General features: G+C 46.1%; 1 protein-coding gene across 2 annotated transcripts; it reads left to right on the top strand.

The window, feature by feature from the left end:
• Window positions 1-41263: 41263 nt before the first annotated feature.
• Window positions 41264-111062, top strand: ELK3 (ETS transcription factor ELK3). Of its 2 annotated transcripts, XM_021687537.1 has the most exons (5): window positions 41264-41614; window positions 69830-70038; window positions 92323-93102; window positions 103320-103442; window positions 110074-111062. In XM_021687537.1, the coding sequence occupies exons 2-5, from the start codon at window positions 69832-69834 to the stop codon at window positions 110170-110172; spliced, it is 1209 nt and encodes a 402-aa protein (XP_021543212.1). In that variant the 5' UTR covers window positions 41264-41614; window positions 69830-69831; the 3' UTR covers window positions 110173-111062. The 2 variants fall into 2 exon arrangements, with proteins under 2 accessions (XP_021543212.1, XP_021543213.1); XM_021687538.1 differs by lacking the exon at window positions 103320-103442.
• The last annotated feature ends 479 nt before the right edge of the window (window positions 111063-111541 follow it).

Below are 111541 nucleotides of genomic sequence, written 5' to 3'. Positions count from 1 at the left end.
GAAAGAAAGAAAGAAAGAAAGAAAGAAAGAAAGAAAGAAAGAAAGAAAGAAAAAGTGGGTTTGAGCCAGGCGGCGAAGAGCCTTGAATGTCAGGCTGTCGCATGTGGACTTGCCCTTAGGAACAGGGCACCGCTGAAGATTTTTGAATAAGGGAAGCGGTGTGGTAAGATGTGTGTTTTGGCGAGTTGAGTCTGATGGGAATGGGAAGGAACTGAAGGTGCTGAAGCAGGATCAGGAGGTATGAAAACAGTTCAGGATCATGAGAGATGATCAGGCCTTGAAGCAGGGCAAGGAGAAGAGAGAGGAAGAATCACACTTAAAAGGTGTTGCAGTGATATCAATAGGCCTTGGGGGAAGGGGGAGAGGGAGAGATCTGGTTTGGGGGTACCAGGCAGGTGAGGAGAAGGAGGACGAGAGAAGCCCTAGAGGAGGTGAGAAGAAGGAGGGGTGGAGGTGATGGATTTCATCTTAGCCTAGTTTATCCTGGGTGTGGATGGAACATTTCCCCGGATGTGTAACTGGTGAGCCTAATAAACCACAATTTGTACAGTAGCTTCTGATGCAACACACAGGGAGGAGATGCTGTTTCTCAAAATCTCACTGAGGACAAATGATAGAAATGAAAGAAAAGAAATGGAACACAAATGGTTTAAATAAAGCTCCATCGATTTGGAGGGGATGGCTGGGGGAGAACAGAGGAAGGAGGAAGGATTGCAGGAGGGTGCAGGTTCAAGCAAGCCAGAAATAGACACAGGGCCAGAGCCACCACACAGGAAGGAAGGGAGAAGACGTGAATGTGTAGAGGGGGAGCAGAAAGGTGGGAAATGGGAGCCTGGAGTATGGAAGTACTTCTCTGTTGGAACGGCTACAGCACACAACTCTTCTCTGAGTTTCTTTCCCTGGCTCTTTGAACTACTTGCCTTGATTATAGTTATGCACAGGGTTTTAGAACCAGGAGCCTGCCTGGATGGGAGCTGGGGGGCAGGACAGGGGGGTGTCTCAGGGCTCACTTGGTGCTCATCAATAGTCTTGTAAAAGACCACCTCTACCTTAAACAATTTTGTTGGGAAAACGTAGAAGGTCTATAAGAGGTGCAGATATCAGACCTCCTCCTGGGCTTTTTCTTTATCGTCTTCCTCCTCACTTTCCTCTTGGTTTCCCAGGTCAAAAGGGCAGAACTTCCTGTCTGAATTTTAGAGCCTCTGTCGCCTTGATTTTGTTCCTGGCTCAGTGGAGAGGAATTCCAAGTTGAAGACAAACAATTGTGCCTTGTGAACAGTCAGCGTGTGTTGAAAAGACCCCAAGTGCTTTTTTGCAAACCTGTCGCAGGGAAAATTCCCAGTGGGGGAGGGCAGGAGGGTCAAATCCATCCTGGAAGGAGGAACTCCAATTGCTCCGAGAATGTAATTTTCTACGTAAATTCATAAAAGTCAAAAATGTCTAAGAAGAAAAGGGAAGCAACGTTGATTGCAAAGAGAGAAACAGCACTCCACAAAACAAACAAACAAACAAACAAACAAACTCCCTGAGCTGCAATATTTCTTGATTTTAGAAAAGTTGCTCACATACATCTGTGATCACTGCTGGCCAGAGTTATGGTCTCTTCTGAATCACGGGAGGCGCAGTTTGAGGGCTTTCTGGGTAAAGTGACATACAGTGTTGCGCAGATACACTGCATGCCCAGCCTATGCCTCTCACTTAGGTGAAAACCCACCTCTATTTCCAATCCCCTGGTTCTTGAATTACTGTGGAAAAGCAGAGGTCCTGGATCTTGGAAAGGGGGAAAAAAGTCTCTTGTAATTCCATTCTCAGGATAGAGTCTGCTTCTGCTACTATGAGGATGGACACTCAACAAGAAACACTCATTCAGTATCAGTTATGTTGAGACCAGCCTTCTGTGTTCCTCTTGCCAAGTCTCTGCAGAAATTATTTTCCAGAAACGGATCCTCTTTTCGCCCTTGTTCCTGCTCAAAACAGACCCAAAATAATGTATTTATCATCAACAACAAATACTTCGTGAGGGCCTATTGGATGCCATCCAAACTGTGCTAGACACTCATGTGAAATTGTTTTACAAAAGCCAAAAGTGATTCGAGATTAATTTTCTTCCAGCTATGTGAAGTCACCTAGAAATGTTGTCAATTCAAGGATAGATGTCGCTGTCACAGGGAGGTATGTTCTTTTTACTTTTTAAAGTAAAACTGTTTTAAGGATTCCCTCTCCATGATATTATTTGGGTGAGTCCTCTGTTAGATATTTATTTAGTTCATCCGACAGGTGTTTGAAGGGTACACTATTTATCAGGCACTAATCTAGATGCTGACTAACTCAGCGGAGAGTAGTAATAATTATAGTTGGCATATACTGAGTATTTTCTATGTACTCACTGTTCTAAGCATTATAAAAGGTTTATATATATTCATTAATTTACTCCTAAAACACTATAATGTAGGTATTATTAATTTACTATAAATTATTACATACTTTATATTAATATACATTTTAAATGAGGAAATATTACATATTATATATTAATATACATTTTTTAAGTTAGGCACAGAGAGGTTATGGTACTTGCCCCAAGTCACACAGCTAGCTAATGGAACCCAGCAATCTAGGTTCAGAGCCCTGGCTTTTAACCACTTAGAGAACCCCTGCCTTCATGGAATTTACATTCCTTTAATTCAAGCATATGCTGGTATAGATTCCTTTGCAAGCACACGATGGCCTCTGAGGAGCCCACGCTCCAGACTGGGACAACCAATAGAATAGCAAAAATGAGCACCAGACTTTGAGTCTCTCTAAAGATCTGGACTCGAACCTTCAACAAATTATTTAACCTTTTGAGACTCAGTTTATATGTGAGATGACGTATGTGAATTTTCTTTGCGGACTCTGAAGCACCATATACCTACGAGGGATTGTGTCATTAATTGCTTCTGTCTGTGAAGTCACCTGTTATGCTGTCTATCACCCTGCATTAGCCGCTGGGGTTCGGAGAATCACTACAAGGGGTTAGAATGGCAATGCCAAGCTGAGCTCCCATAGTCCTCCTTCAGCCAAGTTTTAGCTGTGTGACTAGAGAACACTTTCTGTTCACACACTAACGCTTTTCCATGGGAAGAGAAGTTAGGCTCAAATATGCTCAAAATTTTAAAATAATTAAAGCTGAACTGTCAGGTTCACCCCAGTTGACACCCACATTAGTAATAGTGGTCCACATATCTATCAGTACAAAGTTGAGGACTTTTCTGGACTGTCTCCATGTGGGTCTAGGAACAGTATTAACAGTATGACATTCACCATAGATGGTAGGACTAACCCTTGTCACCTATCAGTAAGGACTTAGAGAGCTTTCAAAAAATCCATAAACCTTTATTCACAAACCTTTATAAACTAATCCTTGTTCTCTTTCTAGTGTGCTTTGGACAAGTTACATACCTTCCTGAGCCTCAGCTTCCTCATCTGTGAAATGGGGAAATAATATTTGCATTGCAAAATTGTTAGGAGGATTTGAGATGATACTTGTTGTACTAGCTCAGGCTGCTATAACAAAATACGATAGACTGGGTGGCTTAAATTTCTCATAGTTCTGGAGGTTGGTAAGTCCAAGTTCAATGCGGCAGCAGACTCAGTTCTTAGTGAGGATTATCCTCCTGGCTTACAGACAGCTGCCTTCTTGCTGTGTCTTCACATGGCTCAGAAAGAGAGGGCAGAGGGGGCAAGCTCTTTATTGTTTCTTCCTATAAGGACATCAATCTCATCATAAGGGACCACCCTCATGACCTCATCTAAACCTAATTATCTCTCAGAGTTCCCATCTCCAAATACCATCATATTAGGGCTTCAACATATGATTTTGGGGAGACACAATTCAGTCCATAGCACATGTAAAAAAAACTCAGTACAGTGACTAATAGATTCTCAATAAATAATAAATAATAACTATTTCCCGCTTTTGGGGGGGAATCAAAATTTTCCCTTTCCCCAGACATCCCTAGTTAAGTCTGGGCTGCCTCTGTTGGGTTCTTGCTGCAAGCAGTTCATACCATGGTTTGTAGCATTTCCTGTACTTGTTCAATGCCTGAATATATTTTAAAAAGAAAACCACTTAAAGAGTTAATTTAAATAATATTTTGACCAAAACTAAGCATAAAATTATATTTAAACGCCTATGCAAATATAAACAAACTGAATTTTAAAAAACTAAAACTGCATAAGCAGTACAATTCAGAATAACATTAGTATGAGAGATGGGGTTTGTATTAAACCTGAATCACTGACTATGAGGAGGCACTGGCTCTGATCCCCTGGTGCCAGTTCTTTTGTGTGAGCCCCACCCCTCTTTTTCTTGTTTTTACGGTATTCTATGGTGTCCTTCGGCATTACAGGCATCACTTATGAATCACTTAGGAATTAAGTCCACCCATGTTCCTTTCTCATTAGCTGAAGATAATTACAATGGTACCATTTTGTGCCAGTATGACAGTGAATGCAAACACAGACTTGGGCACTGAAATCTCAGAACAGTCTCTGTTTATGGGATAGGTGATCATCCAGGATATGCAAATATTTACTTCTTAAGGCTATCACTGAAATTAAGATACAAAATCACCAAGTTTTGGAGTTATCTTGGCAAACTCTTAGACTTATAAGGATCTATCGACTTTGGTTTAGGAACATTGATGTGATCCTTAGGCCTGTGAGCTTTGTCATCAGACAGTCTGGGTTCAAATCCCACACTACCACATAGTACTTGTGTGCTCTTGAAGAAGTTCACTCATTTAGTCACTCAACAAACATGCAGTCAGCACCTACTACATTCCAGGCACTTTTCTAGGCACTGGGGATATAAGTGGATATAAGACAAACATGGTCACTCCCCATTCTAGATCTAGTGAGACAAAAACCCTTAACCTCTTCCCTAAGCCTAAACTTTTATATCTATAAGTAAGGGTTTAACGAGAGGCTCACTGGAGGACTAGACGAAAAGATGCACATTTAGAAAGTGTGCTGGATTGTCCTGTTTGCCTTCCAGTTTCTGTCTCTATCCTTCTCACCCTACTTCGGGCTTCTGGCTGGGCTCCACTGTGAGGACTCTTATGGTAGAGGTCAGAGGGTGAAAAAATGGGGTTGGGGGACTTATTCCCCCAGCTCCTTGCTTGCTAGGCTTCCGCTGGACAATGGCCGCTCGCCTCCACTGATGGCTATAGCTCCTGCACGCAGATGTGACCCTCTCCTTGAGCTTCTGCCCTTCCTGAAACTGCTCCCTCCACACCCCCAGCAGGTGCTGGGGAGCGGCCATTCCAGCTGACGCTAGCTCCAGGTTGCCTCAGAGTCTCTGGCTGGTTTCTCTTAACCCTGCCTCATCTTTGCAAATCATCCCATTCATTCCTCCCTAGTTACTACATTTGAGAATGCCGGCAGTTTCCTGCTGGAACCCTGCTTCTGAATCATACATAAAGTATGAATCTTATTTCACAATGTTAAACGTGCAAGAAGGGCCACGTCATCTATTTTTGTTGAAGGAAGTCAACTTTGCTTCCAATCTCCCATTCCGTTGGGTTGGTAGGAAATATCACTGCAAGTCTCTGCTGTGGGGTCTCGCCTAGAAGATGGAACTCCAGTCTCTTTGGCCTCCCGCCTCTCACTGCTGCTGCCACTTTCCTCATGGTCCCATCCCATCTGCGGGTCAGGCAGTGCACTGCACAGCAGTGTCTCCTCTAAGGGTGCCGTTCACGTCAGGGACCCCTATGGCGGTTCATGGGGGTGGGGGTGGGGGGTGGACATGGAGATTGCAGCCTCCTGGCAGAGTCCTGGAGCGGTAGGTACTCGGAGCGCTGTGCACACGGAGTAGCTCACCCACGCGCTGTCGCCGGCAGGCGGGGCTGCGCCCTGCCCCACCTCATTCCAGCAGCCGCTTCTTTTCCCCACCCACAGTCCTAGGAGGCCCTGCGAGGGCTGTGTGTCCTCTATGCCCCTCCCTCTGAACCTGACCAGCTCTCTTCCCTGACCGGCGGCACCTGTCCCGGTGTACGGTGTGGACATGCGCAGAAGAGTCTCGGTGTGTGAGCCCGCGGTCCGGGCTGCGCCCAGCACAGGCTCGGGAAAGACTAACCGGGGAGAGCTCTTCAGACTGCATAGTAATTGTCTTGGTCTGCAGGGGCTGCCATAACAAAGTACCACAGGCTGGGTGGCTTGAGCAACAGAACTTTATTTTCTCACAGCTCTGGAGGCTGGAAATCCAAGATCAAGTTCTGGCAGCGCTGGTTTCCTCTGGGGTCTCACTCCTCAGCTTGCAGATGGCCACCCCCTAGCTGCACCCCCTCAGGGTCTTTCTGGGCCTGCGGGTTCCTTTTGTCTTTTGTGTGTTTGAATTTTCTGTTCTTATAAGGACATCGGTCCAATTGGATGAGGTCCCACTTATGGCCTCATTTTAACTTAATCACCCTTTAAAGGCCTTGTCTCCAAATACAGACATTCTGAGGTGCTGGAGGTTAAGGCTTCAACATGTGAACGGTAGGGGGGACAATTCAGCCCCTATCAGTAACGTACTAACTCAGCGATAAATTATTCAATATGAGGGAGAGAGTGTCTTTTTCTGGTAAGCACAGAGGCACCAGAGGGTCAAGTCGTGGTCCAGCTGGACGTCCCTTAAAGCTCAGTGATTCCAGGGCATCTGTGTCATGCTTGTGGCAGAGAAGCTTTTGCAAGGGCTGGGAACCTAGGGCCTGGGTCCCGCCTCCCCAGAGACACAGACATTCCCATTCGCCTCTGGGAATCTTACCAGTAGCCCTGCTCCAGGGAGTGGGGCTCTGTTTCCACCCCGAAAAAGGACTTTCTGACCTTTCTCTTCTTTCCAGTCTGGGGGACTTGCCTCATTCTCCCTCTCTCCCACTTCCGGGAGACCTAGCACAATCTTCTCCACAAGCTTAGCTTTCTTGCAAAAGACAAGCAGGTATGTTGTCTTCAGTCAACTTTGGCTTTTGGCTCTCTGCAACAGCAGTCTCTCCTTATGCAGGGGCCAATGGCCACTTTCCTCTTGGATTTGGGGATGGGGAGGGGGAAGAGCCATGAGAAAAAAAGTCCACTTCTCGATGGATCAACCTGGCAGACATGGAAAGACTCTAGCACAGGGCCCGATAGGGTGAGAGCTCAACAATGTGAACCATCATTATTATTGTTCATGTAATTATTGCTCTCATACAACCATGTATGAAGCAGCAGTCAGAGTCTATGGCCTGAGAAAAAAGCACCAAGAAGCTGGTATCTAAAACAGCACTGTCCAATAGAACTTTCCACCGTGATGGAAATGTTCTCGATCTGCACTGTTCAGTAGGGTAGACATTAGCTACATATGGCTATGGAGCGCTTGAAATGTGGGTAACCCAAGTTTAAGTTCGAGCAGCGGTGGAACTAGCTTATTGGGCAATGCAGATTTATAAGATTTTTATAGCAGCCAAGATAGAGAATGTTCAAGTATTTTCGTTCCAAATACCATAATGATTCCCACCTCATTTCCTAGCCATGCCCTGAGCTCCATTGTGCCTCTCTACCCACTACAAAGACCAGGGCTGCACCCCCTACTGTTCCTATAAGCAAGCCCAAAAGCCAACATTTGGAAGCCTCGGAGGGATTTTTTTCCATGTCGGAACCTTGACATTCCCGGTTCATTGTGCACAGTAGAAATGGCAGAGTGATGCCATCCTCTTGAGCTGCAGTTTGTGGCAACCCCTTTCCTGAGTTTTATGGGGCATCTTTACAAAAAAAAAGATATCAAAGTGGAATTCAAGTTCATTTTGATTCTGTGCCTTGGTGCAGACTTTGACGCCCCCTCTCGAGACCCTCTGAGGTGCCGTGAGGCACCACGCTCAGCCAGGCCTGGAGGCTGCGCATTCCACACCCGGGGCCAGGCTGCCAAGGTCTCTGAAAGTCCTCGGAGCACAATTAGGATTTTTTATTAGATGCCTTAATGGTGTGCCCACTAGAAATGTGTACCTTGGCACACCCGGGCCTCCAGGCTCCTGTCACTTTCTCACTGCAACTGGAATTGGCATCACAGCCCCTGGAAAATGGGCACCTCTCATCTTTACATTCTGCATGAATCGCCCCGTTCTGTGGAGGAGCAGGGCTCGCCTCAGACGCCTGCAGACATAACAGACGGGCTGCTTTTCCCGCGTCGGACTTTTCCCAGGGGCTGGAAAGGGGCCGAGACTCTCTCCTTGAGCCCCTGGAATTTTTCCTCTCCTCATTCTCTGCCCTTTCCAAATTATATAATTTCCTTGAAGCCAGATGTTTTTAAAGTCTCCCCTTCACACACCTTTGCGAATGTTCTCAAATGATGTGCGTGTCTGTGTGTTTTAAAGAAACAGCTGGCGAATGCATAGAGTTGAATGAAATCTGATGGTGTCTCCCTGTGTGAAACATTTCTCTGACGTCCTGTCACTAACAGAATATAGTGCGGGCTCGTTCATCATAATAAATGAGGCCCTCTGTGATCTGGGTCCTACTTCGGCTGACAGCCTCTCTCCTTCTGTTGTTACATTTGCCGCAGCAATACTGAGGGGCCCTAGGTTCCCCCAAATAAACCCTGCTCTTTCGCTCCTGCATCCATCTGCCTATGCTGTTCCCTGGCCCAGGACACCCTCCTTGTCCCCCAGGGAACGGTCCTTCCCTGACACTCAGGCCAGGAGGCACCTGCTCTGGAAAGCTTTCCCCTGTTCCTCTCTCAGAGGGTTGCCCTCGGGCCCTGCACTGTTTAGGTGCCCTGTACCTTACATGTTTCTGGGTTTCACTTGGCTCCTGTGTCATATTTTATTTCCTTGCCCATATTTCTCCGTTACTGAACTGTGAGACTGTTGAGGGTTAGATCTGTGTCTTTTTCATCTGAACTTCCAGAACCGAAGATGGTGCCCAGCTCATAACCGCCAATCACAACCTATTGTTGAATTGAAATGAGTAGAAAAAGCATCTGAGGTGAAGAGGTTGTATGTTTTCAATGCTCAACAAAGTTTTGTTGGATCGACTTGAATTGACCCATCTTTGGATACACTTATCATCTGTGCTTTAAAACACACACACAAAAGATGTCAATTATTTTATGCCAAAACTCAACAAATGAAATGAAGTAGGGCGCTTGCAAGGGAGGAAGGGAGGAAAGGAAGAAAAGTAGCTCCATGTGGAAATGTTTATTCAGGGTCTACTCCGTGGGATCAGACTCTAAAAGACAAGCCGGATCTAGTATCTCCACTTAGTTTTGCCCATCCTGGTCCAGGTCCCCCACCTCTCACCCAGACCTCCGTAGCAGCTGCCTCTCACTTCCACCTGCCCTGTTATGGGCTGCATGTTTGTCTCCCCCAAAAGGCACACATTGAAGCCCTAACCCTCAGTGCGATGGTGTTTGGACATGGGGCCTTTGGGAGGTAATCAGGGTTAGATGAGATCATGGGGAGTAGAGACCTCGAGATGGGATTAATGTCCTTATAAGAAGAGGCAGACCAGAGCTCACACTTTGTGTTGTCATGTGAGGACATGACAGGCCAGGTCTGTGAGCCAGAAAGTGGGTCACCAAGAACTGAATCTGCTGTCACCTTGATCTTGGACTTCCCGGCCCCTGGAACTGTAAGAATAAATGTCTGTTGTTTAGACACCCAGTCTATGGTATTTTGTGATAGCAGCCTGAGCTAAGACACATCCCCTGACCCTCCATTTTCCACCCAAAAGCTAGAGTCAGCTCTGACCTATATGACAGATCAAGCCATTCTGCCTTAACCACCCATTCACCGTTGAGTATAACCCGCACTCCTTTCCCCAACCCATTACCTCCTTTCAGTCCCTTCCAGGCTATGCCCATGCAATTCTTGCAGCCTTCGGGATGGCTGGCCCTTCAAAGAAAGACATGTTGTCCTTGAGACCTTGTCCGACCACTGTACCCTAAAGTCATTCACAGTCACTTTCCATCATGTTACTTGTTTCATTTTCTTTATAGCACTTTTCAGACCTGATACACCTTCTTGTTCAGGTACTCGTTCATTCTGTGTCTTCCCCAGCTAGGCTCGTGGGCACAGCAGCCTCACCTGTTTTGTTCGCTGCTCTCTTCCTGGCACCCAGAACAAAGCCTAGCCTGAGTGGTGCTCAGAAATGATGGGTTACTGAAAGACCAGTATGGGCCTGGCACGGAGCTAGATACTTCCACACACAGTATTTCATGTAATCATATCCAGAAGAGTCTCTTGCAAAAGTTAGCAAGGAATGGTCAATGATTTCCAGTTTTTTGACATACTTGGTGAGTTCATTCATAATTAGTTTCTTTGAAGTAGAAGTGAGTCAGAGAGTGTGACTTCATACCCAAGTCCATCCACATCAAAGTGTTTATGGATGAATGCAAGGGCAGCAAAATTAATGCGCCCCAGCAGTGAAGGTGCGGGCGGCTGCAGCCTAACGTGATGCTGTGGGCGGTGGCAGACCCGCCAGGCTCTGCTCTCGGCTCCTGATCACTCCGGCTCCGATGCACCATTAACCTGGGCTGATGGTTATCCACCTTGAAAGCAGGTTTCGTCCCACATGCCCACCCTTTCAATGCTGAAAAGATGAACACAATTCCTGAAACTGTGAGATTCTCAGAAGCCAAGTTTAGTGTGAAGGTTGGGTGGTGCTTTTAAGAGAGCACGGTCATGGGGCGCCTGGGTGGCTCAGTTGGTTGAGCGACTGCCTTCGGCTCAGGTTATGATCCCAGGGTCCTAGGATCGAGTCCCACATCAGGCTCCCGGCTCAGCGGGGAGCCTGCTTCTCCCTCTGACCCTCTCCCCTCTCACGCTGTTTCTCTCTCGCTCGCTCTCTAATAAATAAATAAAATCTTTGAAAAAAAAAAAGAGAGAGCACGGTCATAAGGAATCATGGAATTTTCTTCAACTTAAAAAAAAAAAAGCACCAGGGCGCCTGGGTGGCTCAGTTGGTTAGGCGACTGCCTTCGGCTCAGGTCATGATCCTGGAGTCCCGGGATCGAGTCCCGCATCGGGCTCCCTGCTCAGCGGGGGGTCTGCTTCTCCCTCTGATCCCCTTCCCTCTCGTGCTCTCTGTCTCTCATTCTCTCTCTCTCAAATAAATAAATAAAATCTTTAAAAAAAAAAAAAGCACCAGACTTAAAATTGAATACCTAGATTTGAACCCAAATTCTAGTGCTTAGGAGCTCTGTGACTTTGGACACTTAAGCTCACCTAATCTCTCTGCTCTTCTGGAAAAAGTTGTACTCGCCCTATGCGCCTCAGAAGTTTGTTCAGCAGGTCGGAACGAGAACGGCTCCCTGCAGGAAAGCATAAAACTATGAAGTGCCACGCATTGCGGTTTGTTACTCTAATTGTTACCAAGATCTCCCTATGGAATCAGAGAATGACAGGATATTAGAAATTATTAATCCAAACCCTTTTACATGATATATGAGTGCATGTGTGCTTATATGTTGCATGCATTATAGAAACAACGTGCTTTGGGGGCGCCTGGGTGGCTCGGTCAGTTAAGCATCGGACTCTTGATTCCAGCTCAGGTCATGATCTCAGGGTTGTGAGCTCGAGTCCTGCGCTGGGCTCCATGCTCAGCGGGGAGTCTGCTTGAGATTCTCTCTCCTTCTCCCGCTGCCCCTCCCCCTGCTCTCTCTCTCTCTCTCTCTCTGTCTCTAAAATAAATAAATCTTTTTTTTTAAAGATTTTATTTATTCATTTGAGAGAGAATGAGATAGAGAGAGCATGAGAGGGGGGAGGGTCAGAGGGAGAAGCAGACCCCCTGCTGAGCAGGGAGCCCGATGCGGGACTCGATCCTGGGACTCCAGGATCATGACCTGCGCCGAAGGCAGTCGCTTAACCAACTGAGCCACCCAGGCGCCCAATAGATCTTAAAAGAAAGAAAGAAAGTGGTTAAAGACACAGACTTCAGACCCAGACTGCTTGGGCTTATTTCCCAGCTGTGCTGCCCAACGAGCCTGTTAGTTCAGCTCCCTGTAAAGTTGGGAAAGTATCAATATCTTCCTCTCAAGGTTGTTTTAAAGATGAAATGAGGGAGAATATGTAAAAATACTTAGCATCCTGTCTAGCACTTAATAAATACTTACTGGTATCATTAGGTTGCTCTTCTGACCCTATCACTGGCCTAATGAAAACTTTCTCATGGGATCTCATTTCCTACCAAATAGAGCCCACAGCCCTCAGCAGGGTGTCCTCTTGCCCCACCTCTGCAGCCTGCAGCCTCATCTGTTCCTCCCCTTCACTCCAGCCAAACAAATGAGTGGCTCTCCGTGAAGCTCTTTGGTCTTCAGGCTTGACTCGGCTTCCCGGAGTTGGAAGTGCCTCCCATTTGCTCCGGATTCATAGAACCTCGTCACAGTATCACAACACTCCGTGTTCCAGGTTTCAAGCTCTCTTTATCTTCCTCATCAGCTCTTGCATGGCAAGGCTTGTGACTGCTTTGACTTGTATACTTTGCAGTATCCCAAATAAGCCCTTCGACCTTATATTTACTAAATATTTGTTGAATGAACGAACAGCCTGATGTCATCAGAGGCGGCATCACAGAAGTGAGAATTCCCCTGAAGGGAGAACAGGCTTAAATAATTGTTATTACTTATTTTTTTTAAAGATTTATTTATTTATTTGAGAGAAAGAGCGCACGAGCTTGCGAGCGTGAGTGGGGGGAGGGGCAGAGATAGAGCGAGAGAAAGAGATAGACTCTCAAGCAGACTGCCCACTGATCGCGGAGCCTGACGCAGGGCTCGATCTCATGACCCAGGGATCATGACCTGAATGGAAACCAAGAGCCGGATGCTCCACAGACTTAGCCACCCAGGTGTCCCCCAAATCGTTAATATTTATTTTGATTGTAGGGCAGCGATTAAGAGCACACAACATGTAGCTGAACCCCGTGGGTTCAAATCCTGATTTTGACACTTACTATCTCTGGGCAGTTTCCTTCACTTCTCTGTCCTTCCGTTTTCTTGTCCATTGGGTAAGAATAAGAAAAATACTTCTTCATGATGTTTTATCAGGAGGACTATCAGATGAACTTAGTGGCAGCCTGCTCAACAAACGATAGTATTATAACTATTGTCACAAAAGTCATAAAGGCTTCTTGTTAGAGGTCTAGGAATATAGTAAAAAGTGAGTCCCTCACTCCACCCCAGCAGTCTTACCCCACAGACTTAGCCACTGCTATTGGCTTAATGAATATCCTTTCCAGAGACTTTATGAACATAAAATATATTTAGCAACATAAGATCATACCACATATACTGTTCTTCAAGTTGCTTTGTTTACACGACCACGTATCATGCTTATCTGTCTGTGTCAATACATACCATTCCACTTCAGTCCTTTTAGCACCTGCCCAGCATAGCCGTTCATGGTGTGTGATAATTATTTAATCAATGTCATATTGGTGGCCACTGAGGCTTTCCCAGCTTCTCACCAGGATAAACACTGTGCAGTGAATATCTCAGAAGTGCGATTTTGTACACTTGTGATGGTGAAGCTACAGGATAAAGTCCTGGGTGTGACACTGGCCCATAGAGGATATCCATACTGATGTTCCAGGCCCACAGTTGCACACTGCAATCCTTAGTCCATCTCATGTTTTTATCATTGGTCCTTGCAATGGCCCTCTTGTATGTTACATGTCAGTCTATGTTTGCTAATAATAATGAACACAATAACCATGTTCTAAAGTTTCACAGTCATTTCTCCATTGCTATCTGGAGAGAGAGTAGCTATTACAATCAAAGGATTGGATTGAAATAGGCAGAATCGTAGTCATTGCTGCTCTTGTCAGGCAAACAGTGTGAGTACTCCGGGTGGTAGGAATAAATAAGGCTTGTTGAGTGTCCATGGCAAAGAGTGCAGCCTAATTTGAAATGAAGACTTCTTTACTAAAGCTGTGGGACAGAAAGTCAGATTAGAGGAGCAGAGCCAAGGAGGTGGGATCTGACACCAGGCCAAAGGATGAATCTCATAACACAAGAGGTATTTTACAAAGATCTACCTGGGGACAGTAGTCAGGATGGGCTTTCACTATTGTAGTTCACTGTTCAGTGTGCAAGTAGATTTTCACACTAAGGATACCTGTATCAGTCATGAGAGATTGAGTTATGCTGCAATAACAACCCAACGTTAACTCATTTTTCTTCACACCAACCCTAAAAGGGTTTTCACTATTTCCTTTTTACAAATGAGGAAACTGAGGCACAAAAGGCTTACATAACTTGCCCCAAAGTCACCAAAGATGAGAAGTCAGGCAGTGAACCTCCTAAGATGGATATGATTGCTAGGGCAATTGGTAGAAGAAATACTCCAAAGCATTCCCCACTCCCAACCGCAAACCCCTAGCTACCATAATTTACCACAAAAATCTCTGTATTTTAATAAGAACTTTTCACCCCCCAGACCCATGCCCATTAATTTCAGCTAGTATTCAATCCAGAGAAATGGCACCACGATGAACACTCATGGAGCCAACAGTTCCTTTAACAGACTTGGTCTGAAAATCTTGCATAAAAATCAGTCATGCTGTCACTTGGTTGAAGACCTGCTTTGTTTTTGCTAAGTCATCTGCTTTCACAGTCACTCATAATAATCCCTTGATGTTTGCTTCTTTCCACTTTTTTTTTTTACTCCAAATGCTTTTATAGCTTCATCGTGAAAAAGATTGCGTTTTGTGGTACATTTCTTGTCCCCAGATGGTGGTAGCCTTTGAAACACACACTAACATTCCTATACCTTTAACTTTTAAATCTACTTAATACTTATTTGACTTCAGGCTAATTCGTGTCAGTGATGGTGCTCATTCTTGTACTTCTATAATAACTTTTATCTGAGATCTGTAGATCAACATTAAGCCTCACAACACCTCTATGAAGCAGGGAAGGGCAAGGGGAAAATGCAAAGATGAAAATATGTACGTGCCATAAATCAGAAGTGACACTTCCATTCTACGTTTTCCATTGTCATCTTTCAGTGTAGACATGATCCGAGAACTTTCCCATTGAGGACTTACCTGCTGACCCTGTACCCTTCCTTCTCTAGTTTCAAACCTCAGCTATTGCCACTTGCCCCTTGGGCCCACTTTGTGACCTTTGGTATCTTACCTCTAGACTAAAGGAGAAGGCTTTCCTTAGGGTCTGGAGCCACCCTACTATGCTTCCTCAAGTGAAGAGGAGAGTGGGTTTATCCTCAGGATGGTCTAATGGCATTAATCACACGGGAGGAAAGAGAGTTATGAGAAGGGAACCAGACCAGCCACGGGCTCAACCTGGTTCTATCGACCTAATACCTTGACTCATCCCAAGCACAACTTCCACCTACCGGTACTTATGGTATGGCCTTGAAGACTCCATTTTATCTGTAACTCACTCCATCTTAGAGAAGATGGGGCACAGGATGAGTATCTTTGTAGTTAGGAAATCTCTAGGGGTGGGATAGATGAGCCCATGAGGAGGAGGGTGGTTTGCGTGTTGGAACTGACACTCTAGTGTAGTTGGAGAGATAAGGTTGTGCAAACCCTCCTGGCTTGGGAGCTGGGGAGAGCAGGGTTCTACAGTGAGAAGCATGAGAACCTGGAGAACCAGGCAATTACCCAAGATCAAGATCAAGGTCAGGTTTTGGTCAGAGGCTAGGAATGCAACACAGGGTAGAATCACCCAAACAGACCACTGGACCAGCTCTGCGGGAAACAGTTCAAAGATGTTCAACATTCAAGAGCAATGTGGTTCCCTGGAGAAGGCCAGAGGTAGCAATACTTAGGAGAGCTTGGATAGAGGTGAGGCTAACCATGATTTTTGAAAATCTTGAACTGGTTCCATTCAGCTTTTAATTGTAGACACAGGGACTTCTCCTCCCACTGCAAAATCTTGCCAGGTGCCCAAGGGCCCCACCATCCTTGTTGGGGGCCTACAAGTGCCCTGAGATACTGTTTTTGGGGTTGGTCACATGGGATAAGTCCAGCTGTGACATCACCGCCAAGTTGGGGCCACAGACAGCTGTTATTCCTGCTAAGCAGTTAGTGAGAAATCCTTACCGGATGGCAACCAGTCTAGCCCGTGGGCATGGGTGATGCAAAGGGTCCTGTGAGTGGATTACGGGTGGTCTGCAGATGTTGCTTCTGCTCACGTCCATGTGGCCCCTTCAGGTCTAGCCCTCTTGTCCCAGACTTCATCAGTTTTTTCTCTTCCTTCTGGCTCTCTCCAATTCTTGAAGCTCAGGGAGTAGGGCTGGAGAGGCATTTTGTTCTCACTCATGACATTGCTGCCAAATGTTTTGTCCTTTCTGTGGGTCTTTTCCATTTCCCTAATGGCCTAAGCTTTTGAAACTCAAAAGTCAGGAAGAGTCTTTTCCCGGCTGTTTTCCATTGTAACATCCTTTCTCTGAGGCAGTCAGCACAGAATTGCCCAACTGCTTCAAAGGGAGTTAGGGACATGGGGGAAGCACCAAGGAGAGAAAGGAAATGTTGGGATTGAGGGAAAGCATTGGTTAATACAATACAAGGATGTCAAATATTTTTCTCCCACAAATGTAATCCCATAGAGGCCAATCTAAAGTTGGTTGTTGTACTTGGGTGGAAAAACTATCTGGGGTGGCTCTTGGCAGATCTATCGGACTTCTGTATCTGAAACAGCAGTTGGGTACCCTAGGATGAGCACAGGGGGTGAGTACAGCTCTGATCACACAGCCAAGGGGGTGGAGGGGCAGGCAGGTCTGGGAGCAGCGGCCACTCTGTGGGCCACCTAGGACCCACAGGAGGAAAGAGTCTGGAGGGTTTCTCCCTGATGGCCAATATCCTCACATGGCAGAAGAGCCACAAACAACTGTCAGCACGAGCAGGGTGTGGGAGGAGCTGGAAGTTCCACACTAAGACCGGGTGGGGGCAGAGCCTCTTCCACCAGAGGCAGGGTCCTCTATTGAGGATGATGTGGCCTGGGAAAACCAAAACCCCGTAGAGCAGAATCAAATAGCTTTTTCTAGTTCTTGTGCTCCTGGGGGTAGTTAAGACTGGCTTGTTCCATGATTCCATCCAGTAGCTGTCCAGGCTCTGTGTCTTACCTCCAAAGTAAAGTGCTGACATTGAAAGGGAAGATCCTTCTGTTTATGGAATACTGTGGTTTCTAGAATTCCTATGTTTCAACTTTATCTATAGACACTAACACAACCAAGCCCCTCAAAATAAAATCATCTGAGGTTGATTTTATATGAAATAAAGCATCTAGATGGACCTTGATTCTTGTCCAAATTGACTGAATTGGCTGAACTCGGTTAAATGGGAAATCCTGGGTCAACCATAGACACACTAGGATCCTTGAGGAACTGACTTACCTTCTCCTGAGTTCTGCATTGCTCATCTGTAACATATGCTCCCAGGCAGGTGTTAATGTGAGCTGTCCTGATTCATGTGAAACTCTGTGTGAAGGACTTCGATTCTCTGAATGTCTATGCCAAGGATACTACACACACACACACACACACACACACACACACACACACAAACACACGCACATTTGTTGAAGTCAGCCAAAGTCCACAGCCCCAAAAGGCACTTTACAAAGGGGTGGATTAGAAGATAAAACTGAGATTCTCTGAGGCAATTTTCGGCAATCACCAATCCCCAGCTCCCCATTTAAATTTGACTCATTTCCAATTTTGAAAGATGTCATTTGTGTAAATCAGGACACATTTGCTTTAGGGTGAGCAGCAATGTCCCCAACTCCTGGCGGTGGCGGATACATCTGAAAAATGGAATCAAATCAATTTTACTCCCAAGAGGGACAGGTAGAGGACTCCCATTTCCTGCCAAATCAGTTGGAAACAATGAGGAGAGAGAAAAAAAAATGGAGCCCTCCCTTCTCTTTCTGGCCTTAGACATGAACTCTTGATAAGATCCTGGAAAACAAGCAGCATTTTTAACAGCCGTTTGCCCTCTTCAGCTGAGAAAACAGCACAAGCCAAAACTAGGAACTGGGGCCACCTCTACTGTGAATGTGGCCAGGCTGACTTATTGTGGCCAAACAGCAAATCACGAAATGACTGAGATAAGGAATATAATAACATTTTCACATGAACCTTACATTCTTACCCCTTCTATAGGAAAGGATATCCCTGCAGGAAGGAGGAAGGTGGGGCCCTGCCCATGTCGTACGGTGGTGCTGGGACTGCATTGTCCAGGCCTTTTGTAGGGACACAGGAAGAGGGTACGGAAGTTTCTACAGGAAAACAGAGAAAAGTTCAAACATAAACAGCATCCAAAAAAATTTACCAACAGTGAACTAGATTTCCTCTTTGGGCCTTCCATGCTTCCATGCACCACTGGGCTGGCAGATTTTAATCTTGGATTCTGTTCACCTTGGTAACCTCCAGCGTGTGTGATTGTGTTGTTTCCCTACTTAATAAGTTAAGAGGATGTGTTTTCTATGGCATTGGAGACAAAAACAACCTCTTTCCAGAGACTGTATCCTGGCCTGGCTGGAGTCCGTTCTGTCTTTTCCATTTGTCATTTCTGGGGAGGGCACAGCTTCCCTGAAGTCCCGGGTGGGATAGGGCGGCTCCCTTTTAGGAGGCTTTGAACAAAAGCTGAAAGTGGCCAAATCTCTGCTTCCCACAACAAAGCAAGGGTTTGGGTTCGGCTCCCCCGATTTGGCCAGAGATGTGCCTGGAGAAACTCACTCTTGAGGGATGTGAGTGGGGGTTGTATCCCCACTCTAGTGAAGGCTGGAATTTTCCCCTCCCCACGCTTCTGCTCTCTTCTACCCGCTAGGGCTCAGAAGCTGCTACGAGAATGTCTGCTGCCCACCCTGAGGCCACAGAGCTCTCTGGTTTTAGGATTGAGCTAAGAAAACCACAGTTCGAACCGGGAGAAGTAATTCCATGGTTAAATCTGAAGAAACAAGCCAAAATGAAACAAGAGAGTGGCTTTGGGGGAATCCCCTCCCCCTCTTCCTGGTCCTTATATAGGAAACCAAAATGGCTCCCCTTGGCCTCAAGCTGCCCAGATGGGTGAATGATAGGGAAAATGTTACCAGATCTCTGATGGGAGGCTTGAGAGAGTCTTCTCAAGGACAGCCTCTGAAATGCAAGGAGTTGCCTTCCACTTTTCCCACTGATTGAAATGCCTTTAACTCTGGCTGGGTATTGTGGAAACCTCTTCTAAACTGGTTTCACCGGAGGCTGCCAGGCACTAAAAAGAGCATCCGTTACTTCTCAGATGGGGCCAATAGCACACTGCACGAGCAAATGGTTACAGTGAATAGACTGACTTCCTAGACGAGGCCATTTTGGGAAATTAAAACACTCCTTACCCCCAGAAAAATAGCCCTTAAGCCCAAGAATCTTTCACAGCCCAGCCGAGGAGAGAGTTCTGAGTGGACTGCTCTAGATTTTTAGGTGCTATCTTTTTCTGAATTGCTTTTTCCAGAACAAATGACTTCCATTATGTTCAGCCAGGGACCAATTCTTCACTTAAGTATGTAAAGCAAAATACGGCTTGTGCTCTCTGGATGTGTTCCTCACAATAGAGAGCTTTTCTGGCGGTTGCCCCAGGTGATTGAAGCCTGTTATATAAAAGCCCAGTTAACAAGTAAGAGGGTGACCTTGACTTCTGAAAACAGTTTGAAACGCTGATTAAGATGTAGTCAGGGTGTTCTGCTGCATGTGAGGGATACCTGCCTTTTCAGGAAAAAGTGGACAGAGAGAACTCATTCATGCAACACAGATTTATGGAACAGCTGTTGCCTGCTTTCGTTTGTTCATTCATTCACTCATTCGTTCATTCATTCATTCGTGTATTCATTCATTTATATAATAAGGTGGCAAGGATTGGGTTGTATTTTATGGACAATCGGCGGTGGTCTTGGTCTGTTTCCCACCTGGCCCAGTAGGGGTGTAACTGCCTGCGGAATCAGACCCACCACACTCCAAGACCAGCAGATGCCTGGGCAGGGGTGGGGCTAGGGGGGTCTCTAAAAAAGGCAAGCCAAGCAGGACCACTCATTTCCAAGTTTCCACCTCAGTGCTGAGGACGTTTTCTCATTGGACATTGAGATTCTATTTTGTTCTATTCCCATGTACACATTCCCATGTTCTATTCCCATGTACACTTGACTCCCCATCTTTCTTCCCCACTCCACCTTCCCAGAAACTGAATTCTGATCCATGGTAACTGCCAGCCAACTCCTGGTTAGCAAACACCAAGCCTGGGTCTCCCCTGGGCTCTAATGTTCTGTGCCTGCTTTCTCCTCCGTCTTCATTCATTCATTCATTCATTCAGCATTTGTGCATTCATTGAATAAATAATTATTGAGTGCCCATCATAGCCATGTACTCTGCAGGTGCTGGGGCTAGAGCAGTAACCAAGATGGACATGCCCCTGCCCTCAGGGAGCTGTTAGTCTGGCCCGATGACAGAAAGGTGTCAAACTGTACTTGATTCACTTGAAAATTTCTTCTTACATAATCCTATTTAAATATGCTATTTAGAAGCTGGTGTTCTAGATTGGTGAGATGTTAGATTTCCCCCCCCATTTTCCTTATTGTCCAAATTATAATGTGTTTCTATGCTTCTGTAATTTACAATAATAAATAAAATATAATTTTACAAATAGTTATAGATGTAGTTATATATATAACTATAAATCATAGGCCTTGACTAGCGAGCCCATCTGAATGAGATTAAGCCTTCCTGAGGCTACCGGGCATTCAAGGCATGACCTTCAGCTGGTGGAATAATACCTAAATTAGTACCACTGACAGCATTTATGGAGAGGGGGTTGGCGTGTTTCAGGAACTGCTAAACACTTTACGTGAATTCTCTCATTATCGTAACAAGAGATAGTTACTAATATTATCCCCATCTTACAGATAAGAAAACTAAGGCTCAAAGAGGTTACATAACAGGTTTTAAGAAGACAAACCTTTCAATGGTTGAATCTGCAACTTATTTGGTTTGCTGCACCTAAGTGCAGAGGTGATAAACAAGATATTTAACAAGCGGTATGGAGTGGACACTAAGCAATCAGGACATATGTCACGGAGCAGAGTCTGAGGGCCAGGGGTCACTGGGGGAGAGGCTGGGGTGGCTGGGCTAGCCCAGTCATGGATGGGATTGGTGAGGAAAGCATCTGTTCATGGATCAGTATGGCGGTATCTCATTCAATATGTTAACGTGTTAACAACTCAGCCTGCCATACCTCCAGAGCCCTGCCCAGGTGAAATGGAAAGCCACACAACCCCTCCCCCAACCCCTGCCGTGGATCAGCTGAGTGACTACTGTGTTCATCAGAAAATTGGAGAGTTACTAAGGGGCAGATTGACTTTTACAGCCTATTGTAAACTCGTGATGTGCTTTGGAGTATGCTGAGATAGTGAGTATAATTTTATACAAAGGGTCTTAGTTTACCAAAAGGTTTCTTTCCTGTTTCTAGACCATAATGCCCAAATTGGAAACCTATGAGCTGAATTCAGCCTGCAGATGTGTTTTATTTAACCCACACAATGACTTCTCATTTTAAAGAACAAAAACCAACATTTCTGTAGCACTAACTATAGACCAGGCATATATATATTTTACATATATCAACTCATTTTATCTTCACATCAGACCTATGAGATTGGTACTACATGACCATCCTCATTTTACAGATGAGGAAATGAAGGCCCAGAGAGGTTGAGTAACTTGCCTAAAGTGGCACAGTTAATCAATGGCAGAGGTGGAATTTGAACCCAAGCAGTTTGGCTCCAGAATGCAAGTTCTTGACCATCATGCTCCTCTGCCTCTCTGGTGTGTTTGAATTATTGGTTGACATTTAAAAATCAAGGGAAGTAAGACAAAAACCCAGATTTCCAGCTTATCAAAAGGAAAGATCAGAAGTTTTAATAACCTTGAGTTCACTCCCCTGGGGTAAAAGTTAGCCTCCTTTGCATGGGGATGTGTCCCTTGACTTCCCCAGTCCCCACTATTCCCAATTGCCTTCCAGCACTGAGGCTGCCATTCACCTTTTGTCATCAGGCAGGCAGTGTTCTTACAGACACCCTCTTCACTCAGGGTATGTGACCGACCTGGCCCCCTGGAGACATTTATGCCCCTTCAAGTGAAGCCAGGATGAATTTCCGCTCCAATAATATGTGTCCTAGGAAGTGCAGAAGTACACGAGAGGCTCACTCCTCTTGTGAATTGTTACTAAGTACCAGAAAATTAAAGACGGACATTGAGAAGCAAAGCAATAATGCACAAATTCAAAGCAGCTACTGGGAGAAAGCTCCTTGCAGCGGAGAAGAAACTCCTTGATCGCCTCCAGCCCAGATCATGGAAGACCTAAAAAGGTTTACTTAAAAACAAAAACAAACAATCTTATTAAGCTAAATTCCCTACAACGACAGTTTTCTGTAAGAGTCTGATATTGTACAAAAATATTACTATAAACCAATCTGATTGTCTTTTAAATGCCACCTACTGGAATTTTTACATTCAGATGCAAATCACGTTCTAAGCGGTCCCCTCGGAGGATAGGCGCCGCTTCCTGTGATGCTCCTGCAAGAAACATTTTGGGACTCCTTGTGGGGGCTAATCTTCAAAGCAATTTATGAGCAGATGTATGGCAAATGTCAATCTCATTGTTTTATATTCACATCTTGCTTTTTATCCAAAACAGTAACCCCCACCTTTTTCACCATTATTCCAATGATATTCCTGTTCCAAATAAAATCCATCAAAGGAAGAATATTTGTTCATACTGAGAATAAAATAATTAGCAACAATCTTGGAAGACAATTCCATACGTGTATTAGCAACAGTAACATCATCGAAATAAGAATATCGTCTCCCCAGGTGACTTCATTGAATGGGCTACTTCTTATTTGAATCTGTTTTGCTGTGTTTGTTTAAGGAATCTGGTAAGAGAAAAATAAATATCTAATCCTGTTTTTATTATATATGTACAAATAGAAAGCACAATTATGCATGACTCTTTTTTTCTTCACTCAACACAATTCAGTGTTTACCAGCACTATGTTAAGTGCTAGAAACCCAGTGTAAAGACTTCTTTACAGATTTTTTTGTTATAATGAGAATGTATGAATTTTGGTAATCATGAAAAAATAAACTATTTCCATTCTGAAAATGACATATCTATATAGGCTAGATGAAGACAAGGAGAAGGGGAAAGAAGTTCTGTTTCCATAAACCAATCAATCGAGGCAACTAGTTCTCTATGAAATCACCTAGTTTGGGTTTAGAGACGTAGGCAAACGAAATGCCATGCGAAGGCAGTTGGCTGAATTGGGAAACAGTAATAACTTGGGGGCAGAAAAATGAGAGGTTCAAGATCCACACGGGCCATTATTTCTGTGACTTTGAACAGTATGTTTAATCACTCTGGCCTTAGGTTTCTTCTCCTAAAATAAAAGGATTAGACTAAATGATCTCGATGGTCCCTGACAATTTGGACATTTTATCATTATTATGAATTATATCAATTGGCTTAAATCATGCAACATAATCATATGTTAATCTCACGTATGTGTATTAGTCACAAAGACAATAACAGTACTGAGCCAAAGAGATTATAGAGGTAGACCTTCAACAAAGACTCACACAAATTACTATAAGAAGAAGTTCTTTTGGGACACCTGGTGGCTCAGTCGGTTAAACGCCTGCCTTTGGCTCAGGTCATGATCCCAGGGTTCTGGGGATCCCAGGGTCCCAGGGTCCCTGCTGAGCAGGGAGCCCGCTTCTCCCCTCCCTCTGTAGCTTCCCCTACTTGTGCTCTCTCTCTCTCTCTCTGACAAATAAATAAATAAAATCTTAAAAAAAAAAAAGTTTCTTTTTTAAAAACATTAACCTGAGGTGGTTTCTGTTTCCTGAAAACCAGGTGGCCCCTGCCCGTGAATGGATGGATTCGGTGAGGGTGGACGTGAGTTAGGAGAAAAAGGTCACTGCTCAGCTGTGGGAATCAGACTCGGTTTTTAAATCCGCAAGCAAGTAATCCTAAAAGGCAAACTGTGGGAGAGAAAAAGTGTAAGGGGCGTGGCAGCTGTGGGAAGGTAGTGGTTCATTTCCAAAGCTTGCTTTTCCATATGGAGAGGCAAACCTGGCTCATGGGCTTCATTCAGCATGAGCCAAGCATAATCCACAGAGACCATGTCAGGGGTCACAGGGGCCCCTGAGACTGGAAGGAAAGCGAAGACCCTGCTCCACTAGCAGGAGAGTGGTGGAGGAGAAAGACTTGGGTCCCTCCCTCCTGAGCAAACCTCAGCGCAGGGATGCAGAACTGTCCAGGTGGCAGAGGGGGAGTCAGATCGCAGGAGACTGGGCTCTGCCTTCCGCTTGGACATTAGAGGAAATTCTCCCTCTGGGCACCCCATAAACCACGGGGCAGCCACAGTGGAGTTGAAATGGTGATGGGTGTGTTTCCACGGACAGGGGCCTGAGATGGCTCCCCACTTCCCCTTGGCCTGTGGGTGGCCTGTACGGGACATAGAAGTTCCTCAAGACATACTCCCCAGGCAGCTGAGAATGCTGGCTTGTGAGCTTGCACCAGCGAGCCCGAGATGCCACCTTGCCAGCGAGGGCTGGAGGGTGGAGCTGACCCCCAAGTTGCAGACATGGAGGTAACGGTGGCCCGACGCGTCCTGATGGTACCCAAGGCCAGCAACTTTCAGCCTTGAATTAACTGACTGGGGGAAACAGATTGTTTTAAACTGGAAGAGGCTGTTACTTTTCATTGACACGTTGAAGATCACCTCCCCCTCCCACCACCAGCAGGAGTGGGAGCAAATGAGACCACTTACAGAAATAAAAAAATTTAGCAAATCATTTAAAAAACCCCGGAGCCATGGTGCCTATGTTTCAGCCCTGCCGGTTAAGTATGTCATCATGACTGTGAATCCTATGAAGAAGAAGTCCCTAGTGCTTTGAATACATTAAATCAGGGTATCTACCGAAGACTGGCAGGCAGCCCTCAGGGACGGCTTCTAGAAGGAAGTGATATTAGAGTCGGGACCTGAGCGAGAAGTTCGGTAAGCAGGGGAGAGCACCGGGTCTGCAGGAGGACGGCGGGCTGGCCCACGGCGGTGGGAGGGTGAGTGGTAGCAGGGGAAGAAGCAGGCAGGACCCAGGGCCCCTGGGCACCTTGCGGCTCCTCTTAACAGTTGGCGAATCCACTTCAACTCAGTTTAATGAATGTGAAACACTTCTCTATTTTGTGGGGGAAAACAACAACAGTAACAAACTGTGTGTGAGCCGTCAGGGCAATAGTGAAACGCTTACACAGTCTGAGAGTAAATCAAGATAGGGACAGCAGGGGCGCCTGGGTGGCTCAGTCGTTAAGCGTCTGCCTTTGGCTCAGGTCATGATCCCGGGATCAAGCCCCGCGTCGGGCTCCCTGCTCTGCCAGAAGCCTTCTTCTCCCCCTTCCGCTGGCCCCCTTGGTTTCCCCCTCCCGCCGCCCCCCCCTGTAAAAAAAAAAAAAAAAAAAAAATCTTGAAAGATAGGGACAGCAGGCCCAGGTCAATGGAGTGGGGGCGCTACAGGTCAGGGAGCGGGTCGGAGCCAAGACCACCACAGCTGCTGCCCGCACCTGCTGGATCCTGCAGTGGTCTCAGCTTTCAGGCATTCCTGTGCCCTGCCAATCTCTGCAGACCTCTGCAGGGCTGGCACCGAAGCAGTGCTTCCCTTCTGGAGGGGCTGAGCCAGAAGCAAAGGGGCTGAGGAGACAGTGAGAGACAAGAGGATGCGGGCTGTTGGCTAACTCTGGGTATTTCTCGCCCATAACACAGGGGTCTCTCCTGGGCATGCCGTGGCGTCGCTGAGCACTCTCCTGGCTGGGTGATGGTTCCGAATGGTAGTGAGAGCTGACAGAATGGAGCCGGGTGCCTCCGGGAGCCTTCTCCCTTTCTGAAGTCAGTGCCTGCTCTCAGCCCCCAGTGAACTTCCCCGGACCATTGCAGCAATCCTGGAACTGACAGGTGTTAAAGGCATAGAGCACAGGAGAGCTCCCAGGGAAAGCATGTGGAACCAGAAGGGAAGAAGGCAAGACCCAAACCCTGGGGGAAGCAGGGGTGATGGAGGAAGCAGGACTGGTGAGCTCACCAATGGAAAGAGAGGAAAGAAAGAGCTAGGAGGAAAAATCCCCGGAGGATGCCCGGGTTTAAAGGGCATGTGGAGGAAAAGGAACCAGTGAAGGAGTGGTTAGAGAAATAAGAACTAGAATCTGGAGAGTTTTAATTCCCAGAAACTAAGGGAAGGAAGACTCATCTTTCAGAAGGCTCAATCCTGGGACCCTGAGATCATGACCTGAGCCAAAACCAAGAGTCAGACGCTTAACCGACTGAGCCACGCAGGCGACAGCCCCCCTCACCTCCCTCTTCACAACCCTCAGGCTGCTGCTTATTCAGTGCCTATCCATCTCCCCAGACAAGAAGGTCCATGAGGGCAAGAAATATTTTTAACTTGCTTACTGCGATTATCACCTACTTGGTCTCATCACCCAGTAGAACGAATGTGTGGATGAAGGACTGAATAAGTATTTTCAAATTATGCAGAGTTGAAAAGGCGAAAGGCTATAAATAAGATCTTGGATTTGGCAATTGGACACAAAGGTGACATTTAAGAGAGCAGTTTTATGAACAGGGGTAGCAATAATCCCTATGTCATGTGGTGGTTATGAGAATTACTGAGCTGGTACGTGTCAATGCTGAGGCAATGCTTGGATGTAGTTAAAGCTCAATAAATATTAGATGATGATGATGATTCCCTCAGGCTTCATTTTCAGAAGCTGTTCTGGTGAACTAATTCTTGACAGTCACATTGTGTCTAACAGATGGGTTTGCTACCTTTTCAAGATATTCTAGGGACATATTGCTTTAAAAACTATAACTACAAAGTGCTATTGCATTAAGTGACTGTAACAGAGCCCAGTGAAAAGCCCTGTCAAATCTCCCTGAGGCTTGGGGGCCCAACAGGCTCCCAAAGGACCAGAAGATGGACTGGGGTCTCCTTTTCTATTAAGGAGATTCATGGCGTGAAGGCAGCTGTAGCCTTGGAAAAGGACTCAGTTCCTACATCTGCCACTGGATTGGTCTGCAAATCTGAAGCAGGAAAGCTGAGAAGTGGGGTGCTTCTGAAGACTGGCTCTGTCGATAGGTTTGGATAAAGAAGATAAGGCTGCAGATGCAAGAGGTTCTTGAAGGCATGGAACACTGGACGGAGACGCAGGTCCCCATCCCACATGTGCCACTAACTCTCTGAACTTGACCAAGTCACTGCACCTGTGTGTGTGTGTGTGTGTGATGAGAGCCCTGCGTGAGCCTTGAGGCTTCTGCAGTAGATTGTTGGCAGCGACGGCCACAGTTTCTTCCATCCCTACATGTTTTGTCTCCCTTGCAATGTAAGTTGGCTCCTTCTCCCATCAGGAGGTAGCGTCTGTCTCCCCTCCCCTTGACTCTGGGCTTGCGCTGTGACTTGCTCTGATTAACAGAATGGAGCGCAAGGGACACTATGGTTGGGTCTCAGCATTAAGAGGCCTTCTGCGTCTGCTCCTACCCTCTTGAAATGATGCTGCAGCCATGCGAATAAGCCCAGGCTAGTCTCCTTGAGGATGAGAAAGGCTCAGCCAGAAGCCAGCAGCAACCAGCAGACATGGAGTTAGACCATCCAACCCAGTTAAGTCGCCAGATGAACCCAGTCATATGAGTGATCCCATGCAAGAGCACAGTGGAACCGCTCCACTGAGCCCAGCCAAAATCGCTGACCCACAGGACTGCGAGCAAATAAAATGGCTATTGCTTTCACCACCTAAGTGGTGCTTTGTTACACAAGACTAGATAGCTGATACAGCCCCTTTTATAGCTGACATTCTAGAAACTGACTTGATTGCTCTGAAAAAGGAATCAGGCTGTATGATCTTTTAGCTGTATGTTAGGGTTTGCTGCTAAGAACTTGAAAGGTTAAGTGACTATTTTGTTTCCTCCCCTGCTCCCCACACCCTTGACCCTGAAGGGCCTTCTCTGTGTGGCACTGTTGCCTATAGACCCACTAGAGCTTAAACTCTGTGCCACCTTCCCACCCTGTTAGGACTTGGCTTGGAAGACACTGAGCAAGACAGGAAGTGGCTTGGTGATTCAGTGGTCCTTCCTTCTGAGTCACTGAGCTGTCAGTCCCCCCTCTCTGTGGTTCCATTCATTCGCTCAGTCAGTACCTCGTGAGCGGCTGCCTTGTGCCCGGCCCTGTCTGGGAAGGGAGGCCCTGAGGGAAGGGCTGGCGCTGGAGTGGATCAGAGTGGGTGCTCGCCGGGAGGCACCCACTCGTCTCTCCCTCCTCCACTGCTTCTCCATAGCATCTCATGCAAGTACTTTTCTGGGCTACCACAGAAGTGGCCCTGTCCTAAAGGCACAAAGCTGGGGAACCTTTAAGGCCAGTTAGTTCTGAACTTTTTTTTATTATACGTATGAAGAGACTAAGGCCTGAGGAGTTAAGGACTGGGGTAGCTTGTGGTAAAATTCGGCCTAGTATTCAGACCTCTTAGCTTAAAATCCAACAGTCTCTTTATTGCACTGAAAGGCCCCCTCCAGGCCTACGTTCTCCTTCCTCCTGATTCCTGAGTTTCCGACTAGTCCTCCTCAGCTTTGTGTTTCCGGCGTAAAACTAGTTTCCTCTTCCGGCTCAAGATTCAGACATTACCTGAGGGATCTCTTCTCAGATAAATTGCAGCCATCAATGATAATGGTAATAATCACAACAACATAAATTCAAAAAATACTTATTGAGCACCTATTATGTGTCAGGCATTGCCTCTGTTTTGGGGATACAGTGAATAAAACAAGGAATCTACCTCTGGGGAATTTATATTCTGAGGGAGACAGGGCAGACAATACTCCAGGAAGCCAATAAGAAAATTTGGGGCTGGCGTTACAAAAATGAAATGGGAAAATGTGCTAGGGTGACTGGACTGAGGGTGTATAGACACCAAAGCCCTCTTTGACCTTATGACCTTTGAGCTGAAATCTGATTGGTGAGGAACCAAGAATTCTTCAGGAAATGAAAAGAGCAAAGGTCCTGAGGTAAACTTACCTTATCTGAGAGCAGAGAGGAGGCATGTGGTCTCTTGGAGGGAGTGGTGAGGGCGGGAGGGAGGCAGAGGCCAGATCATGCAGGGCCCTGGAGGCCACCATATGCGGAGGTGAGAACCCACACGCCTGGGTGGGCACATGGGAGTGTCCTAAGTGATAGGATACAGTTTACATTTTTAAGATCAATCAAAAAGTCAGTCTGGCTGCCTGGATGGAGAATGGATGTTGAGGGTCAAGAGTGAAATTGGGAGAGGTGGTTCATTGAATGCTTACTCTGTGTGGGGTACTTTGTGCATTTTAGCTTTAATCCTCCCAATGCTTCAAAGTAGATCTTATTACACCCATTCTATAGAAGAAGAAACGGAGACTGAAAGTGATAAAGGAACTTGCCCAGGTCGTGGAACCAGGACCATTTGCCTCCATGGTGGGAGCCCTTCCCATGCAGCATGTGGCCTTACTAAGCTGGTCAACCTATCCTTGCGCTAATAAACTTCTCTGATTATCATTGTATTTTGAAACATGAAATTTTAGAGCTGGAAGCTATAGGTTGGAAGTCCCTTAGAGGCAGGAATCATATCTGATGACTGAATGAATGAGTTCTAGTCATGAGAAGTTTTCTGAACTGCCTCCCACCTCAGGCCCACCATTTTCAAGACAGGAGGCTGAGTGTCTTCCCTAAAATCACAAGACAGGGCTGGAAGGAAAGCCTAGGCTGTTGAATACATGGGTCTCTCCACCAAACCACGCTGCCTCCAGTTTATCTGTTTAGAACAGTTTTCTTGGTTGAACCCACCATTTTAGCTTGGTAAATCCTCAAGGTCAGGCACGGTGTCTGTCTTGTTCCATGTCAGGTTGGGAGTGTGTGGTGCCTACAGGGAGGTTTGACCTGGGGCTTGGAAGTGAGTTTTCTCTTGGAAAATTAAACTAAACAAATTAACTCTACATGTGAGGGGAAGAAAATGGACATCTTCAAGGCCTCCTAGAACAGCCACTTGACTAGAGTTTAATGTCTGAAGAAAGAATGTTCAGTCCGAACATGGTGTGGTCAAGAATGGAGCACAAAGAGAAAGGCCATCTTCGACCTGACTGTCCAGCAGAATGTAGAGTTGGGGCAATGTATTTGGGAAATGGGTGTTTTCTGTTTACCAGAGAGCACCCTCTATGATAAAATATTCACTTCATGGTGCTTTTATTGTGGATCACCAAGCAACAAATTCTCAAATGTTAATTTGGCTTTCTGGTTACCGAGGGGGTTCTCTGGCAGGAGAGACAAGCATTTCAGTCACTCTGAGAAAGGAATGTTCTCTATTATAAGTGAATTCACTTGCAGATATACCAAGAAAATTGTGTCACCAAAAATCTGATCTTCCCTGGGGGTGGGGCCTCTCAAAGTTGAGAAAGGCATAGACCACGACTATTTTTTGAGGTTCTGGGTATATTACAAATTGAACAAATGCTAAAAGATAGTTATAAAACTTGTGGTGTATTTTAATTGTTTGCCTTGAACTAATGTTGGCTTTTTACAAAGAAAACACAGTGCAATAATATTGTGCTAGCAAGATATAAATTAGGGACCCACAAAAATATTAGTGCACTTTAAGCGGTGTAGTTGGAGAACAGGATGGAAATTTAAGGATGTGTGATGAATGCCTTCCATTGATTTTGTCTGGCTATCTCTGTGACTGCATAAGTAAGATCATTTGGTGATAACATCCGAGCTATGTACGAGGCCTTGTGTGGTAAAGCCCAAGACCAAAGGGCCACACTCAGAAGTATAGACCCACTTTCTCCCCTTGCTAGCTCAGGCTCAGACCATCACCAAGGTGATGCTATCCACAGAGCACTAGCTAAATCAGCCTTTACCTGGTAACCCCTGGCCATGTCATGCGCCGCCCCCTTAAAATATCACATGTCCCACCATGGAAAGGATAGCAGCCTGTAACGTACACAAGTGAGTGCTCCTCAGGCAACTTGTTGACTGACCAGCTCATAAGCCAGTGATAAACCAAGCTAGGGCATTCAAAAGTACCCTTTAAATATTGCATTTGGGGAAGATACCTTCATGACAGAGGTGGGAAGGTGCCTGGGGAGACAGAAGACATACGTGAAAGCATGAGATGTTTAGAAGGACACTGACTCACACTCACGCAGCCACATACTTTCCCTTGGCATGATAGCCAATTTTCCTAGTTGCCCTCTCTGGCCTCTGTGATCCTGTCTTCCCATGCTCTGTCCCACCACAACCACCTCTCAATTTTCAGCTTTCCAATCTGTGTGTGTCATACCATTCATGGCTCATAAAATCAAATCGGTGGGCGACAACCAACATTTGCTAAACAAATAGGATAGAAAATATCAGAAACTATCATACAGTAAACATTAGAAAAGAAGTTAAAAAAAAATTGTTTTCTGAAACCTGTTTCAAGTCCATGTATGTGTGCACTGGGTTCAAATATAAACTTAATTTCCTACTGTAGGTTGGAGGGGAAGTTTTCCATTCGTTGCTCTAGGTGGCAGATGGAAATGCCCCCGTCTTCCCCTGAGCGGATCCTGTGCATGGGCTTCTGAAGCAGAATTGCTTTGAGTTACTGAGATGGGAGGTGAGCTAATGCTAAGAACCATGCAGGACCTTCACAGCATGTCAGAGTCTTAGACGCTTTCTGCTCCAATGCACTCAGTTCACGGTTTTCCAGGGGAAGGGGCTGAATCTAAGGAAGGTGGGAAGACAAGTTGGTGGGAGAACCTGCACTTCCAGTGGTTTCTCTGCCTCTCCTTCCTGGGCTCCTTTTCTTTAGGTACTGTGGTCCTCTGTTGTAACACAGCGAAGGTTAGTGGAAAGGATGTAGATTTTTACCAGAAAACCTGGATTTTAATTGCAGTCCCTCATTTACTGTGTGACCTTGAGCTAGATCATTGAATATCTCTACTCCTCGGGTTGTATCAAATGTAACACAGGATTCGTGCTATTAGGGGCCGATTGAGTTCATCTATTCAATGGTACTTTCTGGACTGAGGCATTATATACATTTTCTAATAATAATTTTTCCTCCCTGAGTATCCATGGCATTTATTCAACACATATATGTTGCTATGGGGCTGGCTGAAGGGGGATGGATGTAATATTATCAGGTCTCACTCCTTGTTAAGAGTATTTACTGACATTTTCCAGGGAGAAGATGCTACTCCCCTTCATTTCACTCTAGCCTCGATCCTCAGAACCCTCACAGGGCCCTACAGAAGTGGATTAATTTAAAGCTAGTTCAATAGCGTGACATCACCCAGCTTCCTTTACCTTCAAACCATGGTGCCTGCTTCTGGACAGCAGCCTGCTGAATGGCGTTTTTCTTCTCCTCCATCTCTGGATTATGTTCAGAGCCTTGTCAACTTGTGGGGATGCATGAGGCCCCTGGGACCAAGGATGCCTCATTGATGACATTGTTTAACCTCTGCCTGCTTCTGTGGCAACTCAGCCCTGCAAACACAGTATACTCCAGCTATTGCTCAGAGTTCCAAGAGTGGTGTCGTGCATGAGCTGGGCGGGTAAACCCCCAGCCCAATAAATACCACCTCTGTTCCAGGCCCCATTTCAGAAACAACTCAGAGAGACACTGGAGCCAGTTGGATGGAGAGCCAAATGACAGTCTTACCACTGAAAAAGCTAAACTGGAGGATGAACCTTCCATGAACGGGCACAAGTGGCTAGATGTTGTTTCATTCCCAGGTTCAACTTACCTACCTGGGCCAAGCTGGAAAACTGCAGGCCTCCCCCAGCATGGAGAACAGAGACTATGTTCCTGGGACAAGCAGGATCCCAAGAGGAGGAAGGAAGGAGCTGGGCCAAGTATTCCTGGTTTTTCTCCTACACTTGCCAGTGTGACACCTTCCGTCTCTCTTTCCTACTGGACATGAGGGACTCAGGGTGTCCCACAGAGGTCTTAGGAGCATGTTTGCCCATGTTCTTTATTCTCTGGCTCCCTTGTTCAGGGGCTTCCTCACGACGGCAAAGAGTACCAGGTTCAATGCCAATGTGGGGAAAACGCCCTCTCCCCGTCTCTGTGCTGGGCCGCAACAGGAGCAGGTGCTTGGTTTCAGAATATCCTGAAGTTTCACGTGAAACAATTCCATTTATTCTGATTTGGTATCCAAACCCTCGCAGGGCTCCAGCCTCGCTAGACAAAGCCTATCAACCCATGCAACCGGCCCCTCGAGAAGGGATTGGATCATTGTTCTTGGCCCAGGAGCTTCTACATGCTCTGAAGACTCCTATTCTACTATTATCTCTGGCAAGCCTAGTTGTAGCCCCAGGCCTTCCTTGGCTGCTCTCAAATTACTATTCTCTTTTGAGTTTCAGGGATTTTTAAAAGGTGATAATCAACCTCTTAGCTTTTTCTACCCTTAAGGAGTTAGTTTTGAAACCCCCAGAATAGCCGCTTACCTATCTTGATCATTACTGCACAGCATGACGTCCTACCCACCGGGTGGTTCCTTCCTGGGCCTCCTCTGTCCAATGCTGCCTAAGAAGGACTGCAGCGTCCTACCAAGGCTTGTGCAACACCTCGGATCCAAACAAGAGATCAAATACCCTGTGTTCTCAATCGACACATTTAAAATACAAAGCAGTTGTTTACACAGGAATGCTGGGTATCACTGAAACAAGAAAAGGCCCAAGACCATTTGCATCTTTCTGGACATCACATTTCTATCATGCAGGAAGCGATTTTGACTAGCAGCAGGTCAGGACCGTGTCTCACTCTACTCATCCTGGAAATTACAGCAGTGACTCACAGTTCGTGGAGTTGTGACACCCGAACGCTGTGTTTTATTCCCCCTTCCTCTCTACTGGTACAATGGAAATTTGGGGTGACTATGGAGGTTACAGGGTTAATGAATTTCAATCAGTTTTGAAATTAAAAAAAATCTGAGGCTTGGAATCCATTTTAATGCCCTCCCAAAGTCATTGATTGTTTTCCTTTCTGATGATGGTTCACATCTCAATCAGTACTGTCCAACATCACTTACAAAATTTTATGGTAAATCATTCCTTTTATTATCAGTAAATTGAGTGATCCAACCAAAATATTATTACTGATGAATTGATTGATTCAACAACAACAACAATTTAGCATGTTTTGGCAGGCATTGGCGATCTAGAGATGGAATGTTGGGGGTGGTACAACAGTCATATGAATAATGCTAAGCCATAAAGTTCAAACACTATGCTCTGGGGGTTTAGGAGAAATGGCCCATGTACTTCATCTGGTGGGTCTTGGAAGACTTCTCAAAGGAGATAGGGTTTGAGCTCACTGCAAAGGATGAGGAAAACATTTACAAGGGTTTCATGGGGAGAGAGGATGCCTGGGTGGAGAAATATGGATCCTAGGCTCAACCTTAGACTCTCAGGGGAGCAGGGAGCCTGATGTGGGGCTCGATCCCAGGACCTTGGGACCATGACCTGAGCTGAAGGCAGACGCTTAACCAACTGGGCCACCCAGGCACCCCGTGTTTTCAACAGTTTAAAAATGTAAATTCTGGGCGCCTGGGTGGCTCAGTTGGTTAAGCGACTGCCTTTGGCTCAGGTCATGATCCTGGAGTCCCGGGATCGAGTCCCGCATCGGGCTCCCTGCTTGGCAGGGAGCCTGCTTCTCCCTCTGACCCTTCCCCCTCTCATGTGCTCTCTGTCTCTCTCATTCTCTCTGTCTCAAATAAATAAATAAAATCTTTGAAAAATAAAAATGTAAATTCTTATGATTCATGATAGCCAAGGGGTGGAAGCAACCCGAATGTCCATCAACAGATGGACAGATAATGTCCTTCAACAGATAATGTTTTTTTAAAAAGTGGTATCTACATACAATGGAATATTATTCAGCCTTGAAAAGGAAGGAAATCCTGTCACATGATACAAATGGCTGAACCTCGAGGACATTATGCTAAGGGAAATAAGCCAGTCACAAAAAGATAAATACTGTATGACTCCACTTATATGAGGTATCTAAAGTAGTCAAATTCATAGAAACAGAATGTAGAATGATGGTTGCCAGGGGCTAGGGCAAAGGCTGTGGGAAGCTATGTTTAATGGATCTACAGTTTCAGTTTTGCATGATGAAAAAGTTTTAGAGACTGGTTACGCAACAACAGGAACACACTGAACACTACCACACTGTGTACTTGGAAATGATTAAGATGGCACAGGAAGACCAAGTAGGAGGCTATAGCAATGATCCATGAGAGAGACAAGAGTGACTTGGATTTCAGTGATAACAGCAGAATGGTAAGAAGTGATCAAATTTTTAAAATATCTGTTGAAGGGTAGAGCTAGCAGAATTTGTGGATGGGTCACACAGATATTCTGAAGAAGAGAAAGAGGAGAATCAAGAATAGCTACAAGGGTTTTGGCTGGGACACATGGATGAATAGAATTGCCACTTACAAGATGAGAAAGTCTATAAGAGAAGCAGGTTTGGGGGAAGTTTGAGATGATTTTAGGACATCTTACATTAGAAATGCTTATCAGAGGGCGCCTGGGTGGCTCAGATGGTTAAGCGTCTGCCTTCGGCTCAGGTCATGATCTCAGGGTCCTGGGGTCGAGTCCCGCATCGGGCTCCCTGCTCCTTGGGAGCCTGCTTCTCCCTCTGCCTCTCTCTCTCTCTCTGTCTCTCATGAATAAATAAAAAAAAAAAAAAAAAAGAAATGCTTATCAGAAATCCAATTGGTGACATAAAATAGGCACTGGATTTACAAGGATGGAGTTAATGGGAGGGGTCCATGCTTAAGTTATCCATTTGAGAGAGCAGCAAGTAGAGTGTGCTTAAAAGTCATAAGCCTGGATTAACTTAGCAAAGGAGAGCGTATAGACAGAGGAAAGGAAACCCATTACTGCTTCCTAAAGTACTCCACCAAGGGGGAGTCAGGGAAATGGGGAAGGAGAACACAAAAACACTGGGTAGCAGTGGTCAGAGAGAGAGAATGAAAACCAGGTACGTGTGCTGTCTAACGGCAAGTGGAGAAATTATTTCCAGACTGCTGTTGGCTCAAGGAAGGTGAGGACTGAGAACCGGCTGTTGGCTTAACAACATTGAGGTCACTGAGACATGAATAGGGTAGTGGGTTCAGGAGAGAATTAAAAGGGAGAACATAGTGACTGCATGCATAAACTGCCCTTTCAAAGAGGAGAAATCAAAATAGAGAAGTATCATGAGGGGGAACAAGGTCAAGGTAATTTGTTTTTTTTAAGATTGGAAAAATTACATGTTGGCATGCTGATGGGAACTCTCCAGCACAGGGTAGAAACCGACAATGTGGAAGTAAGGAAAGAGTAGCTGGGGCAATGAATTTGAGTAGGTGGAGGTAATACGATGTATAGACCAATGAAGGGGTCAGCCCTAAGTAGGAGTGTGGGAAGTTAATCCAAGGGAAGGCAGCATATTTGACTACAAATGCAGGTAGGTAGGTAGGTGGGATCACTTGGGACTTCTCTTCTGATTGTTTTGATTTTTTTCCAGTGAAATGGGATGCAAGGTCATCAACAGGGAGTAGGATGGGATTAGAAGTATTGGAGGCTGAAGGAGCGGAGAAAGCATTAAATACTTGTGAGAGTGGAAGAGTGAGTAAAAACTTATAGCATTGAACAGTTATTGGGTAGGTTATACTAATGTAAAAACATTCATCATCCTTTCCTTGTAGCTCCTCCTTACCATGCTTCCCCTGTAGGGGCATTACAGTCCCATCCCATCGATGTTACGCTTGGCCAGATGACTTTCTTTGACCAATGAAATGTATTAGTGGAAGTGGCATGTACCACTTCAGAAGAGAAAAAAAAGAAAGATTAAGGTGGTAAATGTATGTTGTTGTTGTTTGTTTGTTTGTTTTTTACCACAATTAAAAACTTTTAAAAGAAGTCAATTCTTCTTCACTCAAAAGTCATATAGAAACAGGCAGCAGACCCTGTGGGCTATAATTTGCCAACCTCGTGCCAATGGGTGGCCAGTCTGAGTGCAAAAAAGATGGTCCAAATCAATGCTTCTCAAATGTCCCCACTGAAAGACCTCTAACAACACAAAAGGAGGAAAGCAGACTCCCACATGGGTCTGCCTACAAGTCTATAAAATTCTTTTAAGTACTCTTTCAAATGAAGTTCATGAATGTCTTTGAATCTTAGCCTATAACACATGTTGTTTTAATGTAAAATTGGCATTCACTGTAAAAATCTGTAAAAACTGATGCTCATGCAAGCTCAAAGAAGGTGAGTGGACCTAGTCAAGTCACAAAGCTAGAACAAGTCAGGTAAGGGACTGGATCCCAAAATTCCTGATTGGAAATGTATACTTTCCACCTGAGCGGGCTGTCTTCCCATCAGGCTTTGGCTCTCCATTCTCCGCCCCTCGCCATATTCCTCCATAACTGACGCAGTCTTCAAAGCAGTGATGGCAAACCACTTTTGAGTTTCTTCCAAAATTTATCAATTCATGTTTAATACCATCGATTCATAAGTTTTACATATGATTCATTCTGCTATATTCTAGAATATTTTAGTTGATATTTTCTAAAACTTATTTTCATCTCTTGCCCTAATTATGCTTCCTCATCCATATTTTATTTTTTTACTTTTCAAAGCATCCCATTCTGTTATACATTGTGAAATGTTAAATTATGAAGGATCTGACAGATTTGCTATTTTGGTATATCCAACATGCATTTTTTCTTGTGGTAGATTGTATTATTTGTTCAGAATTCTCCTTTCCCTCCCTGTCCTTCCCCCAGTCCCACTGACTTTAGACTTGGCCATCTGACTTGCTTTCCCCAATGGATTGTGAGTCAAAGTGAGGGGGTGAGAATTCTAAGCAGACGTTTTAAGACGCCTCATGTGTCTCCACTCACCTCTCTTGAGCTCCTGCCTTTCTAGAGAACCATATGTCTCAAGTCAAATCTGTTCCTTCAGCCCAGGTCCCAGAATGAAAAGATGTGTGAAACAGACCAAAACCCAGCCAACCCAGACCCATTTGCTGTAAGTCACTGAGTCTTGGGGTTGTTTGTCACATTGCAGTATCCCTGCAAAAGCTGACTAATACGTCCCTTCTCCTGGAACCAGGGCTTCTATTTTATTCTGGAGACCCAGCCCTTTTTCACTTTTTATCCATAGGGTTTGGTTAGGCTGGCCCTCCTCCACTGGGCCCCAGCACCCTCCAACACATCACGCTGCTAACTCCATCTCTGTTGAGATCTCAGCTCTTCTTATCAAAGCTAAGAGAGCCAAACACTCTCTTGGCCAGTGGAAATGAATGAGCCTGGGCCTTGTTGGTTGCTCAAAGGGGCTCCTAAAGAATTCCTACTCACAGCGCATGCAGTCTTAACTCCCATTCATTTTACAACAAAAGCATAGAAAGAAGAGTGTGGATCATACAATCCTAAATGCCACACCTCTTGGCTACTTTTTGATAGTGGGCAGGAAAGCCTGGGGAAAAAAATAGCGGTTGTTATGGCCTGAAAGTTTGTGTCTCCCAAAAGTGAACACTGAAGCCCTAACCCCCATTGTGATGGTTTTAGGAGGTAGGGGCTTTGGGAGTTCATTAGGTTTAGATGAAGTCATGAGGGTGAAGCTCCCATGTGGGAGTGTCCTTATTAAAGGACCTCATTAGTGTCCTTATGAGAAGAGACACCAGAGGGTTTGCTTCCTCCCTCTCTACCCCCACGTGTGTGAAAAAAGGCCATGTGGGAACACAGCAAGAGGGGGCCATGCTAGGAAGAGGGTTCTCGCCAAGCACCAAATCTGCAGGCACCTTGATCTTGGACTTCCCATCCTCCAGGACTATGAGAAATAAAGGTCTGTTATTTAAGCTCTTCAGTCTATGGTGTTTGTTATAGCAGTCCAAGCTAAGACAGCAGTTTTCCCTGAGAATGCAAAGGACAGACGCTAGAGACACCTAAAAGTAAAAGTTATTCCCTGTGCCAGGAGGAAGAGCAGAGTCAGCTCTGAATTACTCATTCATGTGGAGAGCTGGGAGCAGTGGTGTGCACAATCTCAAACACCAGGAAAACTTAAGAGGCCTTCATTTGACCAGAGAAACCCTAGGGCTGCCCATAAATGTTTCAGGAGTGCTTTAAACGGGGGCGTGCTTCTTCAGAACAATCCAACTGCCTGATGAAGACATGTACACGTTTTTTTGTCATACATATTAGGATTCTACAAAGATTTATCGCAAAAAAATACAATGAAAATCATGAAAGCCACTGGTTTAAAATATACTTGTGTTTGGCTTTGGCATATACTTTTTAAGATAAAGCAACACGGTGTTCTCAATTGTGTGTGTGATTTTTTTTCCTCCCAGAGAAGGCTAATAAAGTAAGTTTACATTCTCCCGGTCCACAGATCACTGGATCACACGGGGACACGGAGTGAGCTCTCCCGAGTGACCAGGGAAGCCAGCGAGGGATTACAAGGATAATCCCTAACGTGTAAAATCATCTGTAGAAAATCAGGGGTTGATAAACAGCTCTTTTCCCCATACATTCTCCTTCTCTGCTCTCCTATCTTGCCCCCACCTCTCAGACCTCATGGTTTCCCACCCTTTTCAGGGATTTGGCAGGCCTCCTCCCACCTCTCAGTGAACTATCCATACCAGCCCGGAAGCAAATGCTGGGAGATGGACTGTCCTACGCCTCAGGTGCTCTGACAGGCACTTAGGGCTGGAGAGCTGGCACAAACTTGAGTAAAATACAATGCCTACACTTTAGAAACCCACAGTTTAGTAGACGTGAAAGATTCATGAGCAAGTAATCTTCAGAAAAAATTGCAAAAATAAGAAACAAAATGTGGGGGTGGGGGTGGGGCGCCTGCGTGGCGCAGTCAGTTAAGCATTTGCCTTCTGTTCAGGTCATGATCCCAGGGTCCTCGGATAGAGCCTCACTTCCCGGCTCTCTGCCGGGGGTGGGGGTGGGATCTGCTTCTCCCTCTCGCTCTGCCTGCTGTGCTCTCTCTCTGTGTCAAATAAATTAATAAAAGAATCTTAAAAAAAAAAAAACGAAAACAACAAAGTGGGGAATCTGACTTGATTGGTTTGGGTTGTGCGTAGAGACCAGTAGTCTTCAAAACACTCCCCAGGTGATTCCAAACAGTAAACCCGGCCTGAGAACTGCCCCAGATCTACTGAATCAGATATTCTGGCAGGTGAGGCCCAGGCAACCAGTATTTTAATGCTGGTGCACACTCAAGTTTGAGAACCAGCGGTCTGCCTGGCTAGGGCGTGGAGGCACAGAAATGGAGGGATCCGGAAGGTGAGCAGTTGGGATTTGGAACAGAGGTGGGGGTAAGGGGTCCTTCCAAAGGCCCCCTCAGCCTCAGGGCAATTGAGTCGTCCGGGTGGGCCGTCCCCGAGGGACGTCGCGCTGTGTAATCCTGCCTTGCGACCACAGAGCCTCCTTCTGAAGCCTCAGTCACTCAGCCCCAGGGTGGCTGCTCATTTCCCTCTGGAGCTCCTTAGAAGGCAGGAAAGGTTGGGCCTGCGGTAGGCCATAGTGAATGGCCAGAAAGATCTCTTCCTGGCGAATCCTGACTTCCAGTTTATGGCTCCTCATTCTTTTCCCCAAAGTGGGCCCCCTACTCCGAGCTCTGGCTTTTTTTTTTTTTTTTTTGTAATCCCAGACAGGAACTGTGTGCATCCCCAGACAGAAATCGTGCCTCCTTTTCTGCACATCCAACATCTCATCCTAAGCAGTCACGTCCCCACCCACGCTAAAAGCAGCTCTGTGCCTAGAGCCACCTAACGCTGCACCCCACTCCCCGTGCCCCACTGCCCCACAACTCAGCCATTCCAGCTAACAGAAAACAGCCAGTCTAGCGGCCTCCCCGCTTCAGGCCTTCCAGCCCAGGCCAACTGGGCAAGGCGCGACCCCACTGCAGTGCCCGGCGCAGGGACCCTGCGGGCAGAGGAGGGATCCCCGGGTCCGCCGCCGCCCGGGGTCGCCACGCGCGCCCCGGGTTGAGGTGGGGGTGGGGGCCGCCGCCTCTCCTGGGTTTCTGGCCGAGCAGTTCCCCCCCACCCCCGCCTTGGGGAGGGGCTGCGGCCGCCCGGAGTCGCAGAGGGTCCGGAGGCTCCTCCCCTGGGGTGGCCGAGCAGGAAGCGGGGCGCGCGGCGGGCGGGGGCGCGGCGCGGTGCGGGGCGAGCGCGCGGGGCGCAGGCGGCGGAGTATGCGCGGGCCTCGGCGGCCAGCCCCGGCGCACAGCCGCGGCCGGGGAGAGCGGCGCGGGGCGGAAAAGCCTGTTTACACAGACTGCACACCGCCTGGGGAATAATGCAGTAAAGGAAGTGAGCCGGCTCGGCCTGACTGCTCCAACTTCCTGCTCTCACACACACACCAGAGGAAAAAAAAAAGAGGAGCGAGAGAAAGAAAAAAAAGGGGGGAAAAATCAGGATCTCATTACAAGAGCAACAGACCGTCTGCAGACGCCTGTCAGCATGGAAAGTCGGGGGCTTTCGCCCGGTTCCTCCTAGAAATTCCCCCGAAGAAGGATCTTGAAAGCTCCCCCACATCTGGGTAGGTAGCAGGGTTTCTGCCTGTTGCTCGGACAGTTGCAAAGTTTCGTCGGGGTGCTTTTTCTTTCTTTTCTTTGGCTTGGTGGGGGTGGGGCTGGTGGGCGCCGCGGGGTGGGCTGCGGCCCTGGGGAGGGGGCGCCGCGGGGATGCTCCAACGCCCGCGCCGCCCGCCCCGCTGGTGCTCCGCACCGCGTCCGACCCTGCGCCGGCGGCACCCTGCCCTGGGGCTGTGCTGCAGCTCGGAGGAGGGGGCGCGCGGGGGGGGGGGCGGGGAGGAGGGCACGGTGAGACTTAGGGTCCCTGGGAGGGACGGCGACGGGGCAGACTGCGTGCCTGGATGCTGGACCACCGCCGACCTTCCAGCTGGGGCCGGGACTCCCCTGGGGTGTCAGTGGGCACCGATGCTCCGATTCGGGGAGAGAACGAGGGTGGAGGGGGAAGCCGAGGGCGTAGGGAGCGAAGACGCGGGGCTGGGGGCCGCGTCCCTTCTCGTTCGGCAGGTGACCCCCCACCCCCACCCCCGCCCGGGTCATCGCCCCCAGGCGCACGCCCAGGTGGACCTTTAAAAGCCAGCAGAGTCCTTACTGGACACGATTTTGGCGAAGGACCGGGCAGCAGACGGTCTTGGAGCCCCCAGCTCTTTAGGAAGGGGCTCTTCAGCTTGCAACTGAATGTTGGCCTGTAATGCTACTGTAACTTTTGGGAGGAGGAATTAAAATTTTGGAGAGTTAAAAAAGACAAATAAGAGGTCTCGGTTTTGTTACAGTTTTCTGAACCGAATCATCCTGAGGACAAGCTGCATTTAGGTGGCGGGTGGGGGTGGGAGTAAGAAATGTTATTTCAGAAACTGCAAAAGGGGCTTTTTAGAAAAAAAAAAAAAACGAGTGTCGGGAGAGTTTCTGGCTTGTCTGGAAACGGCAAGACTAATTGCCATGCGCTTCCGCTTTGAAACTGGCAGCAGACAGCATCTTGAAAATGACTCACTAGAGGAGCTCACAAAGAAACTGGTTTGCTCCTTCTCAGGTTTATGTATTTGTGCCTTTTACAGTTTCCTTTGTAGTGTTCGAGGGGTCCCCCGCCCCTTCCCCGCCGGCCCCCTCCTACCCTCCCGCTTTTGGAAGCCCCTGGCCAGTCTTTAACTACCCCCAGCACCCCAGCCGGAGGGGGGCTGGGGGAGGCTGAGTTGTTGTTGGAGTTGGCTGGGGAGAGGGTTACAGGGATTCTGCTGCTGCAGGGGGAAAAAGTGCCCTGAATTTTCCACTGGCTGCTGCAGGAAGAGAGAGCCCCTTTAGTCACTGCTAAGTAATGTCTGCACACACACCAACTAATCTCATTAGGAGTTTCCGCTGCTCGGCACAGGAGGGGTTTTGTGCAACCACTGTCAGCCCCGCGGGAGGGGGGGGGGCGGTGCGCTGCAGAGGGACACAAGTCACCGCTTTATTTACTTAGAGGTGCAGCTGCCCGACAACCTTTTTCAGGGCAGTATCTTGAAAACTTTAAAGTCACTTGGGCCATTTTGGATTTCAGACTTAAAGGTTTTTCTTTCCTGGTTGTGCGTAGGATGTGTGTGTGCGTGTGAAGTTTCTATTGCCCAAGCAGCTCAGACACCCCCATCCTCTCTCATCTGTGCTTGTGTCTTTGTTGGAGGGGGCCCGGGGGGTGAGGGAGCCAGAGGAGGTGAGAAACTAAAGCGTGTTCCAGGCATCTATTAATGAGCTCAAATCGATTTCTGAGGCTTATTGCTTTATTGCCAAACAAAATACCCTCTGATCTCTCTCCCTTTTTCTCTGTCTGTGGCACACATTTATTTGGGATAGGTCAGTTATGAGTTTCAATTTATGGGGATTATAAAATTACAAATTGTGTTAGGAGGGCATGTGGGTCAGACAGTGAAGAAGACTGTCCATAAGTGTTTTTAGAGTTTCCAGTAATGATCCTGCCTACAAAAACCCTGATGGTCTTTCTATGCCAAATATAGCAAAGGCCTTATGGCCTTACCCTCCCCCCCTTTTTTGAACCTTTAAATGTTGGAAATGTGTAGAGTTGCTTAAAAGGGTAAGGAATTTTAAGGAACCTGATTGGAACTGTGGGGTTCCTTTATTGACAAGGACATGCTGCTTGAGGACATACTCTTTTTTTTAAGATTTTATTTATTTGAGAGAGAGAGAATGAGCGAGCATGAGCAGGGGGGAAGGGCAGAGGGAGAAGCAGACTCCTCGCTGAGCAGGGAGCCTGATGCCGGGCTCGATCCCAGGACCATGAGATCATGACCTGAGTTGAATGCAGACGCTTAACCGACTGAGCTACCTAGGCTCCCCAAGGACATACTCCTGAGGGGTTTTGAGGTGTTGGTATTTCTCTTCTGGTGGCAAAGCATGTCCTAAAAACAGCCCACCCAGGGTGTGAGTCAGTGGACATGAGTACAGGATGTCCCTAACACAGCTTGGCACAGAGTAGATGCTCAATAAATTGTTGCATTGAAAGCTGTGGGTAGGATCACAGCACTTATAACAAATAGATAAGAAAAAAAACTTTCCAGATTGCAGGAGAGGCCCCTTTGAGTGAACTACAAACCAGTTTGGATAAACAGACTTTGGGGAGTAATTTTGTCCCCCAGGTCACATTTGGCAATATCTGGAGACATTTGGTTGTCATAACCAGAGGGGGTGCTCTTGGCATCTAGTCCGTAGAGAGTTAGGCATGCAGCTACACATCCAACAAGGTACAGAACAGCCCCGCCCCAATAGTTTTCCAGCCCCAAATGTCAGTAGTGCCCACAGTGAGAAACTCTTATTTACGTTAACGATGATGATGACTCTTTTACCTGTATCCATTCAATGAATAGGACATTTACAAATTGTCAGTTGCACTTTTCTGCCACATATGTAACACTGTGCATGAATTTTCTCTCCCTCACTCTCTCTTCTTGGTCAGTAATATGCCATAGAATGACATTTAAATGATGAATTGTGATGGTTTACCTTTTTGAGCTGAATTAGACTGTCTCTGAACCTCACTTACTTGGTACTAATGCTTTTCAGACTAGAATATCAATCGTCCAGATACAGGAGAGCAGTGATTTTTTTTTTTTCAACCCCATTTGAATTTTGAAGTTTCTTAAAACATTTATTAAAGATCTCCTCTTCTTATTTAAAAAAATTAATAATTTAAAACTGCTAATATACAGTAAATGTAACTCTGAGATCATATTTTGAAATCTATATTTGTAGTAACTTTTTGGAACTTGAATCTTTTCCTGAAATTGGTTTTAAAGTCCTTCCAGTCAGTGCATATAAATCAAAATATTCCTTTCTTAGTTGTCAGATACTGGGTTTTGTGTGCTTTGTGCTACCCAGTTGTGTTTATACATCTATCTGATTCAAAACACCAATGTTGCAAAACATTACCTATTGACAAACCCAAAACTAAAAAAAAAATTATCCAAGGATGTGACTTCCTGGAGTAGAGTCCTTTTCTTTGGGGGGGGGTGGGGGGCTGATGGTGAATTACTGCTTCTGAATTAATGGCTTTGCTCCTTTCCAGTCCTAGAGAATGATTGAGCCATCTCCCTGTTCCCCAGTTCTGGGGTTCCTCATTAAACTTTAAAAGCAGTGGGTTCTCTGTCTGTTTTGGCTGCACCCTGGGTGCAGGCAGCTGGCTTCTGCGCCTTCCTAAGGGCCTGCTCCCACCTACCCACCTACCTACCTACACACACACACACACACACACACACACACACACACACACACACCACACACACTACACACACACTACACACACACACTACACACACACACTACACACACACACTACACACATATCTACACACACACCACACACACCACACACACCACACACACCACACACACCACACACACACATCTACACACACATCTACACACACACTCCACACACTCCACACACACACCACACACACCACACACACCACACACACACTACACACACACACACACACGAGCACATGGGTCATTTGAATGAAAGCTGCCACTGCTGTCAGATTTTTCTGTATGTTTCAGGCAAGAGCTTTTTATATCCTGGTTATCCATAGCTCCCCTTTATCTTTGTAGGTTGATTTATAACCTCTTTGAGATTGCACTAGCATGACCATATTTTCTAAAGGTTAGGTAGGTTTTTTTCTGTTTTGAAAAAATGTTAATGTGAATCATGTTAGAAAGATTCAGAAGACCACGAAGAAAAATATAAACATCTCCCATAATCCCACTGTCAACATTTTGGTGTGTATTTTTTCAGTCTTCTAGAATGTGTGTGCATGTGTGTGTGCACACACACACACATGCACACACATAAAACTTTTCATTGGAGTCACACTATACTTTGTTTTGTAACTTATTTTTACTTAACATACCATGTAACACATTTTCAAAACTAGTACCAAGACTAAAATTACTGCACATAGAGCATGCATTTATTGATCTAATAAATGTGTTGACTCAACAGTAGATTGACATAATTTTTTTACATGGACTTGTTCAGTGTTTTTGTCTCTGTGGCTCCAAGCAATGTTCTAAGAATGCTCGTAGAAGACTGAATTCATATGTGCTGTGAAATTTGGGATTTTGATGAGTTTCTCTATGATTTAAGAATGAGTCATGATTTGCAGGAGAATATCAAGTTGTAGTAACAGGAAGTCCAGGGCACTACACATCAAAATAGAATGTTAGATGATGAAAAAGAGAAGCTAGGTTAAACCGAAAATGTATCTTGAACTTTAACTATAAGGTGGGAGGAAGTCGCCTCTTGTACATTGTGACAATTCTTAGTTGTTGCTGTTTCATTTTATATCCGGAGAGTTTCCAGACTTTGAAACTGATGTTTTAAATGCCTTTTCAGCTCAAGATGACTATTGCCCATGTCCAGTTTGAATTAAGATCCTCCAACTTTTTGGTTGAAATCGTGGCAGAGAGACTATGGTTTTGTGGCACAAAACTCTGGTTTTGCCACTTAAAGTGCAGCCCCAGTAAATGGAATTATTAGTGTGTGTGTGTGTGTGTGTAACCTTCTGTTAATGAATCCTAAAGGCCTTCAAAAATGGTAGATCAGTCTTTTAAGTAATTGCAGAAATTTGACTCCTACCTATAACCAAAATAAAAATGGCCTTCATCCATTACTGGAAACTTAATGTATGTGTCAGCAGTTTATTTTTTTATTTTTATTATTTTTTTTAAAGATTTTATTTTATTTATTTGACAGAGAGAGCGAGAGACATAGCGAGAGAGGGAACACAAGCAGGGGGAGTGGGAGAGGGAGAAGCAGGCTCCTGGCCAAGCAGGGAGCCCGATGCGGGGCTCGATCCCAGGACCCTGGGATCACGACCTGAGCCAAAGGCAGACGCTTAACGACTGAGCCACCCAGGCCCCCCAGTGTCAGCAGTTTAAAAATAAACCTTGACTTGGTCATTTCAATAAATTGTAATTTGGCTTGAATTGCCACCAGGAATTATTAACTCATCGATTGTGTGTTTTAATTTGTATTTCCTGGAAAGTAATTATTATAAGAGTTAATATGGGATTATTTTATAATTTGTCTTCGAGACTTATTTGTATATTTTTAAAGAAATTAAGATGATGGTTTTACTAATATATTCTAATTTGAGTTGGACTAAAATTAACTTACTCACCTGCTCTAAAAAGAGCCTCTAAAGCACATGGTATCATAGTATTTTTAAAACTACCATATCTAAGAATAATTCCTAATTTTCCATGTATAAATATGGAAATGATGGGGTAGGTATAAAACACACTTATCTAAAACATGACTTCTCTTAGACTGAGGTCAGGAATCCTTTAAGCAGTAGAACAAGGAATCTGAGACCCTTGATGTCTTTTTTTTTTTTTTTTTGTAATTGAAGTATAATTTCATACGTGGAAATGGACAGATACTCAATATTTTTGTGTACACCCATGGAATCCCCACCCCTTACCTCCAAATAGAGATTATTTTCATCACCTGAAACATTCCCTAGCTATTTCTTTTTATTATGGCAATTTCATGATTCTACCATGTAGGTTATTAAACCCCAGAACACCTTGATAAAATACTGCAGTATTTTTATTTAATCTGCTTGATTAAAAACAAATCATCAGAATGTGGGGATTTCCTCAGCAATACCATAGGAGGAAAAAATCCCTTCTACATTATTTAATACTGCGTAAGCTAACCCAAAGTAATATGTATGCTGCAGAAAAGAGCAGATTCCCTTAAAACCAGTTGTGTTGAGGGGCTATCTCTTAATCTTCCTGAACCTCAGTTTCTCCGGCTGGATGGTGAAGTGATTGAAGTGTAGAGGCTGGGATAATCCCTTTCAAGTCAAAAGTTCTATTGTACTACTATTTTGGAGTGAGGAACTTGAATTCTTCTAAGAGTTGTGAAAACGTGATGTGAATTTTTGCTGTCCTCCCCAGACAGCCAGCTTTCAGGCATATACAACAATTTAAGTGAAGTATTTTGTGGTGGGGAAAGGGGTTCCCCATAAATTTCCCCTTCAATCCCATTCTGGCCCCTTGTCGACTAAGGAACACTCGAGGGAAGGTTGCTATTCGCTGCTGTGCTTCATTTCCTCCTTTTTGTAAGGTTTGTGACAAGCATCACTCATTTCTAATGGCCCACAATCGCCTCATTCTTGGGGACACCAGTGACTGTCTCTGGATTGGATGCTGAGTAGGCCAAGAAAAGATTTTGATCACCAGGTTCAGTCCCTGTTCCTTCCTTTCTATAGTCTTTGAAAAGGCTCTCCATCCTCCACTGCTGTGTCTGTGCTTGGTCCCTCATTCCCTCTGGCCTTCTTCAGTCCCTTGTCTGCCCACAAGCTAGATTGGTCCTTTAAACACAGGTCTGACAGTGTCACACCTCAGCTTAAAATCTCCCAGTGGCTTTGGCCAGGGTAAAGACCAAAACCCTCTGTGTAGGCTGCATGCTGTGATTTGGGCTGGCCACCCTGGCTTTTCTTCCATTCCTCACAGGTGTCCTGTGCCCTTTGGCTTTTCCAAATGCTCTTTTCTCCTGAGAATTCCCTTTCCTGCCCCCACTCCCGTCGATTGTGCTCACTCTCCTTGGCTAGTTTGTGGCCATCCTCCAAGGCTCAGCCTTTGCTGGGCCCCCAGGCTGGTGCTCTGACCGTCCTCCAGTCATCCGTCCCAGCCTTCAGAGCCCCTGCCATATTTATTAACAGGTTTCCTCCGTACCCTCTCCAAATTCTCCCTCTCCAGATTCTCACTATCCAAACACAGGTACTAAACAGTTTGAGATCTCTATTTCCAGAGATAGGGCTGGTGTCCCTCATTATTCCTTAATATTCATTATCCCAAACTCAGGAACCAAGTAGAGTTGATAGCCCAGCCTCCCTTGTTATCCAAAGCCTCTGCCAAACCCTTGAATCCATTAGACTCGGAGTGTGAGAGGTACCTGCCCACGGATGCGTCATGATGTGTTTCACGTCTGTCTCGGCCCTCAGTCTGGAAGCTCCCTCTGGGCCTGCTCTGTTTTTCTCATCCCCGTATTTATCCCAGCACGTTGTCCAGTACCTGGCATTTATTGAATTATAAACAATCTGAAGGGGGAAAGCTTGCCATTGGACATGATAAAGCACCTCATTGCCATGCATAAATCCAACCCTTTGCTAGATGGTGAATTACTTGGATTAATAAGAGGCCTATCTCTTGGTTAAATCATAAAGACAGCCAGGAAGAGCCTCTATAAGAGATGTAATTTTCCAGAGTTTTTGTCCAGACTTGCAAGAACAGTAGATGTACAGAAACAAGTTTGTTAATATCTGAGAGGACAAACATCAGCCTTGTTGCTACCAGTGTTATACTGGGAATGGTTGGTTAACAGTTAAGTAATTCATAGGTCAGTGCAGCTTGAAAGGATCTTGATGTGAAATTCTTTCCATGTTAAAACTGATCATTCTAGAGCAACTAGCATTGGTCTTTCATCAAGACTTCAATTGACCAAGTTTTCGTAGTTCCTTTGGGCTGCGTTCCACAGTATTTGCTGTTAAAAGTCCTTCACTTATACTAAAACCTGTGTGTAGCTTTTGTCTGTAACTTCTTGTAATTAATGAATGATGTTTCTGATTGATTTCTGATTGATTTTGAGAATAACAAAAGACTGTGTATTTGAAAGGATGACTGACTAATACCTACATTGTTTTTGGTGAAGGAGGGCTGGGTCCGCTGTGATTTTCAGCTGGGTTTTGCCAAAGAGCAGTTTGTTGATAGTCAAACCTTGATTTACCAGAATGTATGATTAAGCAGATTTCTCTCCCTGCATTTCACTGTCAGAAGAGAGAGCGTAAAACAACAACAAAACAAGCCCAGAATTTATTCCAGGATGTGCTCAGGAATTCTCTGTAAGAATTAAACAGCAAGGATTCTCTTACACTGTCTGCATCTGTAAGTTCTCATCATCCTCAGAATGATGATCCTAAGGCCCAGGAAGATCAGAATGCTCGATTAAGCGAGAAAAGGGGTATATAGTCAAACAGTTTTTTTAACACAGTTAAGAAGAGCACTTCTCTGGTTCATACTCAGTGAACTGGAAATGTAATCTCCCCACTTTCTCCTTGTTGGAGTTTGGAAGGTTTTCCTTTCAAGGCTAAAATATAAGCCCTGGTTGTTGGAGTTCATTTAAAAGTGAAGAAGATAAGCATTGACAGGTGTGTGTGTGTGTGTGTGTGTGTGTGTGTGTCTGCATACGTAGGCGACAAGAGGAATGCGTGAGTCGAAGAGAGTGGGACAATGTGATCTCACCGTTTGCTCCTCCTACATCCAGAGGGGCTGTTCTCATGGAGGAATTGAGCCCTAAGAGAGAGGATGGGAGCATAAGGGAACATTTGCTAAACTTCTCACCCAAAAGAACCATTATTTCACTGTGAGTACTCAGAGAAAACTTGAATATTTTAAAAAAAACAATTTATAGGAGAGGAGAAAGTGGAGATTCCTAATTTCAGCAAGTCCCATTAAGAACACACAAGAAGGGAGCAAACCTTTTGGTAGTACTTGGAAGAGCATATCTGGGTGCAGTACTTCCTTGTGCTCGTACGGTTTTGTGTTTTGAAATCTTCTGGAATCTAGAATCCATGTGCGTTGGTAGGGAAGTTATTTCTGCTAATGTCTCTGCCTGTTTTCCAAGACCTAGAAACTGATCACTTAGACCAGAAGGTGTTGGGTGGTAGAACATTGCTTTTTATTTTTATTTCATTTTTTCTTTTTAAAAGTATTTTAGAACGAACATCTCCAAATTCTCCAGGTGACATTCTGAGTTCAGGATTGGAACGGATTAAACCCCAGGCAGAGACATGTCGTCACATCTTGTGCTGAGCCCCTAGTGGAGGGCAGGAATGCCTGTCGATGGGCCAAGCTCATCTTTGATAATCGAGGCAAAAACATCACTCAGTCAGCCCCTCAATATTCCCTGACCTTTGCTTAATTCACTTCTTTGGATGCTTTAGTGCGGATTCCCAATTCTGCATTTATGATACTTGGATAAATTGAGCAACTTTGAAGAGTGCTAACATTTTCTTAAAGTGAATTACTTTTATTATAAATGCATATGCTGTTAGAAGATGCCTTGAATCAAACAAATGTCCCGAGTACACTGGGGTTCTCCAAAGCTCAGAGTCACTGCTCTTAAATAAGAGCATTTCCCTGCTTTGATTTAAATCAGAGCTGAACCACAAGAACAGCATCCTCTGCCAGCCTTAGCCACATCCTTTGCCTTTTTTTTTTCTCTTAACCTAAATATTAAGACCTAATTTGTCTTCAGGAAAAGTAGAAACTTTAAGACCTTGACATAGAAGACCATACATGCTCCAGAGGATGAAAATGTAAAAAGGGTGACTTTCTTTAGCAAGGGGGAAAAGATCCTCTAAAGCGGGATCCAGCTGTTGTTTCTTTAGTTACTTTTTTTTTTTTTTTACAGTTAATATAGTCTTGTGGAACAATTATTGGAAAAGTGGAGTATCACGTTGTATGAGACATTTCAGGAAATGGTCAAGCCACGTTAGTGGACGGCAGATTCCCGAATGGGAAGTAAGGGCCATGAGGACACTTTGGGGTGTGTATCAGCTGTTTGATGCTGATGCACCAACAGCCAGTCTTCTCCCTCAGATGCTGTTGCAGGCTTCTCGAGGGACATAGGTGTGCACATTAGCCAGACACAAATGAAGAAACCATCGGTCTTCCACTTGGTGACCATGTTCATGTTCTTTTGTTCATTTATTCAGTGCATTGTGGGGGGTTAGTAAATAGGTTTGAAATACAAGGCATTGGGAGAGTTTTGAAATCACTCTCTATTTTTGCAACAGTTTTCTTAGAAATAACTGTACTCACCATGAACACCAAGGTATTTTAAATGTGCTCCCCTTACTGTAGTTGGTCGACGAGTCGGGCTCGATTTTTAAATAGACATTTGGTGGAAAATGCGATGCCTTTTCTGCGCCACTTTACCCTTAAGCTATTATATTTTTGCCTCGTGTTAAAAGGAACTCTATGAGAAGTTATTGAAGTTTAGAAGAACCCCTGCATTTGGTACCATAATCACCACATGTAGCAAAAGGCACAAAAATGTGAGAGAAACATATGCATGTGGAGACAGTAAAACCATAAAAGGGCTGGCCTACCTTCACTACTTGAGATGCAGCTAAAATCCCCCACAGGTGTCCACCACATGAGCAGGTGATGACATCTGGAAGACTGCAGCGTCACTGTTTTTTATAGATCCCTTGCAAAGTGAGTATATTATCATACCAGATTATGTAAAAATGTTGATGCCTCGCATTTGCATTTCCTAAACCGTGAAAGAGTTCTGCTGAGAAGAGCACGGAAGGAAGGAAGGCACAGCTGAAGTGCCCACAGAATGTAGAAGCCCCTAGAAGCCCAGAGGAGTCCATTTCCTTGCTTAGCTAGCCGTCCGTGGGAGGCGGCACTTTGTACTTCTCAACAACCTCTACAGAAGATGTCCCAGGTACCAGCAGCTCCTAACCATGTTTGCAGCAGTACTGTGTAGAGCAGGACCCAAACACGACCTCGTGTCCATATAAGCCCGCTGAATCTGGACCTTTCCAGGAGCCATCACATTTTGACATATGTTAAATTTCAGAAAAAGGAAAAGGTTTATCTTATTGAGCCATTCATAAATCAGCAGCTCAAAAATGCGTTTTTTAATAAAGTTTTAACACTGATCATATGCTCCTAAAGAACATCAAGATGAGCTAACGAGTATCCTTTTTCTCTTAAGGTGGTTTCAGTAGATTTACCCCAGGAGGGAAAACTAACTAAAAACTAACTTTGCCGGGAGTGCTACGTGGGGGCAGTTTTCTTCGGGGACTTAACCATCTAGAAATGATGGAAGAGATGATACTTTATCGTTTTAAGTTCTACAGAAGAGACAAGAGAAGTTTCTCTGGGAAGACCAGGACTTCTCTCCCTCTCTGGGCCACTACTACGGCCATGAAGGAAAGCTGGAGGGAGAAGGTCAAGGGTTCCTAAGATTAGTAGCCTGATGTGTCATGCACGCATGAGAAGCAGCCACTGGGGAAGAGAGACGTGTTCTAATGCTCGTAAATGAGGTAGAGGGACTGCATCGAGCATGGGCAGCCCGGGGGACCCGCGGTGGCCTTGGTAGGACAGGGGAGCAGAACGGTCGCACAGGAGAGCGATTTGGAGGGACAGGAGATGTGGGCCATGAGGAAAGGCTCTGTACCTTTCCCCGGGGGGTGGGACTAGGGAGGTAGGGTTGCAGGGCAGATGTTGGAGGTGGCCCAGCCTGGGAAGGGGAAGGTGCACAGATGGTTACCTTTCTGACCGGAAGTGCCCAAAGCTGTGGCAGGACTGGGATGCTGAGCACAGCTGTGCAGATTTCCCGGTCCCCGGGGTCCCTTGGGAATCCTTCTGAGAGGAAGAGATGGTGTCGCTGCCCACACCTGACCCCACCCGGGCCTCCTTCCTCCCCCACCCCGGCGTCCGCTCCGTGTGTGTGCACAGGTGTGAGAGACACAGGGAGGACGATGTCGGTGATGCTGTGGGCGGGCGGCATTTGAGGAACGGCCCCGGGAGGAAGGGCCCTCGGGTTGAGCAGAATGTATCGCTGGTTGCCACCGATGGAGGAGAGCGGTGTCCAGATTTTTAACTGGAAGAGCGAAGATGTGAATTTTCTTTGACGGAACGTGTTTTATCTTGCATTTTTTTTTCTAATGTTTCCACTGGGTGGTGCTGCGGGAATTCCTACCTTTTGCCTTGGATCTACCCTTCCCAGAAAGACGCCTCTAGAGCATAATAGGAGGAAGTCCTGATTTAGAAAGATTTTACAGTTTCAACACAATAGAAGGGTTTGGAGGATGCTCTGGCAGGAAATGTTTTAGTTTCTGGATGTGGAAAATCCACCATCATTTTGTATCATGCAGAAGTTTTCTTACTGTGCCGGGTATAGACTTTTTGGCCTTCACCGACTTCTTATCCTTTCAAGTGCATCTGAGAGATTATGGTTTCATTCTAGTGGAGGCAGTATGTGAGAGTTCCTTCATTTTTGATTTTTGTAAAACTGTCGTAGCAAAGTGAGCAAACAAACATTTCCTGACGTTAAGGCAACCATAGGTTTAAAAAATACCTCTGCGAAGGTTTGATTTGAAGCTGAAGGCATTGTTCCATTCCCGTTTTAAAGAGCATTTGTGCAGGGCTTTGACCAAAAGGATAACTTGGATTTTTATTTTCAAAATCCTCGTACAGAGTTTTTCCGTCTGATAGCACTCCTGTACGGAGGAGGAGAGGGTTGGCCTTATCCCTGTTTTACTGATAAAGAAATTGAAACAGAGAGAAGTTGACCTCCCCGCCTGAGCTCATGCAACTCTTGAAGTTGCGTGCAGCTGCGATGGGATTTATGTTCCGATTTCCAGCTTTCCCCCTTGTGCACAGGATCAGGTTTTTAAAATATGAATAGTACAGAAGTTTAGGTAAAAGATTTTTCATTCAAAGGCCTACGAAATAGAAGAATCACGAGGAGTATGGGAGGGGAAAAAAAATACCCACTGGGACTGAGGGAGCTCATCAAATGGAAGCTCACATGTCGAGACCGTTAGCAAGATTTTTCAGTAAGTTGTGCTGAATGCAAGACAGCATTTTGTTTTCGTGTGCTTGTCACGGTCCTCCACAGAATCCCAGACATTGTTCCCTTAGAACCCGAAACAACAGGGCCTCCCCGGAGGTGTTTGTTTTTAAAGGGACAATTCTGAGCTCCTGCCCGGGGGCACGTGCTGTGCTGGGTATTGTCCTGTGGTCTTCGGGGGGTTCCCAGTCTGTCCCTATTCGCGGGTGAAGTGTCGCCCATGATTCCTTCTGTTGTTAGGAGAAAAGCGTGCAGGCTTTGGACCGTGTCTCCGGAGCAGGCTAGGTCTTTCGCATTTCTTTTCTTGACTTTCATCCTCTTGTTCTGCTGCTCTGGGTGCCCACACTGAGCAGCAGGATGGTCTGTCCTGCTGAAGGGGAGCTAAGGGACAGAAGGGACTGCTTCTCATGCCTTGTCCTCACAGTCAAGAGTCAACCTTGATTTATTTAGCGTGGATTGAACATGGAGCATGTCTAAGCCAACATACAGATCTTTTTAAAGATTTTTTTTTTTTAATTTGAGACAGAGAGAACGAGAGAGAGAGAGCACATGAGAGGGGGGAGGGTCAGAGGGAGAAGCAGACTCCCTGCCGAGCAGGGAGCCCGATGCGGGACTCGATCCCGGAACTCCAGGATCATGACCTGAGCCGAAGGCAGTCACTTAACCGACTGAGCCACCCAGGCGCCCCCCTTTCATTCTTGACATTGCCCCCTTCCCTGGTCCTGTTTTGCCTCCTGCGCCTCCATCTCCCATTTCTCGGCTTCTCACTTCTGCTTGCCTCTTCTCTACTTGTCTTCTCTGGAGTTCTGTTAAATTCTTCTTCTCTTCTCACTGGCACTATTCTCGGAGGGCAGAGCCTGACGGCGCTCTGGCTGGATGACCACCGCTGTGTGAGCTGCTGCTAAATCGCTCTCTCTGGCCCAGAAAGATAGCTGCCCTGCAGTCCTCTACCTTAATGCAACATGACCAGAAGAAAACCTCACATCGCTCACAGCAAACATCCTCTTCTTCAATGATACTTATTTTCTCCAGTTCAAAAATATAGTCCTAGTCAAATAATCGGAAGAAAGTGGTGTCTTTGATTTGGTTTTTTTTTTTTTTAAGATTTTATTTATTTGAGAGAGAGAGAATGAGATAGAGAGAGCAGGAGAGGGGGGAGGGTCAGAAGGAGAAGCAGGCTCCCTGCCGAGCAGGGAGCCCGACGCGGGACTCGATCCCGGGACTCCAGGATCATGACCTGAGCCGAAGGCAGTCGCCCAACCGACTGAGCCACCCAGGCGCCCATATACAGATCTTTTTAAAAAGAGAAATTGGTTTAAAAAAATGATGGTGGCATGGGTTCACAGTTTCTTTCTTAAAACAGAGCCAGTTGGAATAACTGGAGTCCCAGATGAGGCGAAGTCCGAAATGAACGAGGAAATTTCCTGATTTGATTCGTAGTGGGAATGTGACCTCTCCCCCTGAGTTCAAATGAGGCTTCTCTCTCAGAAGCAGTGAAGTGGGCATATGAGAAATGAAGCCTCTGCTGGAGGAACTGTGTGTGATGATTAAGGACCTGGACTTTTGGAGCTAGATGCCCCTGGATAGGAGTCTCTGTCCATATTACTCCTGCGACCACGAGCATCTTATTTCACCTTTCGAAGTCATGACTTCCCCATGGAGTATTAAATTTAGATGTGTATCAAACACTGAGCACAAGGCCTGGTACATAATAAATGCTCATCAAATGTTTGCATTAAAAAAGAAAAGCTCCTATTTAAAAGTAACAGATTTTTTGGGGGGGGGGACAGGTTTCAGCCGTTTTCTTGAATTCCATGCAATCTTAGTATTTCTGGTCAGGGAGGACATACCTCACATTTCCTTTAGAATAGGGCTCTTTATTTGAGATTTATAAATTAATTTCAGTGTTTTACAAATCCTGTTGAAATTATATGTATTTTGCATGAGTTTACCTCCCCCACCTCTAGAGAATTTCAGATTCTCTAAAGAGTCCGTGGACCAAACACGGGAAGAAGATACTACCCTGGGGATGTGATTGTGTGTGTGTGTGTCCTCTGTATGTAATTACATGCTTTAAGTTGACTCTATGAGATTGTGGGTATTTGGCTGTTTTGGACCCATAAGAACAATTTCATATAGTTCAACCTAATGGTGATAATTGTTAAGAAATACGATTTGAAATAGTGTCATAGTGAAAGAAATTATAGTGAGGTGTGAGTATAGCTTCTTTTCATACATTATTTATCAAAAGCTCAAGAGGTAAACTTTGTCAGGGAGCCTCGGACCACTGGTAATCCAATTGATCTAAAATAACTTCTGTGTATAGTACTATAAAATAGTCTTGATTTGCACTGGGGATTTATTGGTGGCTTTATCACATCTAATGAATCATTTTTCTAGCTCCATATGCTTTTGATCCAAATGGTTACTGTTGAAGGAGAATTTGCTTAGTATTTTTTTCCTCTGTTGAATTCATAGGGTTAATTATTCTGGGGAGGAAACAAAAGTCTCAGTGAGTTTTCTTGGGCAATAAGAATAGCAGTGTTCTTCCAGAAAGGAGAGTTTAGCCGTCATGTTGAGGGTTAAAACCGAGCTGACACACAAAGCAAAATGAAACCAGAGCTGCAATTACAAAGTGGGACAGATGTAGGAGGCCAGGTTTCCTGTGGCCCATTTTCCAGTTTCCTGCCTGCAACCTGCAGAAGAGGAAGCTGAATGTTACCAAGTATGAGAACTGAAGGGGGACGTGCTTCAGGCCAGAATTAAGATAGGCGCAAAAAACACAGGCAACAAAAAACAATTGGAAAGAAAGTGAACGTTTGGGTTTTAGTCCAAAAATGTCTGGGAAGGAACAACCCGTCTGTTTCAAGAAAAGATATTGTCAGTAAAGCTGTGCTTCCCTGGGAGACTCTGTGGAGGGGGACCTGGGGACAGGTCCAGGTTGTCGGAACCTCTGAGTTTTATAGTCCTACTCCTCTTTCAAGACGTGGTCTGCTCTTTAAGTACAGTGGGTTACCTGAAAAGATTTTTCCCTGCAGTGCCCAGGATTTCTAAATCTGTTTCCTGGGCATGTTGATACACGAGGGAAGTGGATGTGGTTAACCAAGTGGCTATAATGAACTACAGCCTCATTTGGGGAAGGCTGGGTGACCAGTTGGCTGCTTTGATCTAGCAGGCTTGTGTTCCTTTAACTGCCCAATAAAATTGTGTGTGATGTTTTCAAAGAAGAGATTAAATGGTTATGTGTACGTTTAAGACTGCAGAACGCACACACTCTGTGTCTGTGTGTGTGTGTGTGTCTACCTGACAAGCCACATGGGGAGAAGCAGGGCTCCTGCAGTCAGAAGACACTGGAAAGGTGGACAAGTCCATCTTTCTTCGGAGATAAAAAGAATAATAGAATTATTCTATGTGTGGGCTTATTAGCACATTGTAGAAGAGTCTCTGAAGTCCGATACTACAATCCCCACCTTAAGGGTAAAGAAATTGAGATTCAGAGAAACTTAGATTCACTGCACACCTTTTTATAGAACGCCTGTTGTCTGCCTGGTGCCATGTTGGAGTTGCTGGGTGGCACTCCAGTAAGGATGGCTAATACTAAGTAACTGCACTGGTGGGAGCCTTGTGGAAGGCTCCATGGAAGGCACAGATAAAAACAACAGCAAGCCTTGCTGAAGGCTCACAACAGGGCACTGTGCTGAGCTTTTCCCATACAGGCTCTCACTCAAATGGACTTGCCTCTTGGAGGTACAGAGAAATAGGTGTGTGCTTCTGGGGCAACCAATTATTTATGAACCCTCTGGATTGATTACAGTTTTTTCTTTAAGCCCAGAAAGAATGAACTCTGTACCAGGAACATTAGGAAATTTGGGGATGTTGCCCAGTTAGGGAACACAGAGGTGCCCGGGTTAAGGCAGCACAGAGGGGAAAATAGGCCCTTTTCCATCTCAGTGCAGGTCTATCTGAAAATGGGGGATAAGATGGGGCAGGGTTGTCTAATAGTGGGGTGGGGTGGGAAATGGCATGAATATACAAATGTGGGAGGAAGTAGAATGGCTCAAACACGCTTTCCCAGCCAGAGTTAATGTAGCCATCCATTTACTTTTCCAAAGGAAATTCACCCATAGAGAAGTCACCGATGAACCGATGGAGTTGCTTCTAATTTACCCAGAGACAGCAGTTTCATGGGTCCCTTTTACAGTGCCGTCCCCCCCCCCCCCCCCCGTCTCTTTCCTCAGATGGAAGAGTTATTTGTAAAACTGTACTTGCAGAGCATGGCCAACTTATTATAAACGGTAAATAAGTAGACTGAGCAATGGCTAATTTCCCTCTCCCTGTTTATCCTGCCCTTTAAATATGGACAGTCTGTAGGTATTCACAGAATGAATGAGAATACAAACATTTGTTAGTAAGTAGAAAGAGCTTTAAGAGACTTGAACTTGGCCTCACAGATTGGCTTTTTTTTTTTTTTTTTACATGTAGCAGTCGATGATAATTAAAATGTCTTTTGAAAATAAACTTAAGTAGGGGCACCTGAGTGGCTCAGTCACTTAGGCATCTGCCTTCAGCTCAGGTCATGATCTGGGGGTCCTGGGATGGAGCCTGCTGAGCAGGGAGCCTGCTTACTCCCTCTCCCTCTGCCATTCCCCCTGCTTGTGCTCTCTCTGTCAAATAAATAAAATCTTTTAAAAGAATAAATAAATTTAAGTAATCTTTATCCCACCTCATAAAAATAATAAAAAAGACTTCAAGTGTGGGCTGCATGGTTACAAACGCTGTCCTTACTTAATGCTTTAAAGGTATTCTGTGCTGAGTTACCGTCGATCTCAATACAAATTGTTGTTTTCCAATTCCTTGACTGAGGTACCTAAGGTTTGTTTCATATAATGAAACGGTTTTTGCCCTTTCTCTTGGACATTGATAATATAATGGTATACAAACACTTAGTAGGTGCTGCTCTGGACAGAGGAGTGGAAATTAAGAGAATTTTGAATGTTGACAAAGTGTTAACATTCAGCCTCCTTTCTCTAACCATTCAAGTTTTTAGCAAGCAAAAAGACATACTTATGGAGCACCTGCGTTGTTTGCTTCTTACACAGGAGTTTTTCTCCTTTCCTTGAGCCCTCTAATTTCTGACTAAAATTGTTATTTTTACGTTGGCCCATTTCTTTAGTTCCCACAATATGTAAGCTTTAGAAAATCAAGAATTCTGTCCCCTCAACTCCCACCTTAATGTAACTTTAAAAATGAAACCAGAAACATGCAAAGAGAAGTGTTAGGTTGCCATCAATAGAAAGAAGAACAAATAAGTTGGTATTTCGACTTCTAAGAATGGCAGCAAAAACCTCATTCTTTGCAGAGTCTGGGCAGCCCCGTCTCGCATCAAGTTGTCTGGCGCCACCTTGTGGCAGACAGAAAGAATGCCCACTTCCGAGAGGAGGAGAAGCAGCTTCTGGGAGGAAAGAGGCAGCGCGTGAAGAGAGAGGTTCCCCCAGGGGCCCGCCTAGGTTTTGTGGGGCTTGCAGCTCAAGCAGTTGGAAGAGACCGTCTTTGTACCACCCCCTCCAAATTAGAAATACAAAATTACCAGGACCCCTAGCAAAGAGCTGGTCCCTGAGCATTAATTTACCCTATTAGCTTTACTGTGTGTTGACCTTGGGGCGTGGGTTCCAGGTGCCCAGGCATTGCTGGAGGTGGTGGGTAGAACCGAGTCTTCTCTCAGCCCAGCAGCTGCTGGAGGCTTGAGGGACCCGGAGGGAGCACATAACCCCTGCTCCTGGGTGACTTCTGTTCTTCAGGCTCAAGTGGGGGAGGTTGCCTCTGGGTAAATTGCAGGTGCATTTCCTTCCAGCCCCCCAGCCTAATGCTTGCTTTAGCCTTTGCTGATGCTTTCAAGCCTGGTGTGGGGGACTTCTGCCTCTGTCCTCTCACCCCTTTAAAATTTTACCCACCCTGTAGTTTGAAGGATGAGTGCTCTCACTCCCTTTCTCTAGATAGCCTTCTCCAAAGAGCCTAATCCTAATTCTCGTATGTTCCATGCAGTATTACAGAGCAGGTAAGGGCACACGCTGTGGCATGTGCTATCCTCAGTTTTATGTATTCATTCACTCCTGAGACAAATGTTCGTTGGGTGTCTAGGGTGACCTGTCACTGATCTAAGCTGGGGATACGTCAGCAAGCAAAGCAAAGGTCCGTACTCACTGAGACAGCATTTGGGACCAGTACTTCTCAAGCCATCAGTAGAAAAGGACTAGTTTTTAAAATTTCTGAGACACTGTGGACTGATAATTTTGGGACACACACGAAAAATAAAAAAACAAAGATATCAAAATAACAGCCCAATTTTTAATGATAGATTTTACAGGCATGAAATGACATTTCAACAAATGCAATTAGAATAAGTGTAATGAGATAAATTGCAAAAAACTAACATAGTCATTGAAAGTGCATGCAAAGGCAATTAATATAGAAGATCATTATTAGTACCGGAAACTTTTTGCCATGTAGTAATTTTAACCAAACAAAAAGTTTGCAAGTGAGCTAGAGATTCCCTGTATTAAATGCCTATAAGCACACTTTGAACAAACACCCTATTTGTCAACACTGAACTTTTCACGGAGAAAGTTTGCTTCTTGCCGACTAATGAATTTAACCTAGTTTGGATACAATAATGCTACCTGCAGGAGATGATATATCTAAACTACTTTTGTGTTTTGTTTCAATTACACTGGAGAGAAGCCAGTCTCACTGAGGAATGTTGACGGCACTAGAAAAGAGATTTTGAAACCCCATTTCCACAAACTCAGGATATTAATTTTTTTAACATTCATCTAAAAGCAAGTATTGCTGCTTTTAAAGTAACTCCTTGGTTAGTTGCCAGCTCCCACAATTTTTCCTATAAAGTTATAGTTATATTTAAATCTTTTAATGAAATCAGTGAATTCTAGATTTTTGTATACTTTTGGGTTACAGATGAAAAACCTTGAATATCACACATTTTAGCATGGTCCCACTTCATGATTCTGACTAGTGCATCGCTTGTGCTAGTAAGATGAACCTACACTGATCACATATGTGGATGTAGTGATTATGACAAATTGCAGAAGTCTCTATACTCTTATTCTCGATTTCTATACTCCTCTTATCATGGGCCGGTGACCAGCAGTTAGCACTGGTGTGTTGGCCACACACTGAGTAGACTGTTCTAGGGGGCCCCTGCTCTTCCACGGCTGGTCCTCCATTTTCGCATCTACAAAGTGGGAACGGTAAATGTATTTAACTCCTAGAGGTGTTGTACGAATTAAATGAGATAATACAGGGAAAGGGCTTGATGGAAGGTGAGGGCTTAATAAAAGTACCCAGTGTGTACAGAGAAGGCAAAGATAAGGCTCTTAGGATTAGAAAAGACAGATGAGTGAATGAATGAATGAATGAATGAACGACTAACTGTGTGAGGCAGACCGTGAGAAATGCTGAAAAGCTTCCTGGCATGAGTGTGTTTGCACCCGTGTGTACGTGTACGTTGCTTTCACATGGGAGGCGCTGGGTGGCCTTTCGGTCCCCTTGGCCCATGGTGCCTATTGTTTGAGCCCCGGTTGGCGGTTAACCAGTGCGGGTCTTTCCCAGCCCTGGGGAGGGAGCAGCTCTCTCTTCCTTTGTGCAGGGTGTTCATTAGACCCCCAGGGGCCAGAGGAAGTGTGCCGGAGGTGAGTTGGTGGGACGGGGGTCTGGGGGCTAGTGCCCTTGACTTGAGGGACAGCTGTGCAGAGGCTGAAGCTGGGCCAGAGCCACGTGGCCCCACGGCGCTCCAGGAGGCAGAGGAGGGCACCAGGGCTAGTGAGCGCGATCGCTGGGGCTAGCATCCTTCTCTGTGCGGCTCCATCCAGATTCGAGGATGAATCGAGGATATAGTATTTGTAGTCTTCAAAAGCAAAAGGGTTGAAGACACAGAGTGGGGGTGGGAAGTAACGCTCAGTCCGCCTAGGTGTCTCTCCCCGTTGCCAGAAGACAGGCCCTTTACTCGTGGCCAGTTCTGCCCCTCTCCTCTCTGCACCTGTTGCCCTGATCGGCCTGGGGAATGTTTCCGTGTGGGCTCCAGCACCAGCAGTCATAAGCATGTTGTCACAGATGTCCCTTGGGATGTCACTTTAGAACACTTCTCTTTTTCTGACCCCATAGCTCTCATCTGCGTGCCTTCCGGCCCTCCCCCCTGCAGGAGCATGAGAAGTGGGGTGGAATTAGCCCCAAGGGAGGTGTGGGCACCCAAGGGCTCATAGCAGCTGGGAGGCCTCAGGCTCAGCATTTTGAACCAATGTTTCTTAAGCTGGAGTCAGCAAGTATGTGCCCAGGGATCCAAGTTTTCTCAGAATTAAAAAATTTTTGTCCTTTCATTTTTGATGATAGTCTGAAAAACCAAATATAAGCATATTTCAAGTCACTTCATAAGCAGTCACCAAAGAGCTGAAGATTCTCTTTGGATTCCAGTGACTTCATTGGGGTCATTGCCTAATGAACAAAAAACCAAGGTGTTACAATATATAAATGAAGCCTTTGAGCTAGGTGAAAGCCAAATGACCTCACAACATGCTCTATGAAGAGGTTTCCTTGTTGCCTAAAAAATAATGGTAAACATTTCAATAACACCAGGTAGCAGTTCAAGTGCATTATGAGTAATTTGAGTGATCCTTACAATAGCCTTGTAAGAGAGATACTTTTATTATAACAGAAAGGTTAAGGAACTTGGGCAACGTCCCAGAGCCAGGCAGGACTAGTACTTGATTTGGAACCCAGAGGGGCTGGCTCCGGAGTCAGCTCTTACCTGCTCTGTAACCTTCCGAACAGACAAAGTGGCTCACTCTCTCACTGCTGCAGGTTGTAGGGAATAATTGTGCTTCAGTGAAAAACTGTGCACTCTCTGGGTGATGTGGTTCTGATTTTCTGGGAAGCTAATTTACAACTCTGTTAATTATAGATAAGTGACAGCAAAGTAGCTATTGTCTATAGACATGCAAATTATGTTCTCTCTCTCAGGGCTCAGTTGACTTCTCTCCCACCCTCAGGTTTGCCCCATGTGTGCATTCATTTCAGTGTTTTTGATCTACAAATGCTTCTATTGTTCAGATGTTTTTTAACTTGTTATAAGGTCTGCCTAGTTCCTTCCTTGATTAGTGAGTAGAATAAAATCTTTACCATGTCTGCATTTTTATGTCTGTATGAGAGCAATGATTTTACCCATTTTGAAATTTTTTTTTTTAAAGATTTATTGACCGTGAAAGAGCACATGCAGGGGGAGGGGCAGAGGGGGAGGGAGAAGCAGACTCCCTGCTGAGCAGGGAACCCAATGAGGGACTCAGACTGGATCCCAGTGCCCTGGGATCATGACCTGAGCCGAAGGCAGCCGCTTAACCGACTGAGCCACCTAGGTGCCCCAAAAATTGTTTTAACAAAGGAATTTCTCAACCCATAGCTTCTCAGTGAGGCGCTCCATGATCTTCTGCTCACACCCCGCCCCCCCCAGGCTCCCACCCCCTTAACCTGCTCTGGCTGTGTTTTTCCATCGCACTGTTCTTCCGACAGTTAATATTCCTATGTTTGTTGTTGTTTATGGCCTGTCTTCTGCTGGAATGTGAGCTCCATGAGGACAGAGGTCTTCACCTCTTCTGTTCACTGATATCTCCCAAATTCCCAGATGGTGTCTTGGCATAACATGGACACTCAAAAAAAAAAATTGAAAGAAGTGAGGAGAGAATTGAATCTTTATAGGGTATGGTGGTATAAACACATCTTACTCAAAAGGGCTACATTGGCTCAGTCATTGCCATAACCTTTCCGTGACTGTGGGACATCTGTCAACAAACACATCATCTATCATATGTGAAATTACTCAGTAATTTGAATGGGACATAGGAGGCACCTAATTTGTAAACCTCATTTTATCATTATATAAGAATCATAAACCTTGAGGAGCTTATATCTAGTCTTGTTTATATCGAAGGGAGAATATAATAAAAATTTTAATGAAAACAATTTGTCAACATGGGGAACCTATTTTTTCCCTCACCTCCTTCAAAAGGAAGTATGCATATTATTCAAATTGGACAAACTGTTTAAATATCTAACGAAACTCCAGTGTGGCAAGATCTGGGCTGTAAATTACAAAGGGAGAGGAGAGCAGGGGACAACCAGCTGGTGGCTTTGTTCTCTGGAGTGGCCTGGAGGTGGGTCTGGCCAGGGTGTGACTGCCGTCTTTGAGGGGGAGCCCGCGGAAGGCACAGTGTCTAATGCTGAGGGGCACCTCTTCTTGTAAGAGCAGAAGCGGACTGATCCTCCTAAATCTCAAAGTGCAGAGTTTGATTTTTGCATAAAGAATGGCGTGACAAGACCAGACCAAAGTGTATACGTTCAAAATAAGGTCTGGGCAGGGGAAGGGGAAAGAGAAGCATTTTCTTAATAGCAAAAATTTGATTTGGGGAATATTTTTAAAAGGTTTGTAGCAATTTCTTTCGTGTGTTCTGTACATTTTAAGCAGGGGGTTGTGGGGATGCGGCTACAGGAGGTTAGGCTGATGAAATACTTTAACTTAGGGCAGGTCTCCGTTGGCGTAATAATGTATCAAACATCAGTTTCAAGTATCAACACTTTCTTGGACTTTTTGCTTAATAAGAAGCACAGTATGCAGTCTGAATCACCCGCGTTCCTAATGATGGCAGCCAGATAAATTGGACTTTATTGTACCTGCATGTTAAGACCTAGCACTTCATTAAAGATTCTAGGCGTCAAAGAATTAAAAAAGAATTAATTTCAAAGCTTTTTTTCTGGTGATAGAAACACTCATTTGGATGAATTTGCGAATACGTTGGTCATTGTTGGAAGGGCATGCTTCCCATTCGTGACGTTAGAATCTTTTCCAGTGTCCCAGAGGGGGCAGAATTTGTTGGAGGCAGAGAGGTGATAGAATGTGAAGCGTAATTGTATGTGGAAACAACTGTGTAAATGATGATTAAATGTATTTAATCATAATTAAAATAAATTAAGATTGGAACTAAAAGCAGCACGGCGAGTGCCCTTGAATGGAGAGAACCATCATGGTGATGTCAGCTGGGGCCTCTGTCCCCGTTGCCCACATACGCTCTTGCATTTTAATCACCCGGATGGCTCTGGCCAGAGGTGGTGGGAGGGCCCGGAGTCACGTTGGCCCCCACTGTATCCCAGAATTACCTCTGCCAGTGTAGAAGGGGTGACCTGTTCGAAGGTGTGATTATAAATTCACAGGGACAGGTTTCTGGGACTTGTGTCTGAGTAGCGTGTGGCTGGGATATCCAACAATAAAGACGTGCGTGCTCTACAGTCATCGAAGCTGGAAGACCAGTGAGGGCACAGGACTGGCCAGCAGAGCTGGACAGTGGGAGAATGAGGCCCCCAGCCCCGGCTTGCTGTGCTTCAGGCAGGAGGGGCTTGATGCCGAGGTCTCCTCCTCAGAGTGGTGGCAGTCACGCTTCTAAGGAATCCTCCCGTCCTCGGCGGTAGCCTGACTGTGACACCTCAGTGTGGGCGAGGTGAGGGGGAAGGGAGGGAAGGTCCCAAGGCCCCCCCAGCTGGGGGCTCAGCACCGCCCCGCTGGTCTCTAAGCGCTTGTCAGAGGAAGCTCTGTGATGCCTAGTTCACAGCTCCGTTCCTTCCCTTGGCCCAGTTCCTCTATTCCAGAAATCCAGGGGGCCCCTGACGGCCCCACCCCCAGCACTTGCTCCTCTACTCTTTTTCATCTCCCTTGTCTTTCCTTCCTTCCTTCTACCTTTCTCTAAGGCCATGGCCAGAGCACCCGCGGTTGTCCCTTGGCCGGCTGGTGGCCCTCGCAGTAAGGATCTGGTCAGCCAACCCGCCCCCCCTCGCCCCCCGCATCAGGCAGCATGTTTTTTCATGTCTAGACACGCCTCATGATTGTGCATGCAAGTCCTACAGTGCGAAGATAATGGCCCTTGAACAAAGAGAATTTTTTAAAGCAAAGACATTGGACGTTGTCATAGGCAACTTTAGCTGCAATGGTACCACGTAACTGACCGCCCCAGGCGTCCTTGGCGGACCGCGGCATTCGTGTTTCTTGCAGTGAGCCTCGGCGATGCTGCCTTAGCCTGCGGGTCGTGGGCCTGGGCTCCAGGCTTTGGGTTGAGCTCCCGCCGGCTCCACGCATCTCAGTCTGGGTCAGTGGCCCCACAGCAGTGATGGGAGCACGAGACGAAAAGTGCAAACACGTGGAGCCCCTTAGACCTTGGCTCAGAGCAGCATGGTGATCCCTTCTAGTGAACGTTGCGTTGGCCAAATGGAATCGTATGGTCAAGCCCAGATTTCAGTGGGGTGGGAAGAAAGCACTCCATTCTCGTGCACTGCTGTACGGTCACTTGGATGGGAGAAGGAGGGAAAGCTCGAGAACATTTCATCCTCCTAAGTTACGCCCAGAGAACACGGTTCCCATACCTGGGGTGGGAGTGCCATGAACAGGGATCCAGGCAGCGTGAGAAGCTCCAAGGAGTCTTGGCTGGTAGAAGCAGTAAGTGTAAATACATTCAAATACACGAATAGGTTTCTGTCGTCCCATCTGGAACATGCTGGTTTGAGTCCGTTAACGGGCAGGTGGCTGACCGCCTTCCTCCTTGGTGCGTGAGCCAGAGGTCCAGCCCCCCTTCCCTCCAGACCTCCAGACCCACGGGCAGCCTTCTGCCCTTTGGAGCGGGTTCCTCTGAGCATCTGCTTAAAGTTTCAAAGATATTTTAAAGCTTACTGTCTGAAGCCTTTGGCCAAAAGAATACCCCCCAAAATTAGAGATGACTGTTAGCAATTCTTAGTGCCAATGATGAGAAGCAAGCTTGTGGCTCATCCACAAATAATCGGAAGGTTGGTTCATATTAGGAACCCAGGCCAGTGAGCTGCCGCACATCATAGCAGCTTTGCTTACAAGACTTATGAGATGCAGGGGCGGTTTTGATCTAACAGTGACATGATTTACTGTCTCACAGACCCAGTGGCCATTGTGGTGAAGATTGATTTCTGTAAAGACTGTCTCGTTTAAAGAGCCATAAATAAAATGCCTTATGGGGTTTTGGAGAACATTCCTAATCTGCTTTCCTTTAACTGAAGAGCCCATGGTTGCTTAGAGAAAAAATAAAACGTGTTCTTTTGGCTAAACATGTGAAAAGGAAGAAGGAAGTGAGTACTTATTGGATGGTGAGGTGCTTTCACATCCATCCCCATGCAGGAGAAAAGTAACTTGTCGGGCGCCTGGGTGGCTCAGTTGGTTGAGCGACTGCCTTCGGCTCAGGTCATGATCCTGGAGTCCCGGGATCGAGTCCTGCGTCGGGCTCCCTGCTCAGCAGGGAGTCTGCTTCTCCCTCTGACCCTCCCCCCTCTCATGTGCTCTCTCTCTCTCTCTCTCTCTCTCTCATTCTCTCTCTCAAATAAATAAATAAAATCTTTAAAAAAAAAAAAAGTAACTTGTCAGTCTGAAAGCTGCCACTTTAAGAAGAATGCATGAGGGGGCATTGTGGAATTAACACAAATATTGGCCCAAAGCGGTCCTTGAAGGAAGTTATCCTGGCTACCAGGTCTCCTGGACTCACACACCTTGCTCAGTGCCCCTCAGCTTCGGCGTCTCCTTGTTGCTCTCATTGGGGGGTGAACCCTAGTTCTCTCCGGCTTGGTCCCCACTCCCAGCTTGCCTTTGAAGCTTTCTCCAGCCAGAACCCAATTTTCTACCCTCTGGTCGTCCCTGGCGTCCTCAACCCAGCACCCCTCAGCTCACTCCCATCCTGCCCAGATTAAGAGCCAGGGCACTTGATGTGTCCAACCGTGACAGGTGACCTGAGGTGCAGCTTTCGAGGCCAGACCAACCACCTCTTCTTTCCTCATGTAACGAACGTGGTGGTTTTTTTTTGTCTTCGTTGAGAGGATTTATTTTTATTTTTTAAATTTTATTTAAAATTTAAATTAACATGAGTTAACATGCAGTGTTAGATTAGTTTCCGGTGTACAATATAGTGATTCAACAATTGCAGACACACTCAGTGCTTACCATGATGAGTGCCCTCCTTAATCCCTGTCACCTACTAATTTAATGACTGTGGATAAACTACATGCATTAGTAGTACTAGCAGAATCAGTACCCATTGCCATGAAAGTCCTTAAATGTCTGAAGATAAGGAACTGACTGGGGGAGTGGGGAAAAATTTCTTCAAGAAGGCTCCCTTAGAACTGGGTCGTCACAGGTAAGTAGGAGTTTACCAGGCTCCAAGGCTAGGGAACAGCATTTTAGACAGAAGGAAGAGCACTTACAAAGTCCACACCAGAGTCAAAGGAAAAGAGAGTATTTTCTAATCCTCTCATAGCAGGGAAAAAATGGTTTTCCCATTGGAGCGGGTGTGGCCGTGGGTTTGATCTGCTGCGTGACAAATGTCTGGGGAAGCTAAGGGCTCTTCACGTGGCAGTGGTGATCCTTCAGTTCACAAACCTTTGTCCGCTGGGCCCCTGCGACATGTGGGCACTGTGCTCGGTTTCGAAGTCCTGGGGAGACACCAGCAACCTGACAAAGACCCTTCCCTGAGCAGCAGGGCAAGTAGTTAGGCTGACTGATGGAGCCCAGCCCCGTCCCTAAACGCACTCATCCTGGGGTCCGGATTTCACAGCAAATCACGGACGCAGAGACTGACCAACAAAGGACTTGAGAGTCTGAGCGGGAACAGACTCTAGTGTTAAGAGGGGACTCGCTGGAATGGGGACTCATCGTGCAAGTGGGCAGTTCATTAATCCCTCTTTGACGTACCTTAGATGCCACCCCGCGGCCGGAGGGGACATGTGTCGTGACTACAGGGATCACGGGGCTTCCCTGTATTTCTGAATCGTGGCTGTTTACAAAAATGCGTCCAGAAGGCACCTGAGTCCGAGTGGCCTGTGGGGTCGAAGCGCAAGTGGCGTTCTGTTGGGTTCCCGGGGGGAGGGAGGGCAGCAGCTGAGGCGTGCGTCCCGAGGCCCCCCCCATCCTGGGTGGGCACCTGTGCTGACAGCTCTGACCTGGCCCCCTTCCCCCCAGGTATGGAGAGTGCAATCACACTGTGGCAGTTCCTGTTGCAGCTGCTGCTGGACCAGAAACATGAGCATCTGATCTGCTGGACCTCCAACGATGGTGAATTCAAGCTCCTCAAAGCAGAAGAAGTGGCCAAACTGTGGGGCCTCCGGAAGAACAAAACGAACATGAACTATGACAAGCTGAGCAGAGCCCTTCGATACTATTATGACAAGGTAAACCCTCGACCTTCTGGGAGACGGTCTCGGGTGGGTGGCGCACCACCTGCATATTTCCCTGGTGAAAGCAGATAATCGTGGACCATGAAGCAAATTAGAAACATCAAATGGAGGCAGTTGATGCAGGGTTTTCTGGTAGAGGAGAAAGCTGTGCCATAGGGATTTTTTTTTTTTTTTTTCTAGAAGTCCTTTGGGTATTCCTGTGGGTCGAATTTTGTTCCCTCCACATTTTCCCTTATGGTTGCGGCAAACCTTTGCTAACGACAGAAATTAGTCGTAGAGGTTCTCCGGCCTCCCTCATGGTCAGTTGCTTGAGTGACAGAACAAATGTGAAGATCTAGAAAGTCTGTGTATCCCGTCTGGTTTGTAGTTCACTCAGACGGGTCTTTCCTGGGAATTTGGTAGCCTGGGCAAGTTATTTAACAGCTCAGGGCCTTGGTGTCCTCCTTTATATGAGGGGGATCATAATAGTACCATCTCGGGATTGTTATGAAGATAAACATGTTCAGTGCTTAGAACAATGCTTGCTACCACCCCAGGGTTTTCACCTTCGTGGGAAATTTCTCTAATTAAAAGAAAAGCCGTTTTCCTTTTTAAGTCACAGAGAGGAGTCAGAGTGCTTTGTTAAGTGGTAACACAGCCCAGTTGCCAAGCAAGGACAGTTGGGGTGAGTTTTAATGCATTTCTGAAAAAGCAGTTAATGTGCCTGCTAGGGCAAAATTATTGCTATTTAGAGGTAATCATTTCAGGCCTGTAATTTTGGCCATCTCTGCGTGGATCTGTTGTTGCTGTGTATTTAGCTTCATAGATGTAAAGACTTAGAGTCCTAATAAGGGTAAGCTTTTGTTCTGGTTTTGCTGTTCATATTGAAAGATGAATTAAAAGCTGATTTAAATATCAGTTCCTGATCTATCTTTAGTGCCTGCCTTTTGCCAACCTCTTTGGAATTCAAGACAGAAGGATTACACATTTCAGGAAGTGGAGACATCATTAATTATAAAGTGTTCCTTTATATGATCATAATTACATATGATTATGTCATTGAAATGTTAAAGGTGCTTTCCTTTAATGTAGCAATTAATTAGTCCTGGCTTAATGCAGAGTCCTATGAAGAAGTAAAAGCACTTCTTGCAAATTGCACCGTCTGAAAGACTTGCAGATGGTTTATTGTTTTGCGTTTTCCCCCAGGTTCTGAGTTACACAATGGGAAGGGGGGGGGCGGGGCTCTGAAGGGAAACAGTCATCTTGCCTGTTGGCAGGGTGCCTAAAAGCCTGGCTTTGAGACCAAAGAAATGTCATTGTTTTAAATCAAGGCGTCAAAGATAAGGGGCCCTGCCTCCGTATCTGTGACTCGGTTCTACCTCTCCTTGTGACCCTGCACACTGGGGCTGAGGATGGTGCAACCTCAGCGGGAAGGGAGACCGTGGGCTGGAAATGAGTCCTCAAAAGACCCATAGAGCCATCGCTATGCAGACTACACCCGATCTCCCTTGGGCAGACTTTCTGGATTTCTGGGGACAGCAGTTTCGGGGCCTTCAGTCACCCGGCGTGCTTTGGTACCTTCTGTGTGTAAGGCTCCGTGCTGCGGGGCACTTCCCGCTCTTTGTCCCATTTAAACACACAGCCCGGAGCTGGGCCCACTGCCTCTCCTTCTACACGCGAACACCGGACAGCCGAGGGCTTCCAGGAGAAACCCGCCCAGGCTCCCGCGGCCAGGAGCCATAGCATCAGATCTGACCTGGGCGTGCCGACCTGCGTTCCTGGCCACAAGGCACACGCCCTACCTTCTGGGCCATTCGTTTTCTTTGCCTCCTGAACACCTGAGTTGCAGGTAGGCAGTCGGGTAGCACAAAGGTGATTTTCGTTTATTAGCAGCCCTGCCGTGCACTGTGAGTCCGGTTGAGCCCAGGGCTCCAGTGGCCGCTGTGGCCTCCTCACCCCCTTGTCCCTTTCCTCTCCCACCGGCGCTGAGCTTGAGGTTTGGCCGCGTGACCTTTGAGCAGCCCGCTGGTGAGAACGGTGAGGGCGGGAGCAGCTCTTGTGCAGCGTGTCACGCAGTCATGGCCACCAAGGGAAGACGCTTTCTGTCCTTCCTTCCGCGAACACGGTACCCATGTGTGTACCCGGTGTACTCACATGTACCCAATACACATGCATGGGCACTGTATGTGCACACACTACATGTATGTATACACCACACGTGTGTGCCGTGTACACATGTACGCACACGATGTCCACGTGCATGCATGCAGCATACGTGCTCACATACACAGGACAGGCATGTGCACAACACGCATGTGTAGCCCATATGTGTGCGTGTACGTGCACATGCTCATGTGCGTATGTGCACGCAGTGTGCGTGTGAGTGCGTGTAACATACATGCGTGTGCGCGCAGTACACATGTACACGATACACATGTGCACACGGGCATTTGAATCTTTCTCATGAAGTGCTCTCAAGTGATGAGTAAGTGTGATCGTTAGACTCCTGATACTGTTTAAAATACAAAGGGAGGAAAGGAGAAAGGGCAGAGGATAACGGAGAAGAGAGGAAGGGGGAAAGGAGAGGGGAGAAGGGGGAGAAATGGCAAAGGTTACAAAGATTATAGGTGATTTTACATTTCATGATGAACACTTTCTAAAAAGATTTTATTTACTTATTTTAGAGAGAGAGAGAGCCCGCATGCGAGCAGGGGAAGGGGCAGAGGGAGAGGGAGAGAGAGAATCTCAAGCAGACTCCGTGCTGAGCACGGAGCCCGATGGGGGGCTCGATCCCATGAGCCTGAGGTCATGACCTGAGCCGAAATCAAGAGTCGGACGCTTAATCGACTGAGCCCCCCAGGCGCCCCCATGATCAACACATCTTTCAACTTTGCCAGTGTTACTCTGTGACTACGTATATACATGGAGCCATAAGAAATTGCCAACATATGACCATTTTTGACCCACAGAAATGGCAGTCTCACATAGTTTGGTTTCTAACCCGAGAGGCAGAATGGAGGAGGGTCTGTGAAGGGAAGTCCTGGCCGCACATTCCTCCGTGTGCCCCATCCTGCTCCGCAGGCACTCCTCATGGTTCCCTGGCTCTCAGCGTGACCCTCTCTGCCTCTCAACATCCTCCTCAGTCCCCTCCGCCATCCTCCAGGCCTGTCCATCTGTCCATCCCCCCCCATCTCCCAAAGGACACTGATCCAGAGCCTGCTCTGCATGTGGCATAAAGTTGGTGACTCCCTAACTTGACGGCTGCGTTCTTCTCTCCCATTGGCTTTTCTGTCCGTTGCTAGCTAGCATCTCGTCACTGTTGGCTGAAACTGCCCATCCCTTGGTGTGTCCTGATAAGGAAGTTTTCCTGCAAGCATGAGAAGATCATTATTTTTTGTTGTTGTTGTAGGTTATATTTTTAGCTCATTCCAGAATACTAGAAATGGACAGAGGGAAAAAAAAGGGGGGAAATGTGTGCAGTACTTTGTAGAAGGCATTGGAGCAGAATAATGTATGGGCTAATTGTATCTGCTTGGGGCTGAGACCTGATCTTTAATCATCATTCCTCAACCGCGCCCCCCCCCTTCCATCATTATAGCAAAGTGGTTAATAGCATGAACTCGAGGCTAGACTGCGGGGTTTAAATCCAGCTCCATGACTGTGAGTGCTTTGCCTGATCCCTCTTGGTCTCGGCTTCCTTCCTAAAGTGGGCATGATAGTAGAGCTTGCACCATGGGGCGGTGGTGGGGGTTAGCTGAGTTCACACATGGTCGGTTCTGAGAACCGTGCTCAAAGTAAAGTAGGTGCTACAGAGTATTAGCCAGAGGAATGATCCAGATGATATTTTCTTCATCACTAATTTGAAAAATTCAGACCTGTGTACCACCTTCCGAATGAGCACACCCAGAAGTCGGGTGAGGTCAGATCCTGGGTGACTAAGGATGGATGACCACAGTTTCTTTACCCCACTGCCTATCTTTATATATGGAGGCTCTTCTGAAATTCAGTGACTAAGATGCTTGAATATTTAAATGATGCGTCCTTGCCCCCCTGAGGGGCACCTTTCTCTGTGCACCCCCAGTTGGAGTAGCCAGCAGGGGCTTTGCACTCAGCGCTGTCTGGGCTAGAGTCTGGCGGTCCCTCAGCGCCTGAGCGACCGTTCCCCCATGGGAAAGGAAGCCTCATAACAGCACCTTCCCTCAGCGGGTGGTGTGAGGATTAAATGTGAGCACGCGTACGAGGTGCTCAGCACAGCGTTGAGCACCTGCTAAGTACACCCCCGATGCTTGTCACTTCTGTTATCTGGGTTTATGAAACTCCCTGCATTGTGTGACGGTCGCCTGTTTATATCACCTCACAAAACCGTCTTCACCGTGGTCTCCTGGTTTACCCCCTTTTGTTGCTCTGGCACCTTCTATAGGGTCTGGCGCCTAGGAGTTGCTCAGTAAATGTGAAATGAAAGCAATTGGATAACCTAATGAGGTGGACACTACCCAAATACAAATCACTTTTATAATGAAAGGTGACATTCGGTAACTGCTAAACTTGGAAACACAGTGTCACTGCCTTGTCCTGGATTCGGGTCCTAGGATGGTCGTAACCACAACGTGTGTGGCTTAGAATAACAGAAATGTGTTGTCTCACGGACGTGGAGGCCAGAAGTCCAAGATCAATGTGTCAGCAGGGCCGTGCTCCCTCTGGGACTCTGGGTAGATCCTTCCTTGCCTCCTCCTAGCCTCTGGTGGGGGCCGTCTGTCCTTGTGTCCGTCGGCTAGCACCTGCATCACTCCAGTCTCTACCTGGCTTGGCACGTGATGTTATTCCTGTGTGTCTCCGTGTCTGAATTTCCCTCTTCTAAGGACACCAGTCCTACTGGATTTGGGACCACCCTTATGACCTCCTCTCAACTCAGTTACGTCTGCAAAACCCGATTTCCAACGATCACATTCACAGGTACGGGGGGGAGGGGGTTAGGACTTCAACATTTCTGTTTGGGGGACACACTTCAATTTGTCATATGTATGTATATTTCAGACACTGCTAGGCTTTCATTTAGACTTACAGAATTACAATTGATGCCACACATTCTGAAGGAAAACTGCATAACATGGAAGACAGCTAGACTCAACGACAGGTGTGAAACTAGGTTCTATGACAGGTGCGTCATGCCGCGCCTGCCACATGCCAGGCACTGGGGCCAGGTCCCCAGGATGGAAGCAAAGATGAAGGAGTCACCTCCTGCTCTGGAAGAGCAAACGACTGAGAGAGGACTTAGTTGGGAAGCAAAGCCCACCCTGATGGCTCCAATCCTGGCTTAGCAGAGGCTGTGGTGGCCTCTGGGGTTCCTTCTTCCGCCTGCCTGTCTGTGGATTGCCCATCACAACATGCCATTAGGGAAGGCTGGAGGGTCAGGAGTTTGAAGCTAAGCACTGACAAGGACCTGGGTCCCCCACTTACAGCTTTTGAAGAGGCTGCTGGGCAAACCCAGGTAGAATTCCAAGAAAAGAGTAATGCCCAGGCCAGGATGCGGCATGTTTTATTCCTCAGGCGTGGACCGAAGGCCCCCCCGTCAGCTCGGAACATGCAGGTCGAGGGAGGAGACTACACCCAAGCCCGTGAGCACAGAAAGCAGAGCTGGTTCGAGCCTGCGCAGTTCAAAATCACCCTCCCCAACCAGCTTATTTCCTGCAGTCTCACTGTACGTCCTGGGACGTGGCTTTGTTCATTGTAGTTCTGATGGTCGGAATTTGGGGAGGGGGGGTATGGTTTGTTTTTTTATCTCTTAGAGTGAAATGGGGTCTTCCAGAAGGTCCTTCTACAACCCGATGTAACAGTAAGGGTCTCTTTCAGAGATTGGCTTTGTTAACGAGATTGACAACTCTTTTTCACTCCTTAACAACTCAGACGTGGTTCTTAAACCTCTCATGGTGGAGTGGAGAGGAGAGTGGGGTCAAAGCCCAGAGCTTGCCTATGAGTGGCCCCGTGAACTGCCCAGACCCATGGGCCCAAGCTTGAGGGGCATGAGGCGCTGCTGGGATCCCCCCCTCCCTTTTTTTTTTTTTTTTTTTAAAGATTTTATTTATTTATTTGAGAGAGAGAGCACATGAGAGGGGGGAGGGTCAGAGGGAGAAGCAGACTCCCCGCCGAGCAGGGAGCCCGATGTAGGACTCGATCCCGGGACTCCAGGATCATGACCTGAGCCAAAGGCAGTCGCTTAACCAACTGAGCCACCCAGGCGCCCGGGATCCCCCCCCCCCCTTGAGTAGCTTCTGGGAGGTTTTTAGTTCTACATCTCTCTCTAGTAGACATTGTCTCACTCTTTCTTTCACCTCTGCTTTTTTTCTTCCCAGGTTCAGCCGTACCTTTGAAAACATACCAGCCACAGAGCCATACCCTTGGATGGCTCTGTGGCTCGTTGGGCAGACAGACATGCACAGGCAGTTATAACAGAGTGCTAGCCTGGCCATGATACCAGCATCTTCCAGGACAGGGGAGGGAAGTAAAGGCAGAGAGAAGGACCCTGGAGGTCAAGACACCTGCCCGGGCCCAGAGCAGTGAGAATGGGTTTACCAGGCTGAACCAAGTTGGGAAAGGATGTACTGCCAAAGGGAACAGCATGTGCATGAGGCAGGGAGTTCCCAGGGTTCTCCAGGGAATGAGGGGGACATGCTGTGGGAAGAGTGAGTGGGGCATGGCATGTGGAATGTGTCATGCGGAAGAGTTGGAACTTCATGGCAACAGCTGAAAGTGGGAGAGTGCCGTGGTCAGATTTGCATTTTAGAAATAAAAATCTTTATCTCCCCATGCTCTTCTTGGCATTGATGGTGTCCCGCTCTGCCCCCCGCACCCCCCCCTCCCCAAGCCCTGATCTTTTTGGCCGATTAGCACATACAGAGTTCTTGGGGCTGGCTGAGTTGGCCCCGAGCTGGCCCTGTGGCACCTTCAGGTCAGGGCGTGTGTGCCCCTCCCGGGATCTGCCCGCGGGTGGGGCTGCGGCTTGCGCGGCTTGCACGGCTTGCACGCGGGGCAGCTGACTTCCCGGAGGAAGCTCCAGCCCCAGACTCTGAGCTAGCTGCAGGAGACCTGGAAGCTGATGCAATCCCTCGTCCTTTTCCGTCCAACGGAGCTTTTGTCCTTGTTGTTGTTGGCGGTGAGCATCCGTCCCAGGGGGAGGCTGAAAGCTCTGCCAGCTCTCTTCTCATCAGGAGATTGCAAATGGTGATATGATGAAAAAAAATCCTCTGGTCTCCACAGCAACATCCCGGCTTATCCTTGCAATGTCCCGAACGGTCTCTGCTTAATTGGAAGAGGTTCAGGGGAGAACAGTCAAGACAGAGTCATTGGCAGCATATTCCTGGAAGTAGACCGCGTCACCTTCTTAACTTAATTGGATAATTCATTTTAAATTGGGTGTGCAATCACGACAGGAAAATGTTCGTGTTAATAATACACATCTGAGATCGCCTGGCTGTGCCAAGAAGCCTGGCCCTGGCAGAGTTCTCTAATTCCCCAAAATAAATTTTATGAAGATAAAATGATGTACTGTCTGTCAGAGTGGGGAAAGAACAAAAGTCCAGCAAACATTTGCATCCTGGAACTTTCTAGAAGACTTCTGTTGGGGGTGAAATTCCGCAGAAGACCCATCTCTCCTGGGCCCTGTTCAGGAGTGTTTTGTTCATCAAAGCTGCCCCCCTGTGACCAGCCCTGGCTCTGAGTGTTAAGGGTCTGGTGTTTTTGTTAGGTGTCTTTTTTTTTCCCCTTCCTGTCATGTCAGCTGCTTAGCTGGTTTGAAGTACAACAGATGACAACTGCACTTTTGCTTGGGGGCTGAGGGGATAACCAGGGCCTTTCTGGAAGCTTTTGGTCCTGGAAGCTGCCCAGTGACCTGGGGGGTGGGGGTGGGGGAGCGGGTAGCTGATTGCCTCGTGAAGGTTTTCTAGTCTGGTCACACTGCCCTGGGAGTGAGTGGCTGGCATGAGGGGACCAGGCGGTGGGGGGTGGGGGGCACTGCATGGTGGCTGGGGGTGCTGCCTGTTTTGCACAAGCTTCCAAGCTAGCTTCGTGGTGGCACTCAGTGTTCCCCCAAATAGGGCAGTTGCTAAGAAACACCCAGAGTCTGGGGAGTACCTTCAACACTGTGCTGATGGGGCTGCCAACGCTCCGGCAGCCTGGCCAAATCCACTTACGTCAGGCTGTTGCCCAAGCCCACACTGGTCTGCCACCATGGGTGTTCCTACCTCTGTGCAGCTTCTAGCTGCAGGGAAATTCACTGGCTGTGTAGACAAACTGACAAAACCCCTACCAGGCACAGCCTACCGCCCACCGCCCACCCTCCGGCCCAGCTGCTCCTCTGGGCCGCCTCCCCTCCCCCCCTCCCCCTGCCCATGCTCTGACAACAGTTTACCTCAGCTCCTACCCCCGATCTGTGACATAAGGAGAGGAAGCTCACTTGTATGGAGGATTTGTCTTAAGCCAGCACCGTGCTAGATATTTTTACATTTATTGACTCATTGCCTAACATGTGAAATGCCTGTCGTCATAGTTGGTAATGGGCCCATTTTAGAGGTAGGATACTGAGTTTCAGAGATGTTAAGTAACAGATCCAAGATGAAGCCGCTGGTGGGCAGCAGAGCTTTCTGTCTACAGCGCTTCACCGCAAGGTCAATGCTCAGAATCATGAAGCTGGAGGATCACACAGCTACAGAGCCTTGGGCCCACCAGTGAATCCCCCATTCCTAATATTGCTGATTATCGCCCAAGGGCAGGCAGAGAGAGGAGACCAACCCCTGTTTGTTCAAAATGACAATGGAAAAACGGCTGGCAGCGTTCTCTGAGCCAGCTGAAAACGGGAGGTTTGGCAGCCCCAGGAGCACCCCCCAAACTTCCTAGATGGCCAAGCGACACTTCCTAAAGAAAGCCAGATCCGAGCACGGCACCCCTCTGCCTGTGTGCCTGCCCAGTGTCCTGCAGCCTCCTGGAAAGACTCCAAACCCCCTTACCATCTGGCCCCAACCAGACTGCCTCTCCCACACCACCCCCGCCTGCCACCCTCTCTCGGCCTCTACTCAGACCTCCTCCTTCCCCAGGCTCTCCCTCTGCCTTTCCTGCCTGGCCCGCTGCAGCTCATCCTCAGGCGCCTCCCCGCTTCTCCTCCACCTGATGTCTGCACTTGGTGTTGCCTTCACTCTGTCCACCATCCTTGTCCTTGCCTTGCCGATCGGGTGCTGGTCTTCCTTACTGTGCCCAGCTCTGTGCAGCGCCCGGCAAGCAGTGGTGCCAAATGAATGCAGGATAGACGCGCATGAAACAAGCAAACAGGCTTCCCTGTAGCATAAAAAGAAGTCTGTCACCTCGGAAGGTCAGCACTTGCAAAGGAGCTAAGAAACCTGCCCTGCCTGCCTGTCCTTTAGCAAGTGAGGACCCGAGGGGGAAGTGAATGTGCAAGAAAATTGGTGGCCAAGCCGGGGTGAGAACGTGCTCTCAGACCACCTTCGGCTCCCAGCTACACTCCCCCCCCCCCCCCCCCCGCGGAAGTGGCTGCTCAGAGTCATTGTGGGCAGCTCCCTGCCCGGCCAAGCATGTGCTGGGGGAACAGTTTTAAATTTTGTCTTGTTAACACTCCAGAGGCCTTTAATAAAAATACCCTTGAGTGTTGAAAGCGAGCCAGCAGCGAGACAAGAGTCTCAGTCCAGGAGAAGCAGCCACGAGCCCGGAGGGGGTGGAAAAATGCTCTCAGTGCCCAGTCCTGGCGTGGGCGTCCTGCCAGGCTCCCCTTGTGTGCCGGCCTTCGGGATGGCACGTTCCTCGGGCAGCGAGGGTGAGCAGCCGTGCCATGTCAGGCTGGCCGGACTTGGAGAGATGGTTCACACTGCAGTCTAGCAGTGCCAGAGAATAGAGAAATCTCAACCCAAACCACAGAGAAACCTCCCCCAGGAGTCAGCCAATTCTAAGAGTTGGAGCTCTTTATTGGCAGCACGTTATTCTTAGAAGTTGGAAGTGGGGTGTGTGTGCGTGTGCGTGCTCCCGACTTAAGCTTCAGCCAGAGGACAGCCCAAGCGTCACCTGTCTCGGCGGCTGCGTGCGGGAGGCCAAGCCCTGGGGAAAGGCCGTGCCCCCTGCTCCGCCGGACAGTCTTCGGGAGAGGATATGTTTCCTAGCGTTGCCGTAACAAAGTACCACAAACTCGGTGGCTCAAAACAACAGAAATTTATTCTCTCAAAGTTCTGGAGGCCAGAAGTCCAAAATCAAGGTGTCCGCTGGGCCATGCTCCCTTCGAAGGCTCTCGGGGAGAATGCTTCCCTGCCTTTTCCGGCTTCCGGTGGCCCCGGCAGCCCTCACTGTCCTCGGCTGGGGCTGCAGGGCTTCAGTCTCTGCGTCTGTCCCTCTCCTCCTCCTGTGCATTCTTCCCTGTGTGTCTCCCGGAGCCTTTCCTCTTGTGGTGAGGGCACTAGGCATTGAACTTAGTGCCCACCCTAACTCCGTGCTGATTCTGTCCCCACATCCTTAACTGGTGACGTGTGCAAAGATGCTGTTTCTAAATAAAGTCACATTCTGAGCTTCTGAGTGGAAATGAATTTGGGAGGGCGGGGGGTGGGTACAACTCCCTGCTGACGGGAAAGACTGGCCCAGGGAGAGGCAGCTCAGGTTGCTGGGTTGGAGTCCTTCGAGGGCTGCTCCTTAGGGTGGCAGGTGTGAGGTGAGCCTGCCCACAACAGATTCATAGCAGAGCTCAGTATGGCCCCAACTGCTCCGTGTCCCCGTGGGTTCAGGTGGCAGGGAGTGGGAGGGGGGCAGATGCAAGCAGAAGTCAGATGCTTGCCGGATTCCCTTCCTTTTCTCTTCCTCCGAGCCTAGCAAGGAGCCTTCCGTATGAAAGCATCTTAAATGCTGTTGAAAGAATGCTTGCTTGTTACAGAGGAGGAACTTGGAGCATGACTCCTACAGTGAGAACTTGTTCTAACTTTGGAGAGAGGACAGTCAGGTTTTGTGTCGGAAAGAGTGAGTCAGCCAGTGGTCTGGATGGGAACCCAAAACAAGGAGCTGAAGCCAGGGTGTGGCTGGGAACCTGTGGCCTCGAGACTCATCACTGCTACTTTCTAGTTTGTGACGTAAGCTTGGCGCCTCAGGTCCCTCATCTGTAAAATGGGTATCAAAATGTTGTAAGGATTGTATGACATAATGAGTAGAGCCTTCGGGAAACTATGAAGTGAATATAAGGAATTTAGACGATTTGAGGGGCGCCTGCCTGGCTCAGTCAGTGGGACGTGCCGCTCTCTATCTTGGGGTTGTAAGCTCAAGCCCCACATTGGATGTAGAGATTACTTAAAAATAAAATCTTAAAAAAAAGACCCTGTGCAGTATTTTTGTTCTGCTCTTAGAGGTGAGCAAAGGGAGGCCTCTAGAAGTTCAGTACCTTTCCCAGGTCAGTTCACCCAGTGCTGGTTCCATTTAACGCCTGGCCCATCAAGACCCAGAGATGCTGGTCCGTGCTCCCCGTGCTCCCCTATGAGCACTCTCGCTGCTCAGCAGGGGCCACAGCTGGGCTGTGGATGCGGATACCAGCTGCCTGTTGTTTTCCCATCCGCCTTGTCTCTCGAATGTCCCCCACTTCCAGGTAGGCTTTGATGTCCGCTGCCGTGGAGCCGACGGGTTCCTGGGGCCTCCTGCAGGGCGCTCCCTCAGAGCAGGCACTGCCTCTCCCCCTGGGGTGGACAGAGGAGGCTCTGTTTCCAGCAAAGGAACAGACTAGGGAAAGCTGGTCTTACGAGGAGCTGGGAGGGATGTGGGACGTTCCTGAGCACAGACCTTGCTTCCTTAGCATGGAGCTGCTTTCCCAAGCACTTGTTGGTTACCCCACGATTACTCTGGAATGCAGAGCCCCGGGGTCCTGGCGGACTGACTTGACCAGCAGCCTCTGAGGCAACGGCAGCTGCTTTCTGGGAGAGGGTGTGGCGGTGGGGCAGAAAGGGCTCCCGCGTTGGTGCTTGCTCCGGAGAAGTGGTTTAGCTTCAGCTCCGCCTGTGACAAGCTGCAGGGTCTGGGGCTAGTAAGCTTTTTAGAGCCTGCTGCTTTTTTGTAAAAAAAAAAAAAAAAAAAAAGCTTGTTTTGACAACTAATGCATATTAAACACATGTTATTTAACGTGAAAATGCAGAGAAGCAGAAGAGAAATATTACAGATCCCTGGCAATCCTACCACCTTTACATCTTTTAAGGTTAATTTTTTCTTCTTTTATTCAGTATATATAGTTGTTTCATTAAAACAATGGACGCCTTCTTTGGAAAAATGTCTGTTCATGTCTTCTGCCCATTTCTTGGTTGGATTCTTTGTTCTTTGGGTGTTGAGTTTGGTAAGTTCTTTATAGATTTTGGATACTACCCGTTTATCGGAGATGTCATTTGCAAATATCTTCTCCCATTCTGTCGGTTGTCTTTTGGTTTTGTTGACTGTTTCCTTTGCTTTGCAAAAGCTTTTTATCTTGATGAATGCCAATAGTTCATTTTTGCCCTTGCTTCCCTTGCCTTTGGCGATGTTTCTAGGAAGAAGTTGTTGCGGCTGAGGTTGAAGAGGTTGCTGCCTGTGTTCTCCTCTAGGATTTTGATGGACTCCTGTCTCACATTTAGGTCTTTCATCCATTTTGAGTCTATTTTTGTGTGTGGTGTAAGGAAATGGTCCAGTTTCATTCTTCTGCATGTGGCTGTCCAATTTTCCCAACACCATTTGTTGAAGAGACTCTCTTTTTTCCATTGGACATTCTTTCCTGCTTTGTCGAAGATTAGTTGACCATAGAGTTGAGGGTCCATTTCTGGGCTATTTTGTTCCATTGATCTGTGTGTCTGTTTTTGTGCCAGTACCATACTGTCTTGATGATGACAGCTTTGTAATAGAGCTTGAAGTCGGAATTGTGATGCCGCCAGCTTTGCTTTTCTTTCTCAACATTCCTCTGGCTATTCAGGGTCTTTTCTGGTTCCATACAAATTTTAGAATTATTTGTTCCATTTCTTTGAAAAAAGTTGATGGTATTTTGATGGGGATTGCATTGAATGTGTAGATTGCTTTAGGTAGCATTGACATCTTTACAATATTTGTTCTTCCAATCCATGAGCATGGAACGTTTTTCCATTTCTTTGTGTCTTCCTCAGTTTCTTTCATGAGTATTTTATAGTTTTCTGAGTACAGATCCTTTGTCTCTTTGGTTAGATTTATTCCTAGGTATCTTATGGTTTGGGGTGCAATTGTAAATGGGATTGACTCAGTGAGGGAGTTCATTTTTGCCCTTGCTTCCCTTGCCTTTGGCGATGTTTCTAGGAAGAAGTTGCTGTGGCTGAGGTTGAATAGGTTACTGCCTGTGTTCTCCTGTAGGATTTTGATGGACTCCTGTCTCACATTTAGGTCTTTCATCCATTTTGAGTCTATTTTTGTGTGGCTGTCAAAATGAACCTCCCAAAAATGAACAACCCTCCTACACTGTTGGTGGGAGTGCAAGCTGGGGCAGCCACTCTGGAAAACAGTATGGAGGTTCCTCAAAAAGTTGAAAAAAGAGCTACCATACGACCCAGCAATTGCACTACTGGGTATTTATCCCAAAGATGCAAATGTAGTGATCCGAAGGGGTATGTGCACCCCAATGTTTACAGCAATGTCCACAATAGCCAAACTATGGAAAGAGCCAAGATGTCCATCGACAGATGAATGGATAAAGAAGATGTGGTATATATATACAATGGAATATTATGTAGCCATCAAAAAGAACGAAACCTTGCCATTTGCAACAACGTGGATGGAACTAGAAGGTATTATGCTAAGCGAAATAATCAGAGAAAGACAAGTATCATATGATCTCACTGATATGAGGAATTCTTAATCTCAGGAAACAAACTGAGGGTTGCTGGAGTGGGGGGGTGGGAGGGATGGGGTGGCTGGTGATAGATATTGGGGAGGGCATGTGCTATGGTGAGCGCTGTGAATTGTAAGACTGTTGAATCACAGATCTGTACCTCTGAAACAAATAATACATTATATGTTAAAAAAAAAGATAATAGGAAGGGAAAAATGAAGGGGGGGGAAATCGGAGGGGGAGACGAACCATGAGAGACTATGGACTCTGAGAAACAAACAGGGTTCTAGAGGGGAGGGGGTGGGGGGATGGGTTAGCCTGGTGATGGGTATTAAAGAGGGCACGTTCTGCACGGAACACTGGGTGTTATATGCAAACAATGAATCATGGAACACTACATCAAAAACTAATGATGTAATGTATGGTGATTAACATAACATTAAAAAAAAACAACAACAAGGGACGCATCCCGTGAGTGCTGCTTTTTTCACCTAACATGCATTGAAAGGCATGGGGAAATGTTAACGCTGTTTTGTCCTCTAAAATAGCTACGTAGTTTTCCACTCTGAGGCCCTCCCGTTATCTAACCCACCACTGTGGGACAGGAAATTGGGTCTCACCTCCCTTCCCACCAACAGCCTCGACTTCTTCATCTTTAAAATGGGATCCCAGCGCCCGTCTTGCCAGGTGGCTGTGCAAGTTTGGTATGTGGTAGGCGCTCATAAATGCTTGCTTCTTTCCCTGACCCTTTCTGGCCACGGGTTCCTTTCATGCAGGGTCTCTACCGTGATGAGATGAATGTCCCTCAAAATCAATCCATCCCTCTTCCCCTGCACAGGGATCTTGGTGACGGGCGCTCAGGGCCAGCAGCCCGCATGGCCCTCCCTCTGGGGCCCCACCACAGCAGAGCCTGCAGAGCTGGGCTGCTCCCTCCTGTCTGGGCAGTGCGTGTCCTGCTCTGAGCAGCGTCGGAGAGCAGCGGAACCCAGCTGGGGTGTCTGCTTAGTGTCTGCACCACTTGCCGGGCTGGACATGCTGCCTTTCTGCTAAAGCTGCCATGGCCTTCGGAGCGGGACACTTGGATTTCACATCTGCTGCCCCCAGGGCTGGCCCCCTCCCTCGCCCCCCCGATGCCTAAATTAATTGGTGTGAGGTTTCCTTCACAGTGCATGTCAAGGGCTGGCCACGCTAGGCATGATATACGGTAAGCCTTGTGTCTATTTTTTGTCTGAACCCAACTAAATAAAACATCATGTTTCCCCTGTTGGTCGAGATACATAAACCAGATGTAATTCTGTCTGCCATACGCCCCAACATGGTACCCAGGACCGTGGACGAAGTGAGGGGAATATGCACAGCTTTCTAGGAGGTTTAATTTGGACTATTCACTTGCCACTGGGGTGGATAGGGAGTGGATTTTATGTTTTATTTTGTTTTTGCTTAAATGGGAGGATAAAAATACGAATACTAAGAGCTACTGTGTATTGTGGGCTTATCATGTGTGCCTGTTATCAGTGTTCTGCTAATAAGCTTTATATGGATTATCTCATCCAATCTCATGAGGCAGGTGGTAGATCAGTCCCCATTTTATAGATGGGGAAACTGAGGCACATGGCTGGTAAGAGGCAGTTGACTCTAGAACCACTCCTTAGAATCCCCCTTGGCAGCCTTTGTGACAGAGTCAAGCGGGGATTTACGGAAGGATGTACCACTCTCCTCTGCAGCCCCCGCTGCTGTGGGATTAGGAATAGGCCGGGCTGTTAGGAAGAATCTCCTGCACCACCTTTCCTGCTGTGTTAGCGAGCCACTGACATTTCTCCATTTTGAGAACAAGATAGGAGAGTTGCAGAGTCAGAGGGCAGGGGTCCTGCGGGTCCTGGAAGGCCTCACTTGGTGGGAAAGCCAGGGCGCAGTAGCCATAGTGATGGGGAACCCGTAACTAGTCTGTCTCCTCCTGGGGCCGCGAGCAGCCTGGGGAGAAACCTGAGACGTCTGAGCGCTGGAAAGTCCAGTGCATGACCTTAGATCAAAATCGGGGTGCCAGGCCAGAGCCAACACAGGTGGCACATATTTGCTGCGTACATGGATACGTGAAATCCAAGTTTATTAAGCTATCACAGGAGATATGGGGTTGTAGGGTTTTGCTTATGGCCCTCGGTGTCTGTCTGGGAATTTTCAGTTTGAAAATGCCAACCAGAAAGCACATGCAGTTAGACAGCTGGGACACACTCACGGGGCGCTTGAACCAGCCTGGGGATCAGTCAGCCACAGAAAATTGTGTCTCTCATGGGGTGAAGCCTCTGGTTTCCTGCCTGGGTCAGTTCTCATTACAGTACAGGCATTCATTCAACAAACATGGAGCTAACTTAGTAGTATTGTCATAACATCAAAATTAACAAGGTAAATTGAATTCCTCGAGCATCTCTTCATTACCTAGCACTGCATACAATTTTTTTTTTTTCAAGATCACAATACTTAATAGACACATTTCTAATTTATGCACTGGATAGCATTATTTACGCAGGCTCCTTCTTTCTCTTCAGTGGGAGGAGAAGGCAGAGTTGCTTGTGTGTATATATATTTAAACACACTTACGGGCACCTCTATTTTTGCCAGTAAGCCTGGAACCTCTCAGGGCAACAGGCAAGGCAGGGAAGCGGAAAGTTGGCTTGTTCTCTGTGTTTTCCATCCTGTTAGCGGGAAATAACGAAGGGAGACTCACTGGTCCCTCCGTGGCCAGGGGTAGCTGGTGAGTCGGGAAGGGTTCCTCTGCCCAAGGTGGCCGCCATGGTCCTGCCCCCACCAGGCTGCTTGCCCTTTAGGCTCCTGCGATCTCAAGACCGCAGCTTGGAAGTGGCCATGGTGGGAGTAGCTTCTGCTGCCACCTGGAACTGCCACGGAGGGTGTGTGAGGTGAATGTTGCGTTTCCTCTCCCGAAGTCGGTCGTCCTCGCTGCCTGTGACCTCACACGGAATGTGGGGTCAGGAGTCCAGCCTGGCTGGGGATACACACTGAATGGGAAATGACGAACAGGGAGGCTGGTCGCACATGTGTAAAGTGAAGCAGATGTGTGCAACTGTTGGTCTAAAACCGTGCTGGAGAAGTCACTTAGCTCAACTGGACACAGACAGCATTTGTCAGGTTACCAGGCAACTGTAAGCAACACATACTTGTGGGTCTGGGAGGAAGGGGTGAAAAAACTGACTTTCTGTAAATACCCTCATCACTTTTCATAATAAGAGCCTGTTCCCAAGCGCTCTTGTGTCCTGGGCGGGCTCAGCCTGAGTCTTGGATCCCCCTTCCATTGTGGCCAAGGGCTCTGGAATCAGATTGCCCATGTACCAGCTTGTGGGCACAGGTAATTTATACTCTCTGAGCCTCAGTTTGCCCGTCTCTAAGATGGGGATCCTAATAGTTCCAGTCTCTCAGAGGATTAACTGAGTTAACGGTGGTCAAGTTCTTAGTACCCAGCCTGATAATATGTGCTCAGCAACTACTATCTATTATTCCCCTATACTGTGAGTTTTCTCAGCAAACTCCTCGCGGGGCAAACTCTGGTTTTTTTTGGCGGGGGGGGGGCGGGGGTTGACCACACTTTTTATTTAGTATTCTGTAGTTGCTTAACACACACTTAAATGGTCTTATTGGGGGAGGGGAAGGGAGGTTCTGCTAGATTCCCAAGGAAATGTCAGAAAGGCAAAATATGGCCAGCATTATCCATTTGTTTTTTTGGGTTTACTGGGTGAATAGCACTTTCCTTACATAAGCATCTGATGTCAGGTTTTTCATACTGAGAACATTGAGATTTCAGTTTGAAGACACCCTGAAATCCTAAGAGTAGCATACCCCAACCGCCCTCTAATAACTAGCTTGTTTGTATAGGCAGAAGGATTCACCTCTCCATTTTACATGGTAGATGTTTGTGGAAGGTCTTAGAATTGCTTTGCCTCATTTACTGGGAAAAATCAGATATAGGAAGTGGCCTTTAGGGACACTTTTAACTTGAAAAATTACAACAGTAGTCCACAAGTCAAGTCTTAACATATTTAACATTTACTTACTGAGAGCAACGTCATAAAGTCAAATAAGATTAAACAGGTTTTACTTTTTTTTTGTGGGGCAAACTCTTGAAAGGCAGTCTCCCTTCAGAGACCACAGAGAGATCTTCGAACGTACGTGCCACCCATGTGCTCCCAGGGTCTGCCCTGGAAGTTAAGGGGCTGTGATTTCAGCTGCCAGGCATATACCTCCTCTGAGTCCGCTACCTAGGTCTCAGGCCGTGGGCATCCTGGTGGGAGGGCTTTCCTTACCAGCTCCCTTCCTGTGAGCACATTTCCCCAGTGCAGGGTTGGGCTCTCTCAAACAGCGGGGCTACAGTGCCCTGACCTCCTTCCTGCACCCTCCACACCCCTTCATGCCCAGATTGTCTGGGTAGCCAGATCTACTCCATCTTTCCTGCTAGAATAGACCAGCAAGGTCCACCCTGGTTCTTTCCAAAGGCTTCTTCCTCCTTTTGGTCAGCTCCATCCCTGCCACTGTACCCTTTTCCTAAAAAGCTATGGTGGTGTCCTGGTAACTCTCCCCTCACCCCCCGAGAGAGGCAGCAGCTACTGCGGGGCCTCTTTTGCTATGGCTGAGTTCAGTGTCCTTTGTGGAGGCTCCTTTTTTATCTTCACAGTAGGGTTATGGCAGTCACCAGCCATAGAATGTTCCCACCATCTTCCATTTAAACATGCAAATGTTTTGGACGGACCTCGAGAGCGTTATGCTAAATGGAATAAGAGAAAGATAAATACTGAATGATTTCACTTATGGGTGGAATCTAAAAAAGCAGAACTCCTACAAACAGAGAGTAGGGTGGTGGTTACCGGCCGCTGAGGGGCGGATAAATGAGGAGATGTTGGTCGAAGGTACAAACTTCCAGCCACAAGATGAGTAAGTTCTGGAGATCTAAGGTATGGATGGTGACAGTCGTTAACAGTACTGTGTTATATACTGGTAAGCTGCCAAGAGAGTAGATCTTAAATGTTACCACCACCACCACCACCACAAAATGGTAATTATGTGAGCTGATGGATGTGTTAACTAACCTTATTGTGGTAAACATTTTGCAATGCATATACATGCATCAAATCTTCATATTGTACATCTTAAACTTCACAGTGTTATATGTCAATTACATCTCAGTAAAGCTGGAGGAAAAAAAGATTCTCATGTTCTTTAAAAAAAAAACCCAGCTTCCTTGAAGTATGATTCATATACCATCCAATGGACCCTTATTAAAGGTATACAATTCAGTGGGCTTCGAGAATGTCTACAGAGTTGTGCATCAAAAACCGCTATAAATTTTAGGACATTTTCACTGTTCCTCCCAAACCCTTACTTTTTAACGTCACCCCTCAATTCCTCCATATCACCCCAAATCCTAGGAAATGACTCTTTTGTCTCTCTAGGTTTGTCTATGCTGGACGTTTGATAGAAATGGAATCCATCACACACGCGACCTTTCTTGCACTTAATGCATTCAAGGTGTATTGACGTGGTTTCATGGGTCTGTACTTCATTCCTTTTTATGGCTGATAATACTCTGTAGTCTGAACATACATTTTGTTTACCCATTTGTCAGTCGATAGTCATGTGAGTTGTTCCTTATGTTTTTTTTTTTTTTATAAGATTTTATTTACTTATTTGAGAGAGAGACAGCGGGGGCCGAAGGGGGCGGGTGGAGGAGCAGAGGGAGAGGGAGAAGCAGACTCTGCGCTGAGCAGGGAGCCTGACGAAGGGCTCCATCCCATGACCCTGAGATCATGACCTGAGCCGAAATCAAGAGTCTGCTTAATGGACTGAGCCACCCAGGCGCTCCTCCTTTGTTCTTTTTAACACATCGAAGCCCAGCTCTTTTGAGACTACCTTTCGGTTCCCAACCATTTTCAGGAAGAGGGGCCTTTTTGTTATTTTTTATCACAGCCCCAAATGACTCCTTGGTTTGCTTATGCATATAATCCCTGCTCAGAAGTTATGTTCTGAATGCCCATAATAAAATTAAAGGTTTAAAAAAAACTTTACAAGAACGTGCCTGAAGAAATGATTCAGACCATACAGTTTCTCTTTTCTTCTGTGTAATTATTTAGGCTCTAATAATTCAGTCAATTTAGATGGATGTTCGAACTGGCTGAGGACAAAATAAAGTTTTCACCTAGGGAGAAAAATATTAACGAAAGCCAGAAATACTTGAGAATTGTAGTAGCGCAACAGGCTAGGCAAGCGTGCTTTCTTTTTACTGAGAACCCACCCTGAGTCCTGTGGCACCAGTGACACCCTTATTTAACCCTATCCTGCCCGGGAGTGGATTTCTCTTAGGCATGTTGTCTACCCACGCCTGGTGGGGCGCCCGCTGAGATGCTGCCAACAAGGCCCAGGCGGAACTTGTAAGTTTCCCAAGTTTCTCTGAAGGTGTGTAAATGGTGGTCAGCTTTGCTAGTGTTCAGTGTGCAGTTGAGGTCAGATGGAGGTAAATGGCATTCAGTGGGTTAAATCTGCAGTCCCAGCACCAGGCTGCCAGGCACTAGAACTGTTCAGCCTCGAATCTGACGAATCTGACGAATCTAACGTGCTCAGGGTTGGGAGCCTCCTGTGGGCTGGTGCTGAGCGAAGGTTTGCCAGGATTTGCGTTACTGGGATTTCCGGTGCTGAATGGGGACATTGTGTGTCCCTCCCTTCGATGCCTGCCCTGAGGGGTTCCTGCTCAGAAATCTCAGTAGCATAGTAAATATGCCCTCCCCTCCGGATGGCTGGATAAATTAACTTTTGGGATTTGATGGTCTGTTTTAAGGAGGAAAACTGCAAATCGGCATGCTGTAATGTAACAAGAGGAAAGGCAAAAACATAGTATACTTATGTTTATAAACCAAATGATGATCACAGAAGGAACATCAAATTTAATTAAATTTCATCTCTATGGTATATTTGAAAGTTGCCAAGAGGGGAGATCCTAAAAATACTCATCACAAGGAAAAAAAAAAAGTTACACTCTGTGTGGTGATTGATGTTCACTAGACCTGCGATCATTTTGTGGTACACCTGAAACTAATACAATGTTACCTGTCAATTCCATCTTTGAAAATTTCACCTCTACTAAGGGGTTCTTTGATTCTTTCCACCCAAATTTTGGTGGAAATGTGAAAAAGCTCAGGCTTCAGAAGGAGTAGATTGTGGTGGGTTTTGGGCGGATTACTCCCCATCTCTGAGCTTGTGTCATAAGGGGACACCTTCCACCCTCCAGGAGGGTGAATGTGAGAACAGATCAGATAGCTTGTGCACAACATCTGGTATGCAGTAGGTGCTCAATAGGAGTTAAGGTTCTTTTCCCCCAAATGATTTTTTTTTTTTTTATACCCTCACTCATACCCAAGTTTGAGGAGGAACAGTTTGTAAGGAAACATTCTGAGTCTTTCCCCCACAGGATGGTGCTGCTAGCTCTTTGTGCTTGAGGGAGACCATCTTTGTCTTGGTGGAGGGACTTGCACCCCACAAACATTTGATAGATATTTGCTGATGTTCCAATGTAACAAACCTCAAGAACAGTAGAGAGCCTTTCCAATGAAGTCCGTTCTCCCAAAGGGGTGTGAACAGTTTTGCAGTGATTGTTGGCTCTCATTGACATCCTAATGTTTGAGGACTTGGAGCCATAAACTGAAGAGCCAGCGGTAGATACCAGCAACTTAAAATACTGTAGGAGTGATGTAAATATCAAAGTAGACAAGTTGTTTTTCCTCCAGTGGCTTTCTTGGCAGAAAATTAAAAAGGAAAAAAATGGCTACATGACTTAAGAAAACATTGTGGTGGTGGGTGATAATAACTTACGTTTCTATAATGCGTTCCAGCTTACAGAATGCTTTCCCGTTATTATTTCACTGAATTCTCACAAGTCCCAGAGGTAGGTAAGACAATACTGCATTATGGCGAAGGAAATGCTGCTTCGACCACTTACCTACCACATGGCTCCTGTGGCTTATTTAAGCACTCTAAGCTTATTTTCTTAAGTTTTAAAATGGGAGTTGAATCATTTAGTTTTTAGGTACTGATACCTTCCTTTTAGGATTACCGTACAGACGCCATGAGATGGTGCGGGGACACTGCCGGCCACGTAGTGCGTGCTTAGCAGAAGGGGGACCGCTACGACGTTATCAGGTAGACTGACCCTTAACTTCACAGAGGAGGAAGCCAAAAAGGACCATCGCTGTGCTAAAGAGCACGCCGTTCGTAACAGCAGAACTGGAAAGCAGATCGAGTTCCGCTGCCTCCTGCTCGAGTCCCCTTTCTGTGGCACCTTAGCCAAGACGCGTCAGGCAAGAGGAGTATTTCCATGCGGCTGCCGGCAGAATGCCCCATGACAACGAACGTCCTCCTCCTCCATTTCTCTGGTGCACTGATCTTTTCACTGTCTCCTCTTGTATTCACAGAACATCATCAAGAAGGTGATCGGGCAGAAGTTTGTGTACAAGTTTGTCTCTTTCCCGGAGATACTGAAAATGGACCCTCACGCGGTGGAGATCAGCCGGGAGAGCCTTTTGCTGCAGGACAGCGACTGCAAGGCGCCTCCCGAGGGCCGAGAGGCGCACAGACACGGCTTGTCGGCCCTCAAGAGCGCAAGCCGCAACGAATACATCCACTCAGGACTGTACTCGTCCTTCACCATTAATTCCCTGCAGAACCCGCCGGAATCCTTCAAGGCAATCAAGACGGAGAAGCTGGAGGAACAGCCGGAAGACAGCCCTCCCGTGGAAGAAGTCAGGACTGTCATCAGGTTTGTGACCAATAAAACCGACAAGCACGCCAGCAGGCCCGTGGTGCCCCTGCCCTCCACGTCTGAGGCCTTCCTGGCCTCGTCGGCCTCAGCCAAGGTCTCCTCTTTAATGTTGCCAAATGCCGCCAGCATTTCGTCCGCGTCACCCTCCTCGTCTCGGTCCCCGTCCCTGTCCCCCAGCTCGCCCCTCCCTTCTGAACACAGAAGCCTCTTCCTGGAGGCCGCCTGCCATGACTCCGATTCCCTAGAGCCCTTGAACCTGTCATCGGGCTCCAAGACCAGGTCTCCATCTCTTCCCCCAAAGGCCAAAAAACCCAAAGGCTTGGAAATCTCCGCGCCCCCGCTGGTGCTCTCCAGCACTGACATCGGCTCCATCGCCCTCAACAGCCCAGCTCTCCCCTCGGGATCTCTCACCCCAGCCTTCTTCACTGCACAGGTAAGAGCCCGTCCCCGCGGTGGGGCTGCACTCAGACCCAGTGGCATAGCGGAAAGGAAGAGCAACCACGGCAGCTTCCTTCCGCCCTTTGAAAGATCACCTTAGGGCCCATAGCCCAAAGTCACGGTGTCAGTGTGAAGGGAAGTTACTTTTCCATCCCCAGGCCAAGGTGTCCGCAAGAGAAAAGGTTTGGGATATTGGTTACAGTGGGATGCTTCACTGGTTTCTTGTTTTCAGTGGCTGAAGGTGATCATAATACGGAACAGGCACCCTGGCCATCAAAGCAGATCCAAACAATATTTTCCTAGGGAAAGTTGAGCAGGCCAAGTGACATTTCAGAAGGTATTTGGGCTTTATGGGAAAAAAAAATTTTTTTTAAGAGCGGGAGAGATCGGGCAGTGGAGGGGCAGAGAGAGAGAATCTTAAGCAGGCTCTACCCCCAGCATGGAGCCTGACGTGGGGCTCGATCTCACAACCTGGAGCCGCAATCAAGAGTTGGACGTTCAACCGACTGAGCTGCCTGGGAATCCCTGGGCTTCATGACGTTTTTATGACCGAGTCCTCTTTGGGGGGCACTTGATAAGTAGCCATTTGCTTTCCGTTACTAAGAAGATAGATGTTAAGATGCCGCCATTGCATTCGTCTGGGTGGATCTGTGAAACATCAGGGCCACACCAAGCAATGAGAAAGAATCTTCAGTAAAAGCAGTGCGACTCTGAGAAAACCCAGCAGTAACTCCCACGAGAAGGAAGCCTTTTCCCTTAAATATGAGATGCAGATGCTCTTTCTTGTCCAGCTGGCATTTGCAGGGCAAAGGCAGAGCCTGGGCTGGTAAAGCCTATTTCTGCTTCCTCTGGAGAACTGGACGCACTTTGGTGGCAGAGTTAAGCACATTGGCTTTGGGGTCACAGACCGGATTCGGTTCCTGGCTACACTGGGGGGCAGTGAGACGGTGGGCACTTGCTCTCTGAGCCTGTTTCCACGTCTGTGAAATGGATGGTTGGGAGGACTGAATGGGATGATGGCCATGGTAGGAGAGCCAGCTACACCTGGCAGGTATCCTCCTGGAGCCATGAGGCACGCGGGAGCTCTGTCGCCCGCCCCTGTGCTCCTTGCCGTCACTGTCCTTGCTGTGACCACCATGAGGGGCACGTTTGCCGGTTCCTGTTCTAGACACTTTGCACGCACCCCTCCAGTCATTCTTCGTAGCAGGCCCATGAAGTAGATACTGTTCTGTCCCATTTTTTTTCCAGCTGAGGTAAATGAGGCACTGAGGTAAAGTAACTCATCCAAGGTCACACAGCTAACAGGTGGTAGAAGCAAATTTGAACCTGGTTATCCTGCTCCAGAATCCATGCTCTTAAGTAAAATGTTCTTGGCATGCCCATTGGGAATTCACCCAGTTGTCCCTGATCATAACCGTCTGTGGAGTCTGCCAAACAACCGAAAGCAACTCTTGGCCACTCTCTTCTCTATGGCTTCTCCCAAATTGATTGTGTCCCAAGGATTTTGTGTCTCCCCAAGCTTGTGAGCTGGTGGTAATGAGCATGCCGCCATGGAGGGGAGGGCTAAGGGCTCAGTTACTGGTCAGAATGAGCACGTGTGCTTTTAATCAGGCATTTTTTGACCAAACAAAACTGTCCGGGGACGAGGGACTGCTGAGTAAGTGGCTCAGAAACAGCAGTTCCTGAAGCAGATCAGAGAAGTAACTTGAGAAGTGGGCCAGGGTGGATGATCTGAGGATCTCCTCCCCTGGCCTCCTTTGTGTTTACAACTGTAAGGTTTAGAGAGGTCTCAAGCCAGACCGAGGCCAATTCAGAATTCTGTATCTGCTTTCTCTGTGAGCCTGTCACCGTCTCCGAACAGATGGCCAGTCCTGTGGTCCCAGGAAAGCAGCTCAGGCTAGCCCTGGGGTTTTGGATCTGGACACAGTGCCTTTAGGGTGGCTCTGCTCAGTGGGACTGAGGATGGTATGGCTGGGCTGAGGGGAGGAGGGACCTTGACAGGAGGTAGGGATCGAGTGCAGATGTGAACAAGGGGATGCTAAACTCAGGACTGGGAGACAGGACTTACCGGAACAGCCTCAAACGGGAGGGGGAAAGCATCAGAAAGCCAGATGCTTTAAGAGAGGACTTGTGCCTTGGGCAGATGACGGTGAGTGGTCCTCAGCCAAGCTGCAAGGGCAGGACCTTGCTTGTGAGTTGGTGTCAGGAAGTCCAAGGATTGAGACCAGGGCTTCCCGAGGAGAGAGAGGCCAAGGGCAGGGTCTGGTTCCATGACAGGAGAGTAGAAGTAAGGTCTCGGGCTGAGAGTTCCTTTGTATCAAGCCGAGGGGCTGGGGGGTGGCTACCAGGTAGTGCTCTGAATGGATTCAGAGGAGTTAAGGTTGGCTTTGGGGGATGGTCCAATCTCAGGACTTCCCTCACCTTCTGGCAGGGTCAGCTCTGCATCCAGTGCAGTCGAGGTGGCCAACAGGGAGGGAAAAACCAGAGAGCGCAGAGAAAGGGCAGGACTCAGGTGTGATATTCATTCACCCAAGTGGTTTCTCTGAGATCAGACAGGACAGTCACACCTATCTGGGCTTGACAATCCTCCAGCTCTTTACTGTAGGCCTGGAATCAGTGTAGGGTTTGGATTCTCAGAGATTCCTTCCCCCGGGAGCTGAGTGGCTCAGAAACTAACCCTGGAGCCCTGGCTCTCCCTCAGTGGACAGTCAGATGCAAGGTCAGCTCCCAGCAGCTGGCCTCATCCTGAGGGGTGAGCCCATTTCCCTGAAATCCCCCCCAGGGGGCAGGAGTGAAAGCCTTCCCTTTACTTCCAGGTCAACTCGGGGGGTTTCCTCTCCCGAAGGAGACTTGGGGCTTTTCTCTCCCACAGGCAGCTCTGATGTCTCATTCCCACAGCTCATTGGTTTCCCTCCTACCTGAGCACTTTCGACTGCAGAGATTACTTTCCTCTGTGAGGTGTGCTGTGTGCAACGTGACAGTTAGTACGTAAACATTTTGTGACCAGTGGGAACCTCCTGTCAACTTTTCTTAACTGTTGGCTTTAGAAGAAATGAAAGGTGTGCTCTAATAACTTGATACCCTGAAAATGAAGTTCCCAAGAATTCAGTTTATCCCAAGAACTGTTTATATTTTACTAATTTATCCCAAGAATAATTCCCAGTTATTTTCAGATAGAAATATGGCAGGAGGAAGGGTAGCATTAGAGTCTTGGCATGAACAGGGTCATGTGGTTATATTTCCCTCTGGGGATCATATTAAACCACCTACCTCGCATAGGCCCAAATTCAGATTTGAAACGTCATCCACAATATGGTGTGCATGAAAAAATGTTCGTCATTCTGCCACTCGTCCAAAACCATAACCTCCATTCCCATCAGAAGTATTTGTGGTGCATCTGCTGGGATCTGTACAGTGCAGTTGAGGTTACTCTTGATATTTTAAGGAACCAAGATTACGAATGTAGGCAGACATGATGATCACCCAGACACCCCTCAAGCATGGACTATGAGGACCTGAAGACAGAGAATACAAAAGCCAGCTGTGTACCAAGAAGTGATGTAGTTGGAGCTCAGCCACTGAGATCATATGGGACTGTTGGTAGAAAAGCAAGGATGATCTCTCTCATGGCATGAGCTATAGAAATTGAGATGAGGGAGGAGCCAGGATGCGAAACCCTCGTGGTTCCTAGCCAGGCACCATGGAAGCCTGAACAGTGTCAGCTGGAACTTCGGATTCTCTGTATGTTCTGCACCTCGGTATCCTCTGTTCCTCTTCCTTCCATTTGCCTCTTCTGTTCATTGTCTCACTCCTCATCTCTTAGCAATGTAAAGTTAGTTCAGAATTAGGGGTTGGCACATTGCTTCCCCTTCATTCGTGCCAAGGCCTCTGTTAATCTCCCGTGTGATGTTTAAGATGCTGAACTTGGATATGTGCGGGCACTGGGGCATGAACTCACCGTCGAGTCTGAGCACGCGTGCCCCAGGCTGTTGTATTAGCGGCGGCCTTGAACAGCACGAATGAGTACACATAGCTGGCAGCAGACCGAAATGCGAGAACCTCCTTTCATTTACTGGTGGCTGTAACAACTTCGGGCCAAAATCATCAGGTGGGGATTTGGAGTAAAATGGATGTGTACGGTGAGGAGCAACCCAGGTATACTGCATCCTGCCCCAGCTCTGGAGCAGGTTCGCATCTTACTGTCTCCTGGGCCATTATCCCAGGAGGAAAAATGTTTGTTTTTTCCCTTCATCCCACTCTCTACAACACTTTTCCAGCTTAGCTTCCAGCTTTCTCTATACTGACCCTACAGGGGAGAGGCGGTCCTTTTAGAAACTCTTTGCAGTAGAAGATGTTGCTGGTAGAGTTTTGTGAGACTTGACGTTCCAGCCGACGGTTCTTCCTTCCCTGGGCTCTGGGCTGCCCAGGTTACAGGAACTGTGGTAGTGCCCTCCCTCTTTCCACCTTGGGGCCTGTCTCATCTCCATCTGTTGCCGTCATGGTCCCACTGCCTCCTCCCCAGTTCTGCTCTTACTCCTTTTTCCCCTCCTACCACTGACGACACCTACTTTAGACTCTTATGGAATTCTGCTTTGTCCCCCTTTCGTTAAGATCAGCACAGTTCAGTGCTACGCAGACTTATGTGTGATTTAACTTCTCTTTTAAAGTCCTTAAAGTCGATGTTTTATTGGAATTTGGGCAACTCCAGGAGTCTCCAGAGGTAGTTACCTTTTTTGAGAATTTGTTTTTAACCCCAGAATGGCACAGTCATGGATTCTGTTGGTGTCCATGAGAGACTAAGATTTATGATATTTGTTGGTACAACAAAATGTTAAATGGACATCGTGATTTCCTCTCCTATATTTTCTAAAGCTCGAAAGACCAAAGTCTTTGGTATCTCAAATTACCAAATCAAATAATCTGCAGATACTTCTTGTTGAGCGGCTCATGCACATCCTTTTTAGTCTGTAAATGGTTACTACGTTAATTAATTCATTTGGGAGATAACCATTAAATACCATTTAGTAGTGATTGGGGTATACAGAGGCAAGCAAGATAGACAGTCCCTGCTCTCATGAGCTTATAGCTTGCTGTCCAATAGGTGAAGAATATGGGGCAATATAACTTAGGGTGATGTGAAATGACAGAGGTCCCTGAAGACTGGATGAGGAACTTTTAGACTTGTTTTGATAGGAAATTAACAGCTTGCTTGGGTTTTAAATCAAGAGATACAAAAATTCCTTTTTTAGAGTCTTTCAACAAATAATTATCAAACATTATTTGCAAATCATTGAAAGGATACCAGAAGTATGTACAGTGCCTATTTTAAGACCTTAGGACCTAGCCAAGACAAGGCATACAGACAGACAGTGGCACGTGGCAAGAGTCAAATACACAGTGCGGAGAAGCACCTTAGGAACAGAAGAGGGGAAAGATCATTTAGTTCAATTCAACATATAGGAACTGAACACCTATTATGTGTAAGCTCTGTGCTTGGAGCTGGGGATATGAACATCAGCTAGATAAGTCCCTGATTGTTAATAGCTCATAACTTGCCTTAAATGGTTTAATATACTATCCCAGATCAGCACAAAAGAAATACTAAGGAAGATGGTATTTAATTTTGCTGGGGATGGGGCAGGATGTTGACAGGGCTTCACGGGAGGCATGTTCACACTCGGGCAGGTGTTGAAGGATCAGTAGCAGTCATCTGGCACATAAGGTGAGGAGGGCATTGTAGGCAAAGTAGCATCTTGAGCCAATTCATAAAGATGTGAAATAGCTTAGAATATTAGGGGCAGTACAGTAATTCAATAAGGGACGGAGGGATAAATTCCAAAGGTGAAGGATGCGGTGGGAGATGGGGCATGAGTGACAGAGTTGTATTTTAGAAATCATCCTGATGACATAGATTGGGGTGGGGTGAGGCTGGAACCAGTTAGGATACTCTTATAAATATTCCAGATGAAAGACAAGGAGGATCTAGATCTAAGGCTATGACGGTGGGGTGGGGCCAAAGGAAACAGATCTGAGAGAGACATAAGGAATTGTCCATAGACTTGGTGACTAACCAGGTGTGAAAGTTGTAGGGGAGAGCCAGGAATTGAGTGTGAGGAGCATGGGAGGAAGAATAAGCTCATGGTGAAAGGTTGGTTAAAAGTTCATTTTGGGCCTGAGAAGCCTATAGGACATAAAGGAGCAAACATCTAGCTACAGCTGGAGCTAAGGAGTTCGGGACTGGAGATAAGTTAGGGAGTCACTAACATGTAAGGGTGCTTAAAATCATGGAAATGGATGCGATCACCCATGGAACAGGTCTAGCGCAGGAAAGTATGGGCTAGGTAGTCAGGGAAGTTCTGGAATGAGTGCTAAAGAACTGGCAGGTTGGAATTCTGTAGTGTTCAGGACGTATCAAGCCAAGTAGGAGGGTTCATATAGAGAAATTAAGGAGCATATGAAACCAGTTTATGGGGGAACCTAGAATTGTGGCTAAGGATATATTTTTTTTCCCCTTGAAAAAAGAATTTCAAAGGAACATAGTATCTTATGGTGATTGATTTGGTGGCGGTGCTCGGAATAGATTGGCAGAGGGGCCAGAAGTACATGGGCTGGTTTAGATGGCATTTATTGAATGCCATCTCTAAGGTGATGGGGCCTTGAATGCAGCAGGAAAGGAAATGGGAGGTATAATAAGAGTCAGTTCAAAGAAGGATCCACACAGGCCATGCCCAGAGATTGTAGCAAGTGGGAAGTAATTTTGCATCACAGTGAGGAGGATGCTGGGTTGTAGACAGGGCTGTAAGTCCAGGGATCATGTCCTGTTTTATCATTGTATCTCTGGCACCTGATACATATCATGCATTCAGTATCTCTTGAATGGATAAATGGGTAGTATTGTTGATAGAAATGGAGGAGTCATAAGAAACACTAGACTTGGAAGGAAGGTGAGTTCTAGTTTGAACATGTGGGGCATTCCAAGTGGACATATCCAGCAGGTGACATGCGAGGGGATGTACCTAGAGCTACAGATTGCTTCAGCTCATCAAGTATTTAGAAACTGGGTACTATAGGAGGAATAAAGATGAACAAGATACCTTGAAGGCTACAGAATGAGGTATAAGAATAATATGCAAATTACCATGAGGCAGAAAAAGTTAAGGAAAAAGTGGTTATAAAGTGTTATGAAGATTCAGGAAAAAGAGGGAAAAGCAGAAAAGTCTCCTTTGAGGAGGTGGGGTTTTGATGAGCAGAGGGAGGCAGGGGTAGGAAGGAAGAGGGGGTCTGAGGGCATGGTCCAGGCAGAGGGCCATGAACCAGGGCACTCAGGAGAGGCATGTCCGGGCAATGCCAGCTCACCAGGTTTCGCTCAAATGTGCAGGCTTTGTAGGAGACTGTATTATGTGGAAGAAGAAGTGAGTTGAGGGGGATGACAAAGATCCTGGTTGGATGGTCTTTCCCCTTGAACATCAATGTCCTTTGCCTCAGGTCCTAGGGCATCTGCTTCCATGCAGCTGATGGAATCAGGAACTCTCTGTCTGCCATTCAGAAGGGCCCATTTGCTAAAATATTTTTTGGTGAAGGAAGAGGAAGCATGCATTTTGCTTGTGGCTTCTTTCTTTAGTGTCTAGCCCTCAGGCTCAGCCCACCTTGCCTGACTCCAGGAGATTGTGGAAAGAGGCTCTGAAAACTCACACTGTACTGGAGATTACCCAGGGTGAGCATTAATAGGAACATTCCTTAAAACAGCAACCAAACGGTTTTTCTTTACAGCCACAGGATCTTCAGGGAGAACAGGGATGGGGGAGAGAAAAGCGAATGAAGCCATTTCAGAATATTTATTTGCATATGTTATAAAAGATATTCCAAACGATTAAACATGTGAAACAGAAGACTACTGTATTCTGAGTACGTCCTGTATCCCTTTGAAACAGATGTGCAAACATCTCACATTCAGACCTGGGTGCATATTTTAGACTAAAATAAAACTACATGTATTGCTCAAAGGATTAAAACGGAGTGGATGTATATTTATGGCCACAAATAAGAGAAAGATAGGTTTTGTAGTCTAGAAGACCTTTTGTCTCTTAAGAGCTTTGGGACCTTCATTGGTAGGTAAACTAGGAGGCCCTGAACACACTGGTTTTTGAACATTAACATGCATACTGTGGCTGGAATCTGGTACCAGAGTAACGTCCAAATATGTTAGTTCTCAGATGACCTGAGTTTGTGGACTTGAGCCTAATATGACTGAGAGGAGCCTTGAAGGTACTGGCTGACTTGATTGGTTTCAGAACACAGAGTACTTTTATACATGCATTGAGAATACTCCCATGAACAGATGAAATTCAGTGAATAAGTATATCGGGTACACTTGTGATTCTTGAGCGTTTGCTATGTGCCAGGCACATATTAAGAGCTCTACATAGATCATCTTATTTCATCTTCCCAGCAATCCTATAAGGTAGGCAGTTTTTCCTCCCCATTTTATAGATTTGGAAACTGAGGCATAGGTAGTTAAGTAGTGGTTCTGAGGTTGAAACCCTGGCAGAGCCCATGCTGAACCGTTAAGTCTTTTTTTTTTTAAAGATTTTATTTATTTGACAAGAGAGAGAGAAAGCGAGAAAAGGAACACAAGCAGGGGGAGTATGAGAGGGAGAAGCAGGCTTCCCACTGAGCAGGGAGCCCGATGCGGGGCTCGATCCCAGGACCCCGGGATCATGACCTGAGCCGAAGGCAGATGCTCAGTCCTGGGACTGAGCCACCCAGGCGCCCCTGAACCGTTAAGTCTTAATCGCCAGACCAGATGGCCCGGCATATTTGTGAAACTGCCTTGGATTAGAAGTGGGAAGCTTATCCAAAACATGTATTTATCCTAGTCACCTCATAGGCCATTCCATGTGTAGGAAATGCTGTGGAACCAAAGACTCAAGATGGTATAAATTAGTTTACCTTTCAGCAGCTTCACAGTTTGAGAACCTTTGGATGTTTGTCTCCTTTTCGCTGAACAGAGCAGACCTTTCAACTTAGGTTTATGCCAAATATTCTCGATAATTAACGAAGCTGCTGGGGCCAATTCTAGGAAAAAATAACACTTTAGCATCCAAAGTGATGCAATCTGCAATGCTGGCGCCTTTGCTGTGGTTCTTCTTACACAAAGCACCTTATTGACATCACAAAACCACTGCGGGGCTCCTGCTAGTCAGCAAAGGTGCAAAACCACCATGGGCCAGGGAGTTTGCCTCAGCTGAGCATAAAAGCCATGCAGACGTACCAGCTGGGGCGAGTTGTTTCTTCTGTCCTTTAGCTAGCTTGCAGGCCAGGATTCCTGCTGTGTGTGTGCAAGCAAATGCAGTCCTTGGCACTCTCCTGGGAAACACAGAGTTTTGGCTTTACACCCAATCTAACAAGAAAGAATTTTTTCCCCCCTCCAAACCATTGCCAGGGAGATGAATTCTCATCAGCCCCATATCCGGAGTGGAATCTGGAAAACCCAGTTCAGAACTTTTGAAGAAGCTGCTACAGAGTATTTTAACAACAGATCCTAAAATCTTTTTTTTTTTTTTTTTTAAAGATTTTATTTATTTGAGAGAGAGAATGGGGGAGAGAGCATGAGAGGGGGGAGGGTCAGAGGGAGAAGCAGACTTCCTGACTTGATCCTGGGACTCCAGGATCATGACCTGAACTGAAGGCAGTTGCTTAACCAGCTGAGCCACCCAGGCGCCCCCAGATCCTAAAATCTTAAAGGGCCATTGATACCCATGAAAGTGAAGCCTGAGAGGCCCTTTAAAAAAATGTGTGTTTGTAATGGATATCCAGTGTAGGAAAATAAAAAAATATTGTTTAAAAAAATAAAGCCCCTTCATGGAATCCCATTTTGTACACTAAATCTTATTTAATGTGGGAAGGAAAACAAATTGAAGAAACCACCTGGACGAATGTTGCTGTAAACTTGAGTTTTACAATGTTTAGAACGTTTAGGGAAGGTAACTTGTCCATACTTTTCTCCTTTATAAAATTGCTAATGCAATACAATCAGCACTGAAGAAAGTTAAACTGTGCACAGCCTTGCAGAAATTACATAGTTGTCAGATTTTCCTAAGATGGTAAGGCTTGTTTCTTGGTTCATGGCTGGTGTACCTAGCCACACTGCTGATCGTGGCCAGAATCAGGTGATACCTTTATCAAAATCTGTGTATGTGCTTTCTTTCCCAGACACCAAATGGATTGCTTCTGACCCCGAGTCCACTGCTATCCAGCATACATTTCTGGAGCAGCCTTAGTCCAGTTGCTCCACTGAGTCCTGCCCGGTTGCAAGGGCCAAACACGCTGTTCCAGGTGAGCATTTAGAAATGAATGTTTAAACACTGAGCATCTAAGGGGTGTGTTTCCCCAATAAATACTGCAAAGGTAACAGAGTTCAACCCTACATTTGGTTAAAATGTTACGTTTCCAAAGGGAGTTAATGGTGCTGCAAAACCCAGCCTTCAGAGGCAGACATTTTTATCAAGGCAGAAATGGCATATTCATGTCTGGTATTGACAAATGGAACAATTAATTCTCGAAGTGCTTGGATATCTTCATTGACTATGAAAACTGGGAAGTTATTAAGGAAAAGGGACTTTAAAAAAATTAGGCAACATACTGACGTCACTTGAAATAAATTGAAAAAAATAGTGAAGAATGTCCATACTGTAATAGAAAAGTTATCTGTATAATTCTGTGAATCATAATCAAGTTCTCCTTGTTCCATAATAAGAAAGGAGCGTCCAGGGCATTTGGTTAAAAACTAAGTCTTAGCTGCTTTATCTTGCACAGCTCCTGTTACTAGGTAGGTACATTTATTATTCATTCACACACTAGAATCTTGCAGTAGCACTGCTTGCGATCATGTGGTAATCAGTATTTCTTCTTTGAGACGCAAAGACCGTTCCTCACAAAGATGTTACTAAGAGACAAATAGGAAGGGTCCTAGGGACAGGAGTGAAGCAAAACTGGGGAAAGTGAAAACCCCCTCTGACTCTAGCCTGTCTCATCCACCCTGAATCCCATGCCTGCCCTCCAGCGTGGCTCACCCAAGCTAGTTGTTTTGTTCCTGCTGCATCTAGCACTGACCACTTTGTATTATGATGGCCTGTTCACCTGGCAGTCTCCTCCACTAGACTGTGGGTCCTCAAGAGGCCAGAACTACATCTTGTTTCTTGTTTACTGTGCTGCCCATCCCCCCACCCTATGTCTGGCCATATTGCTTGGCATACAAATAATGCTTAGTAATTATCACTGACTAAATGAGTGGGTACCTAAGAATTCACCAAGGAATTGGGGCACATGGCTGGCTCAGTTTGTAGAGCACGTGACTTTTTTTTTTGAAAGATTTTATTTATTTGACAGAGACAGACACAGTGAGAGAGGGAACACAAGCAGGGGGAGTGGGAGAGGGAGAAGCAGGCTTCCCACTGAGCAGGAAGCTAGATGTGGGGCTCGATCCCAGGACCCCGGGATCATGACCTGAGCCGAAGGCAGACGCTTAACGACTGAGCCACCCAGGCGCCCCTGAGAGCACGTGACTGTTGATCACAGGGTCGTGAGTTCGAGCCCCACGTTGGTTGTAGAGGTTACTTTAAAAAAAAAAAAACAACAGAAAATTAAATATTTAAGAACCTAAGTGTTAAAAAGATCAGTTCTCTGTGTTTTGAGTTGGTCATTTTGCTCGTAAAGGTTGGTATTGACCTCCTCTGTGCCAGGAGCTATACATGCTGGGATTTAGGGTCTTGGAAGAAGGGTAGAGCTAAAGAGGTTTTGATTGCTATCTTGCTTCTCTCGTTCCTAGTAAGTTGAGGTAGGGTTGTCATGATGTGACTGTATATCCCTAGGTAAATCAGGTTTCTCTTCTGGCCCATCTTCTCATCACAAGAAAATTGAGCTATGGTCATGCACAGCCAACATGTTCTCAGCCCTTTAAACTCCGGCAGGGAAGTAAAAACTAGAAGCAGTGAGCAATGTAGTACTAGGAAAAGTTTTAGGTTAGTATTCTCTTGGTGGAGAGCTGAAAGACCTTATTTCCTCATAGTATTCACAATGGAGCAGCAATATTCTAGTATTAGAGCTCCTGAGGAGAGCAGTTATTTGGTGCCATGTGTACGGTAAGCTCCATGGGCACAGGGACTGCAATATTACTTTAGTTCTAGAATCTAACAAGGTCTCTGGAAGGTTCACTAGATATTTGTGAATAAAGAATGGAATCTCATGGGGTGCCTGGGTGGCTCAGTTGGTTGGGCGACTGCCTTCAGTTCAGGTCATGATACTGGAATCCTGGGATCGAGTCCCACATCGGGCTCCCGGCTGAGCAGGGAGTCTGCTTCTCCCTCTGACCCTCCTCCCTCTCATGTGCTCTCTCTCTCTCCTCTCATCCTCTCTCTCAAATAAATAAATAAATAAATAAATAAATAAATAAATCTTAAAAAAAAAAAAAGAATGGAATCTCACTTCCCTCCTCACTGGGAATTCTGCCACCTGATTGGTACAAGGCTTGGTGATCTCTCAAGGAAGCCATGGAGAACTGCTGTTAGGGAGTTCTTTGGGATCCCTTGCCGTGGATACTAAACCTTTTCCAGCCTGTCACTCCTCACAGTAATGGTTCGTGTCCATAGTGATGGTGCACATTAGCAGGATATTTGGAGCTCTGGGTGTTGGGACACACATACCCTTTTCTCTTCAGTCACTACTGTAGACCAGTGGCTCTCAAAGGTAACGTGCAAAAGAATCACCTTGGATGGTGCGTTAAAAGATTTTGCTGGGCCCCAACCCCAGAGTTTCTGATTTAGAAGGTGTGGGATGGGGCCCGATTATAACATTTCTTCAAGATCCTAGTGATGCTATTACTCCAGAAATCTACTTTGGAGAACCAGAGCAGACCAGTGGTTCCTAATTTATAACTAGAATTCTTCAGAAGAAATTGCTGCATTTAAAGACCACCTACTCAGAATTTTAATTTCACAATGTACCTGTCCTCTCTACCAGAGCCATTCAAAAACAACAACAAAAACCACAAATGGGAGGTAGGAATGGGGAAAACAATCATGTTTAGATGGTTGTTGGCAGGGCCTTGTGCCCTCTTTCTGTGACTGGGGTCCTTGAAACTAAGGAAAAACAACTTTGTACCTTTTAAAATACTACTCTTCCTATGTAAGAGCAGTTGTGATAGAAGTTGAAACTAGCAGTTTTGAAAATAGTAAGTAAAACATGGTAAGAGGAATATTCAAAATTCAGATTATCAGCAGTGCCCCTTTTGAACTAGTAATTTTCTTTAACAATAAACCTTTCATATATACTAGACATGGAGGAAGAAAAGAAACACATTTGGGCTGCAATAAGTTTTAAATGATGCTGGCAAATTTCCTGTTGTCAGGATTGAAAAGTAGATCAGAATCCTTTCGGTAAACAGTTGACAGAGCTGAGGAGTTTTTGCACAGAAGGTCCACTGATGTAATTACTGTGGCAAGTTACAGCAGATATCGAAGAATTTAAGGGAAGGAGAGAGAAGATATTAGTGCCTTTCTGGAAGAGGTGTATTTAAAAATAAAATGAGATTGGTCTGAACAGTTTGGCATTTTGAGCTTATCTACAGGGTGTCTGTTCCACTTCTGAAACAGATTTTCATCAAATTGGCATAGGTACAGATAATATCTTGAAACAAGGCAGGATTAAGTTTTTTTTTTTTTTTTTTTTAAGATTTTATTTATTTACTTGACAGAGAGCCAGAGAGCACAAGCAGGGTGAATGGCAGAGGGAGAAGGAGGCTCCCCACTGAGCAGGGAGCTCTCCGTGGGGCTCAATCCCAGGACCCTAGGATCATGACCTGAGCTGAAGGCAGACGCCCAACCGACTGAGGCACCCAGAATTAAGTTTTCAATTGAGGATGTTTTCTGAATGTTTTAATTCAACAAATCTAACCCAGAAAATATTTGCAATGCTCTGTTATCAGGGACTGTAGGGGAATATACACTATGGGAATAACAGATATATAAACAAAACGTTATAGGAACCCAACAGGGAATAGCTTTCTAGCTAGGGACTAGATGAAGGCTCCGCTGGAAGAAGTGGCACCTGAGCTGGGAAGAAAGGACAGGATTTTGGCAGAGAGAAAAGCACCTTCTAGATAATCTCCATGATTTGGATATGCAAGTGCATAGTCTGTCCAGGAAGGGACTGGGTGATTAGAAAAGCAGCTGTAGGTCTTGAATGCTATGCTCAGGGTTTTCCACCTTAGTCTCTTGACAACCATGGAAGGTTTTCTAAGCTGGATATAAAAGAACAGATTTAATTATACTATTTTTTTAGATTTTTAAATTTATTTGAGAGAGGAAGCAGCAGACTCCCCACTGAGCAGGGGGCCTGACACACCTTGGGATCATGACCTGAGCAGAAAGCAGATGCTTAACCGACTAAGCCACCCAGGCACCCCTAAAATCTCTATTTTAGGAAGATATTGCTGACACCAGTGTGGAGGAAGGACTGAAGAGAAAGCAGAAAGTATAAGGTGCAGGAAGATAGGAGGAATATTTATACTACTGCAAATACTGAAGGAAAAATCATCTTTTAGAATAGTAGAAATAGGAATATATTTAGAAGATATTCCAGAGGTAAAATTGAGAGAAGGACTTTTAGTTGGGTTTGAGGAGTAAGAGGTAGTGAAAATTAGGAAGTGGCAAAGATTACTTATGTGATTAAAAGACTAGAAATACTATAAGTAAGAAGTTAACATTTATTGAGGGCTACTGTATGCTAGACGTTGTTCAAAGCACTTTTCATGGCTTCTCATTTAATACAGTTGACCCTTGAACAATGTGGGGATTCAGGGTGCTGACCTCCCCCTTAGAGTTGAAAATCCATGTATGACTTTTGACTCTTCAAAAACTTAATTACTAATAGCCTAATGTTGACCAGAAACCTTTCTGATAACAGTTGATTAACACATATTTTGCATGTTATATGTATTATTATGCTGTATTCTTGTAATAAAGTAAGCTAGGGAAAAGAAAATTGCAAGGAAAATATATTTGTAGTACTATACTGTGTTTATTGAAAAAAATCTGCACATCTGTGTTGCTCAAGAGTCAACTGTACTCCCAATATTTCTTTTTGAAAAGATAAGGAAACTAAGGCCCAGAGATGTTGCTCAGCTTACCCAAGACCACACGTTAGTAAGTGGCAGAGCCCTGACTGAAGTTTAGGGTCCTGTTCATATCACCACTCTCACCAACTTAAGAGTGAACACGGAATAGCAGGTTTTTGGTGAAGACGCAATGATGGGGACATCTAGCTGACAGCAGGAAAGGATTGTTGAGTCCAGTACAGGAGAAAGGAAGGCTGAAAACAAAACTTTGGGGGGAACGTTGCAACTTAAGCGAGTGAAGGTGGGGAGTCAATAAAGATGAAACAGGCCAGAAAAGCCAGGCAAGAGAAACTACAACAGAGTGTATAGAAATAAAGAGCAGAGGGCAGAAATCAATAATATACTTTTTAAAAAAACAGGAAGATTAACAAAACCAAAAGCGCTTCTTTTGAAAACACCAATAAGATGGACAAAAAATAAAATGAGAAAAGATTGCAAATAAGCTAAGAGAATGAAAATTCAAAACCTGCTCTTCATTCTGTGTTCACTCTTAAGTCAATGGGAATAGTAGTTAGGAGTGTGGATCTTAAAAGAGTATAAACTATATGCAAATAGATTTGATAACCCAGTTGAAATGGATAAAATTCTACAAACAACTGAAGTTCCAAAGTGTCAGAAAAGAAACAAAAACCTTGAATATGCCAATGACCATTAAAGAAACTGAAATAGTATTTAAAGAGCACACTCACACCAAGCCCTGCCAAAAATAAGTTGGGCAGTTTGGTACAAAAAGCGCAGGATCTTTCAGAGTTTAAAACTTGGCTTTACTGCCTACTAGTCTTTAACCAATCAGAACTTACTTGAATTCTGTTTTCTATAAAATGGGGATAACCAAACTTACTTTACAGGCTTCTAGATACCAACTGAAATGACAACCACTGATAAACTGGAAGGCACTACACATTAACAGTTATTCAAATAGTTTGAAAATTGAAAAAATATATTCTGTATTTATTGTACTTCTAACTTGTGCTAGGCTCTGTAGTTTGATATTTAGTGTTGCAATTGAATATTAACTTATCTAAATAGAAATTAAACTGGAAGATAGCCCAGGAGAACATTTTGACACATATCAATCTAGACAACAAAAATCTAGTTGTGAATAGTAATGTATTAAAAGGAGATCTTTAATTATTCTTGTTGAGTTGGGAGTATAGTGTGGTATTTTTTTAGACCTGAAAGTTATCAAAGCATATACTTTTATCCCATTTATCATCTTATTTACCCACACTACAGAAATTAACTTTACTCTTTGTTTTGTCACTTAAAGGTGATCTATTAAGTTTGGTATTATCATTGTAATTAAAAAAAATATTTCCTCAGCTCCAAGATAACATTCTTGCTTTCTAAATCTTTTAATAAAAGCTAAAACATTCTTCATTTTTAGCAGTTACTGAGAAGCATTTTTTATACTCTAGAAAAACAATGGCCATTTTCAAAATACAGTATTAGAAATTTTACATGTGAATCAGTAGAGTCAGTTGTCTGTGGTTTTCAAAATTACTTTAAGCAAATCAACATTCTAAGTAGCTTGGAACCTTTTAAAAGGAGTATTTGAACATGCTTTAGCACCACAGGTACATTTTTTTCTAGTGGCTAGGCATATAAAATAGGGACATTTTCTGGGCCTTCTCTCTTGTTTGCTATATGTAATCTTGAGCTCATTCTGTAAAATAATTTGCAACCCCTCTGTCCCAAGGGTGATCCACTATGGTCTGTCTGGGAATGTAAAGAATTCAAGTTTGTCCCAATGGGTCTGCAATAATTATTTTAAAAATCTTCTGTCCCCTACAGTTTCCAACACTGCTTAACGGCCACATGCCAGTGCCAATCCCCAGTCTGGATAGAGCTGCTTCTCCAGTACTGCTTTCTTCGAACTCTCAGAAATCCTGATGACATCTGGCCACAGTTAAAGACTTATTAACTGATGAAATAAATTTGTCCCCATGGGCTAGTTTACCTGTGTCATGAGAAGGACGTTGTGAAACCCTGTTAATTTGGTTTGCACTTTTCATAACATGGATGGTCTAGATTTATGTTAGCATTTTTAAAACCTTTTTTTATATTCAAGTATATATGAAGATCTGTTTGGCATTAAGTGATTTTTTAATGTTTTTGTTTTTATATCCTCTTAGCTCTTAAGTGTTGAACACTGTTGACAGTGAAGAACTTTTCTTAATGGTTTTCAGTGTAACTAATAAGGATGTGAAGCTTTTCTTTCTAATTCCGCATATGCTGAACTATGCTTATAGACACTATAACCAGCTGTGCCTTCCTTTGCATTTAGTTTTATGTAAATGGTTTATATATTTTTTAGTATTAAGAGAAAATGTTTGGAAGACAAAAATTAGTATCAAACAGCTCTCTAGTAGAATCATTATTTTTCAAAAGTAGGCAAAATGAAAGCTTATTCATATTTTTCTTTTTCGCTTTCAATTGTATAAGAATTGCCTTAGAACCTTTTGAACTGAAGTTCAGTAAATGTCCAATTTCATGTTTTTATAAAAGAAACTAAGCCATATTTAGAAAATAAACATTCACAAAAGAAAATGTTCTAAAGTGCATTTTTTAAAAAATGAAGTTTGAAAGACTAGCCACCTAGCTGTTTACAATCTTTTAGACTCCTCCCAAACAAAAACCTGAGATGGAAATCTACATCAAGTTCACTCTACTCATTCCCTTGGAATATATCCTATGTAAGCATATTCTTGTTTCAAAAAATTAGCTGTGGTTCTCCCAGTTTTCCATAGCAAATCACACCCCTGATACATTTCCTGTATCATCATGAGTTAGGGTTTCACTAAACCCCTAGAACTATAATTAACATTTAAACATCCTATGGTTAGGAAGAGGCTCACAGACTGGTTGATGAACACAACAATTCTGTAACATCAGGTATCTTCAGGTGTATAAGGCATAGCCTTGTTTGTGGAAACAGAGGCAGGATACACTGCTTTATGTATTAACTAAGTTTATAGTGAGAAGGAAGGAAATTGGATATAAGAAATATATAACTCTTCAGGAACCTCACTGTGGAACTGAACTACATTTGGAGCACTCAGCAGTAAATTCTTCTGCGTAGTGTAAAGCAGTGGTAACAGAAACAGCAGGGGCCACTCTTAAGGTATTGTTCTGTACATGAAGTAGGAAAGTTCTAATGTGAAGAGACCTGGAAAGTGCCCAGTGCTTTCAAGATCAGATTATCATCCTTAACTGTAAGTAACAAACCAATTTGAAATGTGGCCAAATAACTGATTCCACA

Source organism: Neomonachus schauinslandi, chromosome 5, assembly GCF_002201575.2.
Source record: "Neomonachus schauinslandi chromosome 5, ASM220157v2, whole genome shotgun sequence".
NCBI lineage: Eukaryota > Metazoa > Chordata > Mammalia > Carnivora > Phocidae > Neomonachus > Neomonachus schauinslandi.
This window is presented reverse-complemented; position numbering and strand designations above follow the sequence as displayed.

Excerpts from the sequence above, each read along its gene's own strand:
- ELK3 (XM_021687537.1), top strand. The coding sequence starts at position 69,832 with ATGGAGAGTGCAATCACACTGTGGCAGTTCCTGTTGCAGCTGCTGCTG. Across the intron at positions 93,103-103,319 it reads CAGCCTTCTTCACTGCACAG|ACACCAAATGGATTGCTTCT; the intron begins GTAAGAGCCCGT and ends TTTCTTTCCCAG. Across the intron at positions 103,443-110,073 it reads GGCCAAACACGCTGTTCCAG|TTTCCAACACTGCTTAACGG; the intron begins GTGAGCATTTAG and ends TGTCCCCTACAG.